Source organism: Triturus cristatus, chromosome 7 (assembly GCF_964204655.1).
Source record: "Triturus cristatus chromosome 7, aTriCri1.1, whole genome shotgun sequence".
Taxonomy (NCBI): Eukaryota; Metazoa; Chordata; class Amphibia; order Caudata; family Salamandridae; genus Triturus; species Triturus cristatus.
Genome location: NC_140590.1, coordinates 1,578,004,024 through 1,578,148,202, shown reverse-complemented (window position 1 = coordinate 1,578,148,202; position 144,179 = coordinate 1,578,004,024).

Below are 144,179 nucleotides of genomic sequence, written 5' to 3'. Positions count from 1 at the left end.
AACGGCGGCGTAAAAGTGACGCAAGGGGCTTGCAAATCTGCCCCTACATTTTTTTTTTTCATCAGTTGAGCCCTGTGCCCATGAATTGCATGTGGTTTCTTGCCTATTGACACGCCGTTTCCTCTGGAGTAAACATCTCATACTGCGGTAATAAGCTGTTTGAACGGCCGCAATGCTGCATGCGTAATTACATTTAGAGTGATCTATACTACAATCGCTCCATCTCTTTACTACAAATACATCACTGCGCACATATTCTGTATTGAGGTGGAAGACGATGGCAGCTATATGTGTTTATAGGCAGTGTTTAGGTTCATAAAACAGCCAAAACTGAATAAAGAAATATGGAGAAAAAAAGAGAACCACTGAAAAAATGAAAATAGGATCTTTGTCCATAAATTATACCGAAATGGCAAATAGCACTTTAGAAAACTTGAGCAAACAAACAAACAAACCACCGAACAAATAAATGATTAAATATGCATTATTAAGTCACCTAACCTCAGTGCAAGCCCTACATAAAGGATCAATGAAGCAGGTTCACTTCTCACTTGTTTTAAGATTCATAGGGTGCTTGAGCTGCAATCTCTGCACAATTATGGCATGGTTCTGACTTGATGGACGGTGCAGAGTGGCCTCTGCAGGAGGTCAGGTGTGGAATTGTTCGACATTCTCTGTATCTCGCTTCCTGCTGTGGCTGATTGCTTGCTGAAACGCAGAATGTCAGAATTGATGCATTAACCCCTTAACTGCTGATTGAAGCCAAGGAGAATGAGTTAGGAAGTGCTGCAAGGCGAATGCCACCTTGTAGCACTGACACAAACCATTCACTCAAACAGACAAATGACAGTGCTCTTCTTCCCAAAAGGGAATATGGTTTAGCTTGGAAAAGTAGTGAGTATATTTGAAAATCCAAGGTCTGTATTTACCTTTTTTGAGGATTCTGTTTTGGGATCCCACAATCGCAAATTAGTGTTAGATTGAGGTGAAGGGGAGAAAACTCATGATAAAATGCAGAATCGTTCAGACAAGTGATTTTGCTGGGACACATACACCACATTATGGTGAACTGGCCAAAGAAGTTTGAAGGAAAAGCAGACAGCAGCAGTGATGAAATGGCAAAGCTGGCCAGGTATATGGGAAGAAAAAGATGATAGATCGAGTGGCTGATTCTGAAATGAGTTTCCATATGTAGGTTTGTCCAGGAAATCTTTCAGGGTTGTTATGTTTGGATATTCTCAATCAAAGATGAGTGCCTTCACCTTACTGATATAGATTGGTCATTTTTTTCTTGGATGATTGTGCTATAAGGTTCCATGTAGACACTGAGGTCTAGATTTACTAAGTATTGTGTGGCATTTGCATGGACTGCGCAATCTTTCACAGAGTCCTTGTGGTACAATAGTATAAGATTACAGTTTTGTTTCTCGGTGCACTCAAATTCTCCAAATAATTCCAAATTATACATGGTTTGTTGTGTGCTACTAATAATAATAATAATAATTACATTTTATAAAGCGCCTGGTTACACTAGGCCAGTGTGTCCCCGCGCTGTGGTGCAAATTGCCCTCTCCCGCTAAGACCTATCCTAAAACGAGCGACTATGCAACAGGAAAGAGATAAATCTTCAGTTTTTTCCGGAAAGTAGGCTCCGATCCCTCCAGCCGGAGGCTCAGGGGGAGTTTGTTCCATTGCTGTGCGGCCACAAAGCGGAATGAACGGCCCCCCCATCCGTGCTCGCTTAATGGGAGGCACACACACCAGACCCGTCCCGCTTGATCTAAGTTGCCGGATAGGGGAATATAGGGTAAGTTGATCAAACAAATAAGAGGGGCCCGTCCTTTGGATAATCCGGTGGCAGACGCACATCGGCTTGAACCGAACTCTCTCCCTAATCGGCAGCCAGTGGATGGAGACCACTGTGTCAGGCAGTGCCCTAATTATAAAAAACTACGTGGGTAAGGCAAACCAGTTCCCTGGATGTGTGCACTTTAGCCTGAAACAATATGTTCTTTCAGTTCGTTCAATTGTTCTCAAACCAAAAAATCAAATACATTGATTGTTGTTATTACTCCATGAATTTATTCATTCATCGGTTAATTTAGTTAATCATTCACTCATGATTCCATCATTTTTTGGCAGAATGAAATGCTTTTCCCAAAACCCAATGCATTTCGGGTCGCGTCTCGACCCTTCATCAGGGGTCTACAAGAGAAATACAAGAAACACCAGATCAAATTTCACATTATGCAATCCTTCAGCATCATTGTTGGGTTTTGTGAAAAGCATTTCATTCTGCTAAACTAATACAAAGAAAAACATGCAACGCACATGATATTGATTATGGGGTCAGTTTAAAATCCATCATATAGGCATCTGAGTGTAGTCATCCAATGCTAGCATAACACACCAGGGGCCATATTACAGAAAGTGGCCTGGGTGCACAACGGGGCACTTTGGTATTACAGAAGGGGGCGCAGACGCTCGTGCATCCCCTTCAGTAATGCCGGTAGCGTTGGCGCACTTACAGCCCCAGCACTACCTTCAGGGGTGTTCCCTCATTTGCATGGGGAGGTGTCCTATGCAAATGAAGGAATTAATTTGCCTCTGCTCCCACGCCGCATTACCAAGGTGGGTGCAGAGGCAAAGAAGCTCTCACAGTGCAATGTAGTGCGCCCCCTGAGAGCAGCCCTCTGGAGCGGGTAAAGGGGGTCCTATCGACCCCCCAGACAGTCCCTTGCAGGTAGGTGCAGTCACTGAATACATCCACCTGCAAGGCAATCTCTAATCCCTTGTAAAAGTGCAGGCAGGTGCCGCCTGAACTGTGAAAACACGGAGCGGCTGCAATCAGCCTCTCTGTGCTTTCACCAGAATGCGCTGCCCCCAGAGCAGCGTGGGTTTGTGGCTGACGTGGGGGCAACATATTCACCATGATAGGGCACACTTTCATTGTTTGCACCGGGCGCACCTTTGCGCCAGGCACAAATAATGAAAATGCATAATTCGGCCCCAGAACTTGACCAACCTGAATCCCATTTTAGGTCTGTGTACAGTCTGTTTTACCTGTCTGCCAGATCACATGCCTTCAACACAAAAAAACACAAAGAGAGGATTCTGAGTAAGCCTCTCCAGTCACTTGTTTTTTTTTGGTCAGACACCTTTAGGCATTGCTTCCAGGAAGTGACAATCACATTTCTGATGAAGCCAGAGGAGTATTTCTGTTTCACAATAACTATTGGCTATTATTTTAGTGCATCTGAGTAAACTGTGATTCTTATAACAGTGCGTGGATATCGAAGCAAAGCATCCATGCACTGGAATGGAAGAGAATTTGTGTTACTGTTGCCCAGTTGATGCTTCATTAAATGTGACTTTGCAACTAAGGGGCCATTTTTGATGCGAGCGGAAATGGCTCCAACCGTCGGTCGGAGCCGTTCTGACCGAATCAAATGTTCCGTTTGGATTCCTTTCTGACCGACCCATTTTGATGGGGTCAGTTGGAAAGGAATTCAAACCTGATTTCCGAATGGCTTCCGAAGGGCTCGGAGAGCTTGTCTGCCATTCAGAAAGCCTCCAGTAAGCCCTCGGGTGGCTCTATCCGACCGAGGGATTACGATGGCAGATTCCCACAGCCTTTCGGTGCCGACCTTTCCGACACAGAAAGGCTGTGGGAATCCGACTTTGGGGGCCCCCAGCAGGGCCCATGGATGCAAGGCCTCCGAATGGTGGCCTAGGGGTCACCCTGTTGATCCCTGCACCCGGTGGCAGGCACCTTGAGGTGTCTGCCACCGGGTGCAGGGATGATCTGCACCTCAGCTCTTTACAATGAGAGAATGTATTCCGGAATGCATGCTCCGATTGTAAAGAATAGGAATGCGACCAAACAGTGTTCCGTCGCATCCTAATTGCTGGGTTGGGACCGACGACAGGAGGTCGTTTGGTTCCAGTTCTCAAACGATGTCGCACTGACTCAGGTCCATCCAACATCGTAATCGGGCCAATAATGTATTTGTGTTCCTGATTCTGATTTGTGCCCTCATCATTTCAACACTCCTGATGATGTTTCACCAAGAGTGACTTTGCAACTTTATGTGATTTAGTACTGGAATGTCATTTTGATCATTATATGTTACCACAATGCTGCTTTATACAGAGGGTGTCTTCACTCTTAAAAATATATTTTGCACCTACGTTTGAATTCTGTCTCTAAATATTTTCCTCACTTTGGTTGATGTTGCTCCAAGGGTAAATTCAACTAAATGTGATGCCACTCTTCTGTACACCTTCTACACCTAGTGTACCAAATTACTACTACATACTCTTTGTCTACTGAGTCGTTTTTCACCTAATGCATACCACACTTCTTCTGACTTTGCACCAGTGATAATTCTACACCTAAACATGCGCTTTTGCATCCAAAAATATATCCACCGTTTTGCAATCGGTTGTTTTTGTACCTGATTGATTTTGCTCTTCAGTATGATTTTTCCTCCTTTATGGTGTGTGACTTGAACTGTGAGGGTGGTGGAAAGCTATAACACAACCGGCCCTGATAATGTTGCAATGTGTGTTCATGTTATGTTCATTCATTTGTTACTTGTAATGAATGACTGTTACTTGTTCTGAATTGTTGGCGCAATGCGATATAGGAATATAATGTTTTTGTGACTATTGAAGTATTGATATCTATGAACTATATGTTCATATAAATATACATGCGTCCAAGATACCATTCCATTCTGGCATATTTAAAACTGCCCTCAAATACCACAGAAACCCAGAAACCTTATCCTGTGTCAAATACCATAATATCAGACTGGGAATTAAAACAGACCTACTTGTTTTTCTAAGGTTCTGCTCGACCAATATACTTTATACTTTCTTTTAGACTAAAATAGTGCAAAAATACAACCAGAAATCTGAACTACAGATGTAAGAAAATCAGAACGTAATAAAGCAGTTCGCTTCTGTCAACCTCCATAGATACACCACATTGTTTGATACCCTGAAGACCCGCAAAGGTACTATTGTGGTTAGGGAAGTTAATACTGACACCCTGCCTGCCATCTCTACTAACTAAAATATCACAAACTCACCCTCCTCCACTCTGACTACTTTCTCTCCATTATAGCCCAAATAGCACCGGGCGACAGAAACCAGGCAGAGCACTAAAAACACAATGGCATCAATGCCTGCTATGTCTGTGCTCCTATTCTCCAAGCTTGTGGTGTTGCTCCAAGATTTTCCAAAATTTTATTTATTATGATTTGGAACTCATAGAGGTCCACATAAAATACAATGGGGCATATCAACAAGGGCTTTATCTCTGCTTTTTTGCTTTAAAAGCCAAAAAAGCAGAGATAAAACTAGCACCCTATCAACAACAGGGTGCTAACATGCAAATTGGCATGTTAGCACCCTTTTACTCTACGCTTCCCCTTGCATCTCTAATGAGATGCAAAGGAGGCGTTCCAGAGTAACATAATAGGAGAAATGTCGCTAAGCGACATTTCTCCTATTATCAAGAATATCGCTAACCCTGTTAGAGACAAAAAAAGCAGCGCAAACCGCGGTTAACACTGCTTTTTTACGTCTGGTATTTTTCTGACTTAGCCATGATATCCTATGGAAGGAGGATATCATGGCTAAGTTTGTCTGTCCCTATCAACAAGGTAACGTGAGATTATCGCTGGGTTTCCAGCGATAATCTCACGTTAGCCACTTAGCATGAGGATTTTTATCGCTATTGAGATAAGCGTTGCTAATAGCACGCTATCTCAGCGATAAAAATCCACGCTAGCCAGCGATAATTATCCTAGCGCTAAGTGCGCTTAGCGATAATTATCGCCGGTTGTTGTTGATATGCCCCAATATTTCTTTTTTAAAGAACAATACATACGATGTACAGTACATAAAGCTCTAGAAGTGCAAAATAATAACCAATCAACATACAACTATACTCTAAGATCCTTTCAGAAAAAAGTATAAATACGCAGGCAATTCATTTAAACATTCTGGCGAGTAATGCACAATGTTTACAACACGAAATCAGTACTTCTCGTTTGCCCTTCATTACAAACAGAGAATTAATACAAAAAATCTATTTTATGCTGTGGTGCTGCTCGTTTTATACCCTATTCCTGCCATGCAGCATCCCGTGCTTGGGAAATAAAATAAAAAAATATGACACACGTGGGAGGCACAGGAAAATGCATTTCGCACAAGGCGCAGCTCACATATCCTGTGAGCATTTACGTATGATGTTTCATGTTTGCATTCATTTTCGCAGTGAATCCAGGCCAATTGGCTTTGCCATGGCTTATTCAATAAGGCTAGGGACTGTCTCTTCCAGGATGCCATCATTTTCCTCATTACTCTCAGTTTTTAGAGGACTGGATGTTCTGTCATGCAGCTCCATATAATAAATTGTGCGGCTAACTGTATTGTTTTCTTCTGCTTGAAGATATTCAGGTAATCGCTGTGTTCGCCACATCTGTGCAGACCCTTCATTTTCGACATTCTTCTCATTAAGCCTGGCATGGAGAAAACTGTGGGGAGCGCTCTGTTTCATTTGTCCATATTCCCTCCAACTATAAGCTTGCTGTCTGCCAAATAATACATTGAAAGGCTTTTCCCTGACAGCATTTAAAAGCTCGGCAGCTGAGATTTGCCAGGCATTTCTGTCAAGTCCTTCCTCGTTGCCTCTGACACTGCTTTTAGTTCGCAGCTGCCTGCTGTTCCAGGGCTTTCACACTTCTTGCCATGGAAAGTCTCCAATAATGTGTTTTCTAGCTCAACTTGTTCAGGTGGAAACGATGTCATACCCTGCACCTTGAAATACCATAAATAACAGTGTGGGAGTTTGAGGCCACAGGTTTGAGTCTCAGACGCTCCTATTCAAATGCAGCACAATTCATCAAAGGTTTGTGTGATGCTGAAAGCACCAAGTGATTATGGCTGACATTTCAGGGAATGGGAAATATGCAGCCTCTAATCATAGCGGGATTGCTTTATGTACATGACAGCAGTCAGTCCATTAATTTTCTTCCTTTTTAGATTGATATTGGAATAATTGCAAACACTGTATACTTGCCAGGGTGGTCATGAATCACATGCTATTAGTAGGGCTTGCACAAAAGTACAGTAGCAAAAACCTCACAAGCCAGGGGCAGCTCCTCCGCTAAGGCTTGAGGATTGTCGTCCCACTTGTGAAATGCCGCAGACAGAAGAAAAATAAAATGACAATAAAACTATTTTATTTTCATTTTATTTTTTCACTTCCAGTCCGCGAGTCTGGGGTGGGGCGGGGCCATGTCTCAGCGTCAGCAGCAGGGGAGGTGTGGTGGTAGTCACTGATAGTGCACGTGTCAATTTGCCCGGGCGTCTTAGGAGGCCAAACCGACATGCGCACTTTGATATCTCCAGGCTGTTCCTTGGAGATTTCAGCAGTGCTCAGGGACACAGGCTCCCAGTCCCTGCTGAAGCATGAACCTGTCCCGCTCTGCCCAATCGGAGCACTTCTCTTATGCTGGGAGTAATTACATGAGAGAAGCACTGGGATTGCTGGGGAGTCTGGGAGCCTCTGCTCCTGGGGATTGTAGTGCCGAGCAGAGGAGCAGTGAGGCGCTGCGCATGGTGGGGGAGCAAAAGATCTCGGTGGCCGGAAGCAAAAGGTAAATGTGTATTTTTTTCCCCCACACTGCTCTCCCAAGTCGGATTGGCAGCAGCCGCCTCTGGCTTCATCCCAACTATTGCTGTTACACACTGCTTACTTTTTGTACATTTGACATTCTTACATTTACTGTCAGGCAGAGCAAATGGTGTAATTGAGGTAGAGGTTGAAAGACTTACATCGACCAAAGAAAAAACATTTAGAAAAATGTGTTCATAAAGTTCTAGTTGATATTTGCTTAGCAGCGCAGCTTGAACGCCATGGACCCCGGTGCAAGCATTGAAAATGGCTCATTTGACTGTTGTTGTGGTAGTAAAATTCACCAATTATCAGGGTTCAATTGGCCCCTCAGGGATCTGAGCACTGGTGCCACTGCACCTGCTACACCAATGGCAGCTATGCCTTTATATTTCCTCACACACCTCCCCCAATATATCTAAAGTTGGCACGCCTCTTCGCACATTTTCAAACATGGGTAGGGTCATACCAACATGAAAATGCCAGGAAACAACAGATCTACAAAAAGAAGAAAAGGTACGGCCAAAACGTTATGTTGCAAACATGCACATACAAATATTGGTCGTTCAGTAAAACCCCCCAGCAGCTGCAAGACCAAGAACACATCGCAGTCCCTCACGTGAAGGGCTCCAGGAGGAATCACAGAATGGAAATTCACGCGAGGCAACCGAGTACCACCACCATAACGAGCAATATTGCCAAATCAACTGTCTGCTGTAGTGTGCGTTCTAGTTCTCGCACGCTGCGTGGCTACGCAGCGCGCGAAGGCAGAACGCGCTACAGGGCAATGCGCATGCGCAAGAGGCGGAACGGCAGAGAGCGGAGCCGCGGCACGGAGCAGGGTGTGTTGGCCCGGCGCTCTTGCATGTGTATCATACAAATAAAGAATTACAGTGTTCCTACATCCCTGAATTGCGTGTTCCTTTTAGTGGGGATACCTACAACACAACAGTGGCGACGAGACTGGGATATCTGCAAGTACAGACAGCAGAAGAATCCCGACCCACTGACTGGGAGCACAGGCCAGAGCAGCAGTAGCCATCCAAGGGGGAAGACAGGAAGAAGAGCAATCCCAGAAGAAAAACACACGAAGAGCGTGGCAGAGGCAGCAAATAAAAGGTACAGACCACGTGCAGAGGCCGATAGAAGGCGCGCAACCGCAAGAAGCACACGTGAGGCCTAGTCATAGTGAACCTGGCGGAAGCGGCAGCACGCAGCGACGGGGGGTCGGAAGAGGAGCGACAGCAGGAGCAGGCGCAACCAGAGAGGGGAGACACGCCAGATAGTCCGAGAGGCCCAGGAGCGGCGCCAGGAAGGAGGGGAGAGATGAGCACCCAAGGATCTTCACTGACGGTGCTAATACCGTTTCTGCCAAGGCCAGGAGAACCCCAAATGAAGTGGGAGGATTGGCGGGAATATTTTAAGAACTACCTAGCGGCCCTCGAAGATGAAAACGGAGAAGAGTTCCCCAGCGCGAGGAAGAAAAGAATACTCCTGCACAATTTAGGCCCGGAAGGCATAAGGGTCTACCAGAATCTAGTGCCGCAACTCCTGCAAAACGCGGACGATGACGTATTTAAACACGCCATGGAGGACCTCGATGCCCACTACCGCCCAGCGGTGAGTGTCTCGATAGATAGGTACAACTTCCAACAGAGGAAACAAGAGCCGGGAGAAACCATAGATGAATACGTAGCGGGATTGAAGAAACTGGCGGTGACATGCAAATACGGAGCTCTGCACGATGAGTTCATCAAGGACCAAATCGTCATGCATACTACGAACAAAAGTGTACAAGACAATCTGTGGGCGAATAGTGAGGCGCCACTAAAAGAAGTGATTGCGATGGTGAAGAAAGCGGAGATGACTAAACGGTGCGCGGAGGCAGCAAAACAAGAGGTGGTCCCCAAGACCATGGTGAACAAAGTGGATGACGCAGAAGCACAGGGAAGAAGCAAACAACCGGCCCAGGAGAGCAGAGGACCCTCGAAATGGAAAGGGAACACTGGACAAACGTGGAAGCCGATTAGAGACAACAATGGAGCTTGCTACAGATGCGGTAGCCCTGAACATACAGCTCAGGACAAGAGATGCCCAGCGTTCCGTGCGAAGTGTATGTTCTGCGGCATAATGGGCCACTATGAGAAAGTCTGCCGAAGGAAGACGAAGAGGCCCGTGTTGAAGTACGTGGAACAAGAGCAACGGGAAGAGGAAGAAGAGCAGGAGGAAGACATGGAGGTCCTGTGTGTCGATGACCAGGTGCTGGGGATAGACGGGAAGAGAACCCGCAAACCCCAATGCGACATGAAGATTGGAGGGGTGAACATCCAAATAGTGATAGACTCGGGATCCCCGTACACCATCATCCAGAAAGCGGTATGGAAGGAGCAATTTGAACCCACGTTGGGAACAAGGCTGGAACCACCAGACAGTCGCCCGGTATCGTATACAGGGGAACCGATACCCATGGTGGGGTACAGGAAACTGACCTTTGAATTCCGAGGAAGACAAGCCGAGTGCAAATTGTACATAGCGGAGAAAGGCCCCTCCGTACTGGGATGGATGGACCAAGGGGATCTAGGGATCAAACTAGACCCGGGAGGCGACACACAAGTCCTCATGACAGCGCCAGGGAGCTGGCCGGTACTGGAAGCGATGAAGCATAAATTCCCGAAAGTGTTTGGAGGAAAGGTGGGGAAGCTGGAGAAATTTACACACAAGATAGCACTCAAATAAAACTCCAGTCCAGTGTCCCACAAAGTCAGAAATATACCCCTAGCGGTGAAAGACGCGGTGCAGACGGAGCTACACCGATTGGAGAAGGAGGGGATAATAGAGCCGATCGACAGTGCGGAATGGCTCGCCCCCTTGGTAGTGGCGATGAAACCTAATGGGAAAGTCCGTCTGTGTGTGGACCTTCGGGAACTGAACAAGTGTCTCATAGTAGAGAAATTCCCATTACCTCGCATCGAAGAAATGCTAGCCAAGACCAAAGGGGTAAAGTGGTTCTCCACCATCGACCTAACGTCTGCCTATCACCAGATAGACCTACACCCGTCAAGCCGTAAGTTGACATCGTTTATCACACGCTTCGGGTGCTACCAATTCCGGAGAAGCCATTTGGCCTCGCCTCCGCAGCAGCGGTGTTCCAAAAACTGATGCATCGTCTGTTTCAGGACATCGAGGGCGTCCAGTGTTTTCTGGACGATATACTTGTGATGGGAACAGATAGAAGAGACCCCGATGAGAGACTGGAGAAGGTACTCAGAGTACTAGAAGACAAAGGCCTGACGGCGGAATGGGAAAAGTGCAGGCTGGGGATGACATCAGTCACGTATCTAGGGCACGAGATAGGAGGACACGGCATCACCCCTAAAAGAGCGAATGTGGAAGCGATATACAAGGCGACAGCACCCAACAACAAAGAAGAAGTAAGGTCCTTCTTACGGATGGCAGAGTATTACAGCAAATTCGTACCACACTTCGCCATCAAGACACATCACCTCCGACAACTAACGAGGGACAAAACGACTTACAAATGGACAGAGGACACACAAAAGGAATTTGAGGCCCTGAAGAAAGACATCAGTCAAGCGGTGCCCTCGCAAGGGTATGATCCACTCGGCCGGTCGATTCTGACGACAGATGCCAGCGAAAAAGGACTAGGGGCAGTACTCATGCAGGAAAGAAGTGATGGACTGGTGGAAACACTCAGCTTCGCGTCCAGGACACTATCACCCACTGAGCAGAAATACAGTGTGATTGAGAAGGAGATGCTAGCTGTGGTGTGGGCGATGGGAAAATATCGCCAATTCTTATGGGGCACAAGATTCCTACTTAAGACGGACCACAAGCCCTTGGTCAAGGTGCTCACCTCAAGCGGGCATGCTGGCGCCACACCCCGCATAGCAAAAATGACGCTCAAACTGCTAGAGTACAGATACGACGTGGAGTATATTCCGGGGACGAGGAACAAAGTGGCAGACTATCTTAGCCGAGCAGCAGCCATGGAAGGAGCCCCGGACATGACCACCGAGGAAGACGAGATGGTGGCAATAATGGACGATCCAGAAAGGGTAATAAGCAAACAAGACTGGATACAGGCGTATGGAGAAGATGAGGAAATTTGCAAAGGCAAAGAACACATAATAAGAGGATGGCCGGATAAGAAACGGCTAGGAGAGGCACTCCGAAAATATTATGAAGTACGAGAAGAATTATCAGTGGGGAACGAAGGAATATTCCTGTACAGGAGAGACAAAGTGGTTCCTCCAGCAGCAGTGGTTCCCCGATTAATTGCAATGCTACACGAAGGGCACTTAGGAATAGTAAAATCTAATGCGAGGGCGAAGCACATGTACTGATGGCCAGGAATGGACGCTCAGGTGGAAAGGCAAGTGAGAGAGTGCAATCAGTGCCAAAGAGCAGACAAGACACTGGTTCCCCTACGGCCGATGCTGGGGAAATTCCCCTTACCAAGTGGGCCATGGGAAGATGTGGCGGTGGACATCCTGGGACCGGTGCTGGACATCCACGGAACGCCCCAATACCTCTGTGTCCTGGTCGACAAGTATTCCAAATGGCCGGAGATACACATACAGGAAGAAATGGAAGCAGAGACCGTGATAACATTTCTCACCTCGGTCTTCCTAAGGGAAGGCATCCCCAGAACGTTATTGAGTGACAACGGACCCCAATTTAGATCTGAAAAATGGAACAAGTACGCGGAGCGAAATGGGATCAAATTGCTACACACGGCGGTGTACCACCCGTCGAGCAATGGACAGGTAGAGCGCTTCAATAGAGTGCTAATGGGATCCATCCAAGCAGCCATCATGATGGGGAAAGACTGGGAGAAAGAGATACAGAAAACGGTGTGGGCCTACCGCATCACCCCCACGGGGACGGGGTACAGCCCCTTCCAAATTCTAAGGGGGAGACACCCCTTCACCAAGGACAACGTCATGTGGAGGGAAAAGACAATCACAAGCAAATGGTCTCCGGCGGTAGAACAACACAACCTGGAGAAGGCCCAGAGAGTGTACACGGAGTACTACAACAAGAGACGGAAGGTCAAAAACGCCACTCTGGAGAAAGGGGAGTGGGTGAGAGTCAAGTTAGCGGTACAAAGGAAGAAGGGAGACAGCAAGTACAGTCCACTTCTACAAGTGGAGGAGGTATATGAGAGAGCCGCCCTACTCAGCGATGGGAACGTGTGGTCCCACGACCGCATGGCGAAATGCAACAAGATCTTAAAATGGCCAGAGGAAGAGAACGAGAAATTATCCCATGAGACCTACACAAAGGACAATGAAGGAAGTAAACTCCCTGAAGGAAGAGGCATACCAGAGAGAGAGTACAGTGAGGAGCAGGGAGACCAGGGGATGATGGAAGTGGACGAGCTACCGATGGAGGAAGGCCACAGCCCGGACAGAGCGGGGCGAGGTGACCCCCCGAGGCATGGAGGGGAGCCCAGCCGTAAGCAATGATCCTGGAAATCCTGGCACCCCGGTAAGACGTACCCGAGCTGGCAGAGTGATTGTGAGGCCTAGCCGCTTCAAAGACTTTGAACTAGATGGAGGGTGTATACCCTAGAGACTGTGAGGACTGCATGTTATCAGGGCCATGGAAAAGGAGGTGGATCTGTAGTGTGCGTTCTAGTTCTCGCACGCGAAGGCAGAACGCGCTACAGGGCAATGCGCATGCGCGAGAGGCGGAACGGCAGAGAGCGGAGCCGCGGCACGGAGCAGGGTGTGTTGGCCCGCCGCTCTTGCATGTGTATCATACAAATAAAGAATTACAGTGTTCCTACATCCCTGAATTGCGTGTTCCTTTTAGTGGGGATACCTACAACACAACATCTGCCTGACCGTACAATCGCAGTAAACAGACACAACCAGAGACACTGCTACACTGTAGTCAAGTGGATGAAGGAAAGCATGCACAATGTGGACGTTTTGGTATGCATAGAGTACTTGTCGTAAAGTAAACAATACAACACCAATATGCAAGCTCAACAGAAAAACAAAGAGCCAGGTATGGTATACAGGAAAAGACAACAGACCACCCTACCGAATGCCCTGGCCATAAATGCCCAAACCCAAACTAGCAGGTCCATAAACAACTGCTCCAATTGCATCCCCCTATCTGTATTTAAGGAAGGCTACACAGACCTTCACTCCCTGCAGGATCCATGCAGCATTATTCATGACATCCCAACTATAAAAATCACCTATCTGGAGACCAACAGGTCGCCATTCATAGGTCAAACAGCATAGTGTGCCATTGGAAAGCAGTATTACAATGTAAACAGTGCATCTTCACTGCCCCTTGAGACCTCAGTTCAGGAGATGACACAGTTCACAAGATCACTGGATCCTTGAAACTGAGACAGGAGGTGGGACCAGTGATTAAAGGTATCTTATCCAGGTCTGGTGGCTTAATGGACTAATGCGTCCGCAGCAGTGGACCTGTGTTCGACCTCATGCTCACAAGTGCAAATCCTGGCACGTCCACTCAGCCTTACATCCCTCTGAGGTCGATAACATGAATACCATTGAGTTGGGTAACAATAAACATCTGTTATTCAGCGCCAAGATACTTCGGTGAACGTGCGCTTTACAAATACACATGTTATGTTATGTTTATTTGCACAATCAGAGAGCATGCCAATGACTCTCTTACAACTCATAACCATGCATGAATTACCAGGATGAAACTGCATTAGAAACAAAAGGAGTACTTGGAGAAATGAAGTTCATCTGCAGTAACACCACATTGGTAAAGTGATGATTGCCTGGCTAAGGCACTGACTTCACAATTGCAGTCTTTCAAAATACATTGATACTGAGCTTCTGCTGAATGCTCCTTGCAATGAACGCATGGAAGGAGGTACATGTTAAAAAGAAATTGATTTTTCTAAGTTATTGCAAGCACAAAAGACAAAGAGAGACTGAACAAGCATGCCACCTGAGAGAAGAAACTGGCTTCTCAGTGGCCAGAGGAGAGCCATGCCACATCCCCTGCCATAGCACCCCCTATACCAGCATTGCCCCACACTGAACAGAATGCCCAGTACAGAACATTTAGGGCCATACTATCATTTCTATAGGAGCTTCTTCCCATGCAACTGAGGGCAAACGTTGCCAATGCAGTCATGCCATGTTACAGGCGGGGGTGCAGGAGTAAGAAACCTGATGGGAGACACAATGACTCAAGTCAAAAGTACTTTATTCGGTAACTATCACAGTTACCCATAAAAGTTCAATACATACATCAATACTATTAAAACAGCTTTCAAAATTAAATGTACATATAAGTAACATAAATAAAGTGCTCCATGCATTAAGGCCGAGGGCTGGGCAGCAAATTTCCGATTCACATCACAATTGATTTTCGAGACCTAAAAACATGTTTTTTTTAAAGCAGTAACAGAAGCGATAATAAAATAATCATCTAGCTGTTGAAGGGTCAGGAATGCTGGGTAACATTTTTTGAGCACAGGAATTATCCATATTCTTCTAGGCATAGAATAAAATTTGCAGAAAAAGATTGCATCGAGACATCGTCACATGGGCAGTTTCATAGAACTCTCGACCAATCACCTTGTACAGGGAAGCTTAACAAACAATGTAAAATGTTAAACCTGAAGCGTGTCAAGAGAAACCTTTCATAATCATCAGAAATCAAGACGATGTATGGCTGTATCGTAGGGGTTGCTAATGCCAAAGAATATGCTTGCACCGTTGGTTTCTTTAATTCAGTTGTATTTCTCACTCCTCCCAGATAATGCATGCAACTTGCTTTTAGGTCAAACCTGGACACGTTATGCATAGTGTATGGATTGTTATAAATTTCGGGATGGCCTAATTTAATCATAAACTTTATAACATAATCTAGCCATTTTATGCTTCTGACGCCATCAGCTGCTAAGGCGTCCTTCAATATTTGTCTATTAAAGCCTGACTCATCTGCGGTCCATACCCTATGCCACCAAAGGACAGGTTGTATCTTAATTACATCCTCTAGGTATGGTACCCCAAGTTCTTGGTGGCATATATAGGTTGAGGTGCTGTCTGGGACTGCCAGGAGGTACCTCAAAAACATATTTTCTGCAAGCTGTAAAGCATTGACCCCTACAAAACCCCAGATACCGGCTCCATACGTAGCAATAGATACACATTTTGCACTGTATATTGGTAACATTTCTGCAGGGGCACGTCTTCCTAATTTTTTGCAACAATTTAACAGGGCCATCATCGATTTTACAAATAGCAACCTTCTTGCTTTATTCCCCAGTCACCACGTTCCTAAATGGTCAAATAAAATCCCCAGTTAAGGACATGTCCTCGTACTCTCTATAGCCTTTGAATTATTAAAAACAGTCTTAGTCTTCTTTTTTAATCCTGTCCCGCAGTTCATTGTAAATGTTTTGGAACAGTTTACCACGAGACCCAAGCTCGCCATAAAGTTAACGAAGACAATAACCATCCTTTGGAGGCTCAGCGGTGTGCAAGCCATTAGGACCGCGTCATCCACGTATAGGAGTGCCGGTATAGGGCGATTTTCCACTACAGGTAAATCCTTGCGCTCCTGGATCAAAACAGACTCTAATTTATTTATGTACGATGAGAAAAGGAACGGGGCAAGGATACACCCTTGCCTTACTCCTCTTCTAATACTAAAGTGCTTCATGCATTCACCACCTCTTCCAAATCGAACCCTGGCCCTTGCTCCTGAGTACAGCTGCTTTAAAAAAGAAACTATTAAAACATTTACGCCCATCTCTTCTAAAACCGACCAGAGCTTCTCATGGATGATGCATTCAAACGCCGCCATTAGGTCAACAAAGGTCACGTATAACCTTTCTCTTTTTGCTTTTGTGTACTTTTCTAAAATGATATGTAGGTTTAAACCCTGTTCAATTGTGCCCAAACCCTTGCAAAACCCGTATTGTAAATTGCTTAAGATTGATTGTTCCACCGCCCACTCTTGCATCCTATCTAACAGGACTCGACCCAGGATTTTTACTGTAGAGTCCAATAGTGAGATTGGGCGATAACATACTGGGTTTGCTCTATCCCCTTTTTAAAAAATGGGCTCTATGATTGAATCATACCAGGTGGATAAAAAGCCTTATGAGCAATGACTCCATCCACATAAGAGATGGTAAGGAGTAAGCGCATCCAATGAAGGTGCCCCTTGGGGCAAGGATATAGGAGTCCTAGGGACCCACCAGGCATCATCAAAGGGGCAGGTGCAGTCACATACTGAACCTTGCTGCAACAGGCTCCTTGCCCTCCCCTTACAATGGAGGCCTGCTTCACTGCCTGCGGTGAAAGCCAGGTTAGCCTCTGCCCTAGGAAAGCAAACACCAAAGGAAATGATGGACGGAGTGTTGAACATTGCAAGCACTCACCCCCAGTCAACTGATCTGGGTTTAATCCATCACCGTTCTTTAGCCCACTCTGCCACCCCAGTTCAGACATGGCCATATGCAAATCAGTTTGACCCTGTGCCTCATGGGAACAGTCCAGCCCGAACTGCCAAGCCATGTCTTCCCTGGACCGGAAACAAGCTTCCTAGGACCGGTTTCTGGCATTTCAGCCGTCTTCAGCCAGGCTTGCTTGAATCCAGTGGCAAAGTGAGCAAGGGACTCACGTCTGAGCATACCCTGCCAACTTATGGCGAACAAAGCAAACACCAAAGGAAATGATGGACGGAGCGTTGAACATTGCAAGCACTCACCCCCAGTCAACTGATCTGGGTTTAATCCATCACTGTTCTTTAGCCCACTCTGCCACCCCAGTTCAGACATGGCCATATGCAAATCAGTCTGACCCTGTGCCTCATGGGAACAGTCCAGCCCGAACTGCCAAGCCATATCTTCCCTGGACCGGAAACAAGCTTCCTAGCCCGGTTTCTGGCATTTCAGTCGTCTTCAGCCAGGCTTGCTTGAATCCAGTGGCAAAGTGAGCAAGGGACTCACGTCTGAGCATACCCTGCCAACTTATGGTGAACAAAGCAAACACCAAAGGAAATGATGGACGGAGTGTTGAACATTGCAAGCACTCACCCCCAGTCAACTGATCTGGGTTTAATCCATCACCGTTCTTTAGCCCACTCTGCCACTCCAGTTCAGACATGGCCATATGCAAATCAGTCTGACCCTGTGCCTCATGGGAACAGTCCAGCCCGAACTGCCAAGCCATGTCTTCCCTGGACCGGAAACAAGCTTCCTAGGACCGGTTTCTGGCATTTCAGCCCTCTTCAGCCATGCTTGCTTGAATCCAGTGGCAAAGTGAGCATGGGACTCACGTCTGAGCATACCCTGCCAACTTATGGCGAACAAAGCAAACACCAAAGGAAATGATGGACGCAGTGTTGAACATTGCAAGCACTCACCCCCAGTCAACTGATCTGGGTTTAATCCATCACCGTTCTTTAGCCCACTCTGCCATCCCAGTTCAGACATGGCCATATGCAAATCAGTCTGACCCTCTGCCTCATGGGAACAGTCCAGCCCGAACTGCCAAGCCATGTCTTCCCTGGACCGGAAACAAGCTTCCTAGGACCGGTGTCTGGCACTTCAGCCGTCTTCAGCCAGGCTTGCTTGAATCCAGTGGCAAAGTGTGTTATTATAGGGTACACTGTCCAAGTTTGGACCCAGCGAACTCAATTAAATGTGCACAGCAGTGTAGACCGAGGCTGTGAGACATATGTCTAATATGGCGCTTGATGAAAAATAGATACCAAGCTTGATTTCTACAACTGCATACTGCTCCAATGGAAACATTACCATGGGTAGATTGGCACAAAAGCAGTCAGGCTTAACTTAGAGACAATGTTTAACCTCTTCGATGCCGATGACGGAACGGTTCCGTCATGCACGCCGGTTGGGCTGTGCTTATGACGGAACCGTTCCGTCATGGCCCCGCCCGCGCTCAGATCTTTCAGCACTGCGCGGGAATCAGCGCAGCGCTGAAGAGGTTAAAGTATTTGTGTAGTACTCAAACAGCAATACTAGGACATTTTAATAAATAAGACAACATCAAAATGACAAAACTCCAATAAGTAGAACCAGAGATACGAATATTTAAAGTTCTAGTTAGCAAAGCATCAAAAAGCAAAAATCCCCAATAGCATTTTCTGGTTACACTAGATCTGATAAGTGTGGTGAAAATTATATACAGTGGAGTGGTGCATTATGATATAATAAGACACTGAAGTGCACAACTTGCCAATGCTACAATATTCTGAAAATTGAATAAATTGAGGGGGTCTTGAAAAGGGTTACTGGGCTCCCATTAAAGAGAATCTGTTGAGGCAACCACACAATTCATATGGGGGTGAAAGGTGAAGGGACAATAAGGTAAGGAGGGCCATACCTGGTGTCATAAACAAATGGCAACCATGAGTTGCCCAACCATCGTGGGTGAGGCTTTTTACTTCTGATGTTCAGGGTGACTGGGCCAAGTACCCTTTCTGCACTTGACCCTTAGTTGTACCATGAGTTGAGCAGTCCTAGGCTTCTCAGGAAGGAGGTAGGTGTAGGGTAAACAGAGGCTCACAACTCATTGTATGCTAATGTCCAGCCAAAGACGCACAAAGAAAAATATGGAACACACTAAATAATAACACACTCTTCATAAGGTCTGTATTCTAGCACAATCTCCACGGCACCAGCACCCCACTATTTTAGCTAGGACCCAGGTTATTCCCCATTCACTTGAACCAACAGGAATGAGACAACCCGCTAGAGAATATGAGTCTTAGAAATCCCACAATGGCTATTCAAAGTCAAATGTGCAGCACCTCCACCTTTCAGTTGGAGCACGTTCCTCCCTGTTCCCACCCCTGGAGGTGCAGTCTCACCCTCTTCTGCTGGAGATGAAATGGCAGGTGCGAGAGTGGGCAACGATCCTTGGTTGGCGTCAAATTTGGTACTGCCAGTGATGAGCGGTAGTCTCCTTGGGGCAGGCACAGGGGTCTGCAACCACGTATACTGACTGGCACTACATACAGCCCAATGCAGGTGAAAGGTGAGTTAAATACACAGCAGCTGAACTTTACGCAAGTGGGGCAAGAGGCAGCACTCCAGTGACAAAGGTAAAAAGACTTGTTCATGTTCACTCTACTGATCACTAATATTGAAAATGCAATATGCTGCCTCCAGATAGAAGCAGTAGCTTTCCACTACCTGAGAATAGCGCTTTGGTACACCCCTCCCGGTCTTAGCAGGACTACAATCCATGAGACAGGCCTAGGACATGGCCCACAAGCATGGTCTATGTTTGCCAATGACCAAAGACTGTTGCCAAGGATTCAGATACCACTGCTGCTGGGGAGTTCTGGCAGGTGTACGACCATTACCATGCAAGAAACGTTTCCGTCCCAACCCCTGGAATACCTAAAGATGTGTGTTGCGTGAGGGCTGTACTGTATCCAATCAGTAAGAGGGTGTGACAGTGAGCACTGAAATAACAAGGCTGAAATGGATGAATATAGAAATTAACAAATACAGCATGAAGGAGGAAAAACCTACACAAATGAGTCAGATTCACAAGGCAGGACATCAGACTGATGGTCTCTCTCCACTGATTGGCTGACAGGTCCCCTTCAGACCGAAACACAATTAATGATGTGTTTCCTAGTGTACCATGTAACTGTGATTTTTGTTTCTCTGTTATTTGTAATCTGAATAGTAGTGTATTTGTGCTGGTAAATATTGTTGTATGTTTATTAAAGACTGATGGTGCACCGGACAAGTTACTATTATGCATTTGGAGAGTATTAAAGGCTAATTTTAAGCTCATTAACTTATTTTGTATGATGTGTGAGGTGCTGATGCTGTCATACTGTCTGCCTTTTTTTTGAAGCAGTATTCATTCTGTTTTAATCAGTACATTTTTGATGTGCCACACTGTTAGAAATGGGGGTCTCTAATTTGCAGAGGTATGCACCTTTGTCCAAGTAGGGACCCTTGCTTCTAGTCAGGGTAGGGGGAATGCACACTTTAGATAACCCCTGCTCACTCCATTGGTAGCTTGGCATGAGCAGACAGGCTTATCCCAAAGACAATGTGTGAAATATTTGTACTCCAAACACACAGTAACACAGTGAAAACACCACAAATGGACACCACACCAGTTTAGAAAAATCAGTTATCTTTATCTAAACCAAACAAGACGAAATTGACCAAAATCCAATATACATATATCAAAATAGTGCTTAAAAACAGTTACTTGCAGAAATAGCACTTGCACAAACAAATAGCTCCACCTGGGGATATTACAATGTTGTGACAGGCATAAATCCAAAGTACAGCGCCGACCACAGGGTGCGCGCTGTCGGGCATGAAGTCATGCGAACCCCCAAACAACAGTACCTTGGAAAACGAAGTCTATGGACGATGCACAGCATCGTGGAGGTGAGGCGTCGTGTAGAGGTTGAGGCCGGTTTCCTGGTTGCCACAGGAGTGGCGAGGCGTTGTGTAGCGGAGTAGGTGACGTTTTGAGTCCAGGACAGGGGAAGATGGCAGCGTCGGTGTCTGTTCCGGTGAGGCAATGTGAAGTTGAAGTTTTTGTGAAGTCGCCCTCGTCAGTTATTGGCGCAGCGATAACGGGATGCTGATGCTGGTTGGTGCGAGGAATGGCGTCTGGAAGGGTGATAACTGTAGGTGTTGGCAGGCTTTGAAGGGTGTCGGAGCTGCGGTACAGGTGGGGCGGTGCATCATGCACTTCACTAGTGGTGACCCTGACCTCCATGCAGGTTGCGCCGTCCCTGATTGCATCGCTGAAGGTGTCGGAGTTGTTTTTCTTGCTTTCTTTAAGTTTCTCCCAGCTCCCAACAGCAGAAACAACCTTCAGAGGCCCAAAACTGGAATAGTCACCTCCTGGCATGTCAGAACTCCTAGCAGTGGAGTTCAGGGAAGCTGGTGGTGAAGTCTTTGTGTCCCTGAGACTTCAGAACAGAAGGCCAGCACACACAAGCCCCTGGAGAGTCTTATTCAAGCAGGTTCTCAGCAAAGTTCCAGTCTTTGTCCTCTCCTTGGCAGAAGCAGCATCTGCAGGCCAACCCTGCAAAGCACACAGCAAAGGGGCAGTACTCCTCCTTGTATTGCTTCAGCTCTTTTCCTCAAAAGGTTCCTCTTGAGTCCAGAAGTGATCTAATACTCTGGGGTTTAAGGTCCACTACTTATACCCCATTTTGTCTTTGTTCTCTTTGTGGCAAGTGCCTCTGAGCCCAGTCCAAACCAGTTCTGTCCTCTCTAGTGCAGCATCACTACAGGAGGAGGAGACACTGCCTTTTCAGGTGTAAGTGAAACTCCTCCCACCACTCTAAATGCAGCCAAGGTCTGTTCAGCTCAGCTCTGAGTCACCCAAGGAAAGGCAGGACACACCTCAAATTCAATTGTGGCTATCCACTGTGAATGCACATCCTCAGCCCTGTCACTTCAAAACCAGACAGTCAATATACAAACCAGCAGAGGCACACAGAATGGTTGAATAAGAAAATGCCTATTTTCTAAAAGTGGCATTTTCAAACACACAATTTAAAAACCATCTCCCTAAAAAGATGTTTTTTTAAATTCTGAGGACAAAGAGCCTAAACTCCATTCCTCTATCTTGTCGCAATGGAATGTTATACTTGTAAGATTTTACAAAGTAACTCCCATGTTGGCCTATGGGACAGATAGCCTTTCAATAGTGAAAAATTAAATACACAGTATTTCACTATCAGGACATGTCACACACACCAGTACATGTCCTATCCTTCACATACACTGCACTATGCCAATGGGGGTACCTTGGGCCTACCTGAGGGGTGCCTTGCGTGCAAGAAAAGAGAAGGTGGGGGCCTGTCATGTGGGTGCACTTGCCAGGTCGACATGGCAGTTTAAAACTGCGCACAGACACTGCAGTGACTGGTCTGAGATACCTTTACAGGCCTACTCATGTGGGTGGCACAATCAGTGCTGCTGGCCCACTAGTAGCATTTGATTTACAGACCCTGGCACACTCACTGCACTTTACTAGGGACTTACCAGTAAATCAAATATGACAATCATTGATAGCCAATCACAATAGTAATTGATACAGGGAGCACTTGCACTTTGAAACTGATCAGCAGTGGCAAAGTGCCCAAAGCATCTAAGCCAGCAAAAACAAAATCCAGCACAGCATAAAAAATACAGGATGTAGAGGCAAAAAGTCAGGAGAACCACGCCAAGGATGCCAAGTCTAACACACACAAATTCACACATATGCAACAGTGACACATTAAATAACAACATATCAGGCCTTCCCTTGCAGTCCGGGAAAAGTCAGAGATTTCTAGATAGTGCTCTTTGTGGGTACTGCTGTTTAGCACTGTCGCCCAGCAGCCATGAATACTATTGTTTGCCACTTTAGTAACCAATGTATCCATTTTGGGCACTAGAGGTTGTGAAGTAGAGTAGTCAAGCTTTTGTTAGGAGATAGGTTAAAACTCATTGGCAGCATCACTAAATAAAAAAACATTAATTAATATCAATATCAAGCAAATGCTAAATCTCAAACGAAAATATTACTCTTGTTTACAGGCAACTAAACAAGTAGAAGGAATAGTTAAAATAATGATGGACAGTGAAAATCAGACTGTGCAAGTGCCTTCTGACGTCAAAAAGTGACCTCAAAGCTTTTTGAGGTGTTTATACATTAAGGGCCGGATGTACATGCGTTTTGGTTGGTAATTTCTAAAAAACAATTGCTTCTAAATTTCTATTTGGAAATTGCTATTTGAATGTATGAAAGGCTGTTTTTCTCTATCTGCAAATCAGTTTGTTTAGCATTTGTTATTTAGGGATTTCCTATTATAGAATTGCTAAAATGTGAATCGATATTAAAAATTCACAAATAAGAAAAACTGCATTATGGTTGCAGAGTGATGACCTCACAATGAGGAAGTCAATAAATACATCCTATTCCTAGTGCTCTGCAATACAAAGGAAAGTAGTGGTTCACAGGAGCGTGTTTGTGGAGACATATAGAATTTGGGAGTGCAAAGATGGAGCACCATGTCAAGGGAAGAAGATGACAAAGATGACAAAGATCTTGCTGCCAGAAAGCACAAGAACAGGAGCTGGAGGTCCTAACCGAGGAGTGTCTGTCCCATAGTGAGGAGCTGTTTGGGAAGATTTCCTTCACTGTGCCAAAATCCCTAAAAACTAAAATCTACAATGGCATTCTGGATAAGGTCAATTCCATTTGTGTTACCCAGCTTACCATCTCTCAAATACGCAAATGAAGTAGTTCTATAAACAGGCGGACATGTGCACGTCAAGCTGCTCGCACTGCGATTTAGCGTTGGATGCGCATTCGTGCTGAAAAATCAGTGTGAACAGCACCACGCTGTGCACAGCAGAGCATGGCCATTCAAGTTGATTATGCTGGTGCTTGAGTAGAAAATCTACTTGAGAAGCAGCCCACTGACTGTGACCACGTCTGTCATCACTCGCGATCGTCCGTGTTAGAAAATCTCATCGGAAGTCCTCCTAGCAACCTGAAAATCATGCTAGGGGATGCCAAATCTCACTCTCACTTGCACTCACTACGTCACATTTCTGGAGCCTTTCAGAAGAAAAGATTCCACCATACAGTGATTGGCGGCATTTGGCCAGAACTCTGCATAGCTCTTGTCACCAAATTCCATCAATTACCTGAGTGGAATGACATTTTTCACTAGAGCCTAGCCTCAACATCATTAACCGCAAAGGCGTAGGCATCACCAACATATATTGTAGTTTGATGTATTAAGCAGATCATTAACCGTCTGGCACAGACCATTAACAAACTATCCTGCTGGACTGTTAATATACAAACTCAGTTGTGTCACTGCAGTACAGATGTGGCACTTCGATTAGTGCAGGTCACAGCTGCCATGGAAAATATTCAAATCAGTACTATATCTGGCAAATATCTTAGATCAGCGGCCAGGCGACCAGGTTGCAACTCCCACAACGTTCCCTAGTGGGAAATTGGCACACCCAATCCTTAGTATATGCCACTAAATACTAACCTGATACTGAATTATATCTGGAACACCTCGCTAAAAACTGACATTTTCCGTATATCTAGAAACATGCATTTCTACTACCTCTACTGAAACAATGAATGCTTATCTAGCGGTTCTCAGCAATTTTCACCGATTTCCCTCTTGCCAGCACCTGCAAAAATGCTAGAAAAATTAGCGCAACGGCAGCTAGCCCAGTTTATTGAGACAAATGGTCTCCTGCATGATTCTCAATCTGGATTCCGGTCGGGTTATAACACTGAGACAGCGCTGGTTGAGGTGGCTGAATCCGTGAGAATGACTGTAGACGCGGGCGCGTTAGCTATGCTAGTCTTATTAGATCTATCTGCAGCTTTTGACACTGAAGCACACTCAATCCTGCTAGATAGACTAAAACAGCTGGGCTTTAAGGGGGTGGCACTCTCTTGGATTCAGTCCTATCTTAAAGACCGCTCTCAAAAGGTTTTTCTTTGACATTTTTGATCTGCATCAAATCCACTTCAGTGTGGAGTGCCTCAGGGCTCTGCCTTGAGTCCACTGCTTTTTAATACCTATTTGGTGCCACTCTTTACTCTCATTGCATCATGGGGAGTGAAAGTAGTTTACTACGTGGATGACACCCAGTTGGTGTTCTCATTTAAGGAACATTTTGTGGATGTGTTTGCTAGATTCAAGGAAAGTCTGATGGACATTTTTTAGCTGGACGAATAGTAATTGCCTGAAATTAAAGGCTGAAAAGACGGAGGTCCAGTTCTTTAGTCAGGTGCCCCTTCCCCCGCAAGTCTTTGGTGGCCATCAGTATTGGGCTCACCGCCGGTACCATCAAAAACTAAAAGAAATCTGGGCATCAAATGAGAAACAGACTTATCCTTTGCGGCTCAAGGTCGTCATATTTCTTCATCTTGCTTTGGGAAACTGAGAAGCATAAGGAACTACTACTGCCAGAGGAAAGTCATACATCTAGTACAAATGTTAGTGGTTCTCCTGAGGCTGGTAATGCAGAAAAAAGTAACGCGAGCAGATCAAGAAGAAAGGACTAATGTGATTGTTGTATTCCTCATATGCTACTTACTTATGACTCTTATGTTTTTGATAAAACAAAACTAAATAGGATTATGATGATACCCTAATAAAAGGTATTTTTTTAGTTCATAGTCATCAGAAACACATATTCTTTCATTTATCTAACTTATTTTCTTTTTACTGACCTTAAAAATATTCACAAGTACTCTCTGTATGACGTGCTCTACCCTCAGCAGCACACAATTCCTCCTGTTTGCCTTAAAATTGTAGTATTCCTTCCTCAAGATAAGAATCTGATTCAATTTCCACATTGTTAAGACATCTCATCATGGCAACATTATGGAACATTGCACATGTAGCTATGATTTTCCAGCATATGTCTGGACAGTACTAGAGGGCTCCATCACTCGGGTACAGACACCTGAAACATGATTTTAGTGTTCCACAAGTCCTCTCTATAATGGAGCGTATACCTTTGTGAGCATGGTTGTTTCTCCGCTCACTCTTTGTACTTGGGTTGAAATGTTGTGTTAAGATCCAAGGCAGTAATGCATGTGCACTGTCTCGTAAAACGTTAAGGAACCTTAAATTAGTTTTGATTATTTCTTTGGTTAGTAACATGGGTCTACATCACCAAATAATTACCTCGAGACAGCCTATCATATATCCCACTGTGGCGGAACACATAGGAATTGTGTGCTGCCTGGAAATCAAACTATAAGGTCTGTTATCATAAAGGAGGTGTTGGAATTGGTACTTTCTTCAGGTTAATCCCCTAACTTTTTGCCTTCACTCCTCCTATTTTTGCTGAATTCATTTTTGTTGGCCTTAGGACTCTATGCATTTTACCACTGCTAACCAGTACTAAAGTGCGTGCTTGTGCTCTCTCATATAAACATGTTATATTTGCTTATACCCAATTGACATATTTAATTCACTCGTAAGACTCTAGTAAAATGGCACTTCCTGTGCCCTGGGCCTATTAATTAAATTCTACTAGTGGGCCAGCAGCACTGATTGGGCCATCTACTTAAGTAGCAATTTAAAAATGTCTCAGGCCTCTCACTGCACAGACAGTGTGTGCAGTTTACACTGCCATGTCAGCTTGGCATTTAAATCCCCTTGTCAAAACCTTAAAACTCCCCTTTTATTACATATACCCACAGGTCAGAGTGTTGTGTAATCAAAAGGTAGGATGTACTTTTAAGTTTTGCATGTACTGGTAGTGAAAAACATTTAAATTTGTTTTCCCTGCTGAGAGGCCTACTCCTCTCGTAGGTTAATATTGAGAATTCCTTATTCCAATTATAAGCTGTAATTCCTCATTGAGAAGGAGTAGATCTGTCATGTTTCATAACACTCGAATGGTAATGACAGATCCTCTCTACTGATAAAGATGAATGTGTTACTACCCTTTTACAAATGCCACTTTTAGAAAGATTCATAGGAGGCGACCGTTGGATTTGCATTTTCCTTTGAAAATTTCTGGAAAGATCATTGGAGACCTCAACAGGCTCGATAAAGAAATGAAAAAACAGTTTTAAAATTTAATTGATTTCAGCCTTCTTCATGCCCATATCTAAACAACAAAATTAAAGCCCTGCAACAAAAAAAGAACTCCAAATACATGAAATTGAAGTCTATTGGTTAGCAGTTCTCGGTCCTGAGGAGAACCCAAAACTGAAACACGTCAACAGCAGAATACGCCAGGGAGAGTGTGGCCAAAAAATGCAAAAGTTTTGGATTGACACAGGGTATTATTTATATGAACAATTTGCAATTCCATGGCCCCTGTTGTTCGTCGTTGGAGAAACTTTGTTTCTTCCATCCCCTGGTTTGGTCCATTAAATAGGGGCCTTCACTTATTTTGAAATTACACATAGGCTCCTTTTTGTGTTGAATTTGAGAACTGTGATACATTTATGTGCATGTATATTTCAAGTGCATGTGCCAGAATTTGTGTTTATTCACTGTTTAATGTGTTGTGTCATTTGCTTTTATGTCACATGGGTTGTATTAAGCACTCTATGAAGTACAAATGCACTGTTTTTTGGTTCCTACGTCTATGACAGACATAAAATAAACAATAATCTGTTGAAAAAAGATTGATGAAATAAATGATGACCACGTTAATTGAGCTTCATGGTCACAAATATAAAATAATGTTGTTGTGAGTAACATCAGTACTGGCCTTTGTTTTGTATGTGACTTTTAGAAAGATGGCATTTTTCTGCTTTTAGCCTAGTGTGCCTGAAGCCTGTCTCCAATACATGTCTTAGGTGGGTGACAGCTGGACTTTGTGCATTCCCTCTAGACAGCCACATACAAAGGGAGCTTAGTTGCGACTGAGTGGTCATCCACATCCTGATGGGCCATCCTGGGCATGATGGGAGGGAGGAGCTGACACTTTCACCTGAACAGGCGGTGTGCTGTACCCACACAAAGAGCTGCATACCCCCCTCGAGTGAGTCTGGAGCCAGAGCTGGAAGAGAGGATCTCAATGCACTTCAAAGCCCCTCTTTGAAGTCACCCACACTTGAAAGGCACAACTGGGTATAAGTACTAGGTCTCTGATCCCACCAAATCAGACACTAATGGACCGGAGAAGAAACTCTACAAGTAGGAAGGACTGCAGGGCTGCTACAAGGACTGCCACTCTGCTGAACTGCTACTCTGGAAGAACTGTTATTTGGCCGTGCTGCCCTGCTACCTACTACCCTCTGCCCTTTTGAGGAAGAACCCGACTAACTTACTTAAACCCAGAGTGATCTCCAAGGGCATGCTGGCTTTCCTCCTGTTTTAAGACACAGGGATATCAAAGTCTTACCCCCTGCTCCAATGCCTGGTCCATTGCAGGTGGATCCAGATGCTTGCTCCAGTAGGACCGACACATCCTCTGCTGCTTTAGCAGAATAGATGCATCACCGCTATTGCAGTAACTGAACCGGCCCATCGCACTTTGAACAAGCGCATCGCCATCGGAACTGACACATCAGAAGCGCTGGTGCCATAGAGACAATCAATGCATCCCCTCAACTACGTGGGAAAAACCCGGTGCATCGACTTCGGAACCAATGCATCTCGGACCGGGGCCTTTAACTTCGAAACCACCGCATCACCTCGACAGTGGGATCGACAGTGACGCATCGCTCGGCTGCACCCCGCATCTCGCTGTTGCAACCAGGATCAAGGTATTTTTGTTCAATTCACCTTACATGGCTCTTGTATCCAGCCTGCACTCCATCAAGGTCGATCTGAACTCTTGACATTACCCCAGTCCAGGACAACCAGATAACTCCATAGGCACTTACTGCTTCTAAGTGCTATTTTTTTCTTTAAATCTTTAAAAATTCATCTATCGACCTCTACTTATTGCATTTTTGTCTTGTTTGAGTTATAAAATCATAATCTATTTTTCTAAACTGGTGTGGGGTGTTAGTGTGGTGTTTTCACTGTGTTACTGTTTGAAGTGTTGCACAAACACTTTACACATTGCCTCTCTGCCTGCTCTGTGCCAAGCTACCAGAGGGTGTGCACAGGTGAATTTATTGTGTTTATCTGACTTACCCTGACTAGGATTGTTGTTCCTGCTTGGACAAGGTGCATACCTCTGCCCACCAGAAACTCAGTTTCAAACATTTCTTAACACGCTATTGTGAATCATTTCTGAAAGTGTAAGTGTCTGTCTTACAGTGGCATTATTATCCAAGGGGGGGTTGTTTATTGAACAGGAGTGGACCGGATCTCTCAGTTTTGTGTGAATTCCTCTCACTCTAGCACCAGCTCAAAACTTCTTGGAGGTGTCTTTCCCATTGAATAATACAGCAATGCAGATTATTGTGGAGGGCTCCCGTCCCTCTTTCGAAAGTATATGCCCGAGCTACAGGGTTGGGCTAATAACAAGTGCAAGGGCCTTTAGCAAATGGTATTGCCTGAGGCAGAACAGCTTTAATGCTATTAGAAGATTCTACCCTTAAAGGTAGAATGCTCCAAAATAAAAAGGGAGAAACAGAAGGACAAACATTGGAATGTTGGAGCAGAAGGCCTAGACCAGCAATTATTGGCCCTGAGCCGCTCCATTGTCTATAATGGAGCTCTCACCATTCCAAGTTCTAAGGTTGCTAAATCTAAGATCTGAAGCATGCCACCATCGCAAACGATTTCTTAGCTGTGGATAATAATAAACGGCTTTGCTTAAATTAATCTAACCTCTGACTCAATTTGGAAATATACTGTTTGGTGCAATAAATAATACTTACAGTAATGGGGCAGGTGTCCAATGAGCGCTCAGAATAATTTAACTGAAGCAATACAGGTGTTTGTTTTCTAAAACGACATTTGTAGGATGCAATGCGTCTTTTTAGCGTTCTTTTCTGAACCCTGTTTACGTCCTCTTTTTGATTTATATCCTGACACATTTTCATAAGTTGCAAAATGTGCTTACTGCTTACTTTTATGTGTGTTGAGCGCTCGTTTGCATCCCATAGTTAAATTTAAACCTGTGATTGATGAGTTGCCAGATGATTTTCTGGACCTACAAAGGAAAAGCAGAAAAGTAGAGGCTCTGAAATTACAGCTAGAAATGAAACCCCTGTACACACAATAACCGATTTTCTTGTCTTATTCTTGCCAGGATCTGTTCTTTAGCTTGCTCAGTGCACAACAAGTAAGCCATTTTCTTCTGAATGTGTAAGCAAATATTCAATAGCCTCATGGATCAATACAACTCATTCGCACTCCCAGCATTGAACAAATAGAGCTGCATTTGACCCTGTCATGAGTGAATGAAACTCCAGGTTTACATTTAACATAAACCCATCTTAAACCAAGAGATCACATTTTGCAAACTCACCATCAGCTCCTTGGAGATAGGACAGGAGAACCATTGACTGAATAAAGAGCCACTTGTCAATCTCTGTTATCTGATGCACGGCAGAGTTTGACAGATGTGATTTGGTATGCATACTTACAAAATCAATGCAAAACAGGCAAAGATGTGAGAACACCACATAATTGCACACCATGGGGTTGCATTTCAATATCTTAAAATAGAAACATCAAATGATATGTTACGATTTTAACTTGCGTCAACATCATCAGTCATTCCTCGTGGGCATGGGAATTTGGTGAAGTTGTACAACTATTAAAGTTTTATCTGCGAGTACCGCACCCAATCTGGGCTATTTATTATGCACTCTAATACTAGTAGTCCTGTCTATTTCTTATAATTGTCTTTACTACAGTTAGAAGATTCGCCCCCCAAAAATAGAATCAGACTGATGAGCTAATCCTGTGTGGAATTGTGAAATGTGGGAGTTCTGCCTTTGGGTGTCGCTCATTAGGATGCTAATTCTTTCCACTACTTCTCCTAGTGTGTGTTAGCCTTGAAACCCTTGGTGACGTCAGCTGCTCCCCATATTTTTGGGTATCGCTTCTAATTGCTTTTTACTACCTGAAAATTAAAGTCTTCTCCCTCTTATTGACTTTGCCTTTGCACTGTTGTTAGCTTTGGGTTAGGGGTTTATGGCTGCAAATGGTGCTGTGCGTCCACTAGTAGCAGTAGGATTTGACAAGAACACCCTCTGTCTCCATACTAGTGGGCAAAGGAGTGAACAAGTGTTGTCAAGGTGTTGCAAGGGTGAAGCAATGACATTTGAGGTCTTTGCTGGGTTGTGAGTAGCGTTAGATGAGATTCCTCTGAGGCTAATAGATGGTGGAAAATGAAATAGAAAACTTGAGGGTACGAGGTCTAATGTCTGACACTTAGGAAATTGGAAATTTTTGACAATTAGTAAATATGCAAATATTTTCAATCTTAATGTCAATTGAATAAAGACAAAGGTTCAAGTTCTAAAATTTACAAACGTACTATACAACGAGCAAAATGAAGTGTGTGTGTGTTGTGTTGTGAGTTGTAATCCCTGAGGTTTGTCCAGAGCCCAGCACAAGTGAAACTAACAGGGTCATTAAAAACCACACAATAACAATGGGTGCAAAAAACACCCTGACAAAAATGGGTGCAGATAACATGTGTAATGGCTATTGGATGTTTTTGGCATGTGCTTGTTTTTGCATTTGATCATTAGGTGTGCCCAAAAAATATAGAAAAATGTGTGCAAATGCTATTTGCATCTCTTCTTTAACAAGAGCAAGGTGTTTTTGCTCACACCATCTAACTGACAATAGCACTAGAATAGGATCAAATTACCGCCCTGGTGTGTATTATCAGTGATGCATAAGTCTAAATGACCCCATTATATCTAGTGGAAAAAATATAAAGTTATTTTGGTCTTTTTCACTTGACAACTACATGCATATCCATTCAGCAAAATTCCATGGATAGTGGTAGTGGCATCACAGAACCAGAATCTCGGGGCATCTGAGGAAGTGACGTCATTTGAGCTTTGTTGACTTTCCAGAAATAATGAAACATGGCGTTTCACTCTACAGATATCACAGGAAGTACAACACTAAAGTTATAAATCCTACAATTAGTGTGAAATTAATGAAATAGAAATATAATTTCTATCTTTATCATATAATTTCATGTCTCTTACTTTTTTGTCAAAAATGTTTTTATTGATTTTTTTCATTTTAAAACAGCAATTAGTACAGTGGAGTAATCAGTACAAATCTCAGCATCATGTTATAGATCTTCAGAATACGGGCTCAGAGTCTTATGGTAGCTAAAAACAGTCAAATGCGTATGAATAATACAACACAGTCATGTTCACCTTATCGCTATTTCTCAACGTTTACTGCCCCAACCTAAAGAACAACACTACCCCCCTTCCCCTATCTTCAAATGAAGAAGCGTTAACCAAGAACAATCACTGGATGAAAAAACTAAAGATTTGAACCCCCCCCAAAAAAATTTAAGAAATGAGAGATAAAGCAGTGAGTGGGTGCCTAGAGGCCGCTTAGGCTTATTTGTCGTTAGTCTCATGGGGAGGGACTACGGGAGGACCAGCTGTGGGGACATCATTCTATCCTAGGGAGGGAGGCAATCTATTTGTATTAAAACTGGAATAGATGGTGGGCTCTCGTTCTAGTGGGATAGGTCATTAGTGAGAGGCCTATTGGAACAGAATCCACCAGTGGGTCCCATGTAAACTCAAAGGCTTTAAAGTCGTCTGGGCATCCTTTTTTTTCCAGCCAGCAGCTTTTTCTTGTTTCATCGCTCCTAGGCATAACCACATAATAGCTTTGTTACCTTTAGTTTGATACTTCAGAGTATCTGCTCATAGACCTAATTAGGAAAAACTCTGGGTTTCTGGGATAGGGTACCCCAGGATGTTGTTAATTTGCGCAAGACTCTCGGTCCAAAATGGACAGATAGCTGGGCAATCCCACCATATGTGACGAAAGTCTCCCACCAGCCCACATCCTTTACAGCAAAGGTCTGATGTATTTGGAAATATTTTTTTTTTAACTTGGTGGGGTATAAGTACCAATCGTACATAATCCTATAATGCGCCTCATTCATATCTACTGAATGGTTGCATTTTGCAATGTCTCCCCACAGGTGTGTCCATTTTCTCTCCAGTATATCGATTTGTAGCACTTGTTTCCACATTGTTTTGTGCTGTAGTTGTGAAGTGTGTAGCATATCTAATAATAGAGAGTAAAGGAGGGAGTGTTTCCAGCCCGCTTGGCAAATAGTTCTATGGGGGTATGGTCTACAGTGGCCACTTTCCTATATTCGGTTTGTAGTGCACAGTGCTTCAACTGAGTGTAGTGATAATATTGAGAATTTGATAAAATTGAAGTCCCGTGTACAATTCTCAAAGGTTAAAATATCCCAGTTGTGAAAGAGATCTGCTAGTTTTAAGCAACCCCCCCCCTTCCATGTTTATGTTTATGTTTAGGAGATTTATAAAGTTCATGGCTGCCCAAGAGCTTCCCAGCGCTGCAGAGAGGAGGCAGGAAGTGATGCATCGGTAATTTCACGGTAATTTCTGAATGCAAAACCTCTAATTCACCGCTGTAAAGGTACTTGGCCCTTGCCACTAGATATTACCTTCAGGAGACTTTACATAAACATGAAAAATCAAAAATGTATTTAATATTTAAGCCAATAAAGAGAGTTGTGAGTATTTTAAAGGGTTTTATTTTCTTAGTTAAAAGTGAAGTTTTTCTGACCCTTTATTCATTAGTCAAATATCAATCAGGTTACAGAATTTTGAAATTAGGAAAAATAGCATTAATACAGAACATATTACAGTCTGCATATGAGCATCACATGTAGAAAAGAAAATGTGGCGCAAAATGTCAGTCAAAACTCTTAAAGAGTTTCTAAGAAAAGAGTGAGTCTTGCAAGGCTAATCAATAATTAATCAATGGCAAAAATCTCCCATAAAGAGAAATAAATGCATAAGACAAATAAACCTTTTCATAACTAATTAATTAGTCAAAGCATGAACTTAAAAGTTTTAGCATCTACTATCTAAACCTGTTCTATCCAGCTCCACTCTCTGCCCTGGTCTGATCCTCTGTGTCTCTGTGCTACACAAGGAGTAAGACAGCCCCTCCTTCACAGACCATCAGAGGAATGTGATCTGCCTTGCCAAAAATATGAAATGCAAGGACTCTCTGAAAAAAAATATGAGCAAAAGGCTCCCCACCTCCCTGTGTTTCTCCTCGGACGCAATCTCCACCCAGGCTGCACCCGCGACGATCACACACCTAACCCATATAATGTCTGGCCTCATCTGCTGCCTTTCCTTTCTCCTCCTCCTAAAAGCAGCCAAGCAGCAAGAAGGCACACCCCCCCAAAGAGGTCATTATTTATACTCTAATTCTTGGCAGATTATACTAATAATTGTTTCAAATTCAGAGAAACTCGCACTGTGATTGGTTACCATAGATGATATGAGGATCTAACCATCCTCTTCTCATTGCAAATTCCAAACCATACTGGTTTTAATAAAAGAAGCACTAATGATAAATATAATCACATATTTCAGCAAGATTTACTAGGAAAAATGTTTCAGTCCCGTTTCCTGCATCCTGTGACATCGCACGCAGGATAAGCGCATTCCACAAACACTGGTACTTTGGCAGAACAGCAAGAATTTAGAGTTCACAGTGGCCTTGAACTAGGTCGTCACTTGAGGCAAGCTGGTATAATCTGCGCATGCTCTCAAATTCAGCACCATTCTCAGCCTTGCTGGATTCACAGGCAGCCATTTTATCTTACGCCCAAAAATAAAACAAACACAAAACAGTATTAATTTTTTAAATAGAACCCATTCTGTTTACCACCCCCATACTAATACCTTGTATTATTTTTCCTAGCAAAAGCTATTAGTTTAAAGCAGCTTTTCTATTATTTGTACACAACATGCAAAAATGTGCAATGTACAACATAGCATTGCACCAGTGCAAATTTTCAAAGCACAAGCAGTTAATACATACTTATAGCAACATGCTCTAATGTTTTAGATAGCTTTTCATGCAAAATGCTTTAACCCCATGTGTAGTGTTTGGTGCATGGTTAATTAACACACATTACAAGATGTGTTATGAACTGAATATATTAGTCTAAATATGCAACAAAGCCAAACTCTCTTAAAACAGGAATAGGGAGTGTAATTTATAAGGGAAAGGAGCTGGGAAGAGAGAACACATTCAATGATTATTTTTTTCACCGCTCAAGAGGTCACTAAATCACGAGTTTTCTTTACACTGCAAAAACACATGTTAATTCAGCACAAGCATTTCAGACTGAAAGCATTGACTAGGCCTCATTTCATGTATTTCATTTTGAATGCACCAAAGTGCACCTTTTTAAAATCATTTGACTAGGCCTCATTTCATAATCTCATGTGCCATGTGTTTTCCACTTGTACCAAAATCTGCGTCATTTTAAATGCAGTCTGTCTGAAGCACCAAAATAAAGCAATGCCTGACTCCAAATGAAGTCTAGCTCTATCAGAAGGAATGGAGGAGCACTCATGGGAAGAGCCATGTCTTGAGTTTTTTCCTGAAACTATGTTTGTCCTTTAAAGTCTTAACTCAGTGGTCATTGAATTCCAGAATTTTGGGATCAAGTGAGAAAAAGATCAACTTCCCATCTAGATCTCTTTATCCTTAGTGTGTTCATGAGGAAGTCAGATGAGAATCTGAGAGATCTGTTGCGGACAATTGGGGAGACGAGGGACTTTAGCAGGGGTGGACTCCTGCCGAGCAAAGCTTTATGGGCTAGACAAAGGGCTTTAAGCCTGACCCTGGCTTGAATAGGTAGTCAGTGGAGCTTTTTCAGCGAGGATCTCACTGACTCCTGCTTGGGTATCTTTAGGAGCATCCTGGCCGCAATGTTTTGGACAAGCAGTAACCTGTTGACTATGTATTTGGGGCCCCCAAATGCAGGGAGTTACCGTAGTCTAGTCGTGAGACCACTAATGCCTGGATCACCGTTCTCCGGGCCTTTTCCGGGATGAGGTCTATGATCTTATGGATCATACGTAGAATACCGATGCAGGTAGCTGAACGTTTTTCTGCTTGAGTTTCCATAGGAAGGTTATGGTCCAACTACATCCCCAAATTCTTAATGGAGGGCTGAGGAGCAGGGTGCACCCCAGTTTTCAGGCCAGCTGATCCTGTTTCAAGGCCCTGTGCAGTTGCCCAGGAACCTCAGCTCTGTTTTCTCGCTGTTAAGATTTAGGCAGCAGTTGGCCATCCAACTTGCTATCTTTTCCATGCATGGAACTAGCTGCAGATGATTGGAGTTAGTCACTTCAGACACTGAGACTACTAATTGTGAGTCAACAGCATAGGACACAATTGACAGTCCGAACTCCTGCCCAATTTATGCTAGTGGGCTCATATAAATTTTAAACAAAGTATGGCTGAGCACCGAGCCCTGAGGAACTCCATATGGAGCAGAGAACATGTCTGAGAGGATGGTGGATTCCATACACTGGAATGATCTTTCACTTAGAAAGGAGGCACGCCATTGCATGGCTTTGCCCTGAATCCCAATCTCATGTAATCTGAGTATCAAGATACTAAAATCAACAGTATCAAGCGCTGCACTTAAATCAAGGAGCAGGATGGTGGCAGATCCCCCCTGGTCAAGTATCACTTTAAGTTTCACGGTGATCAGGAGGAAAGCAGACTCCGTGCTGTGTTCAGGACGGAAACCCATCTGAGTCTGATGCAAGATATTATTCCATGCATCAAAATAGCCTGGTTCTAAAGCCGTAGAGAAGGCTGGATTATAGTGTATGAGCGTATATGGTGAAGGGAAGGTTGCCCAATCCTCCTGCATATTCACTCCATCCCATACTTTCAGAGCAGTCCTAGTGGGTGTGCTGAGATAAGCATTCATCAGCTGCTCCGTTTTAGATTTCCATAGTATAGCCCATATGACTCTCCCTACTATGGCCCTGTCCATATGTAGCCAGTGCTTGTCCGACGCTCGAAGAGACCATTCGGCAATCACTCTTAATTGAGCCACTTTAAAATATAGGTGGAAATCAGGGAAGCTAGCCCACCCGATCACCTCAGCAGTCTGAGAAGTGTATATGGGAGATGAGGTCTGCAGTTTTGCCAGAAAAACTAGTGATAAGTGTGCGTAGGGTCAGGAGGAAATCTTGTTCCAGAGCTATGGGAAGGCTCTGAAAAAGATAGAGAACCTTAGGTAAAATAGTCATCTTTATCGCATGAATGCAGCCTACACACGATGTTTAGAGAGGGGTCCATCGGCTCAGGTCTACATTCAGCTGATGAAGCAGCGGGAGAAATTGGCCTTAGAAAGGCTTCATAGTCTGGGAGTGTTTCTAATTCTTAGTGATGTTATATCTTTTTTCACCCACTGGAATTGAGTGGAGGTTACCAGTGACTCCATTGCACTGTTGGCTAGGGTCAAATTGAGGAGGAAAGATTTAGTTGATGACTCGAAAGCCTACTATGGTTTCAAATCTACTTAGTTCTCCTTGTAAAGAGGAAGGTGGGGATGTGAGAGTCAGGACAACATCTGTGAATAAATATGTTTTATGTTCTGTCGCTCCCAAAGTGAGACCTTGAATTATCGGATTATTACGGGTCTGAGCAGCCAGGGGTTTGATGATAAGAGCAAATAACAATTGGGAAAAGGAGCACCCCTCGCTCATCCCCCCCCAAGTTGAAAAGCGTTAGAATTGATTCCATTGACTAACACTCTTGATCTCGTGGCATCATAAATAGCTTGTACCATGGCTATAAAAGCTTCACAGAAGCTGAAACGTTTTTATATTAGAATGAGAAAGGATCAATCTAGACGGTCAAATGCTTTTTCAGCGTTAAGGCCTAGGCCTAGAAGTACTGCTGGGATCTGTTTATTTGTGGCTTTCTCTATCAGGTGAAGCACTCATGTCCCATTATCGTGAGTCCGTCTGCCCTTTATGAAGGCGGATTGATCTGGATGGATCAAATCCGGCATCAAAATGCCAAGGTGGGATGCTAATATCTTTGTGTATAATTTGACATCTAGATTGAGTAGCTCTATGGGTCTGTAAGATCCACAGGAGCTTGTGTCTTTCCCTGGTTTCGGGATAACTGTCACCAATGCCTCGTTCATAGACCGGCCCTTGTTCATCTAATTGCTTAAACAGAAGAGTCAATTGCGGAGTCAAATCTGCACTAAAGGTTTTATAGAAGTGAGCTGTGAGGCTGCTTTTTGAAGTTTTAGGGAGGAAATAGCATTGGGTACTTCTTCTTTGCAGATGAGTTCTCCCAAAACCTCATTTTGGGCCCCTGTGATCTGAGGAATCTGCACCCCATTCAAATAACCAGTTTGAGCCTGAGGGTCTATGCGTTCCATTGTGTACATTTTATCATAAAAGTCCATAAAAACACATGCTTTCTCCATTTCAGAGGTTGACATCTGGCCTGACTGGGTGCGTATGTTGCCAATGTACTCTTTTTCACACTTGGTCCTTAATTGGTGAGCTAGGTGAGTACCCACTTTATTTCCTAGAGAGTAAGACCCTGTGTGAGATGAAAAAGAGTGAACTCTGCCCTATTGTTATAAATTGCATTAAGTTGGCTTCCTACCACAGTAAATTTTCACTGTAGCTTCAGGTGCCTGTTCAAGTTGATGTAAATCTGTTTCAAGTGCCACACATTAGGAGGCTGTATGTTTGTTAAGGGCAGAGTTTAATGTTGTACATTTACCCCTGATAGATACTTTAAACGCATTCCAGTTATTGGTCGGAGAGGTATCTTGGATACAAAATATTCCCTGATTGCTTTTCTAAGATCTTCTCATAGCAAGCGATCTTTTGTTAGGGGAGAGGGAAAGAATAATTGTCAGTATTGTAGCGGTGGAGTATCTCATTCCAATGTCACTGCAACCGGTGCATGGCCTGAAATGGATATGGGGAAGATGGCAGCATTTTGTATGTCCTGTATCAGGGCTTGGCTCAGGGCTTTGCTTAAAAAATATAATCTAATCTAGAGTATGTTTGATGTGTGTGGGTGGAAAAGGTTTAGTCATGTACCTTGGGGTGGACTGTCCTCCATGCATACAGGAGGCCTAGGTTCTGGAAAGCCTCTTTAGGAAATTTTGAGAAACTCCGAGATGATGACCTATGGGAGTGGGTACAGTCTTCACTAGAGTGCCATGTCAAGTTGAAATCCCCCATCAATATTATGTCTCCGTCAGCAAAACCGCTCAATAGGGTCAGAAAAGAGTGAAGAAAAGGAGCCTGATTAGAGTTCGGTACATAGACCGAGGCAAAGGTACATACCCTGTCTCTGAGATGACCTTTAACCATGATGATCCTTCCCTCCCTATTTGTTTTGTAGCCTTCTGGTTCAAATTACATTGAGGAGTGGAAAGGCAGGGCCACTTCTTTGTGCTGAGTAGATGCAGAGGACTTAAAAGCTGTGGGATAGGTTGGGTGCCTCAGTCTATGATCTTCATCTCTCTAAAAATAAGTCTCCTGAATAGCCACTACACCGTAATGGTCGTCCCTCAAAAAACGTCCATCATTTTTGTCATTTGGCTGGCGAATTTAGGCCCTTAACAATACAAGTTTATTTAGTGATCACCATGGTTATTGTCAGTGTTTAGTTTGTCGTATAATTGCCCCCTGCCAGTCAATCTCAATATGGCACTACCTTTTAACCTCCCCTCCCTGACTTTCCCTAGCCTGCCCACAGGTCCACCCTCACTCCCCTCCAGTTTTTGCAGCCATTCATTGCAGTCCACCTACTGCTATAAGAAATGTCTAAATAACAAACAAAACTACTTGAACTAGTAAACAATACAATTTTTAAAACCCAGAACCATTTGTCTTGGGGGGAAAAAATGCAAACATGTTGGGCGAATCGGTCCAATGTTGCTACCCTTCTTTCTCAATAATTGACAGAATTAAGGCATTGTTTGGAAAGTACCTAGATGGGATCAGGAAGTCAAAGCTAGCCTTAGTATGTTAACACCCCCGATGTTACTTAAATTGTTCCTGAATCGGTGTAGTGGTATCAGGTGGTTGTCCTGCTCAAGCTAGGCATCGCTGGTTCTACTGGTGGGTAGATATTAACTGACCAGCTTAGATCGCTTGGATTTTTATGTGGTGAACAAACAGGACATGCATGTTTGCACTATTTGCACTTCTTCTTAGCTTGACATGGACAGCGTGCTCAAGCCATTGTCCTTTATTGTGAGGACTGCGGGTCAGCCCCCCGGAAGAGCTTGGGAGCTCCTCTGTAGAGGGTGTATTCAAATGTGGCATATCCAGTAATGTCATAGCTTCTGCTAGGTCAGTGGCATGTTGAGACTTGATGTGGAGCTCAAATACCAGCCCAAAAGGAAATGTCCAGTGCTACTCGGTGCCTTCATTCCTTAGTTTGTCAGTGATCGGACAAAAGTTTTGATGCCTGAGTAAGGTTGCTAAGGGAATGTCTTGAAATAAAGTACAGGAGTCTCCCTGAAAACTAATTGACTCTACTGTCCTGGCCGTCACGAGAATGACTTCTTTAGTCTTAAATGTATGCAACTTAGTCTCTAGGGCAACCTTTATCTCTTCATGTCGACAGGCCCACTCTTTGAACTCTGTTGATCTTCACTTTTGGTGTTGAGTTGCCTAGTAACTCCGCAAAAAGGTCCCATCAAAAAGGCCTCCAAGTCTTGGCCCTCAACCCCCTACTCCACACCTCGTATCCAAATATTATTTCAGCACGATCTGTTTTCTAACACTTGAGGATTGTTGCTTGTAGCTGTTGACGAAGTACGCTTGTCGATTCCTCTAGCTGACCGGTGCGGTGTTCCATATCCGCTATCTTGGTTTCAAGGTCCTGGACCCGGGTGCCCACTGAGTCTACTTCTTGTTGGAGAGTTAGGAGTTTGGCTTGTAGATCCGTACTCAGAGACTAAAGGGGTGCAATCAAATCTGTTTTAATCTCCTCTCACAGTTCCTTCTTGAAGTCTCGAAGGGAGGCTAGCAGCCCTTCCTTCGTGATTGACATGTTGAGCAGTTCAGAGTTGCTCATTGTTTGTTCCCTTGGCTCTGCTGGAGAGAAGTAGCTGGATGGACACCCAGTTAGGTTGCTGCTTCTTTGGAGACTTATAGGCTGGGAAGTCAGTTATGCACAAGAGGTGTGTTGGTGGCCTCAAGAGTCCTCTGTTAGCTTCTCCCTTTCCGGGCCCCTGGAGTGTATACTTGTGTAGACTCTGCAGACCAGATAAGCGTGCTCTTGGTGTGCTTCCTTATCTAGAGTAAAGGGCCTTGAAGTACCTCTCCAGGACTCAGGGGTTCCCAATTGGAGATCAAAATCCTGTAGACCCTTTTGGTGACCGGGTATGGACCTTCCTCTTATCTGTGTAGAGACCCAGTCACCACATATGTGATCAGTATTGTGGAAGCAACGCTCAATGCATATCACCTCACCCCAAGTTAGCTGTGGGATGAGCCCTCCCCTTTATTTGATCTGTCCAGTAAGGGCTGCTGGCGAGAGGTTGGCAGAGAGCCTGTTGATCTGAAGTCAGGCCGTCATATCTAAAATGCCTTCGCTGTTCACCTTGCTGAGGCCTAACCTCTTGGTTGTGGTGGATGTTGGGTCTCCTCCCTGGAGTCCTCCATTATAGGGTCAGGCAACAAAAGGCGGATAGTCCCAGAGAAACAGAACGGAGCGCTAATATTCTTGTTGCCAAATGGTTACGGAAGTCTGATTGTGGGTGTTGACTTTATTCCAGCATAAGAAAAAACACCTTCCTGGGCCTCTCACCAGGACCGTCTGGAACTCTGCAGTGCCATGCCAAGGTCAGTCAGACCGCATCACCGGGCAGCTGGGCTGCTGCTTTATGCCCGACACTCCCTATTTCTCACATTTCTGACCTTCATATCTCCCCCACCATCCCACCTACCTCACATCTCCCTCCAACATACTCTGAAATCAATATTCCAAGTTCTATCTTCCACTGTCATGGGGCCTCTTCCATAACTCCCCTCTTACCTTCACTTTTCCCAGTTTTCAACTCAGCTCACTCTGGCTCCTGTTTCATCTCTCACTGCTATCCCTTTTATTTAAATGCTTGACAACAGCCCCTAAATCCCTCAATCACTTCCTTTGCCATCTCACTGCCCCATTTAGCCTACTGCGCCTTGAGTCAACTGCTTACTTCCATATACCTCATGCACATGATGCATACTTCCCCTTTCAATCTCATTTTCTATCCTGAATTCTCCTTCTTGTCCTGACACTCATAGTCTCCCTCACAAGCTGTTTCCTCCATGTTTCTGCCTTAGACTTACTCAGTATATTCTTTAGGCTCCTCTTTCCATACCCTTTCTAATGCTTCTTGTTCAGGCAAGTTATTGAACTCTGAGGAAGGAATAGCTTGAAGTCTGATGGTACTGTGGCCTGGAGAAAGAGATCAGTACCCCACCATCTAAGGGACACCCTGCAGCAGGATATACGTTTATTACACTTCATGCACCCTACAGCCATCAGACTCATGTAAAAACCTCAGAGCTTTATGAATTTGGCTCCACCCACCCTGGGTTTACTAAGACCTGGGGCAAGCATGAGTACTCTAATGGATTGAAATTGCAGGGAATTATGAGGTGTAGACTGAGGATACCTTCATAAAATAGGATTTCCTCAAGAAATCAGGAGTATCACACCCAGTTCTCCTGTTTATTCCCCATTCCTCCCCAGAATTTCACCTAGTAATTTAGGCTGTTATGACTGATATTTAAGGGTGAAATGCACCAGCTTTGTGGAATTGCCACGGATCTTATAACCCTGTGGCCCCATCTAATTTAACATGAGACTTGTCTTGCTGGAACTTCTTTTCTTCTCCAGGCAGCAGACAGAGTGAAATAAGGTCTGCTGCTGGCTTACAGACCTGAAATGAACTGTCCATTAAGATTATTAGTCTCACCTCAGAATAGCTCTATATCTTTCATGTAAAGACATACACAGCAGTACGGGTCTCTATCCATCCCTTCCTGCCTCATTCAGTAGACTGGGCTAAAGCAACTGAGTCCTGCTTCTTTTGAAAGTGCCCCTTGCTTTTATAGCAATAAGACTATCATTGTATGGCAAGGCCAGGAGGCCAATATTATGCATCATCTCTTTTATTGCCTCCTACACAGCAGCAACAAGAACATAGAATTAGAACAACAACCAACATTCCAGACCCTTTAAAAAATGCATATTATCACTGAACGCATAGCCATCTTCCTTATTTTGTTGCTTCCCATACACAGATAAGTACCTTTTATTAGTAGCTTAATTAAGTATATGAGAAGGAAGTTTTTTTTTTTACGAGTATACTAAGGAGTTTATAAGGTTTTAGACATGCGTGTGGAGACAGTGCTGGAGCGAGGTTTTCCCTAAGAATCGTATACCTCCTCCATTTTATCATTTTGAATTAACATGAATAATTGATTAACATTAATAGTATTAATGGTTTGCTGTGTGTTTAATTAATCAACATTACTGATTAGAAAATACACGTGGGAATCGCATTTGCATGGCCTGATTGATGCGTAAACTAATTTCGTACGCATACTAATGTCAGATATTTAGAATTTGTATATTATATGTTGCTTATGTGATGTGATTTGTGAATCGTGCTTTAAATTGTGAGTATAAACCGCAATGCGTGTTGCTTTTGCCAGATAAATACACACACATAGAGGGTTTAGTGAGGGAATAACATTTTAATAGTCATTTCCATGTATTAATTACGTTTTGTGTCTCTTTGCTTAAGTTGACCTTTCTGAAGTGGCCACAAAATGGCTGCCATCCCTATTTTGACGGACAGACGAGATACAGAAGTCACTGAGTGAAGTGCGCCTGCGCTAAAAGATGAGCAAAAATAACCTCGTCCTGACCCCAGGCAGACTGTACTCGTGAAGGACGCACCAGGAGGAGTTCCAAGCCTCGAACAATGAACTTCCTTAAACCATGAACTGTTATAATTGATGACACCATGAAGACAAACCCGCATGGGAATAAACATGCCCTGGATGGACTAGAAACTGTTACAGTTTTATTAATAAATTGAGAACTACATCTAATGCAACATTAAATGTATGGGAATCAGGAAGAATGATTCTGGTTCAACCAATCGAATTTGTTCTAAAACATGTATTGTTACATTTGTTGTCGAAATTTACTATAAAAGTAGACTAGAGAGGGTAGGAAAGACACACCTTCACTTTACCAGATTGCCCGACGTTATGCTGACGGAGAGGACGGTGACACTGCTGGACAGCTGCTTGCCAGAGACTCTGATGGACTGATCAGATGCCCAATTAACTTACGAACTGATTCTTTGATTTATGGGCATAGAGACGAAAGATCTGAATTTGACATAGAGGACGCCATTTAGCCAGATTAGGTAAATATGCGAACCAAAATATTGAATGCTATATGATTTCCTTATGCTTTAATTAGATAAACATATTATTTCATTTAAAGAACTGTGTCGGGTTATTATTTGAAGTGTTTTGATATATATTGTCTAGAAGGATAAGATGTCGCTTTTTTCCCAGCAACTAGCTGATCCATGGCCAATAGCATGGGAGGAACTGTTAGGTTATAAAGGTATAAGACCCTGGTGAGGTAGGGAGGAATAGGTGAACTTGTTGTTACTCATCAGGTGATTGGTGTAATTTTCCTCCCATTTCCAGCGCATGGAATAGAGAAAGGATTCCCCTCTCTCGAGGACCATTGATTTAAAGTAGAATGAATGATTGGTGTTATGGGCCCCACCAGTGAATGAGTGAATGAAATGTGGTCGTAGAAGAAGATCTGTGGGCTGTGATGTAGCGAGGGGATTTTTGGTATACAGCGCTGGAGCTGATGTGCGAGATTCCTGTGTTTATAGGACTTCATTGTCAAGGGTAAAGACAGGTTTCAGTCTTGGTCACTTTGGGATGATAGCCAGCGCCTGTGGGCTTCATATAGTTTGAGCCTGTTTTGGGAGGCAGTGTTGTGTCGGTTTATGCTGGCCATCGGAAGGTTGTTAAGGCAGTTCTGGCCATTTTCAGGAGGTCAGGTGATTGGTAATATTTAATTGATAAGGAGACATATTGTGGTTACACGTGGCATGTGGTGAGTTAACAAGTCGCAGGTGAGTTTTGCCGTTCAGCTGGCGCATCTGTCAGTAAGCGGCTGTGAGCAGGGGCAGTGCTGCAGTTGATGCTAGTAGTTCATTTTTAAAACTTACTGAGGCTTCTCAGCGTGTGTGTCTCCATGTGACATTGAGGGGCAGTGCACAGTTGGAGTGCATCTTTCCTTCCTGGTTGCCAGGCTCGTGTCAGGGCTGGTGGCGGTACAAGTGCGGGTTGCGGAATAAGACTGTTGCGTTATTAATTATAGTATGGAGCCCTACTTTTGTTGCCCCATAATGTGCTGGAGTAGCCGAAGGTGGCGCTTCTTTGCCCACTCGAGTAACAACCCCTTGATCACCTCTGAAAAATTCCTGCAACACTCTAAAACAACTCATGATCAAATTGCAGTTTGCAGTATTACAACGGAACAGTATTTTCTAACCACCACTTCCAGATGACTACAAACCAATCCCAGTGTGGCGTTACACCAACCGACCTATCGCAGCGCAGCACACTCTGTCGTCACCTTTGCTCCTCGTAGCGGCTCACCGTCCTTCACAATTTCTCCGTACACATTCACTCACACACTCGTCTTAAACTCCGCAATTGTCTGCCATCTAAAAGGATCAATAGAATTCAATCATCCGAGAACATTCACGCACGGCAACCTTCCACCTTTGCTGGTCACCTGAATCAGTATAGTTCACCTCTGTACACAAGGTCCACTAAACGATTCCCATGCATCCCATTTACACAAAGTTCCCTGTCTTAGGTGGATCTGTCAATGACGTCTCACAACAACTCCTCAATTCTTCGGTCAGACAATTACAAACAATCTTGGTGTCTTCTATACCCGTTAATATATTCCAGGATCTTAGGCCACTTCGGGAACTTCAACTCAAATCTCAGTCCTTGGACCACGTCAGGCCCGAAACCACATTCACTCGACTTTTGCACCAACTCCACCAGACATCACACAATCAATTAATTCCTGCAATCTAACACACAGCACCCTATTGATACTCACTCCTCCATTCGCCGCTGATCTTGCTGCACCATCATACTCCGTCGTTCTCCGCCGAACTCCGTCGCTCTATGTTCTTGGTCATTGGGCTCTATTTTGAGGCTCTGGTGTTCTGGGCTCCCTGTGTTTTAGACTAATTCTGGATTCTTCCCTCGCCTCATGTGAGAGCCATCCTACACTGCTTCCAACTGAAAGGGTCGAGCCCAAAGGTTCTGGATTTGTTCTAGAATCACAATACGATGGTTCTTTTTAACAGTATGAAAGCATAGAGGAGAGAAATTCTTTGTAAAAGACAATCAATTCAAATGGGATTTCTCTGGACACATAGTAACCACAAACAACTACATAAGATTAGTTAGTTTATTAAAAAGCCAAGAATAACTGGACATAAAGACATCTCAACACAAGACTGTAAAAATACATCAGAATGAACATAAAGCCAGGGTTGCGTATCAGTCGGAGGCGTTGAAACAAAATCAGAACAATCAGTTCTCGAAGTAGGATACAGAAGATCAAAAAGCATGAGTCCAAGTTTCCCTGCATCGAGGGTTGATGCGTATAAAGCATAATCTATCCCTACAGTAACACTACCATGATATCCCTACTGAAGCATCTTCCAGGACAAGGCATAAAGGTGTCAGTCTGTGGAGTCTCTCCCCCATCGATGGGTCGGATAGCATAAATCTTTGATTTCCCTACTTACAATGTTCCAATAATACAGGTATCTTACCAAGAGTCCCTGCGGGTCATGCCATCCGCTTAGAGCACTATCTCAAAGGTAGCCTTCCATGGGATAGTGATGTTCCCGAACTGCAACATGCTGACCTTGATTCCCAGGCTCTCTCCGGTGTGAAACGCAACACTTTCTCTTATCGACTTCAGCCCACAATGTATCTCCTTCTCTCCTTGCCTAACTAATAAAACACAGGCATTATTCTAGCTAACAAGGTGCTTCTTCCACCTGCAACACAAAAAGTGAGAAAGAACAAGATCCGCAGCAGCAATCATGAGATTCAAACAGTTAATTTCTAAAGTGAGAGCTTCCAGGGAAATTGCATTTCAGGCTTTCACGATTCAGCAAACATAAGAAAATGGCATACGAGCTTCACAGAATTGCTTAGGAAAAAAGGCATGTTCAGTTAATATTCCTACCTACATGTAAAATGGCACGTTGATAAAAACATTTCATACATGAATTTGTCAGTTGCACAATAGGAGTTGTTCATGTTAATTTTTTCGGGTAGTTCTATTCACTTTCTATGTTAATTCTACACGATACCATGCAATAGCCTAAAACACATCACTATTCACGTTATTACATTTCATGATCCTAGCACTTTATGTCAATACAACAAAGGATTATGTGCGGATGCACTCTACACGTGTGCTTATAATGCACCTCTATACATAAAATGCGTTTTCCGCTACAACACTGCCCTAATGTTTGCAGATGACACACTTCTCTTGTCCAAATCACCCATGGGAATACAGCACATTCTAGACAAGTTTAGGAGCGTCTGCAAACTGAGGGCTTTGAAATCAATGTGGCTAAAATTAAACACATGGTGTTTAACTCTTGCCTGACAACCAGATCCAATTCTACTTTGAAGGGTACACCGCTTGAGCAGGTCCAAACCATTGAATACCTCGAGATCACCCTTGCTGAGCATTTGTATTGGGCTACCCAAATCTCAAGGCGTAGACTTAAAGTGGAGCATCACATGGGGGGGGGGGCTGTCAAAAGTTCAACAGGGTTCCTATTTAAGACCAATCTCCTCGGTGAGCCAAGTTTACAATTACCACGCCTGGGGGCAGCTATTTATGGAGCTGAATTATGGATGCACAAGGATGTAAATGCCCTCATGACTGTAGATAATTGATTCTTACGATATGTGCTGGGCCTCCCGGTTAGCACTCCCCTGCTACCACTTAGGTTAGATGCAGGGCTCAGACCAATCTCCTAATGGACTGGTGTTTGACCAATCCTATTCTGGAGAATGATCTGGGCCTTTCCAGAATTGCACTCCTGCCGACAAGGATTGGAGGAAATACTTAGTAGTTCAGAGTCTAGAAACCTTCCATGGCTAAAGTGAAGGCGACACCTTAAGGATGATGAGGAACAAACATTTGTGAGAGGTCCCAAAGGAGACTTTTGCTCTTACTTCTAATCTGTCCTCAACAGAAGTTACAGTATAGATTGAATGCCTAACATATCAATCTATCAACCCGTGAGGGTCTCAAGGCGCTGAGGGGGGATGGGGGGGGGGGGTGCTGCTACTGTTCGAAGAGCCAGGTCTTGAGGAGTCTTCTGAAGGCGAGTAGGTCTTGGGTCTGCCGTATGTGGGTAGGGAGGGTGTTCCAGGTCTTGGCGGTGAGGTAGGAGAAGGATCTACCACCGGAGGTCGTTCGTCAGATGCGGGGGACGGCGGCGAGGCTGGTGGAGCAGAGCTGGCGGGTGGGGGTGTGGAAGCTGAGTCTGCTGTTCAGGTAGGCTGGTCCGGCGTTGTGGAGTGCTTTGTGTGCGTGGGTGAGGAGCTTGAAGGTGATCCTCTTGTCGACAGGGAGCCAGTGTAGGTCTCTCAGGTGGGGGGTGATGTGGCTGCAGCGGGAGACGTTGATGATCAGTCGGGCGGAGGCGTTTTGGATGCGTTGTAGTCGTCGTAGGTGTTTGGCTGGGATTCCTGCGTAGAGTGCGTTGCCGTAGTCCAGTCTGCTGATGACGAGGGCCTGTGTCACCGTTCTTCTTGTTTCGGTCGGGATCCACTTGTAGATCCTGCGGACCATGCGGAGGGTGCTGTAGCAGGAGGAGGAGACGGCGTTGACCTGTTTAGACATGGAGAGGGAGGAGTCGAGGATGAATCCTAGGTTCCGTGCATTGTCGGTGGGTGTTGGTGCTGTTCCCAGTGTGGTTGGCCACCAAGAGTCGTCCCAGGCTGAGGGGGTGGGTCTGTGGATGAGGACCTCCATCTTGTCCGAGTTCAGCTTCAGATGGCTGCTCCTCATCCAGTCGGCGACGGCTTTCATTCCCACGTGGTGTTTGGTTTTGGCGGTGTGTGAGTCCTTGGTGAGGGAGAGGATGAGCTGGGTGTCGTCGGCGTAGGAGATGATGTTGAGGTCGTGATGGCGGGCCACCTGCGCGAGGGGGGCCATGTAGACATTGAACAGCGTCGGGCTGAGGGTGAGCCTTGGGGGACGCCGCAGATAATGATGGTGGATTCGGATCAGAAGGGTGGGAGGCGGACGCTCTGGGTTCTGCCGGAGAGGAAGGATGTGGTCCAGTCAAGGTCCTTCTCTTGGATTCCGGCTTCTAGGAGGCATGTCTTTAGAGTGCGATGGCAGACCGTGTCGAAGGCGGCTGACAGGTCCAGGAGGATGAGGGCTGATGTTTCGCCGTTGTCTAGTTGGCGCCTGATGTCTTCTGTGGCCGAGATGAGGGCTGTCTCGGTGCTGTGGTTACATCTGAATCCGGACTGGGATGGGTCCAAGATGTTGTTGTCTTCCAGGTGGCGGGCCAATTGTATGTTGACGATTTTCTCAATGACCTTTGCCGGGAACGGGAGCAGGGAGATGGGCCGGAAGTTCTTGAGGTCCTTGGGGTCCGCTTTGGGCTTCTTGAGGAGGGCGTTGATTTCGGCATGCTTCCAGCTTTCCGGGAATGCGCTGTTTCGAAGGAGATGTTGATGACCTTCAGTAGTTGGGGTGCGATGGCTGTGTCTGCTTTGTTGAATACGTGGTGTGGGCACGGGTCTGACGGAAATCCTGAGTGGATGGAGTTCATGACCTTGCATGTCTCGACGTCGTCGATGTTGGACCAGGAGGTCAGGAGGTTGGCGCTGGGGGTGTTCACAAGGGAGGTGGAGTCTGGCGTAGTCAGGGCGGGCGCGTGGTGTTGAAGCTGTCGTGGATGTCAGCGATCTTGCGGTGGAAGAAGATGGCTAGTGAGTCGCACAGTTCTTGTGAGGGAGGGATGTCACTGGCGTTGGCGCTGGGGTTGGAGAGTTCCTTTACGATGCTGAAGAGCTCTTTGCTTGGTGGGTGGGTTCTGGGCGAGGGTGGTGATCAGCTGGCCTTCGGTGACTTTGCTCCAGCAGCGGCGAGGCAGCTGTTGGGTGCGGTGGTGCGTGGTTGGTTTCTTGAAGGTGAAATGGATGCAGCGGTGGTCGGTCCAGTGGAGTTCGGTGGTGTGGTCGAAGGTGACGTGGGGGCCTGTGGAGAAGACAGGGTCCTGCCTGTGGCCGGAGGCGTGGGTGGATGCGGATGCGGTGACGAGTTGTCTGTGGCCGAGGTTGGCAAGGTTGTCAGGGTTGTCAGGGTGGCGGAGTTGGCGTAGTTGTTGTTCTCGAGGTGGAAGTTCAGGTCCCCGAGGAGGATGTAGTCCATGGATGCGAGTGCGTGGGTGCTGGCGAGGTCGGCGATGGAGTCGCTGAACTGAGCCTGGGGTCCGGGGGGTCTGTAGATGAGTGTTCCTCTGAGGGTGGCATTGGGGTAGGTGTGGATCCGGAAGTGCAGGTGTTCGGCAGTGTTGAGGGTGTCGTCTGCGTGGGTGGCGACATTGAGGGTGGACTTGTGGACAATTCCATTGGCGCGATCCCTGCGTGTGATCTTGTAGCCGTCCAGGATGGCTATGGCGATGTCGGGCGCCGAGGAGTCGTTCCACCAGGCCACGTCTGGGGCAGGGGTGTCGAGCCGATACCAGAGCTCGACGGCGTGTTTACGTGCAGAGCGGGTGTTGAGGAGCATGCAGAGGAGGTGGTTGGGTCCAGTCCTTGGAGGTTTGGTGTTTCTGTCACCGGTGAAGCTGCAGGTGCGGCAGGAGAAGGGTCCGTGGGTCCGTTTCGGGGCTGCCTGGAAGCAGGTGTGGTTTTGGCAGGCGTTGAGTGCGTGGAGGGTGCTGGCGTCATAGTGGATTCTGGTGTTGTGGCATTTGCGGGGTCCAGGGGTTCTGGCACTGGGCGCGGTCCAGGCGCGGACGGGCGCAGATGGGCTTGCCTGGCGCGCCAGCTGCGTGCCCGCTGCGCGGCTGCTTCGTAGTCTGCATAAGAGCGGTGATGGGAGGAAGGAGCAGCTGGGTGGTGGGAGTGGGGCGGCGAATGGGCTGTCAGGGGGGCGGGCCACAGGGAGGCAGCGGCGGGAAGAGTGCGGCAAAAGTGACCGGCTCAGCAGCGGCTGGGACCGGGGGCAGGCAGAGGCAGCAAGCGGGCAGGCCAAGTCAGCTGACAGCAGGAGACAGTAGCAGGAGACCAGGGTGAGTAGGCGGCAGCGGCGTGGGGGCGACCTAACCTGTAGGCAGGGTCAGAGGTCGCTCCCTACGCTGCTACGCGATCTCCTTATCATCTCGAACCTCTCCGTTCTACCTGATTGACACCTTTCTCCAGTTGAAGGATGATTATAAAGCAGAGCAATACCTCGATAAGATCCAATCCGCACTGGCAAGAAAGTAATTTTTTCAGTTTAGGCTCGGAACCTTGCCATTACACACATTTACTGAGAGTTGGACTGGTCCCACTAGAAACACTGAGAGGGCTTGTCCGTCCTGTGGAATTTCATTTGAATCAGTGGTGCATATCCGTTTCTTCTGCCCAGAGTACAAGAAGGCCATGGATAAATTGTTGATTCCAGTATGTCGTAATGTAGGAACTAGGCAGCATCTGATAGCCTAGAGGATCTTACAATCTGGCATAAGTCAACACATATTTGTCACCGTTTTAGGGTTTTTACACTGTATATGGCAAATCAGGTACAAACTCAGCTGCCTGCCAACTAATTCAGATGATGTAGGGGCAGAGGCAGCAAATTACTAATGTTACAATTTCTCATGCAATGTGTTGGAAGTGATGCGCCCTCTCTTTTCTCACCCTGTCAATAATGCACTTTATGATTGTGGGGATTACTCGGCTCCTTGATTGAATCTGCATAGCCTTTTAATCGATGCTGGTGGTACAAATGTGTTGCATTTTAGAACTACTTTTTACTCCTACCTATTCTTTTTTTACTCATTTTATGCAATATAGTTTGACTACTTTTATTTTTTTACTATATATTTATTATGTATTTTTACAGCGTTTTTACTATATTTCTGAAGAGATAAAGATCTTTGACTGACTAACTGCCTGACTGGCTGATTTAGGACTACCATTTACCTTTTTTAATACGCAAGTACCTTTAGGGGTGTAAAGAGACAAAGCTTTCACAAATGTTCTTTTACTGAAAGACAAACTATACATTTATTTCCAAGCAAAATTAACAATCAAGTTCAGATGTAGCTTTCTCTGTATATGAGAGCTATTGAGCAATAAATACGAAGGTGTAAATAGGATTTGATTATCTTTAACATTAATGTTATAATCTGTACTTGGTATGCCCCGCCACCCCCCTTCCACCTCTTGGTATGTACCACTCTGATGTGTTATGAACATTCCACAGCTGACTCCAGCTGACTGGAACCTGTGCTGATGAAAGGAACGAATAAAGTAGACTCTTAACCTTACTGCACTTCATCTTCTTTTTGTAACACTGTCTACAAACAACCGTGTGGGGACGGTTCACCATTACCGCCAATACGTAATCCAGGGACAGCTGATACATACAACCCTGATAAGGGGGAAAATATAGTGAGTACTTCTCTTACCTCAAGCTACTGCTGCAGCTTGTGGGGATCGTGTGCTTCCGGATTGCAGATTGTAATTCAAAGTCATCATGCCTGTGGGAGTCCCCACATGAGGAGGCACTCGAAAGTGTACAGCAACACTTGATTGCGTGAGAGGGTCCCGGAGGACTGAGAATCCGCTGCAGTTGTGGGGACAGATATCGCGTTGCAAAAGTTGAAGTGTTGTGCCTGCCAATTTGAAGAATTTGGTACTGTTGTCTGTGTGGTGCGACTGACTTTGCCTCGAGCCACAGCTTGAAAGGATAGCGCATCGCCGGAAGGAAGCATTCGGAAAGGCTAACCTTCGTGATATCGCGGTGGGAGTAGCCAGTTTCCCCTGCGGTGCCATGGCCGGATTAGCATAATGGCGTGGGAGCCAGTCTACATTGCAGAGTTTCCTCAAGCCTTCGTGGCATCACTGAGGGGGTAAGCCAGTTTCCCATGTGGTGCCACGGCCGGGTTAGCCTAACGGTTGGGAGCAGAATTTCCTCAGAGTCGTGAGCGAGCTTGGTCATCAGCCCACCTACCTTCGCTGACGAAGGAATGGGCCTTCGCCTGGAGCGTCGCCTCTTCTCACAGGATCGCCAGGCTCCGGCGGTCCTTCCTCCATTGCTCCGCTGCCTTCCATCTCTCACTGTGTCAGCTTACTGAGGCAGGGCAGCACAGGAACAGCCTCCGTAGGCGTTCCTTGGTGAGGAGGGGGCGGCTTCGGCTCCTTCGTCATTTCTTAGCCAAACATCCCTCACAAGCCTGTCTCCGCTTTCTACACGCTGACAGGCACAGCTGACACAGCAGCTACTTTGGGTTGTAAAAGTCTGTTGGCCCCTTTCCTGTGATACATCGCCGTCAACCATACCACGCACCTGTCTCCGCATTCCGCATGCTGAGAGGCACAGCTAACGCTGCAGGTCATTTTGTTTTTCAAATCACTTGGCCCCAATCTAGTGCTACACCGCCGTTTGCCGCCTGCTTCACGCTGACAGTCACAGCTTCATGAGAAGTATCCTTCATTGCGGAGTCCATCCTTCAGCACTACTACCACCTCATGCTGATGGGCACAGTCTGTACTTGCATACCAGCACCGTGTGGGAGCCAGTCTCTGCAGTGGTGAACCCAGTGTTTGTGTTTGGTCATTTTTCCACGTTGTTCTCTCACTCACATAGTATGGGCAAGGCATAGGCAAATATGACCACTACAAATATGTATCAACCACCCCTTTCCTCAATGAAGTGGAAACAATGGTTTGGGCTAATGCAGTCATACCTAATCGCAATTGGTGGGGAGAGATTCTCGTCCCTACGTAAACTACATACCGTACTTCATAACTTAGGAATTGAAGGCCGCAAAACCTATGATAACATTTCAGCATCAGCAGCAGAGGATGAAGATAGCGACGATGATGACAATGTGTACTTAGTCGCAGTTAACAGATTAGAAAAGCATTTTGGTAAAACTATCAGTGTGGTGTTAGAAAAACACAAGTTATTTTCTAGGGTACAGGGCAACAGTGAGAAAGTTAAAACTTATGTTGCGCCTTTGAAGGGTTGGGCAAACACGTGTGAGTTTGAAGCCTTACAAGATTCCGTCATTAGAGATCAGTTGGTCAGGTGCACCAACAACCCAAACATACAGGAGAGGCTCCTAGTGGCCAACCCAGATCTTAAAAAGGCCATAGAGATAGCAGTTGGAATTGAGCACACCGCAGATTGCATGGTAGCAATGAAGGAGGATGGGGACAAACACTCATATGTCAATGTGATAAGTAAACAAGAGGTCAGCAAAGAGAGCAAGAGTAAGGTACCTAGTGTTCTTCCCTCGGGCACCAAACTTAAATGTTATAGATGTGGGAGCCCCCAGTCATCTGGCTAACTATGTAGGGTGCCAAGCCAGATCAGTCACGTGTCACAAATGCGGAAGAAGGGGTCACTTGGCCAGGGTCTGTAGTGATCAACGTTCCAAAGCTGTACTGTCCATTGAACAGGAACCTCCCCAAGAAACCAAACATGTGTGTCAACTGGAAAGTTCTGAAAAAACTGTTGATTTCCCTTCTTGTACTATCACTTTGGATAAGAATGAAGTGACCGTCTTTGCAGACTCTTGCTCCCCCTATTCTTTGGTGAAAGCTGAGATGTTCACTAAACTGTTCCCCTCGTGGCAACAAGACATGCAGCCTCCCAACATTCATCCAGGTGGTTATAATGGTGATACCATACCCTTGATAGGTATTTCTACCATGAACATAGGATTCAAAGGGAGGAGTACAGTAGGCAAAATCTACATCACGCAGAAGGGATCCAACTTATTGGGGTGGAAACATCAAAGAGAACTGGGTATCAAGTTAGACTCCAACAGTCCTGACCAAGTTCTCTTAGTGGATCCGTCAGTAGGGGGCACAGAGATTTGTAATGACCTCTCTAAAGTCTTTACGGATAAGTTAGGGTTACCTAAAAACTACCAACACTCCATCAAGCTTAAAACCAATGCTAGACCAGTGGCTCACAAAATCAGGCCCATACCACACATGATGCAAACACCCCTCCAAGCCCAGCTAGACAGACTTTTGTCACAAGTGATCATTGAACCCATAGAAAGCTCACAGTGGTTGGCCCCCATTGTTCTTACCACCAAAGCATCCAGCAAGGAGATCAGATTGCGTGTTGACCTGAGGGACTTAAACGAAAACATCTGGGTGGACAGGCATCCCTTGCCATGCATACATGAGGTCCTTACCCTTATCAAAGGTGTAAGTTGTTTCAGTGTGCTAGACCTCTCATCCGCCTACCACCAGGTAGAGCTTCACCCTGACTCCTGCCACCTAACCTCATTCATAACCCTTCTTGCGGCATTCCAGTACATTTGCATGCCCTTTGGGTTGGCTTCAGCAGGCGCTGCCTTCCAGAGGATCATGCAACATGTACTAAAGGATCTCACATGTACCATGTGCTTTCAGGATGATATTCTCATATATGGGAAGGATTTGGAAGAGCACAATACTGTTCTGAGGAGTGTGTTGGCCAAACTTGAGGCATCAGGCCTGACTTTAAAGAAGGACAAATGTTGCATAGGTGTGGGATCCGTAGAATACCTAGGACACAACATTTCTCAAGATGGAATAAAGCCCAAGGTAGATCTGGTTGATGCTATTCAGAATACTGCTGCCCCAACTTGTGTTGAAGACCTTAAATCATTCTGGGGTTTATCCGCGTATTTATGCTAAATTTGTCCGTAACTATGCCAGTATTGTGGAGCCATTGAGAGTGTTACTCAAAGCGAGGACCCCGTTTGTGTGGAACAAGGATTGTCAGGCTGCATTCATCACAGTGAAGGAGAGCATCGCATCCGCCCCATCACTGGGCAGGTTTGATCCCACCAAAAACACAGTTCTATGCACTGACGCCAGTAACAAAGGGTTGGGGGTTAGTCTCACCCAATTTGTCAACGGCAATGAGCAGGTGGTTGCCTTTGCTTCTCGTGCTCTTAAAGGGGCGGAAGCTAATTATTCCATGGTGGAGAACGAGGCACTCGCTTGTGCCTGGGCCTTCAAACATTTCAGTTTTTTTTTATGGGGTATTCCCTTGACTGTGAAGACTGATCACAAGCCCCTCATGTATGCGTTCACCACAAAAGGGTCAGCAAAAACCACACCGAGAATCGCAAGATGGATCCTGGGACTGGAGGGGTACAATTTCACAGTCAAATATGTGCCTGGTACCAAAAATGTTGTAGTCGATTTCCTTTCTCGCTCACCGTCTGTGGTTGATGATTGTGCTACTTTGGTGGAATCTGGTGAAATGATACTTGAACTGACTTGACTTAAAAAAGAGGAATGGGACAATTGGTTACAAACAGACGAGGAAATGAAGGCCCTCAAAAATTATATAGTCAATGGGTGGTCTAACACGAAAAATGAGGTTGCAACACACTTGAGTAGTTACTGGGATGTGAAACTGGAATTAAGCATTCAAGAGGGAATGGTTTGTAGGGGTGAGAAAATCGTTTCACCTGTAAAATTGAGACAACAAATTGTGGACCTAACCCATATTGGCCACTTAGGGCGTAGCCTCACTAAAAACAAGATCAGACTGGACTACTGGTGGCCAGGGATGGATACTATGGCTGAGCACATGGTAAGGGACTGTCTAGACTTTAGCTGCACAGACAAAATACATCAAGCCCGGAAACCCCCCTGTCTCCGGTGGTAGTGCCAGATCATCCGTGGTCCAAACTAGCTCTTAACATCATTGATTCCCTCAATCTCAAAACCTTAATTGAATGCTTCATACTGCTCATGGTGGACTATCACACTCGGTTGGTTTACAAGTGTGTGCACCAGAATAACACAAAGGTACTCATCAGCTTTCTAAGGGACGTGTTCTTCGATGAAGGTATCCCAGACATTCTGGTTACTAATAACGGGGTACAATTTACATCGGAAAACATGACAGATTTCTTATCTGAAATGGGCGTTACTCATCACAAAACGGCTCTATATTGTCCCCGTACTAACGGGTTAGTGGAACGTATTAACCATTTAGTAAAAGAGTGTCTACAGTGAGCAGAGATCTTAGGAATCTCAGAGAAAGATGCTTTGCAAGATACATTTTGGGCCTATTGCTCAACCCCAAATTTGGTCACAGCGGTTTTCCCTTTCAGCTTCTTGAAGTGTAGAGTCCCCAAAACCAGACTCTCTCCTCCTTCAAAAATACAAAATACATGTGTAGTAGATCGTGACGAGATTAACAAAAGAGTAGTTGATTATCAATCCAAGTACAAAAACAGGTATGATGTAACACAACATGTTAAATTTCGCACTTTCGGAGAAGGTGATTGGGTTCGCCTGGACCTTCCCAAACCACGTAGAAGGGAGGCTACAAGATTCACAGAACCCATAAAGGTAACAAACGTGGGCAGAAATGTAGTTCAACTTGCTAATGGGGGAACCTGGAGCATGGACAGAATTGTCCCTCATGGGCACGTAAATGTTCCTCATGTTGATGCCCAAGGGGGTGAGAGGTGTAGTGTTGCTCCAAGGAGATCCCAAAGAACCAAGTCCACGCCTGTGTGGATAAAAGACTATTGTACTATATAAAGCTTATCAGTTCTGTGTTCTATTGCTTTTCTCTTTTTTCCACATGTGTGTTCCTTCCTAAGGTTACATTTCACACATGGGGAATTTAGAGACCTCCACCTTTTGCGGATTAAACTGTTACTGCCTAGTATGTCCCTGGCTCTCCCGCTTTCTCCTCCCTACCAGTCCTTTCCTTTAGTTTCCTTCCCTTTCCTTTCCTATGTAAGGAGATGTGTTATAATCTGTACATGGTATGCCCCCCCCCCCCTCCCTCCACCTCTTGGTATGTACCACTGTGATGTGTTATGAACATTTCACAGCTGACTCCAGCTGACTGGAACCTGCGATGGAAAAAGGAACGAATACAGAAGACTCTTCACCTTACTGCGCTTCATCTTCTTTTTGTAACACTTAACCTTATACCTAGGGAGTGCTGTCACGTGAAGGCCAAAAGCACTGCTATGTCCAGTCACTCAAAAACTCAGACTCCTACAAATGCAGGCCTTCAAGAACCCCCCTCCACCCCTCCCCCGATGGTGTTTTTTCTCACAGTGGCAGGAAAAAAAACCATTACAGTTATCATACCCCATTCGCTAAGAATTCAAAGCCAAGTCTACCTTATGGAAAAGATTACATCCTTTTACAGAAAACCAATTTCTTGCCAAATGAAAAAGATTCTCATGAGCATTCTTCGAAATAGAAAAAAACAGAAACTTTCACACCGCTGCACCCGATTCCGAGTACAATTTTAGACTCCCTTTGCTTCACAGGACAAAGCGGACACATTCAATTCTATCACCACCTCACCTCTTACAGTTTCCTCCAGTCATATGAACAATACTAGTGTTTACAACTGTAAAATTGGGATTGGCATCTCTGTTTGTGATTGAATAGCTTTTTATGTGTGTTCTTGTGTGTGTGGGTGTATGATAGTTTCTGTGTTTACGCCTCATTGCAAGTTAATTGTTCTTTAATTCGCCTCCAATTTTTGAGGCTTTCGTTCCTTTCACTCAGTCTAAAATGTAAGTTTTTTTCTCATGCTAATCCTTCTGACTCCTACTGAACCTTTACCAGCCATTCTGTTTCTAAGTGTCAATCCTTTCGGTTATTTTCCATCAACATTGCAGTTTAGTTTTCTTCTTTCGTCTGGGAGTCTTTGCAGCTTTCTATAAATTAGCTTTTCTTTTGCCTCTGATAAAGAAGCCATTACTGGAAAAGTGGATAACCCTCTCTTTGTCACATTGTTAAGTGTGTAATTAATTAAACGTCACTGTAAAAAATTTGTGGCTGATTAGGAGGACTAAAAGGATAACCTAAAGAGGGGGCATAATTTGAGCCGGTGATTGCAGGTGGGGCCCACCAAACTCATTTTTGAGTACTGGCACTTATCTTTCTTCCTCAGAATTTGACCCAGAGAAAGAGAGAGCAAAACACAAAAGAAGTAAAGAAGGAAGAAAAGGAAGAGAAAGAGAGAAAAACGCATGGATGAAAATAAATCTGAAAGACTGAGCTGAAGGGGAAGGTAGTGTCTGGTGGTGGATTGGAGAGGTATGAGGTGGAACCAAGACTGCACAGCTCTTGTTTAGGCACAACATTCGTTAGCAGTGGCCACAGAATTCTGAAGAAAATCTTGGGCGCCAGCACTTATTTTTTATAAATTAAGCACGGCGCAGAGAATGAGGCCTGTTTGTGCCAAGAACCTCAGGGATGTTGGGAACAATGAAATAGGACGTTGCATCTGTTTATGATATTTAAAATGCAGTACAAAGTAACAAATAAAACACCGACTTGCAAAATGTTTGTTGCCGGAGGCGAACGACCTTTGGAACGCGGTCGTTACACCGCGATACATTTACATCGCAGTCATTACAACGCAAGTCGTAAAAACGACTTGCGCTGAGTGGCGCTATACACTAAGGAATAGTATGATTACTATTCCAACACCTTCCCTACTGTTATGTAGGCTGGAGTTGGAATAGTAAATCATACTATTCCTAAGTCCAGCGCAAGTCGTTGTAAATCATCGCGTTGCAACGTCACATATTCGTTGCTGGAATATCGAAAATTGACAGCAGTATATATATATATATATATATATATATATATGAGCGTCTGCTCAAAACGCGTCGCCATTAACTAAAATACTTTTGCAAAACGAACCCTGAAATGCGAGTCGTTCCTTTGTTTAAACACTGTGGAATTTCTTCAATATATATATATATATATATACATATATATATATTACCTACTGGCGGATATAGTTAGGACCTATTTTCCATAGGAAATCCGCAACATTCTATTTGGAATAACGTTGGCGCCAATTGACGAATCTGTGCGAAATTTTCAAAACTTTTGGCCAGCTCCGGTCCGCTCCTATCCTGAAAATTTCACGGTGATTCGTCAAGTGGGGGCCGAGAAAAAAGGGGGGTCCCAAAACGCGTTTTCCCATGCATTTTCCCATAGGACCTGTTGACGCAGACCCTTTTAAAAATCGTGGGATGCGCGTAGGGTCCGCGCATCCCGCTGACGAAAACAAACGAAGCGCGGGCTCCCGCGCTTCGTTTACAATTAGCCCCCGGGGGGGCCAAGTCCCAGGGGCAATTTTTTATTGTGATGGGGGGCCCAGAGGGGCCCCCGAGCCCCGGGGACTGCCACCCCCCGGGGCTTATTTGTTTTTTAAAAAAAAACCTGTGTGGGGGGTCTCGAACCCCCCCTACACGCCACGGGGACCACCACCTCCCCGGGGCACTAATTATTTAAAATAGGGGGTCCGTTACGGACCCCCAAGCCCCGGGGACCACCACCCCCCGGGGCTTTAAATTAAGTGGGAGGGTGGCCGCGCGGCCCCCCCTCCTGGAGCCAAAGATGGCCCTGGGGACTGCCACCCCCCCAGGGCCGGCTCCTGCAGTGTCCCGGGGTGCCCACCCCCGGGACACTGCTGTTTGCAATGGCAGGGCGTGAGCCTCGCGGCTCCCACCCTGCCATTGCAAACTGCTTTGCTTCATTGAAGCGAGAGCAGGGAAATCTGCTCTCGCTTCAATGAAGCAAAGACAATTGCTTTTCCACATGGGGAGCAGAATGTTAGCTGCTCCCCATGTGGAAAAGCAATGCCGGCTCCCGCATGAAGCGGGGAGCTGGCTGACGCCGTGGGGGGATTGGGACCCCCCCACGGTCCCCAACGAGATGGCAAGGCCCCGGGGGATGGGGTCCCCGGGGTCAGTAGTGGCCACGCAGCCCCCCTCCTAAAAATTAAAAAACAAATAGCCCCCTGGGATGGGGTCCCCGGGGCCTTAAGTGGCCACAGGAGGGGGGCTACGCAGCTCCCCTCCATAAAAATATATTTTTTTTTAAAAAAGGCCCATGCCCCGGGGGATGGGGTCCCCGGGGCAGATTAAGGCCTCGGGAGGGGGGCCACGCGGCCCCCCTCCACAGTTTTAAAATAAAAAATAAAAAATAGGGGGCAGGCCCTGGGGGATGGGGTCCCCAGGGCCAAAAAATAAGAAAAAGAAGGGGGGCTACACAGCCCCCCTTCTTAAAAAAAAAAAAACGGGATTGGGGAGGAGGCCACACCCCCTCCTTTCGTCACTCTGCAAACGCGCCCCCTGGCACGTTTGCAGAGGGGGAACGAATTCCCCTTCAATACTGGGGGTCCCTGGGGGCCAACTAGCCCACCAGGAACCTCCAGTATGCGCCAGGGGGCTGCGTTGCAGAGAGGTGTAATGAGGCCACGCCCCTTTTTACACCTCTCTGCAACGCAGCTCCGTGGCGCTTACCGGAGGTACCTGGTGGGCTAGTTGGCCGCCAGGGGACCTCAGGATTCAAGGGGACTTAATCTCCCAACTTAAAACGCGCCACGGGGCGTGTTTGCACAGTGGTGAAGGTAGGGGGCGGGGCCTGAGGTGATACTCTGCAAACACGCCCTGTGGCGCGTTTTAAGTTGGGGAATTCATTCCTCTTCAATCCAGAGGTCCCCTAGGGGACAACTAGCCCACCAGGTACCTCCACTAAGCACCACGGAGCTGCATTGCAGAGTGTTGTAAAAAGGGGTGTTGCCTCTGAACACCTCGCTGCAACGCAGCTCCCTGGCACATACTGGAGGTACCTGGTGGGCTAGTTTGCCGCCAGGGGACCTCAGGATTCAAGGGGACTTAATCCACCAAATTAAAACACCCCACGGGGCGCGTTTGCACAGTGGTGAAGGTAGAGGCGGGGCCTGAGGTGATATGTGTGCAAACACGCCCTGTGGCACGTTTTAAGTTGGGGAATTAATTCCTCTTCAATCCTGAGGGTCCCTGGGGACCAACTAGCCCACCAGGTACCTCCAGTAAGCACCACGGAGCTGTGTTGCAGAGTGTTGTAAAAAGGGGCGTGGCCTCTGAATACCTCTCTGCAATGCAGCTCCCTGGCACACACTGGAGGTACCTGGTGGGCTAGTTGGCCCCCAGGGGACCTCAGGATTGATTTGGAATTAATTCCCCAACTTAAAACGCGCCACAGGGCGTGTTTGCACACGTCACCTCAGGCCCCTCCCCCTTCCTTCACCATTGTACAAATATTCCTCTAAAATCAGCCGAACTACGAATTCCGATTTACTCACCTGTTATCAGGAGAGAACCCAGGACTGCATCTTTTAGCCTAGCACTGACTCTGAAAAGTAATTCTAAGCATACTTACCAGTAACTTGTATTTCCTCCCATAGGAATCCATTGTGTGGTTTTCACCAGAAAAGTTTCTAAGTGTCCAATTTTGAAACGTACAAATATTCCTCTAAAATCAGCCAAACTACGAATTCCGATTTACTCACCTGTTATCAGGAGAGAACCCAGGGCTGCGTCTTTTACCAGTAACTTGTATTTCCTTCCATAGGAATCCATTGTGTGGTTTTCAACAGAAAAGTTTCAAAGTGTCTATTTTCACAAACTAAAAAAATTCCTAAAAAATCTTCTGTATGACTTAAATACATTCTTTCAACTGTTTACAGGAGGTTGGCCAGTGCTGGATCCAGGATCCACCACTGAGTAAGAAAAAGTAACGATAACACTACATACCTGCTAAGTGAATTTTCTGCCGTAGGATAACATTGGTGATTCTATGTGAAAATTTTTCTGTCAACTTTTAAAATACAATAATATTCCTTAAAAATAACTACTGTAACCAAAACACTTTTACTCAACTGTTTACAGGAGATGTACAAGGACTGAATCTAGGATCCAGTCCTGTGGTTAGAAAAGTAATCCATAAAGTAACTAATTGCATTTAACTAGACATTCACATTGAGCTCAATGTTGCTTTGTGTTTGAGTTTGAAATTGTGTTGCCCTTTGCGACAACTGTAACTACTGTATTTAAAAGTCTGTTGCCTATTTGCCAAGTATTTAAACTAAAGTAATTCATTCTGAGAAAGTATATTTTGTATTGTAATGTATAATGTAATTGTAATGTAATTAAAAAATATATACCTAAAAATAAATAGTTTAAAAAATGTAGTAAATCAGTATCAAAAAAATCAGTATAACAATTAATACATTAAAAATTGTCATTTCAAAACCTTTGAAATTCACTGAAAAAACCATAGGTTTGAGGCCTGATATAGTTAGGAATTAGCATTTAAAAAACCTTTGAAATTCACTGAAAACACCATAGGTTTCAGGCCTGATATAGTTAGGAATTAGCATTTAAAAAACCTTAGAAATTCACTGAAAAAAACATAGGTTTTAGGGGTGTTATAGTTAGCTGGACATTTCACTCGAACAAAACCATTGAAATTCCTCCGATATAGTTAGTTGTACTAACTACATCTCGCGCGCCCGCAATCCACTGCTGATGATGTCACATATTACATCATTCATGACATGGTCAGTGACATCACTGATGACATCTCAAATGACATCACTCATGACATCACTGATGGCATCATCCACGTGACAATCAGATACACCTCATCATACACTAGTATAACCTTTCATCAGTCACTGTAAAATACAGAGTGCCAGATTTAAAACCATTGACACACCAATACAAGTTTCTAAACACTCACTCAGTGATTCCTAGATCTATACACACATCTAATCACTTACCTATAGATTCACTCATACATGCTGTCAATGATCAATAGAACACTATCACTTATACACCTATATCGACATTACACACCAGCACACATCCTAATCACTTATGAAGTCATCCTACTCACTTATGCAAACAATGGATCATACTTACTTTTACTTACCTATACACTTATAAAAACACCAGTTCATCTATTCATATAGATAATAAATCATACTTAGTGTGTTATAAAAACACTATTACAAGTATACAGTTATCCATACAGTCACTCTTACAATCACTGAGTCATATATATATATACATATTTATATACAACAACTGACACATACACTGGCTTTTATTTTCCTAGTTTGTTAGACATGTACCATTGAGACATGTGTTGGCTCATCACCACACCCATAAAGATATTCACTCACCCAAACAACTGTTATAACATGTAGTTTTAACTTCATATACCTACTGAATCAACTATTCACACATTTTTGGGCAGTCACACACCCCCCACCGAACCACACACACATTCACTCTCCCATACAAATACTCAGTTAACTAATCAATAAATAATATAGACTTTCACGTAGCTAGTAACCAACTGGTGCAGCAGTATACACAACAACTGTCAAAGTGATACAGATATTCCCACAGTTTAGTCACTATCCAATATATTTAGTGAGACACTATAAATTAGTCAAGTAAACAGTCAATCACACTGCTACTAAATCCTCCATCCAGATATTTATATTTATATATCCACTCATTCTTCAATGCAAATTGCTATATATATATAATACATATTTAAATAACGAACCAAACCACATTCACTGGATGATGTCATCAGTGATGTCATTTGAGATGTCATCAGTGATGTCACTGACCATGTCATGAATGATGTAATATGTAACATCATCAGCAGTGGATTGCGGGCGCGCGAGATTTAGTTAGTACAACTAACTATATCGGAGGAATTTCAATGGTTTTGTTCGAGTGAAATGTCCAGCTAACTATAACACCCCTAAAACCTATGGTTTTTTCAGTGAATTTCTAAGGTTTTTTAAATGCTAATTCCTAACTATATCAGGCCTGAAACCTATGGTTTTTTCAGTGAATTTCAAAGTTTTTTTAAATGCTAATTCCTAACTATATTAGGCCTGAAACCTATGTTTTTTTCAGTGAATATATATATATATATATATATATTGGTTGATATTTGATTGCTGTTTGCCTTTCCGTGCTTTTTCTGGTAAGGCCACTTGGCCATTAGAAATGTTAATCTCTGTGATTAATTCTCCAATTGTGCCACTTGGCTGATTTTAGATTACTTTCTGGCTTGCCATGTATGATTTGGTGAGGCCACTTGGCCATCAGAGATGTTTATTACAGTGAATTTTACAATGAAATGTGAGACACCGTGGTCATAGATATTCTGTTTGTTTTTCTTGACTTAGAATGTACAATTTATCTAATTGCAAGTCTGCAATTAAATGTAGACGAATATATTATTTATGCTCATTATGAATTATCAATGTCACAGTCTTGCTTTGTATTTCCTTGAAAAACTGTCAACAGTATGTTTTTTTATGTTGATCACCCTGATGGTTATTTCTAAGGTTGATGGGGAACATTGTGTAAATTGGCCGTGACGAAGACTTCTCAGGTTGAAACGCGTTGCTGTAATAAACTTTTCTGAAAGTTGAAAGCGCTGAGTGCTGTTATTGAGGCCCCTCAGACACAGGAGGCAGGACTGCTGCAAAATAAATACGGGACCCGTACCCGTTGGACGGAACCAGCCCTGAACGGTGGATGAGGCCAGGTTTTCTTTATAGATAGATAGATAGATCCTAAAGGTTCACATATGTGGAGTTAAGAATTGTAAATGTATACTTATAGAAATGTACCTTTACAATTTTGTAGCTGCTGAGAATTCTGGATATGATATTTTGGCAGAATGATATTTAAAACTCAGGATTCTAGTTCAACACTGTATTTATGTATGTGATATTCGTATAGCACAAATCTAGAACAAAAACCGAGCAGCTTACAGCTGCACGGGGTCTAAGAATGAGATACTATCAGAGAGTGAATCTCGGAGGGGGGGAGCTGTGTTCTGGGGGCAGAGGTACTCTCTTTACTGCATCATGATGTAGTTTTCTTTAAAAGAGCGTGTCTTCAGCTCTTTTCTAAATTGAGGAAGGGTAGAGACAGTCCTGAAGGATACAGGGATGTTGTGCTAGTTTCTAGTTGCAAATATGGAGGCATATTGTTGCCACCATTGTGGCTCTTGAGGTTGGTGTAAGAGGTGTCACATCGGATTTTAAGTGAGCTATCAAGATGAAAGAGCCTTCAGAAATGTCAAAGTCCATTAAAGGGTTCGTACTGGAAGGGGGAACATTTTAACTGATTTAAGACTAAGTATACAAGGATGATATTTAGTCCATAGCATTAGAAGCTCCCCATATTGTAATACCATTATCGCCAATGGAATGAAGGTGAGAAAAAAATACTCCTGTGGGAGGATGCAAAATATTAATGACACTTCCTTCAAGCAATGGCAGAAGGTATCTCACTCAAAGCAACCAATGGCTGAAAGGGCCAAACTCAATGCCTCTCTCTGCCTATCACAATGTGTAAGACAAAACGTCTTGTGGAGACATTTTCACCCGGGAATGCAGATAAAAGGGAGGGGCAGGCATATCTTTTTGTTTTGTGAGAAGAAGCATCATTGTAAGTAAGTATAAAACTAAAATTATTTGAATCTGTGTAAGTGGTTGAATGTCTAAAAGGAATGACTAAGTACACAAAAATACAAATATCACAGAATTTGCAGTGGTAGAAACAAAAACATGATGCCCAAGCCATAAACAAGTGTGAAGAAAAGACCCCACCTTCAAAAGTAGGTTGCAAACACCCATTCGACCCCCCAATCTTCCATTACACCAATGAGTGAATGCACACTTGATATTACCAATGGTTGCAGAAAAGTGGTATAATGATACATGGTACCAATATGCTCCAGGGATAGGACAGACTGGAGATACAGTCTTGCGAAACTCGCAGGAGAGGAACATTGAACGTGACGGAGTAAAATGAAAACAGAAAACCTATGAGTAATTCTTCAGTATCAATGTCAGACTCTCACGTGTGGTGCATCTTGTTTCATCCTGGTGATTTATAAAAAGAGCACTCACACAGCTGGTCTCTCATTTACATCTTCGAAACTGCAGTGAAGGATCCTGACTGTGCATGCCCTCCTTGTATACAGAAGGTACAACATTCCACTGAAGGCTCTGTGTCCAGGCCTTCAATGGCCCTCATGCAGCTGTGCAGCAGCAGCTGTGCATGCATAAAACGTGCTTCAGTTGTTTACATCCTGTTTCAGTCACACACAGAGCACAAGAGCAGATTTTCAAGGTGACACCTGTTTACACAAATGGATGTGAAAGGGTCACATGAGGGTTGATGACAGCCAGTTAAATGGTGCATATGCAAGGAAACTGGGCAAATAAATGGCCCATCAACAGTATTACTGATATCCAAAAAATACCAATTATTGTCCACAATTAATATGCTTTACAAGAGAGATATGAATGTAAAATACATTTTCTAAACCTGGAATCTAATCTGCCTGTTGAGTTCCAGAGGGTTTGCCGTAAAATTTCAGAACTACTACTTTAAATAAATGGGGTCACAAACCAATGGGTCCAGTGGTGTAAGTATGATGTGGATTTTAATTCTACTAACAACTGTTCTGCTAGATACCTCCTGAAGTAATCTACTCACCTCAAACAATAGAGGATAGTTGGCAAAGAGAAACATGATAAAATAAGTTGGCTGGAACTTTGGGATCCTTGTCATCAGAATGAAGACAGTGACTCAACAAAGAAGATGGAGAGGTCAACTCTCAATCAATCACTCAATCAATCAATCAGGGGTTGGTAAAGCACAACTACTTACCAGTGAGGGTCTCAAGGCACTGGAGACTCAATGCAAGTTGCAGATCTCTGCTTCTCCGCTTACCAGAAATGTCCCAGCATGCACGCCCGAACACATGTCGGGCTAAGACCCTCCTATCACAGACCTAAATGGATGTTACCACATTCTAGACCCCCAAGATAACAGGTCCAACTATCCTTGATTATCCAAGGTGAACTACTTGCAATTAATGAGGGTGCATGCAGCAAGTCACTAGGGTACAGATTTAAGAAAGCAAGAGGGGGACAGATTTATAAATGGTGTGTTTTGAACACTTAAGGGAGCATGGAAATTGGGCCTGTTATGCCCAATTCACAGTGAGGCGGGATTCTCTAGTTGTGGCAGAAGATCCTCCGCCAGAAGAGCATAGCCAAGAACATCACTGGCCTGGTCACCTGACAGGCCATGTGCTACCTTAAAATGATTTCCTGAATCGTTAATCAATAATGCAGAATGACTCATTAACCATAAAAGAGGAAGATGAGAAAATATTGCTCCTTTTTCAGTTGGTGTCTTGAAAAAGGACCTGTTTGAGCGAAAAATATTAAACTGAATAAACCTTCTTATGGACTCTACTAAGTTCCAAAATCTGCTAAAATCCATTGTACTTAGAAGCAGGTTAAAATTATTAGGTGCCATATGGAAAATGGGTTCTCCACATCTTAAACGTAATCACCTTCTAAATTCTGAACCATGAAGTCATTCTTTCTGATTTGTCCTCCACAAATGAACCTTAAGAACAAAATGAGGAGGACACAGCACAAAGTACTTTTGCCAGAATGAGTGCCTTAAACAATGAACTGAACTTCTCCAGTTCATTAGTTTTTCAAGCAATGCTGGTGACAAAGGTAGGCATAACACAGTGTGAAAACCCCAATAACTGGCAAAAATGTTTTTGTGCTACTGGTTTTGGCAGCTCGGAGAATGTGGAAACTGGGCACAAAATGTCTCTGAATAAACAACCATCAACACAGGAGGCAATTTAATTTTTAATTGCTTCTTCTTTTACCAACCAATGCTACCTCAATCTCAATGCTACCTCAAAATGCTTTGCATGCATGTACAATGATCTTCAATCCCTTTAAATGCCTGGACCATAAATGACAACTGTTCGAAATGGGGTCTCTAGTTGGCAATAGTTTGCACCTTTGTCCAAATAGGGACCCTTCCTTCTAGTCAGAATAAGGGGGATATACTACTGAAATAACCCCTGCTCACCCTCTTGGTAGCCTGGCACAAGCAGTCAGGTTTTTCTCAGTGGAAGTGTGCAAAGCATTTGCACATAACATACAGTAATACAGTGAAAACACTACAAAAGGACACCACACCAGTTTTAGAAAAATACCAATATTTATCTGTGCAAACAAGACCAAAACGATAAAAGACCAACTTACAGTAATCAAATAGGTGCACTTTACAAGAATGACTTTAGAATGCAGTTCATTAAAGGTCCGTCCGGGGCCACCACGGTGCAGAAAACAACAGAATCCAACAGTTCCGGCTGATCGCGTCAGTGTGGACTGGTCGTGGCAACCATCGCAGTTGCGATGTGAAGCCTAGCGTTGTGGCGTGCGGTGCCTTCAAGTCGTAGTGCAGGCAATGGCTCGGTGACGGTCGTCCATCGGTATCGGTGAGACCGGGGCTGCAGTGCGAAGGGAGGCAAAGCTCGTTGCTGTGCTGACGGGTCACGGTGCAAGAGACAGTGCAGGTTAATGGGAGCTGGAGTCGGTCAGCCCAGACTGTGATGTGGAATGGGGTCGTGCTTTGTGTGACTTACGAGTGGTGCCCCCAAACCACGGTGCGGTCACACGTGTCAAGGTAAGCATGCAGCGACGAGGTCGGTGAGACCAGGACGGTGGGGTGAAGCAAGGTAGTGGGGTGCCCACAGGTCACGGTGCAAGCAGCGGCTCGGTGGTGGCAGCGGTCGTAGTTGTCGGTGTGACCAGGGTTGTGGTGCGAAGTGTGGCAGTGCCCTCTGCTGTGCCTTCAGGACACAGAGCCTGCAGCAGTGTCGGTGTTAGCTGCTTTACCCCTCCGTGGCAACTGAAACCCACAGTTCCAGAGGTAAGTGAAGTATTTGCTTTCCCTGAGACTTCGTGAACAGGAGGCAAGCTCTATTCCAAGCCGTTGGAGAGACTCAGTGACAAGTGAAGAAAGTTCAATCCAGTCCATTCACTGCCCAAGGCAGAAGCAGCAATTGCAGGCCAACCCAGAAAGCCAACAACACAGCAAAGCGGCAGTACTGCTTCTAGCAGTTCTTCCAGCACTTCATCTTGGCAGGATCCTTGATTGAAGCGATTTCTCTAAAGTCTTTTATCTCCCTGAGACTTCCAACAGGAGGCAAGCTTTACTTCAAGCCCGTAGAGAAAACTCTAACAGCAGGATGATGAAAGTACAATCCAGTACTTTCCCTGCCCAAGACAGAAGCAGTAAGCTGCCGGCAACACAGCACAGAATGCAGCAAAGTGACAGTTATTCATGACAGCTTTTCCAGCTCTTTTTCCTGGCAGGTTCCATAGTTCAGCAGGAATCTACAGTTTTGGGACTGGGCCCCGATATTTAAACCACATTTTCCTTTGTTCTCTTGTGGCAAAAGTCTCTCGGCTCAGTTTGAACCAGTTCTGTCCTCTCTGGCCCAGCTCTCAGGCACGAAATGGAAACTCCTCTCACTACTCTGAATGCAGCCCAGGTCTATTAATCCCAGCCATGACTCATCCAGGAAAGGCAGGACACACCTCAACCCCCCAAGTGGCTGTCTACAGTGAATGCACATCCCCAGCCCCAGCCACTCCAAAGCCAGGCAGTCAATCCACAACAGAGGCACACAGAATGGCTAAGCAAAAAAATACACAAGCACCAACACAGGCACCCTTGCAACATGGTGCAAGGATGTCTGTGTTGCAGACAGGATTGTTTTTGTACAGCTAGGGACACCTTCCTGCACAACAACAATCCTTTGAGCCTTTTTCCTCTTTCATTCTTCAGCACATTCTCCTCATTACGCCTCCCCAGGGATGGCATAGATTTTGACACATTCCCAGGTCTACAATCCATGGTAAATCTAGGAATGCCCCAAAATCCATGGGTGGAATCTTGGGAACACCCATGCTCCACCCATGGAACACCTTCTTGAGGCAGAGTAACGTAAGGTAGCAACTCCAGATTTACCAAGAACCACAGGGCCATGCAAGGTGGCCTTGTGTTGCTTGTTAAATCTTATCTACGTATTGCACCCCCTTTGCATTACATTGCATGGTGCAAGGGTGATGGAAAAGCTTTGATAAATATGCCCCTCAAGTGTAAACATCTGCTGCCCTTACATCTGACACTACCTGCTTGAGGGCCAGGCTCCAAGTGACAAGAGTTCTGAAAATTCAGCACATCTCTGTAAAATTACCGAATCTGGAAAATACAGGATAGGTTCACAACTTCTCATGCTCTGCTGCAAAGACTTCGACAGTTACTCCTCTCCCATTCAGCTTTAAATTTTTAAGAACTATACCTTTCTAATCAGTCAAGCACAGGTTTAATTTGAGTATGACACTGATAGCAAGTGTTTCACATGGTGAGTAAAGCTTAGAACAGTTCCAGTAAGCACACAGCCTCCTCCTCATGAAAACCACATTTTATTTAAAAATGTCCTACTGTGCACTCAAAAAGTCATGTACTCCCCTGTTTACCTATACTACCTGCATTTTCTAACTTCTACAGGTCACCTTGTCTTTATGACTCTCATATAAATATTTGTATTTTTATGTATCTCTTTCCTACAGGCATCACGCACCATCTGTTTTTTAATAGGGGATTCTGCTGATTTGCAGTGTCCTTGTTCCACATCTTTATCACTGAACCAGTTAATAGAAACAACTGTTGAGCAACAATTAATTTCAAAAAGGGTTGTGAGCAATATTGTTACGTGTGGGCCAGCAGCTAATGTTAAGCTCACCCTGCTCCCAAATGGACCTACTACCCAAATATCCTTGCCCCTTACTTTGGAAATATCCAGGCTGTTTTGGTAACAATGTAAAAGATTGTTTGTTTTTTTTAAAACAAGAGGGCCCTTATTTACAGTGAAAGTAACCAGGCTTGAATTAAATTTTCATTGGAACATTCAGTAACATATTGCCAAAGTTATAGCATATTAACGATGCTAACAATTTGATATCCAAACTCATCTCCCACTGCCAACTTGTACCAATAGGACCTGCAAGATCCAAAAACTCCCCGTCTTCTGTACCTAGCCCAAAACAGCCAGTGACACAAAATATGCTCGGTGGTAATTCAGAACTGGATGTCAAGCACATACCTAAAGTCCCCCTTGAAGAAGACAGAATTCCTACATATCCTTTAGTGCCCAACAACCACAAACTCATGCCCGACTCTCTACAATTAACCTATATGTCTTCATCTCCCAGAACTCACATTCAAAGTATGTGATGTCTTACTTCTGATTGTGGTATGCCTTATAAAGGCATTAAGTAAATTGATCCATGTTATCCAATCAATGAAGGAATTAAACTAGCTAACTCTCCAAGCTGAACTATCATAAATGCCAGCTTAATCATCTACAAGGCAATCAGTAACTATACCCCTAGTTACCTGGCCAATAAACGTATCACATAACGTGGACAGTACCACATCAAGAGCCATGATATTGCAAGACTGGAGGCAAAGAGATAAACGACCAAGCAAGCAGTCCAGTGCTTAAACAAAATATTGGAGAAAAACTATTGTGTCAAGGATATCGAGGACAAAAATATTGTGAAGGTAAGTTTCTATAGGTAAGCAAAGATTTACTATGTATAACTACACACATAGGTACCTTGATATATATTGTCAAGGTATATAGATGTGGAGTCAAAAATACTAAATTTATACTTACCTATTTGCACTTACCTTATCAATGTTTTGGTCCTCGATATTTTTGACACGGTATTCTGGCCACATGATAGTTTTGTTTCCCATATTCAGCCAGTCAATCAATCAATCAGGACTTATAAAGTGCAGCTAATTACCCAAAAGAGTATCCAGGCGCTCGCAGGTCCTGCCGCTCATTCGAACAGTCAGGTCTTGTGAGACCTTCGGAATTAGTGAAGTGAGGAGATATTCTGGAGCTGCATGGGGAGGCTGTTCCAGGTCTTTGCTGTGATGTCGGAGAAGGAGCGTCCTCCAATTCTGCTTTGGTGGATGCAGGCAGTTTGGGCAAGTTAAAGGGAGACAGACCATAATCTTCTCGACAGCTGGTGGAAGTTCAAATGGTGGTTAATGTAGGTGGGTCCTTGGTTGTGTAGCGCCTTGTGTGAGTGGGTCAGCAGTTTGAATTAGCATCTCTTTTGTGCGGGGAGCCAGTGGAGATGTCTGAGGTGGGGAGTGATATGGGTTTATCAGGGGTGATCAAGAATGAGCCTGGCTATGATGTTCTGCATGGTTTGAAGTCTCTGTAGGATGTGTACAGTGATTCCTACATAGAGAGTGTTGTCGTAGTCCAGTTGGCTGGTAATAAGGGCTTGAGTTACAATGCATTTCGTGTGCAGATGTAGGCATTTGAAGATCTTACGTTGAATGCGCAGAGTGAAGATGCAGGTGGAGGAGATAGCATTGATCTGTTATTTCATGATGAGCTTGTTGTCAATGATGATTCCAAGGTTTCTGTTGTGGATGGAGGGTGTGGGTCTTAGGTCTGATGACAACCATGAGTCATTCCATGGGTTGCTGTTGTTGCTGTTGTTGTTGAAGATCAGTACTTCTTTCTTGTCCAAGTTCAGTTTCATGCAGTTGTTCTTCATCCAGTCGGTAACGCTTGTCATGCATCTGTGGAAGTTGATCATGGTGGTTGTAGGGTCATCAGTGATTGAGAGGATGAGTTGAGTGTTGTCACTGTATGATATAATGATTGTGAGATCTGACAATGCTGGCCAGTGGGAACATATATACGGTAAAGAGCGTAGGGCTGAGGGATGAACCCTGTGGGACACCGGAGATGATATCCTTGGGTTTGGAGGTGAAAGGTGGTAGGCGGACCCTCTGTGTTCTTACAGACAGGAAGGAGGTGATCCATCTGAGCACGTCCCCTTGGATGCCGATGTGGTGGAGCAAACTGTGGTGGGATACGGTGTCGAAGGCTGCCGAAAGGTCGAGAAGGTGAGAGCTGCTGACTCTCCTGGTCAAGGAGGGTTCGGATGTTATCAGTGACTGTTATTAGGGTGGTCTCAGTACTGTGATTACTGAGGAAGATGGATTGGGAGGCATCAAGTAACTTGTTCTGATCCAGGTGAGTCGTGAGTTGCTTGTCAATTTTTTCAGTACCTTGGCTGGGAAAGGGAGCTAGTATTGGCCAGTAGTTGTTCAGCTCGCTGGGTTCAGGCAAGGGTTTTTTGAGAAGTTGTCTGACTTCGGCGTGTTTTCAGGCATCTGGAAATTTTGCACTAGTGATTGAGGTGCTAAGCAGGGTGGTGAGCTCCTGGCCGATCCTTTGGTTTCCGAGGTTGAAGATGTGGTGCGGGCATGGGTCTGTGGGAGCTCCTGAGTGGAAGGATTTTATTATGGAGTTGGTGTCCTGGGTGGAGAGGAGATTCTAGGTTGTCAGTCTGTGGTTCATGTCGCTTGTGGTGGAGGCGTATCTGTCGAGGAAGTCTGTAGGTGTAGGTTGGGGTTTGAAGTTTCTGTGTATGATTGCGATCTTGTCATGGAAGAAGTCAGCGAGGTTGTCGCACAGCTCTTGTTAAAGTGTGATGCTGTTTTTGCTGGCAGCCGGGTTGGAGAATTTGTTAACAATGCTGAAGAGATCCTTACTGTTGTTGGTGCTAGTTTTGATGCGTGCAGCTCAGGCTGTCTTCTTTGTTTCCTTCAGGAGGTGGTGGGAAAGGTCAGTGATCTGATAGTCCCCATCGACATCAGAACTTCCAACATCAGAGAAATTCTGATCCTAATACAATTTAGAAAGAAAGTGGAGGCATATCTGAAGACATATCCCTTCAAGGAGCTTTACCGTACTGCAGAGCAGAACACACCGTTTACCTGCCATATCCAGTGGACCTCAATGGATACCTGCCTTAATGTAAACAATGACACAGAACCGGCCCATGTAGGTAAGAGCGGTGGGGCGATGGGACGGGGTTGGGGGGATTGGACAGATGACCATGAGTAAAAATTAAATAAACAATACATTTTCCCTTGTCGGTGTCTGTCGAACTCCCCCCCACCCGGCCCACCACCCCACCACTCTTACCTGTTAGGACTGCTGCTGCCATCACATTCTTGTAGTATCAACACAAGCATGTACCTCTGAAACCATAAATTAAACTGTACTTAAGCCTCAGTAGTCCTTTTTATTAACTCCGGGCACATTCATTTTTTAGAAAAATTATTTTTTAAACATTTTTGAGCTAGAGGTTACCTTCACATGACACATTAAGACATACACCTCTGTATTTTTTGTGTACACCATAGACTCTTTTCCAGACAAATCAAAAACAATTAAAATACACTATTTACATTACATACATATATATTGCTAGTGACCACAAGTGAATATCACATATAAAGACATGATCAACCTTAATTGTAATGATTCTTGCAGAGTTGTTTAAGGGATGAGCTTCCTAATACAACTTAGAAGTCCTACTGATTTGTATTCAATACTGGGACTTGAATTGTTTAGTTCTCAATAGGAGTGTTCTATGGGTCCTGAAGAGGTCAGAGAATAATTTTCAAGCTCAAATCTCAAGCTTATTCATTCCAGCACAAGACAACTATACTCAGGCGAAATGTTTTTTGCTCGGTTGCTCTAAACCTCTTGATGTTGAGAGCCAACGTGTTTCAACTTTCAAATGTGGGGACCAAAGGAATAGATTTATACGAAGGTCTTCATCAGGGCAGAGCTTTATTCAGGTAGGATGTGTGGTGCCTGTGTGAGTGAAAAATGAAAAACTAGTGAGACTCTGGGTCTTATATCTATACTATTTACACTTGAACTAAACTCATACTAGGCTCCTTACATACCAGATTGGACTTGCGTGATGCGCCGGAGTGAACTTCTGTGCTCATCTGTTTAGTTGCTTCTCTTGGCGTTCTAGGATTGAGGTGGTAAAGGGAGGACCTTTTAAATGTTTTGGTACTTTATGTGTATATTTTGCAAACGTGCGCAGGTGCCTATGATTATTTAATGAAGTGAGCGTTTTAAAAATGGGGATACCTTCATTGGGGGGAGCATGCTTCACTGATTGTGAAACACTCACTGGGCGTTGTGATGTTGTTATTTCATAATGGCGACATTCCCATAGTGCCCGTAGTGAACAACAACGGGTGCGTACCTCTTATATAAAAGTCAGTGCTCTGTGTGAAATAGCATTCGTTTCGAGTTTGCATTTAAATTCTCATATTTAGCAGCGTTCTAGGCAGTTTAGCCTCACGTACCTTCTTTAATGATCGTGGAGGGCGCGTCTCATTGAATCATCGGGTTTCCGTATTTTGATTCCGCCAGCGTTCTCGCGTCTTGTGCTTCGGCCTCCATTATAAGCACCAGGGTCTTTTTACTTCCGCCTAAACGTGTTGTACACGTTAGCACGCGTGCAGGAAGTGGTGCGTCTGGCCTGACTCTGCCTGGCTTCCGGTATCAGCTCTGTCCTGGCAACTCGGATCGCCGGGATAATGATCTGGAGTTGAGGTCTCTACTTGGTGTTATGTGGAACCTGCGAGATGTCCGTATTTACCCGATTCCCTGCTGTCTGCAGGCCAGGTTGTAGGTGGTGACTGCCGGTTTCAACTTCTCTTGACTTCCTTACTGTGTGCCCTCTTGACGCTTAGATGTTGAGGCATTTTTCGCATAGGTCTGGAGTGTTGTTTTATTTTTAACTGTTTCAGGAGTGGCGCACGTGCTGGATGTCGTGCATCACAGCTGAATTTTTATTTCCGCGTTGTTGCGGGCACACTTATTGCAATTCTGGCTTCCCCTTGTTTAAAACTACTCAGCATGTATGCTGTATGTTTTTATTGCACATGTGTGCCAGTTTCTCTTGGTGATTGTGCCGGTTCTGACCTCTCTTATTTCTCTTCCTGAGTGTATAGTTTCCAGTCGTTTAGCGATTATGGCTGTTGTATCTCTGTCAAATACCTCAATGATTTACCTGTCCGACATACGGTTTTCTAGCAATGTTTGGACGTCTTGATGTTATCCACAGTGTGTTATCTCGCTCATTTCACTGAACCCATTCTCGATTGTGCTCAGATACATTATGGTTTTTGCTTCAAACCTGAACAGTAAATTGTCGATATTGTTTCCAGTTATATGTTTTAATATTGTCCATTATATATCATTTAGGCCATGATTTTTTTCAATGTAGTGTGTTACCATCGGTGCATTTAAGATCTTACATCCTATACGAGAGCGGTGTTGGGTTATCCGCTTTTTTATGGGCTGGGTAGTCTTTCCAACATAGGCCTTTTGGCAGGGACATATGACACAATAGATCACATTATGTGTGTTACAATTTGTAAACTCTTCATGCTTCTCAAACTTGTTACCATATGTAAGTTTGGTACCCTCAATCGTGCTATTGCATGACATACAATTTCCACATCTCCTATGTCCTTTAATAGGAGGTAAGGAGAGCAATGTGCGAATAGACAGGACAGTTTTCTTTTTTACTGTGTTTGCACGCACTAGCCTGTCCTTTATGCTTCTGTTTTTCTTCAAAGCAAAAACAGGTGTTTGTGTAAACGGTTCCAAAGCCTTCACCGTGTTCCAGTTTTTTCGTACAATTGTTTTAACTTAATTGGTGAGACCGGAAAACGTTGTGACGCAAACCAATAGCATATTATCTGATTTTTCTTTTGGTGTTAGGAGTGTCTCTCTGGGGGTATACCATGTTCTTTTCATTGCGCGCTTCAGCAGTTTTCTTGGATAGTTTCTCTCGACTAATTTGTCAAGGTGGAGTCTAGCATTGTTGAAGTAGTCCTCCTTCTTGGTGCAGTTGCGCCTTATTCTTAAAAACTGACTGAATGGTAAGTTTTCGCGTAGGTTTCATTGGTGGAAACTAGAGAAGTGTAGCAATGTATTCCTATCTGTTTTCTTTGTGTATAGAGTTGTGTACAGAATCCCCACTTCATGTTTTACCAGGAGGTCCAGAAAGTTCATCTCAGTTTTGCTGAGATTCAAAGTGAACTGGATGTCCGGATTCCTGTTGTTCAACCTGTTTAGGAATTCCTTTAGTTGTTCTTCTGTTCCTCTCCACAACGTGAACACATCGTCTATATAACGACGGCAGACTTTTATGTGTCCATCGTAGGGGTTATTTCTGTATAGCCACTGATCTTCAAACAATGCCATAAACATCACGCCCATTTCTGGGGTGAAGGGACACCCCATCGCGGTCCCCTTTATTTGTAAAAATGGGTTTTCATTAAAAGTAAAAAAGTTGTACTTGAGGCATATTTCTGCTAGTTGTAGAAGGAAAAATGTGGGCACGTTGTGGGGTTGTGCATGTTTGTCCAAAAAGAATTCGAGGGCTTCCAGTCCAGCTTCTTGAGGAATGTTTGTATATAAACTGACTATATCCAGTGTAACCAGATACTCTTGTTCTTCCTCAAACGGTTGGCCTTCCAGTAGTTTGATGGCTTGCATGGTGTCTCTTATAAAGCTGGTAGTTTCACTCACTAGAGGTTTAAGGAATGTGTCAACATATTTGGCTGGTCTTTCGAGAATAGAATTGACCCCGGAGATTATCGGTCTACCTGGGGATTTTCTGAGTCAGTGTGGATTTTGGGGAGAACAAACATTATCGGCTTCCTTGGGTTGTCGTTCAAAAGATACTGAGCTTCTTTGTTTGCTAGCCATCCTTCTTCTTCTCCAATAGATATTAAATTGGTCAACTTAGATTTGATTATTATGGTACAGTCGTCCTCCATTTTTCGATAGTGGCATTCGTTAGATAGTTGACGGATAATTTCTGCCTCATTCTTATCACGTTGTAGGATCACAATCGCACCGCCTTTGTTCGCGGGCTTTATTATGATTTCTTCATTGTTCATCAGTTGGTCTAGTGCCTGTTTTTTGTCTTTTGTTAGATTCCACTTTATGAAGGTCTTCTTATTATCTAGTCGGTCAAGATCCCTCATTACATTCTTTTCAAACGTCAGCAGTTCTATCGGCATATTTGTGGATGCTGGAAAAAAAGTTGAGTGATTTTTTAGCCCTGAATAGTTTCTTGGCATAGAGTCTGAATTTTCTGAGAAGAATGCCTTTAACCTCATTTTGCAGAAAAGTTGTGTAATCTCAAGCTTAGTTTGGCCTATGTCTGGTTTCGTAGTTGGTATAAACGATAGACCTTTTTGGAGTCCTTTGATTTCATCCTTTTTTCTTCTTCTACCAGCCGTATACATTCCTCCTCGCTGTAATTTCCCCTTGGTATTGCTTGGGCGGTGGATTGTACCAATGTATGGCTCTTGTTCTGCCTGTTGGGCGTCTGTTTCCTCTGTCCAAAAAAGGTGCAGGTTGGTAGAACTGTCTAGGTTGGTTGCTTCTTGTGCTGGTGGAAGGTTACGAGTTGCTGGAGCTATCAGAGTAGGAGGATGCGTCTGAGAAGGTGGTGAATTATCTCCTGCCATAAGTTCTTAACATTACAATGTTGGATGTCTGTTTGTAATACTCTGTAATATAATATAATCCACATTTGTAATCCACATTTGTAAAGCGCGAACAGGGACTCTAGGCGCTGGTGGCCGTCGGGAAGATTAAGCAAGCTAATGCCCAGAGTCACATGGTGCTGGGCTAATCTGCCGCCGGCGATCGAATCGTGATCCCCAGATTCCGGAGTCAGTCGCCCTGGCCGCGGCGCCACACCTCTTCCGTCTCATCTCTTTGTCTAGATAGGGATAGATCTTTTTCTCACTGAAGTTGGCAACGTCTTTTTGCAGTTTCGACCTTTTTTGCGTCCTCAGTGTTTTTCTTGAAAATGTTGTTCTCTTTTTCCAATTTAGCTAGTAGTGCTTGGGCGTTTTTCACCGCTGAGTTATTTAGAAATGCCTCCTCAAGTTTTTTTATTGGCTCAAGTTCTTTTTGGCTTAGGCATTCAGCTGTTTTATTTAATGAAACATCCAATCTCTCGAGCATTTTGTTCCAATGTGGCTAAATCAGTCTAGATTTTCGGGTTGGTCTGTAAAGATAACAGGGTCGTTTTTCACCTGGAGGCCGGCTGGTATTGTGCCTGCTCTTAAATGTTCCAGCAGCACTTCTCCATGGAGGGCTGTACGGATCTGTTTTTTCTTTAGGCGTGTTAATTTTTCAAGTTTGGATTGTTGTCCTGGATTTATGGATGTATTTCCTGAATTTAATGTGGATGGACGTTATAAAAGTTCCTCAATATCTTCCTCCCTAATACTTAGGGTTTTATGAATGGATAGTTATTATATCTACACCTTAAAAAAGTTATCTCCTGGTTGGTATGTGGGGAGCTAGAGTTTGTGTGAGGGTTGTTCTAGTTATTGTTAGTGTTATAAGTGAAGGAAAACCTCAATTTTAGGAACGCTGCTAAAAATGAGGATTTAAATGCAAACTCGGAACGCATGCTATTTCACACGGAACACTGACTTTTGTATAATAGGCACGCACCCGTTGTTGTTCACTACGGGCACTATGGGAATGTCACCATTATGAAAGAACAACATCACAATGCCCAGTGAGTGTTTCACAATCAGTGAAGCATGCTCCGCCAATGAAGGTGTCCCCATTTTTAAAGCACTCACTTCATTAAATAATAATAGGCACCTGCACACGTTCGCAAAATATACACATAAAGTCCCGAAACATTTAAAAGGTCCTCTCTTTACCACCTCAATCCTAGAACGCCAAGAGAAGCAACTAAACAAATGAGCACGGAAGTTCACTCCGGCGCAACACGCGAGTCCAATCCGGTATGTAAGGAGCCTAGTATGAGTTTAGTTCAAGTGTAAATAGTATAGATATAAGACCCAGAGTCTCACTAGTTTTTCATTTTTCACTCACACAGGCACCACACGTCCTACCTGACTAAAGCTCTGCCCTGATGAAGACCTTTGTGTAAATCTATTCCTTTGGTCCCCACATTTGAAGGTCAAAACGCGTTGGCTCTCAACATCAAGAGGTTTAGAGCAACCGAGGAAAAAACATTTCGCCTGACTATAGGTGTCTTGAGCTGGACTGAATAAGCTCGAGATTTGAGTTTGAAAATAATTCTCTGACCTCTTCAGGACCCATAGAACACATCCTATTGAGGACTAAACAAACCAAATCCCAATATTGAAAACAAATCAGTAGGACTTCTAAGTTGTATTAGGAAGCTCATCCCTTAAACAACTCTACATGAATCATTAAAATTAAGGTTGATGATACCTTTATATGTGATATTCACTTGTGGTCACTAGCAATATATATGTATGTAATGTAAATAGTGTATGTTAATTGTTTTTGATTTGTCTTGAAAAGAGTCTCTGGTGTACACAAAAAACACAGAGGTGTATGTCTTAATGTGTCATGTGAAGGTAACCTCTAGCTCAAAAATGTTTAAACATTTTTTTTTCTAAAAAATGAATGTGCCCAGAGTTATTAAAAAGGACTACTGAGGCTTAAGTACAGTTTCATTTATGGTTTCAGAGGTACATGCTTGTGTTGATACTACTATATTGATTCCAGCCTCTGAATTCCCTTAACTGAATCACTCCCCTTTGTAGTAATTGCGATCACATTCTTGGGCTCTCATCAGTTGTTCAACACTCCATTGCATCCCAGCTAGGTTTACACTACATCAATATGTCTACCTATATATAAACATGTAAAAGTAGAAAGACTTTACTTTCCAGGCTGCGGATGAAGACTGTCATGGCCTAGGAAAAAAGTAGCATTTTGTCCATTTGGCTGTAATGAGTCTTCTGGTGCCAATACCTGTAAAAAACGAGTGCTGTCACATTTTACATCCATACACTGGTGCTACAACGATGAACCCACAGTGCTGTGATCAAGTATGTTTGAGTAAACATATTTTTTGAATGGCAAGAACAGAAGCCAGTAGCATGAAAGAGGTCAGGACCAATGAGAAGGTTGCAGCAGACATGGAGCCCTGGCCCAAAATTATTATTTTTTGATTGATCTTTCTGAAAGGGGAGACTAAACCAAAAATGTGAAAGTAAGAACATAAAATATAAGTTCATCTCGAAGAATGCTAAAGCAGAATATGCACTAATATTAATCAAAAAACCTTGGTCACATGAGTGGGTGAATCTACTGATTGATTCTCTGCCCTAAGGCATAGCTTTTCCTGAATTCAAAGTGTTACTGATCCTAAGAGTGCACACCTCTAATTTACTTCTGAATTTCTTTTGATATATCAAAAGCTATGAATCTTTTAAGGCAAATCATGTTCTGGATAAATGGTGTCTGGCGGGGACACACTTGTATGGTCATGTATTGTGAAGCGTGATGGTTCATCCTGGCCTTGGAGCTCAGTGCTTGTTTCACATACATTAGCTCAGGGATTCTCAAAGTACGGGCCGGGGGCCCCAAGTGGCCATCCTGACCTTTAGTTGCGGCCCCTGGTGAACAGTAGCACTGGACTGCTGTTCACTTGACAGAGCAGGAACATTCAGAAAGCGGTGAAACAAACGGACATACTTTACCCTTATACTAAAGTAACGGTAAGGAAGAAACAAATGTGTTCTAGACAACTTCTCTTTAGGAACACCTTTAGTTTTAACCCCTTCCCCGCTCATGACGGAACCACTCCGTCATGAGCCACAGTTGCGCTGTGCTCATGATGGAGTGGTTCCGTCATGCTGTGGTCGTTGGCGGCCGCTCCGCCCACGCGGCGCTAATTCCCCGCCTGTGCGGGCGATTAGCGCAGTGGGCGGAGACGTGACGGAACCACTCCGTCATGAGCACAGCTCAACCGTGGCTCGTGATGGAGTTGTTCCGTCACAAGCACAGCGCCACCGCACCTGCCCCCAAACCCCCCCAGCGCCGCGGCGGAATTCCTGCCGCGGCGAAGGGGTTAAAGACATTTTGCACTAAACATGTAAACACCCCCCCCCCATTCTGAAAATAATGCCATTAGTGAACCAAGAGGCAAGTCATTTGTCAGGTGCACCTTGTGTGTAGCTTTGGTTGTTATATAATTGGAACAACATTATAGTTTCTTAAATAAAACACAAGAGAAGGTTTTTTTACAGCACACACCCTGAACTCGTATATTTTAAGCGGCTCTCATATATGGTAATGAAGAAATAGGAGGCAAAATTAATTTAACCAATTGCCTAGGATCCCAACATTTGGTCAGGTGGGGAAAAAGGGACTGATACCAGGTTTTCTGGTTTCACATTGTTCAATTCAGCCACCCGATGAGCATATCTTTCCCTCTCACGTTTTACATTAGAAGTTAATGCTTTTCCTTTAATTCTTGGTGCATGAGAATAGAGCGTTATCAGCAGACAAAAGTTATATGAAAGCTTGGTTTGTTGTCCACACCATGCTTCTGCTTCGCGTCCCCCTACGCCCACTTTTCATCACCCTGATCGTTGCATAGCTGGCATCGGTGCAGCCCTCGAGCACGTCACAGACAGTACTTTGCGGCCCACGGGGAAATATCTGCTAGTACCTATACATTAGCTAGATAGACAATTCTTAGAATGAGTGAAAATATAATCTTTCTTGCTTGGCTTCTCCTGTTCTATTGTGCATATTGTTCTTGTGACCATTACAGCTCCTCTACATATTGTACGTGTACGCAAAAGTGGTAAGTCGCTCCTGTGTACCCTGCTTTAGCGCAGTAGTAGAAATCCCATTTTGTTATCAGCCTGTCACATATATATCGATCTTTAGCCAATTTCTGGGCAAATGTGTTGAAATGTCAATTCGTTTTCCACCATTTGTATAAGGTTTTCTTAAGGGGTGAGCCTTTATACACCTTCAGCGTTGCCTGGCTCACCACAAGAGCATCAGAATAGTTCATTCACAGCTTCAGGATTAGTAACCAATGTGCATAAAAATGTTCTTTGAAAAATACACAATTTTGCTGTATTTTTCAAAAACAAATCCTGTGGGAGAACAATTCGGAACCCCCCAGAAGGAACTGTGATTGCTCACTTGACTTTTCAATCCCAATCAGATTCGAGGTATGCACAACCACTTTCACAGCTCACTAGCCACCACCGTGTTGCAGTCATCTTTTAAATCTTTCTCTCACTTTCTCTCTTCTCTTTGTCCCTTGCTTAAATTCTCTCCTCTTTTCCATATCTCCACGTTATCCTTCTTTATTACTCTATCTGGTGGGGGTCTCCTAGACCTAAAGAACATACTTTATTCTTTTAAACTGCGGAATTTAACTTAGATGCACATTTAGAAAATATATATATATCTTTGTTTTTATTTTGGACTATTCCTCAAGATTTTAATGATTTGAAGGAAGTTTTTACTCTTTTTTTCTGTCCCACGCTTAACCCTGAATTTGAAACCTGACCCATGGGATTTATTTTAGCATTCTCTTCTCGAACTATAATTTGACCCAAACATCCAAATGGTCGATCATCAGCTTCACTCACTTAAATTGTATGCCCAGGAATTTGTTCACCAATTTTGTTATTCCTAATTGTGATATACACCCTCCCAGAGGTGTTATTTATAGAGGGAAGGCTTACAAATGGTTGTTTCTATAATCCTACAATGGGGAGTCTCCGCTGCTGTGGCGCGTGACTCACAGGTAAAGGCATAAACACATACTCGGCCTCCTGCAGGCGCACGTTACAAGCAAAATTGGCCATGCATTATGCACTGCACAAAAACAAGGTGTAATTAAAATCATTTTTGCAGATTTCACAGACCAGATTATATATATTTAGATAGGCTTTAATTACCTAAATCGCTCTGAGTAAGTCATTAGTGGCAGTGCAGTGCGTCTACCGTAAATACCGTTGTTGTTTTCCCATAGACAGTTCTCTTCCCATCTATCATAAACACAATCTGCTTCCGTTCCACTTTTATTAAATACAATTGGAAAATTACGGGCAGTCTACGGTATATTATCTTGCTTGGAAGCTTCAGCCATGGGTTCATCTAAGAACAGTTGCCGGGCACTGTACCAATCGATACTGTTTTGTCTCTGTTGTTTTCATAGTTAGGGTGCCAGACCCGCGCCTGGACACATCACAACCCCAGCTGGTGTAATTCAATGTAGCTTCCTGGAATGGCCGACAATAAGTAGGGGAACCTAAAAGCAAACGAATCATTTAAACAAAAAATAGACTTCTGTTGTCCCTGGAGTATTCAGTGTGCACGCTTCACTTGATATCTTCTTCTGGGGAGATAAAGGGGTTTGAATAAAGACTCCTCGCTAAAGAAAAACGAATGGTATTCCTAATGCTATTAAAAATAACTTTTGCAAATAAAAAGTTTTGGCACGCATACATTACGTTCGCAAACATAAAAAATCACTCTGATCCACAGACAGTTCTATCACCCACACCTCGTTTGAGAGCTTTTCAGACTGGTGCCAATCAATTATTTATAATTTGATGGAGAGGTTCCTAATTATACAGCCTGCCGATCCTTTATTTATGTGTCTGACGGGGAGGAGATGGTGGTTTAATTGACCACACACAGGACAGCCATCCGGCATGGGACATTCGCGGATGTAACCTGAGATGTCTTTCTTTCCAGTGGCTGACAGTCATTAAAGCAGAAGCAGTCAGAGGAGAAGACAGGAGCGCCCATCAACCCCCAACCACGAGCCCTGTATCAGGTGTTTCAGTCTGCACTGCACCTCGTGGGGCTCCAAAAATAGCAGCCTTTAGGCGCTATCTGTCAGCGGTGGTATTGTGTGTTTCTGTGGGACATCAACCTGTAATAGAAGCTCATTAGACGCCAGGACATGGCTTGTGGGCAAAAGCCGAGTGTGGTGATCAGTGTAAGAGAGGCCTTGTCGCAGCAGGCACCAGATCTAGAAAGTTGCTCTTCAAAGTAGAAACTGAAAGGCATCCTGCTGTATTTCCTGAGGCAGGTGATTGTTTTACAGTCATTGAGCTGTCTGGTGGATGCGATTATCTCAAAGCTTGGAGAAGGCTAATTTAAAAGGACAATTGATATTTCAAGCGTCATATTGAGGCTGCTCGGGTAGCTTGATTTTTTTTTTTAATACATGATGTTGTTTACAGCCAGGTAGTCGAGCAGTCGTGAGCACGCTTCAGATGAACAGTGCACTGTTTGTTGTGTGCAGCCTTGTGTAAGCTTAATATGTACTCTCTAACAAGACATGGCCAAATTACTATTAAAGGTGTTGCTTGAAAATGGCATTCAAGGCTACAGCTGTGGCCCATGTAAGTACTAGGATAGCCTCCCCAAATACTCACCCCATCTCCATCAAAGCAATAATAGCTTAACATTTTGGGGGAGATTTACTAAGATTTTACGCCATGTTTGTGTCCCAAAAGTGACACAAATCGGCGCAAAATCTTTTTTTCCCCGATTTACTTTCCAGCGCTAAACTTCTTTTGAGCTGGAAATAATGTGAAAGTAATGCAAAGCATATGCACAGATTTGCATTACTTAGCACTAAGGGGGCTTACCATGGATGGTGCACAGGCGTTTCCATGCAACCACATAAGGTTTCTGACACTAAATCTAATTTACTAAGTAAAGTAGACAGGGTTTAGCATCAGAAAACTGTGCCCTTTTGAAGTAGGCTCAAGGAAGCTTTTCTGACTTTGTACGTGTGCTGCACTGTACATCACACATACAAAAAAGGAAAATGGTTTAAGTCAGTCTATGCTCTTCCAGTACAAAACCTACGCTAGACTCACAGAGACACCCTTGCACCATGGAGTAAAGGTGTCTCCGTGGCACACAGCAGCTGATTTCAGCATGCACGCTAGGGAAAGAGGAGGAGAGTGCATATTTCAGTAAATTTGGTGCTCTCCTCCTCTCTCCTTTTAACGCAGCGCAGTATTTGTGGCTGCTGCACTGCATTGCATGAAAAAGTAGTAAATCTGCCCCTTTGTGTCTGTGTACCTCCGAATAGCCGACTGAAGACTGCTGGCTCCCTGTCTTTCATTAGCTCTACAAAAAGCCACTCACTGCTACTCCACAATGAGCACCTATGTTTCAATCCCAAAAATGAAAGCATGGTCCTTTAAATCCCTCATTCTCCTTAACCCCTTTTGTTGGACCTGGCCCTCTATGCAGAGTTACCCCCAAACTTTTTTCCTTCACCCCTTCTGTTTTCCGAAACCATATTTTTTGGCTTTTACGATGCTGTGCACTTTACCACTACTAATCAGGACTAAAGTTCTTGTGCTCTTTCCTTTAAACATGAAAAAATCGTCTTACTCCCAATTGGCATATTACATTTGCTTGGAAGTTCCTAGTAAAGTGGTAAAACATGTACCAGGGCCTGTAATTAAATGCTACCAATACATTTATTGTGCCATCCTCTTAAGTAGCCTTTTTAAATATGCCTCAGTCCTTCCATTGCAGCCTGTGTGTGCGGTTTTAAATTGCCATATCGACCTGGTAAACTAAACCTTTTGCCAGGCCTAAACCTTCATTTTTCATATATATCGGTCACCCCAAGGGTATGCCCTAATCAGGGTAAGATCTAGAGAAGGTGTGCAGTTCCTGTAGGGATGTGTGGGAAAGACAGGTCTTTCTTTGTGATGCCCTCACACACCCCTAGAGGTGTCATGCTTCATCATCGGGCGGTTGCCCCTCATCAGGCCGGTGCTGCAATGCCTGACAGGCTCCCGAAACTGGGGCTCTTTGCCGGGGATCTTTTGAAGAAGAAGCCGTAAGGTGCGTGCGAGAGTGGGGGCTGGGTAGTGCACAAGGGGGTGAAAATAATTAAAATAGGTATGGAGCAGTCCTCTTAAATCAAATTTTAATAAACTAGGTAGCTCTAGCCTAATTAAAAACTGAGTGGATGCCCCTGTGTGGAAAATGATGTTCCTGGAGAGCAATCTATGTGTAAATGATCAACATGTTTCGTGCCTAGCCTTGCCCCTAACGGATCAATGGGCACTTCGTCAGGACCGGTAGAGGAAGGTGATAATAGTGCACTACCGCCTGGTATTCAGTATATTGACATCAATTACCAGTGGCCGTAGGAATGCCCTAGTAGACGTGTACTGGGGATTTCAGTAGACCTGTAGGATAGGGGACAAAAAAGGGGGGGGGGAGAAACCAAGGGAAGGAATAAAAGCATTAGCCTGGGAAGGTGACATGTATTGCCAATGGTGGCAACACAAAATGATATCAACACATATTTATGGATACATTTAGTTAATCAAAGGTTTGCATGTAGCAGAGAAATCAGGGGGTGCGATCGGTTAGCAGATCCACTGAACGGCAATATACAATGAAACTGGCAGATATATGGCAAAATCGCCATTTGAACCGTGAATAAGTTAAAAACAGCACATTTGAGTGTATCCAAAGTCAGTAGAAACAAGTGTTAGGGTTAACAAGTTGGCCCCCAATTTGTTAAGGACGTGAGCACTAAACAAGTTATGCATGTAGGATAGTAATGCAGGGTGATAAAGTTATCGCTTCATAATGAGCATGCATTGATGGAATGTACCGTGACCGTATCATAACTCATGATAAGTGTGGCTTCAAAGGACCTGATAATGGCCTGCACGGTGGCGTAGAAGCAATATCAAAATACAGTGCGTAGTCAGCCGCTAGCCGGGTGGGTAATAGTGGCGAAACCAGAGCGCTCGAAGTCCAATGACCGCTAAAGCGGCAGTGAAATTAGAGTACGTTATCTCACTCGTTCGAGGTGACTGAGTGAAAGGAAACAAAGTTGTAAGTGACTGGACTACACATACAAACACTCTGCAAACATGCCATAATCACACACAACCTCACAAGGACTGCACCAACTCACCCCTAGAACAACGTCATGGACTGACGGAGATGGCCAGAGCACCTCATTGCTCCGGTGATCTGAAAGGAATAAGCGGTGCGTACAAGCATGGTTAGAAGCGGTAGCAGGCTTACCGGTAGTGCAGGAGTTTCCGAGTGTGCAGTATACTCACAGGCGTTAATGGGCAACTTGCCGTTCGTCCTACCCTTGCTCCAGGGCCCCGTAGCGGCAACTTCCGGGTTTCCTGTATTTATGCAAAACGCTAGAGTGTCTATCGAGTAGGCAGCCATCTTTGAGGGATGCAATTTAAAAACTTTATTGAGCTGTAGGCAGCGCTCGTGAATGCCACAAACGGGGTTCACTTACAGTGAGTCTGGGCAAGAAGGGACAGGGAGAGAAGAAATCCTGAAACTTATTGTGATACAAGGACTTGAATAAGAGACAGCGTTCATGAATGGCACAAACGAGTTTTGTTTACAGTGAGTCAGGGCATGGAGGGACATAGAGAAATGTAATGCTCAACCTTTAAAGGAGACAAGTGCTCGTGTTGTTGCCAGGACGTAGAGGGTCTACCTAAGTGGATATGAAGTTGTGTCTCTTCACTAGTAACCATTGGTGCCACAATTCAACTGTAGATGTGAAGGTAGAGAGAAGGAGCACTGATCCATACTGTGACGACACCGGAAGAGAGTCACCAAAGGGGCATGGATAGGTTCAGAATTATATAAGGATAACCCGTTGGAGAATTAAAATTGGAAAGTGGTTCGTACTGGATGTAGATAAGAAGGAGAGCCCGCCAATCAGGGAACTTGATGGGTATGTGAAGACAGCGTGTTTTTTTTTGCTCAGTAGCCATGAGCTAGAGAGGTAGCTAGGGAGGGAGGCTGGGATGACCAAATGAGAGGGGGGTAACCATAATCACTATTGGTTCAATTCTGCCCAGGGGATATCATCGTTAAGTCCCCTAATATGTCCTCCCAGTTTGAACACACAGCACTGTTCCTTTCTGAATAGGGCCTCCTTGGTGATAGTGGGGAAGGCCTCAAGAACAGTCTATTGTATGTCATTGGTTGAGTGATTTTGTTCCACGAAATGTGCACACATTTTGGTGTTGCTTTTCCTGCATCGGAAGTTACTCCCATGTTCGGTGATCCTAGTTTTGACTGCATGTGTGGTCATCCCTATGTGTTGGAGTGGGCAGGAACACGTAATGAGGTAGATGCAATTACGTGTATTGCAATTTCTGTGTTTGGTTTGGGTCCACGTCCAGTTGTTGGTAAGTGGAATACTTTTCGAGGCCTGGGTGAAAGGACAAACTACACATTGTCCACAAGGATAATGTCCAGTGACAGGTGGTAGGTTCCAGAGAGTGTTAGGGACCCTGGACGTTTGCTTTTTTGGTTTTGTATTGACCAGTAAGTCCTTGAAATTAGCTGTCCTCTTAAAGGCGAACCATGGTTTGCTAAGGGTGAGCTCCCCGGTTTCCAAAATTCTCCAGTGCTTGTTTATGATTCTTTTTAACAAGTTAGATTCGGGGGTGAAGGTGGTGACACATGTGATGATATCACTGGCAGGTTTTGTATGTGTTTCTAGGAGACTTAGCCTGTTGGTATTGCGTGCTCGTTTTTGAGCATTGTTGACGATCCGTGGACGATACTGTCTCTTGACCAAGCGGGTACTTAGTTCAGATGCTTATTTTTTGTAGTCCTCAATGTTGCTACAATTCCTACGAATGCGTAGGAATTGCCCATAGGGTAGGTTCTCCCTCAAGGCCTTGGGGTGAAAGCTTTGGTACAAAAGAGGGCTATGACTGTCTGTGTTTTTTTTTTATTTTATCGTTTCCAACTTATTATTTTTTTTTATGATCATGAGATCAAGGAGGGGGAGTTCCTGTTCCGAACAGCAGTTGGCTGTGAAATTGAGGTACGGGTTAAGGTTGTTAATCCACCGGAGGAAGTCATGGATGGTGTCCCTATGACCCCTCCAGAAAATCAATATATCATCGATATAACGTTTCCAGAGGAGAACGTTATTCGTGAAGGGGTTGGAATCCGTGAGAAAATACCTTGCTTCGAAGTCTGACATGTAGAGACATGCCAGACTTGGGGCGAAAGTACTGCCCATGGACGTGCCCTGTGTCTGATGAAACAGTTTGTCCTCGAACTGAAAAAAGTTTTCAGTGAGTGCGATGTGAGCAAACTCCATGACAAAGCTGATAGGGGTGGGTGAGGACCAAGACATGCCGTGTAGTGTTTCCTCCACCACCTCAAGTGTGTTTATTTGAGGAATGTTGGTGTAAAGGGCCTCCACATCTAGTGTAAGTAGTACATCAGGTGGGAGGCCCTCCACATTGGTGGTTTCAATGAGTTTTAGAACATCCCTAGTGTCTTGGAGGAAAGTGGGGGTTCTGCGGACCAAGGGTTGAAAGAAGTGGTCGCAGAACTTGGACGGTGGGTTCTAAGACTGACCCTATACCCAAGACTATGGGTCTCCCAGGGGGTGGATTCACCCCCTAGTGAATTTTGGGCAAGATGTAAAAGAAGGGTAGCCTATGGTTCTGGTTGGTCAAGAATTCGGCCTCGTTTTGGGTGATCCACCCTTGATTGAGGGCTGCTGTATCCATGGATAGTATCCTGGCCTGGAGGCGTGGGGTGGGATCTTGGGCCAGGGGAGTGTAGTAGTGGGTGTTCTCTAGTTGGCGGAGACTTTCCGTCCGGTAGTCTGTGGTGGCCATGATGACAATGGCACCCCCTTTGTCTGCTTCCTTTATCGTTATGGTAGCGTTGTTTGATAGTACTTTTATAGCTGCAGTTTCAGAATTCGTGATGTTACAGAATCTGGTTTCCAGGCGTTTCTCTGTTAATTCTTTGAGGACTGCATGCTCGAAGGTGAGAACTTCTGGTGGTACCATATTGGAGGTTGGAGTGAAGGTAGAGGGTTTTCGCAAACCAGTGTCTGGTGATGTACACTCCGGTTGTTCCCCAAAGTATGCTTTTAAGTGTATTTTCCTGAATAGATTTTGGATTTCACAGTTGGTGCGAAAGTGGTCCACCTTGGGGGTAGGTACAAAACCCAGGCCTTTCTTGAGAATGTTGGTTTCTGTAGCTGAGAGAGGTCGAACGAAGAGGTTCACAATTAGTTTCTGTTGTCCTGGTGGCTCCTCAGTTCCATGTGTAATGGATTCTGATGTGTCTGGTCCTGCCAATGTACCTGTTTGGGTTGATTCTGTGTGCCTCTTCTTCTTCTGCCGCGCCCTTTGCCCCAGCCTCTGCCTAAAAAAGGTTGTGGTTGAAAGGGGGTGAAGAGTGGTGGTGGTCCATTCTGGTAGGGCGGGTAGTGCCACATCGGTGGTCCTTGGAATGGAGTTGGTCAGAATTGAACCACTAGTGATTATGGTTACCACCCTCTCATTTGGTCATCTCAGCCTCCCTCCCCAGCTACCTCTCTAGCTCATGGCTACTGAGCAAAAAAAAAAAACGCTGTCTTCACATATCCATCAAATTCCCTGATTGGTGGTCTCTCCTTCTTATCTACACCCAGTACACACCACTTTCCAATTTTAATCCTCCAACGTGTTATCATTATATAATTCTGAACCTATCCATGCCCCTTTGGCGACTCTCTTCCGGTGTCGTCACACCATGGATCAGTGCTCCTTCTCTCTACCTTCACATCTACAGTTGAATTGTGGCACCAATGGTTCCTAGTGAAAATACACAACTTTGTATCCACTTAGGTAGACCCTCTACGTCCTAGCAACAACAGGAGCACATGTCTTCTTTAAAGGTTGAGCATTACATTTCTCTATGTCCCTTCATGCCCTGACTCACTGTAAACAAAACACGTTTGTGCCATTCACGAACGCTGTCTCTTATTTAAGTCCTTGTATCACAATATGTTTTTAGATTTATTTTCTCCATGTCCCTTCTTGCCCAGACTCACTGTAAGTGAACCCAGTTTGTGGCATTCACGAGCGCTGCCTACCGCTCAATAAAGTTTTTTAATTGCTTCCCTCCAAGATGGCCGCCTACTCGATAGACACTCTAGCGTTTTACATAAATATAGGAATCCCCGAAGTTACTGCTACGGGGCCCTGGAGCAAGGGCAGGACGAACGGCAAGTTGCCCATTAACGCCTGTGAGTATACTGCACACTTGGGAACTCCCACACTACCGGTAAGCCTGCTACTGCTTCTAACCATGCTTGTACGCACCGCTTATCCCTTTCAGATCACCGGAGCAACGAGGTGCTCTGGCCATCCCCGTCAGTTCATGACCTTGCTCTAGGGGTGAGTTGGTGTAGTCCTTGTGAGGTTGTGTGTGATTATGGCATGTTTGCAGAGTGTTTGTATGTGTACTCCAGTCACTTACAACTTGGTTTCCTTTCACTCAGTCACCTCGAACGAGTGAGATAAAGCACTCTAATTTCACTGCCGCTTTAGCGGTCATTGGACTTCGAGCGCTCTGGTTTCGCCACTATTACCCACCCGGCTAGCGGCTGACTCCGCACTGTATTTTGTTATTGCTTCTACGCCACCGTGCAGGCCATTATCAGGTCCTTTGAAGCCACACTTATCATGAGTTACGATACGGTCACGGTACATTCCATCAACGCATGCTCATTATGAAGCGATAACGTTATCACCCTGCATTACTATCCTACTTGCATAACTTGTTTAGTGCTCACGTCCTTAACAAATTGGGAGCCAACTTGTTAACTTCCCTTTAATGCACAAAATACAAGTCCCGAGTACGCCTTGAAACCATTACAAATCAAAGTGAGACAGTGGAATGCTTGCCCATAGGATTGGGGACTCGTGTTAAATCTAAAAGTGTGGAGACACAGAACGTAAAACAGTTAATAATGGTGATCACCACTTATAAAGATTTGTGTGTGTTTTATTTTTCTCTAAATAGGAACGGTTGAACATAGTAGGAGAAAAGTGAGCAAAAATTATTTTAACAATTAGAGTCCCACGATTGAAGGTACTTGTCACAATTGATAGGCCTTGGGGGGTCTTTAGGGGTGATTGCATGTTCCAGAACAAATAGAGAATAAGAGGTGGGCTGTCTCAAACAATGACAATACTATAAATCGGGCATATGGATCCCTGAGGGATGGTTAGACCCACATATTCTCAATTATTTACGGGGGGACCCATAAGTGCATGCCAAAAAATAGGGGCACTTTGGCATGACGAGAATTTAGAGGCTGTAAACTCATTACGAGATTGAGTATGTGATAAAATTGTTGAAAAAAGATAAAGGATATATTATTCTGATCAATGATTGTATATATTTGTTTCATTTAGGGGAGAGGAAATAGGATTGATATAAGAGAGAGACAGAATCATTGTGTCTTGATAAAGATGGTGCGATTAATTTGAAGCCATCGAAACGCGTCGACGCTTTTGAAGGCACAATCCAAGGACTAACATAGACGGGTTAATACTGATTTGATCAACGTATTACCAGCTGTGTCTTTGAGTCTATTGTGATGTGCATTTGTTAATGACAAAGGGCTGTGTCTTACATATATGTTTGTCTCTATTATGCTGGTCATAATTGCAATTTTGTTGTTAATCAACTCCCCTCTGGTTGATATGCACTGTATGTTTTTTTAAGATAAATCTTATTTATTATGTTATAATTGTGATGCCATATGTGGTTTTAATCTTTTTGGAATAATACGTGAATATATTTCTTAATAAAACACTTTTGTAATATATACATTGAATATAGTATTCAATATTTTATTGCATTGTCAACTATTGTATATGGATTTGTGAACTGTAGGGTCAAGGGAATTTCTTTCAGTTTGGTAATAAGTACCTCATTTCCCTTGAGAGTTTTAAGGGGTCCCTCTCTGTTTTTTCAACGTAATTTCCTGATCCCCAAGATGTGCGTCCTAAATCCTGGACCCTTTGTGTGTTATCAGTTGAGCTCAAGGTGTGGAAATATACCTTTTTAGGGGTACACTGGTGCAGGGTCACCCTTTTGTCCACGGGTTCAAAAACCAACAAAGTAGAGATCAGCACTGAAGTTGGAATAAATAACAAGTTTATTAATCACTCATGAGTGGGACCACGTCCACACAGCACTCTCAAGTGCTGGAGTAGGTAGTACACTGAAGTCACAGTACACAGAGCTTTTATACAATTTTTCTGCAGTGTAAGCACCAGAACAGAAATAGGATGAGCAAGTTTTGGAAATAGTTATCAACAAACAAGGGCAGATAAAAACGACATGATCAGCAAAGTGGAAGGGGGAGCAGACATGCTTATGGCAGCAACAAATGATTGACAGTCAACAGATCTACCTTTACCAGCTACAAACTCTCAGCATGTACACGCTTTTAGCTGAGTCAGGAAGTCAACTAAAATAGACAGCACAGGGAGGAAAAGATGAGCAGCAGAGGACGGGAGAATTACAAAAGAAAGGATATTAACACATTAGCAAAAATGGCTGCTGCTTCTGCCAAATAAAATATTATACGTTTTCCACAAAGGGTCCCGTCCTAATCAAATAGAAGCAAGCAAGCAGGGGAGCTGAGCCAATTAGGTATTTGAATGGGACATGACCCTTGATGAAAATCTGACTACAGGCCCGCCCACTCAAGCCTCCATGGGAACAGTTTTCTCAAACGCGTTGGGTAATATCCCAATAGTGTCAAGTATTATACGCTATGTGCATACTTTGACTATTTGCGCGCAACATAAAAAGAACCACATGTTAGATACGTCATTGGGGGAGTAACGTGCAAACTCACCCTGACAAAAGCCCAGGATCTTAGGTAGGCCAATAGAACAGGGCCGAAACATGTAGGTGTTTTAGGGTCATAGGAGCATCGCATCCTTAAACCCTTATAGTGTTCATTTTTAGACTTCCCACCCACTCCACTAATAAAGGAATACCTTGGGAGTGGGTGAGGAATTGTATCTTTAATGTTATGCCCCCCTAAACAACCTTCTTCATAAGAGCTCCCTGAAGTATGGTCGAACCCACCCTGACCTTTAGGAGTTAGGGTGAACCAGATGATGAAGCATGCCACTACTAGAGTGGGGAAGGGTTGCATAAAAAAGGGTAGTTTCCCTTTCCCACCCTAATAAGAGTGGTGTTTAGGTGTGACACTTTACAGATCCCTCACAGTCCTTTGTGGAGGCATTGTCACTCCAAAAGGGGTACTCTTACTTTAGCAGCATCAGTTGAGCTCCTCCTTGAAGAAAAGGAGAAATGCTGAAATTTGGGATCTTTGTGACCGCGAATGGCCCGTTTGTGGCAAGATCTTGCCAGCCGTGCCGACCACCAACGCGAAGCTCCGGGAAACCTGATCCTCTGCACTATAGCAATCTCCAGCAACAACTGTTAACACGTGATCTGCACTTTGCACTACAGCATTGACAGTACTCGGTGACTGCAAATGCAAAGCTCCAGCATCGTCCATCTGTGACACCCTACAGGAACTTCTTGCTACAGCGATAACCATCTGTAACTCCTGGCATGCTCTTTGTGTTACAGCAATGACGATCCGCAACGCTTTCCATGATTCTCGTGGCCTTCTCCACCACGAATAGAACGCTTCACTCTGGAATTTAAATGGTAACTTTTTCAGCAGGACACACCTGGTCCCTGTATCTAGCTTGCGCTCCTTCGTTTTTGTCCTGAACTTGTAACTTTCTACCAGTCTCACACGACCATAAACCTGCGAGTGGTATTTGTGATTTTAGGTGCTATATTTATCTTAAATCTTTGAAATTGCATATCTCAGGTGCTACTTTTTGGATTTTTGTTGTTTCGGTATCAAATTATTTATTTCATTGTGCTCTATTTTTCCTTAATTGGTGTGGGATTTTTCTTGTGTTGTGGTTTCACTTTATTGCTGTTTGAGTCCTGCATAAATACTTCACACACTGTCTGTATATTAAGCCTGTCTGCTTTTGTGGCAAGCTACCAGAGGGTTAAGCACAGGTTAATTTAGTGACTTTTGTGGTTCACCCTGACAAGGATTGTGGCTGTTGCTTGAGAAGGGCTCACGCCACCCTCAACCCAATTTCTCACACCATTATTCTTCAACTCTGTTTATTGGAACATGAAGATTTGAAAACATAAGTATTCTTTCCACTCAGTACTAGGAGAGTGAGTAAACACCATGCTATTCTTAGGCATAGATAACTGAAAATCTTCCCTAGCTCTTAATCCTATTACTAACTATATTTTATATCACTTTTCCCTGTTCCTAATCATATTATGAGAAGCATTTTTTTTACTTGAGTATGGAAAACAGAGCTTGGTAGTGGGCAGAGGATTGTAGGTATGTAGATATTGCAAAGAGGACTGTGGGTTTGCAAATGATCTGTCAAGGTAATGCTTACTCTGTTCCTCCTTTAGAAGAGTCTGTTGTTTATATCTTTCATTGCCTTTACAAACAGTAACAGCTCTGAAGATCCCTGTGCTACATAGTGATTTGAACAACTGTTTTCTGATCACTCCCATCTACAGCCACAATTAAAATTTAAGCACCATTGTCATAAGTGATATAAATTTGATGCTAAGAAGAAATATCATGACTCTCATCATTATGGAATTCTTTGTGCACCATTCTTTTCCACAAAAGCAGCAAAGCTTAAAATGCTTACTAGTACCTAAAACTATTGAGGAATGTGTTTATATTGAGAGAATAAAACTACGTGTTTGCAATTGTGCAAAGAATTCTGAATATGCAGGTATTTTTTTGATGTTTGTCAGTCTGAACATGTTCTATCAAGGTCTTGCCTGCACTATCTCCTCTATACTGGTATTGCCTAAGTTGCTTGAAAACTTATTTGTGTTTATTATGATTTTTTTATTTACTTTAAATAATGTAATTAATAAGATAACAACTTCTGTTTTCACTTTTATGAGGTTTAGGATAAGGAGTTCATAGTCAATAGGGGCATTTTGCACCAGTCTGTACTAACACACCATTTACGCTGATTCACAAGTGGCATCTAATAGTTGTTTGTGCTACTGCATCCTTCTTCTGAAAACTCAACAGGAGCATTTCGCTGTTGCTTCTTCAGTAGATAGGTAGGTAAAGATGCCAACAAGGGATTTTTTACAAATAAACTTCTTAATCACTCAAGATGTCTTAACATGACATAGCAACTTAATTGAAAGTCACTTAACTTTAAACAGTATTTTAAACTAAGAAAATGAATCTCAAAAGCAGGTGTATATATTATCACATTTGTATTGAAGAAAACAGAAATGAAAATATAAGATTACAGGGGTTCAGAATATAAATCTCATAATACATTGACAGTGATCATTACAATACATTTCAGAATTTGTATGTCATATGTCAATCTACTTAAATCCCACTTCCTAGATGTACAGCTAGAACCTGTTTTGAGAGAATTACAAGGCTCTAAGTAGGTGTTTAACAATTACTAAAAGAAAGTTGGGTTATGCCTCGATGTTTCGGTCTCAGTCATTGCACATCTGTGAGACCATCTTCAGGACTGTATTTTCATGAAGATGAAGGACCCCCCCCCCCAAGAATATTTAAAAAGGAACATAACTAACATGATCGAATATTAAAAACATACACCTATGGTGGAGCAAGCTAAATATGCTCAAAGAAAGGTGAGGATAGAAAACCATCACCAGCTTGATAGCTTGTTAAAATTAAAGTATCATGTCTTTGACTGTTCCATTAAAAATAATATAGGGTTTGTCGAAGGGATATCTGAACAGGTGGTGAAAAGTAATAGAGACCTTCACCAAATTGCGTCTATTGGCCATATATTAAATAGGAGTTGTGCTTACTATGAGGCCAACAGGATTATGAATACCTGGGACTGCTGTGGTGCAGTGCTGAATGTAGATGACTGGGAAATTACAAAGAGATGAATGAACTGCAGGATCTATGGAATGGGTTAGCTTACTTCCTTATATAAGTGAAAGCGAGATACTTACCTGAAAGAATTTTGGTCCCAATATGAAGTTTGTGGTAGTTTTGTTGCACACAGCAACTATTGCTGCTTAATTCAGCATATCACTAAGTCCTAAAGAGGGCAGGGAAAATATATTACTCTCTCATGGAGACACTCAAGTTTTAAATAATTTTTTGTTTATTGTCTATGTTGAATGACTAGAATGGCTCAAATCAAGCAACCTTACTGGTTTAGAGGAAGAGGCCTAATTAATCAAAAATGTTATATATTAAGCGATCAAATCATATAACTAAAATACACCTATTTGGCTAATTCAAATAATGCTGTTGTGTAGGTAGGCTATATCGGTTTGATAGGGTGTGTAAAAAACATATTAATGTGCGCATAGATCAATCATTGTGTTGAAAAAAGATATTTAACTTGGCCGTCATCTTGGGCTAACGTGTAGCCAGTATGGGTCTCGGTAGCACATTACTTGCATAAATGGACTGAGTTGTACGAACAGACACAAAGTGGTAATGCGGAATGTTAGACCACTAATGTAGGGTCGATAACGGGCTTACTAGATCTAATTTGTATATCGAATGGAGGCATCTAACCACCTGTGTGCTTAAAAGAAAAAGGCATATTTGTGTTGGTCGTCATCTTGGGCTAATGTATAGCCGATATGTATCTAGGTAGCACATTAGTTGCATAAATAAACCACATTGTAGAGCTGAGAATGGGCTTACTGGGTCTAGTTTAATGTCGAATAGACAACAAAATGTATGCTGCGTTGTTAAAAGGGCACATTAAGTTATAACAATGTGGTGACTCTTCACTTCTTGGAGTGTAGGACCGCTTTTTGTGTCGAGCCGAAAACGGGCTCAATGAGTCTAGTCAACATTCTGATCACAGAGTGTACACTACGTTATTTAAATAATTGGGGCGGCTTAGCAAGTCGGATTGAATCATAGTGATCTTGCAGCTATGCACCGCCGTTAATTGCTATGTTTTAAAGAAGAGTCATTCTAAATGGAGCCGCCGTCAAGTCAAGAAAAATCATTCATGTGACAGGAAGATTAAGAGAAAGAGAAGGGTAGTGCTGAACTTACTTGGTGACCATTCACCGTACTTATGCTGAGCAGTTCTGAAAGGGAAGAGTACGTGTCTCTTTATAGACATAACCATTATGGCTGAAAGACACTATTTATTGTAAGTAGTTGATAATAAAGTTCTTCAAGGTACTTTAAAGTCCCAACAAGTCTGTGGCTAAGCTGTCTGTCTACTTCAGCATTCAACATTGTTTGACACTGCAGGCAAATGTGGAAATCGGATGTGTTTTAAATGGCTGAGAACTAGAGTGCTAACTCTAGTTGGCCATTTTTTAAGTACGTTAGCTGATTATCGACATATCTCATGGTAATGGTATTAAAGGGCCAAAGGTCCCACTGTATACGCAAAAGGACTATTCTTGGGGTGATGCCCAGTAGAGGACAAGGCCACATTCTAACATATGAAAAGATGATTAGAAAGCCAGAGTGTGCCATTGTGACTGAACAAGTTAATAGAAGATATAGATTATTAGCAGTTAGACATTAGAGTGTGTCCTAACAACCTAACAGTTTTTAAATAAATAAATATCCTATACAGGCTAGTTCAACAACATTATATCATTAAACTCAAAGAAATTGTGTTGCATTATTAAATTACTAACATGAAATATGTAGCTATCATTGGAAAATCTATGTTTTGGATCAATCAGATGTGCTGTAATCATACCTAGATATGTACATAGGTATGGTGCTGTGTAAGTTGATAGTACCATAGAGTCTCTTATATGGATATCTGACGTGAAGCATTTGTGTTACATAAGTGTGGTGATCTATACAGATCAAGACTTTTCATATACATCATGTTCACTCTGAGGAGGTATGAAAAACATTTTGACAAAATACATTTATCATAAAGTAGCCACTGTTTGCCATTCCACAGATACATTCAGGCCTTTTTTTAACACTGCCAACTTTCCATATCTAGTGATTTTCTTTATTCGTAAGGATCCAATCGACGTTGAGAGACCTGATTGTGGGTTTGACAATGTCTCTCACCCACCATGTGATGTCTTTCTTGGAGTGTTTGAATTATGTATAGTGTTCAACCATCTGGGCATGTTCGACTCAACATCTAATTCTAGATTTGTGCTGAATTATACATCTTCTCACTGGCACAGTTGTTTCCCCTATAAAGGGGAGGCCAAAGGGGCATTCAATGCAATAAATAATGTTGCTTGTATGGCAGTTGGAAAAGGGTTTCACAATTGATTGTTGACCATTTATGCTGACATTTTTGACAGTTTTAGTTGTAGTGCAAGCTATGCAATTGTTGCATTGGGACTGGTCACGATAGGTAGAAGTTGAAACATTTGTTGGATGGTAGGTGGTGTAGGTTTAGCGTATGCTTACACCAATCTGTCGCTCAGATGTGAGTCTCTTTTGAAGGCAAATATTGGTTTATCATGGAACGTTGAGTTGCTGCCTGAAGGTTCCAGTGTTTACAGATAATTTTCTTTATCTTATTAGACAATGTACCGAAGGTAGAGATGCATACTAATTGTGATTGTCTAGGTCGTTTTTTGATCTCTAAAAGGGCTTCCCTGTTGTTATACCATACCCTTTTAAGTGACCTTCAAAGGATGGATAACCTTTGGGTTTTGGGTTTTCCTTTCAGTTTTTCTGCTTCTGCGAAATAGTAATCTTGGACCAGTTTTGTCTATGGCGATGGAATTGCCCAAATGGGAGATTATCTTTAAGTGCTTAAGGGTGATGGCTGTAAAACTTTAAAAGTGTATTTCTCACTGTTGGTTTAGTAAATAAGGTGGTATTTAGCTTGTTATTCTCTATCTTGATTGTGATATTTAGGAAGTTTATACTTTGGTTGTTATATTCAATAGTGAATTTCAAATTATTGTTTTTGTCTTTTGGTCCAACTATGGAACATTAGTAGACATTTGTGTAACCTTTCCATACCAGGAATACATCGTTGGTGTATCGCATCCATTTACTTATATGCAATCTGTATGAATTGTCTATACATTCTATGTGTTTTGATTCAAACTTAGCAACATAGATGTTTGCTATATATGGGGCACAAACCACCCCATAACTACAGCCTTAATCTGTTCATAGAACTGTTTTTCGAAAATAAAGACACTATTACTCATGGCTAGTTCTGTACACTCGAGGATGAAAGAAGTAGGGACCTGGTGTGGACGTGTTCTAGTTTCAAATAATACAGTAATTTTGGAGCTTCTTGCTGGGGTATGTTTGTGTATAAACTGTCAATGTCAATAGTTATAAGAATTTCTTTTTATGAATCGAATGGATAGGTCAGCATTGACTTCTGGTACCAACCTATAGGATTACACCCTCGGCTGCTGACTGATCTGGGACATCTAGAAATGGCTTGTACCACTGATTAGAATATTAAAGCAATGTTCTGGGGATTTCCAATGTTTGTTTAGAATGGTACAATAAGAGCTTTTATAATTTAGCAAAATAAAAATATACAGAAAGGAGCATTGGGTCAATCTTTTTCAGGAAAGTGGTTCTCATGAGTCAGCCATTTCATCCATTGCTTCAATAAAGTGTTATTTACAGTTTGGATCATTCTACAGTTGTATTTCTCACCGATGACCGTGGTGCTGCTGACTCATATTGAGAACTATGTGTATTAGCCCACCCAAATAAAAGCCTGCCATCCATTATTCTTAGAATTAGCAGCAGCCAACAGATACAACATGTTCCTACTTACTTTGTGTCCACTGCTGAAATAAATGTGTCCCTTTTCTATGCCAATGGCTCTGCATTGGTTGTCTGCCTCACCGGCACTGTAAAATCCCTTCAAAACTGCAACATTACACATGTTCAGACGTGATCTGCGGATATTTCACTGCCTGGTACAATGTCACTTAGTCATGTGGCAGTGTTAAAGACAACAAGATATCTTGCCAGGGCATGAACGTTTCTTATTTAGGATTTAAAAAGTAACGGCTTAGAAAGCTAGCAGATATTTGGAAGCTTGTTGAGTTCCACATCCTTTCAATTTGAGCCGTTGTAACATCTCAGCAAGCTGTTGTTCCTGCAGTGAGGAGCCCTGCAGAGTGTGCCAAGATGTTGCAGAATGTGAAGGAATCTGAGCAAGAAGAGCACGTGTTCTAGGGCACTAAGCAGTCAGAGATTATGTTGAATGTCCATGTATCTTAGTGTCCTTAAGGTTTGTGGTCCACTAGCTCTCTCCTGGGACTGTGGATTCACCTAAAAAAACATATGCGCCATGTGCTCTTAGGTCTGAGTAACAGTATTACTTTTGCTTCAACATGCAAAATAGAAATGGTTTTGAGCAATATAGCAATCCTCAGAAATGAACAAAGATGAGTTGCTGAGATTCCAGTGCTGGCACCAGCCCCAGTGACTATATGGTGTCAATATGAAGAGAAAGATAGAATGGACTTTGATTAAACGCTCTCATTGGACAATTGAAAAGAGTTATGCTCTGAGGTGTTGACATTTGCATAGACTGATACATTTCTACATTTCCACTCGGATTTGCCTTTAAGAGGAATCTACATTGATGGATGGAAGAGGTTGTCAGTCAATTGGGATTTCTTTGTATGTACTAAAAAAAGAGCTCAGCTCTATAATTGCTCATTTGGACTCAAGCTAAAAATATCTCTCTGCAGGCTGTCAATTAGTTGGAATTGTTTAGTATCCACTTAAAAAAGAGCTCAGTGCTGTAATCCCTGATTTGGACTCAGAGTATCTCTCTGCTTTGCACTGTCACCAAAGGGAGTGTGTGGGTACTTAACCCACATGAAGGGGACCAGACCAGTCTCACACTGTAGACAAATGCTGACAAAGTTAGACAAACACCATCTGTGTGAGAGCCATAAGGCTTTATCAACTAGCCTCCCTAGAATGTTTGAGAACTTCTGAGCAAGTGTTTCAGAAAAATAAAAGCAATGAGCTTTCTTCGTTTCCCTCCTTTATTACTTACCCAAGTAGAGTGTTTTGGCGTGCACACACACATGAGCGTGTGTGTTTGTGTCAGTGGGTGTGTAAATGAGTAGCAGTTAAATAATGGAGTGACGGTGCATGCTGTGTTGTGTTATATTCACTGAGCCTTATGTAGTGCAGTGATCCTTGTTTCAAAGGCACCCTGGTGATCCATACATTTTAAGGTCTGGTAATTGGTTGACCTGTGATGATTAGGTCTTGTGACCCTCAGTCTCAACACATGCCTATGTGGTTGAAGCCCTATTTTAAATCTGCTGTCTAATCCTGGGAGTGTTTATCTATATTGACCTAGGGCCTGATTCACAAAAGTAAACTTACACTTATGTGTAAGTTTATGGTTTTTCAGTATTCACAAAACTGCATTTTAATAGTAAGTTTACAACTGGGTGACTCAGCAGTCGGGCTGAGAACTCCACGTATAAAAAGTAGGTTTGTCCTTTGTATCACTTGTTATCTATTGCACATAATTTTGCCTCTGATAACTCAAAAGAATTGGAATGGCATGTCACTTAGAACAATAGTTTCATGTGTCCTCTGGCTTAGCAATTAAAATGTTTGCATTCATCTGATTTAATACATTCTGCTGTCCTGCTTATCTATGCTTCTTGAGAACTTTCTAAGTTGGTGAGAATCTGGGATACACTGTGATGTGGTGAGGCAGGTGTGGATGTTGAATATGTACAATGTAAGTGTTAACATGTGTTGTGACAGTACTCACCATGAATGTGATTACGACAGCAGTACTCTTCACATATTTACAGATGTTGGAAAGGGAGCAAAACCATGGTACATGTGGTGATTGAATCTTTTTCAACCCAATGTACTCTCTGTTTGCTATTTGATATAACATTGCTAAAGACTGGGTCATTATTTTATGGAGGAGGTGTCCTGCACCAACTTAATGAACACAATTTGGTCAGGCCAAAAGACAGTTCCGTGATAATCTCTGCTCAACCAATGGTAGCTATGGCACAAGCAGCAGGCACTCCCAAGAGAAGTGTGTATTACGTTCAAGCAGTGGCAACAATTTTAAAGCCAAGAAAACCGAGCACTAGAATTTCCAAACCAATTTATAAAAAAATAGAAAACCGTAATGAGCAAAAAGATACCAAGATTTTTTGAAGTTTTAAGACAAAAAGAGCCTAGAAAATGTAAAGCGCCTTTGAAAAACAGTTTGCGATTTCACTTGGATATTGGCACAATTAATGAGGCTGACCGTATGAAAAAGGGTTTGGATATGCCAAAGAGGTCAATTTGATCAAAGATTTTGGTCTTCAGACTTAGGTGCTGATTTTGAGTGGGTCAGTGTTTTCTGATCCCTGCTTAAACCCTGTTGCACAAGGCTCAGAATTATGAATTGAGTGGTATTTACTACAGCCAGGTAAAAACCTCACCCATTGTTAAATATCAGAATTTATCTGGGGAAAAAGTGCACCATACCTACAGCACCATGTGGTGTGGTAAGTAAGCACCCAAATCTCGACGTTATTCTCCAGAGAGTCGTAGCAGGTGCTATTTATCACACCTTCTAAATAACATACCCCGGAGTATAGTTGTTTTTATTGTGCAATAAAAAGCACCAAGATTCTGAAAAACACAGAATCAGGGCTTTAGTTGGTGCGATAGACATCAAAATCCTTCATGCGGGCAAGTTCTAAGGTTAAGGCTGGGTGAGGGTTCCTCAAAGTCAGATATGTCATTGAGGTGCTTCTGCTGAAGCCATTGGTTTTGCCGCCAAAAGGTCTAGGTAGGACAAAAGTGCATTTCATTGGTAACAAGATCACTGAGCGGGTTAGATAGATTTTTCTCTAGCAGGTCCCAGCCCTAGCTCTCCCTCATGCTGCCAGGCCTGCCGCGGCCTCATTCTTTGTTCCTTCGCTTACTGTCTCCTTCTCCCTACCCTGACCCTGGCACCTTCTCTCTTCTTCACAATTTTGGCCTTTTGTGACTGTTCCCTCTCCCTCTTTTAGTCTTTTTGTGACTGTCTCCTCCTGCTCCACTCCTGCTTAATTTTCTTCTGGTTGCCTTTTCTTTTTCACCTCTTTTAGCCTTGCAGAGACTGTTTCCTCCAGCTACTCTCCTGCTCGTTTTTGCCACCGCTCTGCCTGTTTCCTGCCTTCCACCAAACCCCACCCACCACTTAATTGAGCACTACTCGATGGTGGCCGCAATGTGGCCCCATGTAACGGGCACACCAAGGCACACAAAGCGCAAAGCTGCCTGCGCTCGTCCACGCCTGGACCACACCCAGCACCAGGACACCTAGTTCCCACCTACCTCAAATACAAATCCACCATCCTCTGCGGTCTGAACAATGGATACCCCAGCAAACACTGCTGCCATGCTGCACTGCATTCTATGGTATGACCATTTTCCTGTGCCAGCTGCACTTTCTCCTGCACCAGCACACCCACCATCCTGCCACAGAGCTCCACTATGACCTCTCGCCACACCACACTAGAAGCTGTACACCGGCTCTACTGCCTATTCCTCAACACTCGCTCAATATGCAAGCATTCCACTGAGTTCTCGGACCTCATCGCCACCCTTGCACCTGACATTGTCTTCATCATTAAGAACTGTCTCAACCCATCATCCGCCCCTGACATCGCCACAGCTATTCCCAATGGATTCAAAATCTCTCACCAGGACCGCATCAACAAGCCAGGAGGAGGAATAGTCATTACCCACAAAGAGACCATTCAGTGCACCACCACCACTGACAATACCACCACACCCATGGAACACCTCAACTTTCAAGCTTCACACGGACGGCAAGTCAACCATCAGAGGCACCCTCGCATACTGAACCCTGGGTGCTCCAGCTTCTGCAACACCAGTAAAGAGTTTGTTGTGCACCTCGCCCTGGACGCCAATGACTACATCTTCCCCGGTGACCTCAACTTGCACCTCGACTACCCTGACAACAACAACACCACCCACCTCCTTGATAGTATGAGCAGCCTCGGACTCACCCAATCGTCCGTGACCTCACACACACTGCAGGAAACACGCTGGATCCCATCTGCACCTCCAGCAACTGCGTCAAATAGAGCCACGTCACAGAACTCTAATGGACCAACTACTCCATCGTCCATTTCAGCATCTCCAGTCCCCACACAGCTACCCTCAAAATAATCAACACCCCCCACCACAGCTGGAGCAAAATTTCAGACGCCCTCAAAACCTCCAACCCAGCTGCCACCACCAACCTAGACCAGGGAATTAGGAACTTCAACACATGGATCACCACCAGCACTCACAGCTCCCATCAAGAGCAACAGACACAGAAGATCCTCCAAACAGGCCGGCTCGTACACCCAAGAACCCAGAACAGTGAAACGTAACAGCAAACAACTGGAGAAGAGATGGTGTACCAGCAAGGCCACCTCTGACAGGACGGACTGCAAGACCTCCCTTAACCTCTACTAACGCTTGCTGAGAGCAACAAAGAAGAAGGCCTGAGCCACACACATTAAAATCAATGCCAACCACAATGAATAACTAGTTAGCATTATCAAAGAGTTCTCCAACCATGTAGCCAGCGAAAACAATATCACTCCCTCACAAGAGCTCTGTGCCAACCTCGCTGACTTCTCCCATAACAAGATCACAACCATATACAAAAACCTCAAACTCCAACCCACACCTACAGACATCGTCAACCAATGCGCCCTCACTGCAACCAATAAGAACAATTGACTGACCTTTTGGTACAAGCTCTCCACCCAGGACACCACCTCCTTCATGAAACCATTCACTCAAGTCCCACCACAGACCCATGCCCACACCACATCTTCAACCTCAGAAGTCACAGGATCGACCAGGGACTCATGACCCTGTTTAACACCTCAATCACCACAACCATATTTCCTGAAGTTTAGAAACATGCTGAAGTCAAACCACAACTTAGAAAGCCCTCCACCAACCCCACCAAACTCAAAAACTTCTGACCCATCTCCATGCTCCTGTTCCCAGCTAAGGTTCTAAAAAAGACTATCAACAGGCAACTCACGAAACACCTAAAGCAAAACTAGCTACTCAACGCTCCCCAGTCTGGTGTCCGCAGCAATTACAGCACTGAGACCTCCCTGATCGCAACCACTGATGACATGTGAACCCTCCTCAACAGGCGGGGCAGCTTTGATCCTCCTAAACAGTCTTTCACACTGTATCCCACCAAACGCTGATCGAAACACTCCATGACATCGGCATCCAAGGGGATGTGTTCAGATTTGATTGCCTCCTTCAACGGAGGGACACAGAGGGTCCGCCAACCACCCTTCACCTCTGAACCCAAGGATATCTCCTGAATATATAACTTTTTTTCGCATGCGTTTTCTTCGCATGCCGTTTCTATGCGGTCGTTAGTACGACCGGGTTGTTAGTTAGCATACCGTTTGTACGCAATTCGGAACTATGAATTGCAGTAAGGGGGTGCTGGATGTTGGAATAGTATAATTTACTATTCCAACTCCAGTCTATGCGGACACTAGGGAAGGTGTTGGATTTTAAATCCAACACCTTCTCCCCCTTACTGCAATTCGTATTTCCGAATTGCGTACAAACGGTATGCTAACTAACAACGCGGTCGTACTAACGACCGCATACTAACGGCATGCGAAGAAACGCATGCTAAGTAAACGCCGCTTCCCATATCTCCTACGATGTCCCCCAGGGCTCAGCCCTACTCTCTTCATTGCCTACATAACTCCACTTGCCAACATCATCAGAGCACACGGTTTCAACATCATATACTGCGCAGATGACACCCAACTTATCTTCTCCGTCACCCATAACTTGACCTCTACCAGGACCAACTTCCACAGATGTATGACAAACGTCGCCAAGTGGCTGAAGAACAATTTCTTGATCTGAACACGGACAAGACGGAAGTACTGATCTGCTGCAACAACAGTAAACCCCTGGATCAACTCCTGGTGGCACCTGAACCTAGGACCCACACCCACCCCCTTCGACCACGCCAGAAACCTCCGAACCATCCTTGATAACAAGCTCACCATGAAATCACAAATTAACGCCGTTTCGTGTGTCTGCTTCTTTATGCTGTGAATGCTACAGAGAATCTTCAAATGGCTAACCCAGCACACAAGACACATTGTGACACAGGTCCTCATCACCAGCCGAATGGACTATGGCAATGCTGTATACGTAGGGATTGCAGCACACCTGTTACAAAGACTTCAAACCTTACAGAAAGCAGCAGCCACACGCCTTCTTGACCTCCCCAATGCACCCATATCACACCTCATCTTAGGCAACTCCACTGGCTCCCAATACAGAAGAGATGCCAATTCAAGCTGCTGACCAAGCACACAAAGCCCTACACAACCAAGGACCCACCTACATAAACCACCTCCTCATCTTACACCAACCATCGAAAAGATTACGCTCCACTTCCCTATCCCTCACTGACACGCCCAGCATCCTCCAAAGCAGAAGTAGAGAATACTCCTTCTCTTACATTGCAGCAAAGACCTGAAACTGCCTCCCCCTGCAGCTCCAGTTCATGACCTCACTTCTGGAATTCAGAAGGACTCTCAAAACCTGGCTGTTCGAATAAGCCCACCGGGACCTGCACGTGCCTAGTGACTAGCATAAATCATTTGATTGAATAATTGATTCACCTCCCCCATGTCCAAGGTGTTAGCTGCAGCTGGGCAGGGCTCCATGTGTGACCTCCCTGGGCAAGACTGAGCATCATGTCCCAGCCATCAAGATGAGTTGTTGCTAAACATAAACCAGAATTTTACGCACTACATGGTTTTCCTACTGGAATGTGACTGTGCTGGGCAGCATATATCTGTGAGAGCACTAAATGACTCCAGTCTGATGGCTGTAAGCTTGTATACAGTATTTCCTTAGACCTATATCTGTGGACCTTCCTGAATCAGAGCGCCTTTGCGCCAATGAAAGCGTCTCACCGATTCTTGAAGAACATAAATATTTTAATTAGCATGAGAAGGGATGATTGACCAGTGACCTTCCTTTTAAAATACATTTTAATTCTTTCTAAGTTTGTAACTTATGAAAGGCTTGTGAATACAATTTTGGTTGCAAACTCCTTATACATAGTATTCCAATTTGTAATTAAGAGGGAGTGCCTCTTTCATGTCCCTTCTTAATTACATTTCGGAATGAATTTACTACATAGGAAAAACCTAATTTGCGGACACCTGTCCTGTAATTTTGCAAATCTCAATTGCAAAATGGATTTGTGAATCTGCCCTTAGCTTTGGCTTGTACCATATTCTGTCTAATCCAATGAAAACATATATCCGATAATGGCTGTGATAAACATTACCGTTGTGTTGACCTGTCCAAATGATCTTTTGTTGAAACCAAATTGCAGAGGTTCAATATGAATCTTCAAAAAAAAGATATTCAACTGATGATTTCTGTTCACAGCTGCATAGCTTGTGCAAACGCCCTTTTATCATTTTCCCTGGAGAGACCCGGGCATGCAAATACTCTCTGAAATCGATAAATAATTAGAGCTCTTGAATTAGAGAGATTGGATCTCTTGTTTGATGAGGCATGGGGTGTGCAACTTTCTCTTGCCAGAGCATACCAATTCACTGTTTAGTGCCTTGAGAGACAATTATTTTCTGTTGAAGCAAAGATTACATGGCACAGTAGCTCGTGGGGTGTCTCTAAGAGACTGTAGGCCAAGTCACTGGAATAACTACTTCTTTTATGGAGAAATCAATATCTATTGTGTGCTGCAATGGCTTCCACACAGATATTGACTACATCTTTTTTTAGAACAGCCCTTATCAGTGAAGTAATGAGAAACATGGCCTCTCACACATAATGGCCAGATTACAGCACGACACAGATTGCAACAACGGATTGTGTTTTGCGCGGACTGTTTCTTTGAATAATGACTGGTGCTCAAAGCTGTCGCTTCACCATCAAGCCTATCTCTTCAGGGAGCATGAGGGGTTTCAGGTGTTTACCAGAGATAGCATACGGCCATCACAATGCACTGGCTCATGATGTACATGCACAAACTGCTCACTCTGCTGGTTGAGATACTGCTAATACACTTCTCCAATTTCAGAAGGTGGAGCAGATGCTTGTGGTCCATTCTATGATACACATTGGCTCATTTTCGAGGTTCTAGCATCACTTTTGCCCCACCGGAGCGTCACTTTTTTGACACTCCGTGGCGTAATGTGCCACGCAAAGCCACTTTTCATGTCCTTGTAAATATGTGCCACTTTCACACAGAACACCGCATGAAAGGGGTGTTCCATGGGTGTTGCAGTGGGTGTTTTCACGCAACACCCATGGAATCTGAATAATTTCCAGATTTATGAGGAATCATAAACCTGGGAATGCGTCGGCAACTAATGCCACCCAGGGGTTGCATTAGGGAGGTGCAATGAGGAGAAATATCCTTATTTTTCCGCGCTTTTTCCTCTTTTATGGGTGCTCTATTCTGCAGCACGCATAGAAAGAGGAAAATGCCATTAATGATTGTTTTTGTGCAGGAAGGTGTCAATTCCTGCATGAAAACAATCATCTCCGCAGCGCAGGCACCCTTGCAAAAGGACGCAAGGGTGTCTGTGCTGGTGCATGGCAGCCAATTGTGCGCCAGAGCAACACATCGCATCCCTGTGCTTTGAAAATGACACAGCACAGTGCAGCTAAAATGGCTTGCAGCGCCGCTCTGTGTCATTTTCTTGTCAATGAGGCCCAATGTGTCTGGGCACATTTTGGCTCTATGCATTGTTTATAGGGCATTATGCCCATTTCAAATGGCTGTGTGACTCCATGCAATTGAGGACATGCCTTGTCTCTGCATCAGGATTTGACTAATGAAGGTGCAAGGGAAAAGCACCCTTGTAGGACACTTAATTCTTCACTGTTTCAGAGGTGTTGTGCATTTAGTGAGCCCTAGAGGGTGACTTTTTTTCCGAGGTGGAGCAGAGGATTCTAGGGTCCACGACATGGATTTCTGAGAGGGACATGTAGTCTGCCCCTTTGGGTGGGCTTGCCTTCTTCTATATGAAGATTGGACTGCACCCACAGGCGCTGTGTGGTCTCGGCATGTGCATTTGTACTTAATGCATCTGCATCATAATGCAGCAGTTGGACTGATGGCTTGAATGTTGGCGGGACTGCCACCAAGAGCCTGTTGGTGGCGGCCCCATGGACATCCAAATGAGGCCCTAAGTGTTTCGGTATGTACCATCCATCTGGAGTCAGATGCTGAACTGGGAAAAAAATATATCTGTAGAAATAGAGATATATACGATTAGTCAGTAATAAATATCACTTGTATGTTTTGACAAAGAAAGATTTGAGTGGAAACCGAAAACAACAAAATATATTCTATGGTTCAAGAGTTTTTGGGGTTTGAGTACAAGGTCAACATTTTGACATGTGCGCCTCAATTTGGAACCCTGAAGGAATGCTCTCAAACCTGTTTGTAGTTTGGGGGATGATAATGTTCCTTAGATGCCGGATTCAATAGTACATCAATATCCAGACTGAAGATGCCCCAAGTAGGAAAATGTCTCTCCCTCACCTAAGTGCCATTTGAGGCCTTCCTTCCCTGGACCCTGGAGAGTCTTTGCTAGTCCATATATATTTAAGGCATATAACAGAGAGCTTCATGTATGGTAGACACAAAATAGGAAATTGCAAAATGTGAACAATACCGATTCATAATTTGCAGTTTCTCGTTTTAAAATGTAGGAAATTTACCCTCCAGTGTTAAAGAATCGATGGTATTTGGTACTTCTAAATAAGGAATTGGTAAAAGTTAAGCGCAAATTGCGAAAAACAGTCGCAAATTGTGAATGCTACCATGCCAATTCATGATGACATCAGCAAACCAGGAAGTAAAAAGGTAGAGGAGCAAGGAGGTTTGTCCAGTAGGTGCTAACACTGTCAAATTTGAGTGGCTAATGACATGCCAGAAAGGTGCACAAGATGCCAGCAGAAAAAGAAACCACAGTTCAGCGATGCTTAACTTGAAATACTAGTTAAGGAGTGCATGTCTTAAAAGGAAAAAACCTTTTGGAAAGGCCTCATTCAGTGTCTTAGAATCCTGAAAAAAACATATTTGGGTGCAAATCTGGGATTGTGAAAATGCGGTTGGAGTCACAAACCATACCTCAGAAGAAGTGAGAAAGAGGTGGTATGACCTCCGATTACGAACATAGGGGCATATCAGCAACAACCGGCGATAATTATCGCTAAGCGCACTTAGCGCTAGGATAATTATCGCTGGCTAGCGTGGATTTTTATCGCTGAGATAGCGTGCTATTAGCAACGCTTATCTCAAAAGCGATAAAAATCCTAGCGCTAACTGCCACACGTGAGATTATCGCTGGAAACCCAGCGATAATCCCACGAAGTTTGGCGATAGCTTGCTGATAGGGCCTCACATACTTAGCCATGATATCCACCTTACATAGGATATCATGGCTAAGTCAGTTTCAAAGCAGGCGTAAGGAAAGTAGTGATAACAGAGGTTATCGCTACTTTTCTTGTCGCTATGCTGCTTTGCGTGAGACTAGATAATAGGCGAAATGCCGCTTAGCGACATTTCTCCCGTTATCCTGGGGAAGAACGTCCACTTTGCATCTCATTAGAGATGCAAAGATGGGCATTAGGAATTCAGGCGCTAAGGCAAGGTTTCACGCGATAGCATGACCTTGCTAATATAGCGATAAAATTATCACCGCTTTTCGGCCGAAAACGTCCGCAAAAGCGGCGATAATTTTATATCGCCTCCTTGTAGATATGCCCCAAAAGAAAGTTTAGCATCAAGTCAAAGGGAAGCAACTGCGACTGGGGCTGGGCTGAGTACAGATACTCAATCTATTGTGATGGAAGAACTAATTGATACAACTTTTCACCTAGAATGAGTTGCCACCTAGGAAAGTGAGTGACTTCGGACGTGGGGATGATATGCTTATAATAGAAGCTTTGAGAGGACCTTTAGCCTATCCTTTGCAAATGCAATGCCTAAACTGTTGCCCTCCGTTCTCCAATGGGAGATCATCAACATTGTATTGTATGAATGTATTACACTGAGAGTATTTCAGAGCCTGGCGGGGTGGGGGAGGTTCATAAAAGGTGCTTTGCTTGATTTTGAAATTGTGCCTTTATCCACTTTGTCAATATTTGTAACGTAATTATGGAAATGGCAATAAAAATGTATACTTTAAAAAAAAATCACCCAAAAACGATCAGTGGTGTATATTCGTTCGACACTTTGAGCACAATGGTGAGTGCAATGTTATCTATTGCATTATTGCCTGGAAGCCAATTTGGTGTATATGATAAAAATGTTCAAATATATATATATATGACCATATATATCACCTCACTCTCTCCATCAAGCAGAGAAACGGAGTCACACTCGCAAGGTTGGCTGACAACAATTTATTCGTTTGGCGATAGTGTGGCAGTCCTGACGCGTTTCGGTCCAAAGTGACCTTTCTCAAAGGTAAGCCAAGCACTCTTTGGCACTGATCAAATCTTCACGCAATTGCCTCCTCAGAGGGAAAAAAATTATAAAGTGAGGCAATTGCGTGGGAATTTGATCAGTGCCGAAGGAATACATTGTTGTCATCCAACCTTGCGAGTGCGAGTAGATTTGAAGTCGGTCCAGATACTATAAGCTTTAAGTGTCTCTAGCCCAAGCAATGATTGCTTAATGATTTGGAGGCAGCGAGACCTATGGGTACATGGACATTTGGAACCGTCAATGTTTCGACCCTGACAGGAGCACAATTAAAGGATTGTCATGGCGGGTCTTCTTCAGGACAGAGGAGGCAAAAGGACAGCAAAATCCATACCAGTTTATGGATTCTGTGAAATGTGTCAAATGAATATTCATTAATTCAGGTGGACAAGAGAATCCTTGTGGTAGGCCCTGGGCTGGATGAAACCGGCTTATCGTCCTTAAAATGAGGGCGTTGTGGTGATGAATCACCTGGGTTTCAGATCATGCCAAAGCACTCTGTAAGGCAAGGAATTCAATCGAAGGCCGGTCGTTATGTAAAGCAGATGTGTGCATCCCCGCGCAGTTCGGAATTTCTCTAGTCAGTGTCGGAGCATCGCTTGTATCACAAGTTAATCGTGAAAATGATCAATTGCTTTACGAGCGAACCGCGAGATGGCTGTTGATCTGAAACTTCAGATGAACAGCCATCTCGCGGTTCTCTCGTAAAGCTCGTAAAGCAATTGATAATTTTCACGATTAATTCATGATACAAGCAAACCTAATTGGTATTTAGTTATATTCTACACGTCCAAACAAATCTTAAATTGAATTTCAATTACTTAAAGCTACAGCTTCCAAATACAGGGATCGAACCTCTGGTATCAATTATCTTGTCATGACAAACTATTGCCATATTGCTACCCACGTTATATTAAACTACATGTCTAATCTCTCAAGTATAGTGTTGCACAATACAACCTCAGGAAAGGAGGGGGACAAACGATAAAAGTGAAAGTTCAGACCCTAAGCCGGGAATCGGACCCTTCGGTATTCTGTTATTATATCCTCACACTATGTCTATGTCATCCTGCAGAGAATACTTACGAAATTGACTAGTTTGGAGCCCAACATGACTGTGCATATTAATCCACAACAAACAAAGGGGCATATTATCAAGCACGGCGTTAAAATTATCGCCGCTTTAGCGGCAGAAAACAGCCGCTAAAGCGGTGATAATGGGCTTGATAATATGCCCATGAGAATTCCAATAGAAGCCCATGTTGACACCAGAACATGGGCTTCTATTGGAGTTCCCAAGGGCATATTATCAAGCCCATTATCGCCGCTCTAGCGGCAGTTTTCTGCCGCTAAAGCGGCGATAATTTTGACGCCGTTTCTTGATAATATGCCCAAAAAGTCCAGGACCCATAATAATCAATTAGATTATTTGATGTGTGGTATTAAGAATCCTTTTTCTTTACCACCTGCTAAACTTCACATCCATAAGATATCTTGGTCCATTAATTCTTCTGGTCTTACCTTGCAATGTCTCTACCTTGCAAAAATGCTAATTCCATCATCGTATACAGTTCTCTATCAATTTTGAGACCATAGTGTACCATTTGTAATTATTTTATCCAAAGTCTAACTCATCAACATATAACAAATATGAGGGCATTCAAATGAGAATGAAATAGAAAATACGAATAGTCATTAATGTTTTATTTTAATATTTTTGTCATTCAAAGAAACAACCAAGACTGTCACTGCAGAATGTCAATAAGAGGTACCTGCAGCTTTCCAAGCAAAAGGACCACAGCTTACTGCCACAAACACCGTGGATGAAGAGACCTACAAAGTACTGAATCTTGACTAAATCAAAACAGGAGACATCTTTCCATCACATCTATGAGACATTGAAATCTGCCCTTCAAAATCCCAAAGGTTCTTTCAATCCCATTCCTGGTTTGTGTGTGCACAGTATTATGACGTATTTGACTGGCAGACCTCGGCTGCAAATAACGAGTCAATATCCAAGGACGAATGGCATAAGCACTGTCGCCTGTAGCAAAACAATAACAAAAGGTAAATCTTAAGTACAGTGTGTATTCTATGACATGTTACATATATTAAGTCCAATTAGCCAACAGATACCCATCTCCTGTGTCTCCTCTGCCTAGTAAGCTGCAGAGTGCACAACTGCAAAAGATCAAAGAGTCACGAGTCCTCCAAGGATAACGGGCAACACTGTCTGTTATAATATAATCTGCATTGCACATCACTTGAATTTTGAGTGAGTGCTGATGCTTCCTGTTTCTGTATAGGAACTCAGTTGCTGAGGGTGGAATTATAAGGATGTGTGTTCCATCCACACATCCTATGACATTAGTGAATTGTGCAATTTGGTAAATGTTTTAAATTGGTTTGTTGGTTGACTGGGGCGTAAACCTTAGTCAAACAGCACCGATAATCGTAGTCAAAGTAAGTGTCAGGCATCCCTAAATTAACCTTTGCTCACCCTCTGACTTCTTGGCACAGAGCAGTCAGGCCTACCTTAGAGTCAATGTGTAAAGTATTTGTGCAACACTTCAAACGGTAAAACAGTGAAAACACCACACAAAAAGATTCCACAATAGGTAGGAAAATAGAACTTTATATAATAAATAAAACAAGACCAAAATGACAATTCAGTTAGTAGGAATTGAGATATGAATTTTTAATAGACTAAAATGTCAAGTAGCGATTAGAAGCAATAAGCACTTACTTGAGATATCTGTTCATGTCGGACCGGGACAAAGCCAAAGGTTTATGCTGATTGCAATGCAGCGGAGGCGTGATACTGGGAACTAGTGAGGCCTGCTAAATACAGCTACCTTGATCCTGGCTGGCCCGACGTCGAATTTGCAGGGTGCAGCTGAAGCACTGCGTCGCTGTCGATCCACGCAGTGGCAGTGATGCGCAGGTCCTGATCAATGCAGCAGAGGTAATGCGTCGGCTCTGATGAGAAAAGAGCTTCAATGCAGAGATTCATAGTCGAGGATGCCATCAATGAAGATGCGAAGTACTTGCGCAAGAGAGAGCATTGCACCGTGGTGGTTCCGAAGGAGATGCATTGGGGCTGATCCGTGCAGCAGAGGCGATGCACTGGTTCTGGTCCACGCAACAGGAGCTATGAGTCACTTTGATCCATGTAAAAGGAGCAATGTCTTTGTTCTTATCCATGCAACGGGGGTGATGAGCCAATCTGATCCATGCAATGGCGGGTATGTGCCACTTCAATGGAGGATGTGTGGGTTTTGTTGAAGCAAGCACCTCAGGCCAACTTCCAAGGTTCCAGGACTTGGGTGGGACCATTTGGCAAGGCAGACTCACAGATGGCAGAGTCCAGGTGCAAGCAGGTAGATTGGAAGTCTTTTATGTCCCTGAGACTTCACATCAAGAGGCCAGCCAGCTAGCCTTAGGAGTCACTCTGGGTTCAAGAGATGCAGGTTCAGTCCTTCTCACCCAGGCAAGGAAACAGCAGGGCAGCACAGCAAGGCAGGAGTCCAGCAAAGCAGCTGTCCAACAGAGTGGCAGTCATTCTGCAGCACAACACGCCTTCTTCCTGGCAGAGTCTTCACAGGTCCAGAAGAGTACAGAAGTGGTGGTGTCTGAGGTCCACTACTTATACACAGTTATGCCTTTAAAGGGGGGAGACTGCAAATAGATACCTTTGAAGTCCACAGAAACCTTCCCTTTCTGCGCTGGCTCCAGACTCACTACAGGAAGTATGCACCCCTTTGTGAGGAGACAGGACACAGCATGTTCAGATGTAAGTGAGGCTTGGTCCAGCATCTCCTTCCCATCCTGCCATGATGGTCCATCAAGTCACACCTAAGCTTCCATTGTGTGTGGCTGTCTAGGGGGAATACACAAGGTCCAACTGTCATCTACCCCATATTTGATCAGAGACAGGCAGCAGGCACCAAATGGCTTAAGTACAAAAAAATGAATGTGAAAAAGGAGAACACCGGGCACAGTGTGAATAACAAACTTGTTGCGTATCGACTCCCAATTAAATTAAATTAATTCCAACTAAACTGAAAAATTACATACATGTATGACAAAAAACATATAACCACGCATAATGGAACAAACAAACTTGTATATTTTTAGTACTTCTCTTTAATTAGTACAAAATATGAATATTTTTTGTTTTGATTTCTTATTTTTCAATAGATAAATTTCTCTGTGTGAATATATACATCTGAAGTCAACAATAAGACAGCATAATTTCTATGCACATACAAATACAAAACAGTTCCTAAATAATGAAAGTTAAATCTGATTAGAACATGATTAAATATATTACAGTGCATACTTGTCATACCATGATTAATTCTTAACAGACATCTAAAAACCAGTGAATATTTCAAAAAAAGCAGTGTATATATGTCATGTTCAGATTTTTACTCTATAAGCGGTAGGTAGACACCAACAAGCAGTGTGTATATTTCATATTCAGATTTTACTCTATAGGCGGTAGGTAGGCACAACGCGTTTCGGCTAGGCCTTCGTCAGGAACCCGCTCAGGTTTGTACACTCTTTGTTTTTAGGGGGAGATTATGCGCTATCCTGGCACACAGGGTGTATCTGTATCAATCGTGTATCACGATCATCTGTTATGATCCTTAGTTTTGGTCAAACTGATGAACCCAATGTGTATTCTTCTTCAAATCACTGTTCTATAATGCTAATAATTAAAAAACGATGCATGGCATCTGGTTATAAAAAATGGTAGAAGATGACATTTTCTACCCCTTCTTCAAATGAGTTATCGAATTTGAGGCCTGAATAGGTGTTGATTATATGATCTAGCTAGGATTGATCCTTTTCTTATTTTCGACAATCTCGTTTCTTCTATATACGTCAACCTAATCAAACAACCTCCTCCTTCTTAGCTTCCGCGTCCTCGTTAAGTTAAAAAAAATCAACTTTTTAAAAGTGGCATTTGCAAAATTACTATTAAAATCCGACTTTACCATAAGTTTGGATTTTAAATTGTGATTCGAAAGACACTAAACTTGAAAACTTTATAACTTCACAATTGGTAATTACACGTACAAAAGGTAATAAGGTTATCCCAGTGTTATCCTGTGGAACAGATAGGACTTGCAGTTATGAAAAACAAATTTGAGAGTTTTTTACTACCAGGACATTTAAAACTTGAAAGTGCATGTCCTTCCTTTTAAATACATTGCACCCTGGCCTCTGGGTTGGCCAGGGTCTACCTTATGGATGACTTGTATGCATAAAAAAGAAAGGTTTGGACTTCGCAAGAGGTTTATCTTGCCAGGTCAAAATGGAAGCTTAAACTGCACACACAGGCTCTGCAACGGCAGGCCTTAGACATGGTTAGAGGGCTACTTGACTGGGTGGCACAAGCAGTGCTGCAGGCCCACTAGTAGCATTTAATTTACAGGCCCTGGGCACATGTAGTGCACTTTCCTAGGGGCGTATAAGTGAATTAAATATGCCAATTGGGTATGAGCCAAAATTACCATGTTTTAAGGAGTGAGCACATGCACTTTAGCACTGGCTAGCAGTGGTGAAGTGCTCAGAGTCCTTGGGCCAGCAGGAACGAATTCAGCAAAAATTAAGGGGGTAAAGGCAAAACATTTGGGGGTGAACCTGCAGAAAGAGCCATTCCCAACAGTAAATATTGCATTTAATAGACCGCAAATCATCATGGCTATTTGGAAAAAAATATACACAATGATTTTAAAGAGCATTACATCCAAAATGTTTTTTAAAAACACTCTGGGATACATCACCAAAAAATGCAACAGTATTTTAGTAACTCCATGATGCAAGCAGATGGTGGGAACATAATAACTGATTGTGCGTTGGAGTGGCTTGACTTGGCTTCAATTCATTGATGATATCCATAATGATACCCTTTCTGAATCTGTATGTCATATGCACCTCCTCCTCAATTTGATCAAATAAAGTTACATGCAGCCTATAAATGCGCTCCTTCTGCTCCTATGTAGAGCTTCCAGCACCCACTTCCTGGCCCCATCGCATAGAGTGCAGCCATTGTGGATATTAGCCCTGGAAGTCAGCTTTCTTTTTATACCTGCCATCTGGTCACCACCTGCTTTTACTTGGTGGTAACTTGCACATGCTATTTGGCCTTTTTTGGAGAATTCTCAGTTTGCGAGAGTTTGGCACATAGGAACAGTGATTCACAAATTCTGATTCCTATTTAAGAAATCACTAAATAGTTCTCTGTTTAGAGATTGCTTATTTATTCAATTTCAGGTGGAATTTTAGGGAATTCTTATTTTTACCCTTTGGTACACAAGGATTTCCTATTTTAGTTTCCGCAAACTGGTCTGCAAACAATTTTGCATTCTCTAAACCTTTGTACATGAGGCCCTGAGTGCCCTATGTTTGTGATTTGGCCTACTTTTTTCTGCACTAATCCTACCTTTTCCAAACATTCCAAACAAGGATTCTAACAAAATGTGTCTGGAAAAAGCAAAGTGACTTGAAATGTCTCACCCCTAGCAGTTTTAACATGTGTGAGTGTATACACACACAATTAAAATCAGTTATGGTTGTGTATTAAAACAGCAATTCCACATTTATGGTTAGCTCTGCATACCTAAGCTTCCACAACTTCCACACAAACCATAACTCACACATCATGTGCAGCGGTGACAAGCTAACCTTTCATGCAACAGATAGCTTTACTGATTAAATAATTATTTCACTAGTGACATGACATATTACAATAGACGATCTATGGGATAACCCCTGTACAATCACACAGAGTTCCAAAGGGATTGTTAAAGCAGCATTTTGGAATATATCCATCTTGTTTCGCACAGACATTTCTCTCTGGGGTTGTCACGTGGCCGATAGGGACATTGTCTACATCGCTAAGTTAGCATGAGCCCGGTAGCCATGCTGCTGCTTTTGCACAGGTTACTACATGGCTTTATTTTTGCAACACTCTGTTTATGCCTTTCACATGAGAACCATCTGCTTTGTTCGTTCTCTGCCTGTTCCTGGAGTTTAGTCTGAACACTGTGAGCAAGGTCGACAAACAATGCCCCTTGTTGATCTGTTGTGGTCAGTCCCTAGCACCTAGACAAAACATGCTAAATCGGCTGCTCTTGGAGGCTCGTACTTTGATATTACGGGGATACATGTTTAGGTAACACACACTTGGAGAGGGAGCTTTCCAGGGAAAAGAGCGATGCGGTTCCTATGATGTAGATATACCATCTAGGCACTAAGGTATAGGGTCGACTGACAAAGCCCAGAGATCTTCTATTATATAATAATACTTCTTCTTACCAAGGGGGGGTGGTTAGGCCTTATAGTCCTTTATCCACTGTCTTTATATGATGACATCTCCCTTTATGATATATGACCTTGCTGCAATGCTAACTGTGTACGTTTTTTGCATTTTTCTGCTGGTTGTGGTTTGTATACTGCGTTTTAGAGCACAATAGTTCAAATAAGCATTTTAAACTATATTTGTGTTTCGGTCAGTTCTTATTGTGGACAGGTACGAGAGTGTGAGCGAAAAGGTGTGTCTTGTTACCACGATTCCTGAGAGATCCGGGAGTGTTGTGTTCTGGGTTGTCTAATCATTTGCTTCTTCATGAGTGTGTAGGAGAGCTAGTGAGACACTATGGATAGTCAGTCCTGGGTTTGTGGACACTAAGGTGGTGGGAAGGCTTAGCCCCTATACACTGAGGTCCCATATTCCTGCGCAAAGTTCTGTGTATGTGCAGAATCATCCCTGCAACAGGGTCCTTTACTAAGAGTTTCATCCTTCAGAAGCCATTTTCTAGGTATGATCACACATAGATTCTATTCAACCACTGACTAGGTCCTTGTTTGTGAAGTTGCGTTTTGTAGTCCTTAAAATCAATATGCATATAGCTAAGTAGGATAAAGGCTCAGGCAATGTGGCCTTATGCAATCTGTGCACTGATAATGCTGTTGAAAATTGAATATGTTTTAATTTTTCAGTCCAATGTATGCAAAACCCCGACGCAAATGGATTAAACCTCTGTGTCTTACCTTGGGTTTCCGCACCTTCCAAGCAGCACTTCCATTATTTTTAACTGATACTTTGCCCCTTATTGGCTTTGGTAGGTGCAGATTTTTGCACATTGTATGCTTAATTAGTAATATGAAAGGCAAAGAGTTTTAATTTGTTTTAGCACATGCTGAGGCCATTGAACTGATATTTGGCCCTTAAGTATTTGTATTATTTTTTTATATATATACATATTAGCTTATACTTTGAATGCACTTCTTGATATCTTTTATTGTATGGTATTCGTGCTGTATACAGCTTGTTGCATTATTACTGATCGATTATCATGCACCTATGTTTGGGTACGAGGGAGGTATTTTCAATGGCACTAGGTCTATAGGTTTGATTGGTAGATTTTTAAGCATAGTCGAGTGACATAGCGGACTGCTCTTTATTTTTGTCACTGAACTGTGCTTGATACAAATCCTCTGCTGAGCTTCTCTTTCTTCCTTGTACCCCCAAGCTATGATAAACATTGTTGATAATTTGACTTTGAAATATGTGATATTGTGTGTTTTATTTAGGTACAGCTTTTTAAGGTTTTTAACCAAAATAAAATACTTTGAGAGAGACATTACCTTTGCATTACATTACATTACATATTGTATTAACAATGACATTATAAATAAAAATAATAAAAAAACCCTCGGGTAGGTCACTTCCCCACCGCTGCTGCTCCGCCTGCCAGTCTTCTTGCCTCCTGCTCCTCCCTCCAGATCGGCGCTCTCCTACCCTGCTCGAGCGCCGCCTGGACTGCCTGCGCCTGGACTGAGTGCCCCCGTGTGCCTGCCTGCCCCATTTTCTTTTTTCTGTACCCCCGCCCGGACTGCCTGATTGCCCGTGTGCCTGCCTGCCCCATTCTCTCTCCTGTACCCCCGAGTGAGTGGTTCGTCCGCCGGGCTCCTCAGCCCTGTTTTTCCCGCCGCTGCCTCCCGTGCGGCTCCGCCCCCCCACACCCATTGGATTCTTCCCTCCCTCCTCCCCTCCTCCCCTCTTATGACGCCCCCGGAGCGACCGCGCAGCGGACGCGCGCAGCGGACGCACGCAGCGGGTGCGCCGATTGTGCGCCGAAGGCGCGCCAAAGGCAAGCCCGTCTGCGCCCGTCCACGCCTGGACCGCGCCCAGCGCCAGTACCCCTGGCCCCCGCAGAAGCCACCCCACCCGCCGGACTTACGACGCCGCCACCCTCAATGCACTCAACACCGGCCGGACCCCCGGCTGCTACCGAGCCACCCCGAGACGCACCCACGGACCCTTCACCTGCCAATCCTGCAAGTTCTCCTGCATCCGGACCCGCACCGCACCCATACCCGCCAAGCCGAGCACCAGCAGCAACCACCTGAACTGCATCCTGCTCAACACCCGCTCCGTCCACAGGCACGCCGTGAAACTCTGGAACCTCCTCGACACCACATCTCCTGGATGAACGCCTCCTCTGCGCCCGACATCGCCATCGCCATCCTGCACGGATACAAGATCACCCGGAGGGACCGCGTCAACCAGACAGGAGGAGGCATCGCCATCGTCCACAAGAACACCATCCGCATCACGACCAGCTCCGAGGACACTCTCACAGCCGCTGAACATCTTCACTTCCAGATCCACACCGACCCCAAGACCACCCTCAGAGGCACCCTCATCTACAGACCCCCAGGACCTCGCACGCAATTCAGCGAAGACATCGCAGACTTCATTAGCCCACACGCCCTCTCCTCCGCTGACTACATCCTCCTAGGGGACCTCAACTTCCACCTGGAGAACAACAACGACAACAACACCACCACCCTGCTGGACAACCTCGCCCACCTCGGACTCAAGCAACTGGTGAACACCCCCACCCACTACGCCGGCCACACGCTTGACCCAGTCTTCTCCTCCAGCAAGTACGTCTCCTTCGGCTACTCCACCGGACTCCACTGGACAGACCACAGCTGCGTCCACTTCAGCTTCAGAAGGACCACGACTCACCACCACCCGCAACAGGTTCCCCGCAGGAGCTGGAACAAGATCACCACCGACCAGTTCACCACATCCCTGAACCAGAATCCTCCCGCCAGCTCAACGAACCCCAACCAGGCAGTCAACAACCTCACACAGTGGATCACCAACTGCGCCAACGACCTGGCACCCCTGAAAAACCACCCCAGCAGAGCCGACAGCAAGAAAGTCTCCTGGTTCAATGACGATCTCAAGAACTCCAAGAAGAACTGCCGTACCCTCGAGAAAGCCTGGCGCAAAGACCCGACTACAGACAACATGACTGCCCTCAAGCACGCCACCCGCAAACACCACCAGCTGATCCACACCACCAAGAAGACAGCATTCAAGGAACGACTAGACAACAACGCACACAACAGCAAGGAACTCTTCAGCATCGTCAAAGAGCTCTCCAACCCCAGCGCCGGAACCAACGACATCACCCCCTCGCAAGAACTCTGCGACTCGCTCGCCTCGTTCTTCCACAGCAAGATCGCCGGCATACACAACAGCTTCGGCGCACAGACCATGCACCCAACCACCGAACCAACGCCCCCCACCACCACCCTCCGTGCCTGGACCCCAGTCAGCACCGAAGACACCATCCACACGATGAACACCATCCACTCCGGATCACCAACCGACCCATGCCCCCACCACGTCTTCAACAAGGCAGACTCCGTCATCGCACCCCAACTCCGGGACATCATCAACTGCTCCTTCAACACCGCCACCTTCCCGGAGAGCTGGAAGCACGCCGAACTCAGCGCCCTCCTGAAGAAGCCATCAGCAGATCCCACCGACCTCAAGTACTACCGCCCCATCTCACTCCTCCCGTTTCCTGCCAAAGTCATCGAGAAGACCGTCAACAGACAGCTCGCCGCCTACCTCGAGACGATCGGATCCCTCGACCACTCGCAGTCCGGCTTCCGAGCCAACCACAGCACCGAGACCGCCCTCATCGCAGCCACTGACGACATCCGAGCCCTGCTCGACAACGGGGAAACAGCGGCCCTCATCCTCCTGGACCTCTCCGCAGCGTTCGACACTGTCTGCCACCGCACCCTAGTGCAGCGCCTCAGCAACATCGGAATCCGAGAGAAGGCTCTAGAATGGATCATCTCGTTCCTCGCAGGAAGAACCCAGAGAGTCCGCCTCCCCCCGTTCAGATCCGAGGCCACCGATGTCGTCTGCGGCGTACCACAAGGATCATCACTCAGCCCCACCCTCTTCAACGTCTACATGAGCCCCCTCGCGGCCTTCGCACGCCAACACAACCTCAACCTCATCTCCTATGCCGACGACACCCAGCTGATCCTCTCCCTCACCAACGACCCAGCCACCGCCAGAACCAACCTACACGAAGGGATGAAAGACGGAGCCGAATGGATGATGAACAGCCGCCAGAAACTGAACTCAGACAAGACGGAAGTCCTCATCCTCGGATCTTCACCCTCTGCATGGGATGACTCATGGTGGCCCCCGGCCCTTGGCAGCGCACCCAAACCAACGGACCACGCACGCAACCTGGGATTCATCCTGGACTCCTCACTCTCCATGACCAGACAAGTCAACGCCGTCTCATCATCATGTTTCAACATCCTACGCATGCTCCGTAAGATCTTCCGTTGGATCCCCACCGAAACCAGGAAGACGGTCACCCAGGCCCTCGTCACCAGCCGACTGGACTACGGGAACACCCTCTACACCGGAACCACAACCAAACTTCAGAAAAGACTCCAACGAATCCAGAACGCCTCCGCACGACTCATCCTGGACATCCTCCGACACAGCCACATCTCCGGACACCTGAGAGACCTCCACTGGCTCCCCATCAGCAAGAGAATCACGTTCTGACTCCTCACCCACGCACACAAGGCCCTCCACAACCTGGGCCCCAGGTACCTCAACAACCGCCTGACCTTCTACACTCCCACCCGTCAGCTACGATCGACCAGCCACGCCCTCGCTGCCCTTCCACGCATCCGAAAAGCCACCATGGGAGGAAGATCCTTCTCCTACCTGGCAGCCAAGACGTGGAACTCCCTCCACATCCACCTTCGTCTGACCCAAGACCACCTCTCCTTCAGGAAGCAACTCAAGACCTGGCTGTTCGAGCAGTAGCAGACCCCCCCCCAAGCGCCTTGAGACCCTCCGGGTGAGTAGCGCGCTATACAAATTTCTTGATTGATTGATTGATTGAAATAACACAACCATGAATACAGATGAACTTTGTGCATGTATGGTAATTTAAATATTTTGGGCTCCATTCACCAAGTGCACTTTTTAGTGCATTTAGCACTATTACAATAGTACTGCTTACATACTGCATAATTCTGTTTCCTACGGTTCAGCTTGAGGTCTACACCTCCACCGTTCCTACCTTTTTATGTAGAGGTGTCTGCCCCAATGGTGTAAGTCTCCACCAAGTATGCGGACCATAAAATAAGGTAACAAAGTTATTGTAGGAACTTTAAGACCATAAATGACATTTATAAAGACAGCACCCACTAAACTGAGTGGGCGGAGCCATGTAAGTCTGCACGTAGGAATAACTCTTGTCAATTTAATAACACTGAGACCTAGGAAAATATCCTCTTTATAAATTGTTGCCCAACTATAATTTTATGTCAGGAACAAGAACTTTCGGCAAATGCTAAACATAGGGATCTACTATGAAGTGAGTCTTGTCACTAACAAGAGTGTCGCCAATGAAAACACTGAAGAACCTCCTCGCACAGGACACAAGCCTCATGAATGATGCAATAAAGGAAACAGTACCCAGGCAAACCTTGACAGGTTTCCAGTTGTTTGTGTTCAGGTTTCTGAGAAGGGATTGCCAACATGATAAATCTTAATGCAATAGTCACTGATGCTTCTGACACCAACTCCATCAGAATACATACAAAATCATCGCAAACAGTTCATGCAACGTCAGTGGAAATCTTCTACAATCAATATATTTCAATGTGGTGAATTAGTCTCAGCCATAGATCACTTGTGCTAGCCATCATATGGATGGGATGTGGTGCATTTTGATACCTGGAATGTTATTTATATGCATAACATAAGTGCTTGAAGAAGCATTATTACATCATAAAGTTCATTAATACAGGTTTTTATGTGTTACTTGCAAAGAAATTGCTTCCAAAAAATTCAGAGATCATCTTTAGGGGCAATAAGTTCCCTCAAAAGAAAACATCCCATGAACAAATATTCACAAAAGTTTATCGAACACTCTAGTATAAGATTTTCTGGTAACAATACAATCCTTAACGTTCGCTCACAATAATGATAAATTTGGGTCTGTACTCCTCATAACTCCAAGCTATTGTTCAACTCTAGCCAGGAATGGTATTCCCGAACACCAGAAAAAATTTAAACACAACTTTGATATCAAGCACAAATACCAATAGATTAAAGATTCACACATTTTTCTATGTCCCTCATGCCTCCTTTCTGCATACCCTACATCCTTTTAGAACTGATTGAATACACACACTCCGAATACTTTACTTTAACAAAAAATGAGACAACAAAACGATTATTTCTTTGGTTACTGCATGATTTCCATTTCTGTGTTCAATATATCACAAAGTACATTGTGAACAGACGCATCATTACTCTGAGCCTGATTATATTTAAATGAACCAAAATCAATAGAGCTTTGAACAAAACAAAGGAAAGAATCTGCTTTCTCCTAGAATCGAGAACAATAGAGGCCGTAGAATCACTGTGTGACAGTGTGGGCTTAATACACACTTAAATATTTAATAGAGAGTCTCAACTTAGACAGAAAAAGTAGAACAGCAGTGAAATGCATCCCTTTAAATCAATGTTGCTCTGTAGCAAAATAACAAGCGGAAAAGACAACAATAATCCTGTCTTCTTAAAGGTTACTTACTGCCGAAAGTGCAAACCAATCTGCAATAAAGAGGAGCTCAATACTATAGAACTGCATGTAAGGTAGTCTACTGTGACACTCCAGTCTCTAGTTCAATATTGTGTCTCATTTATTTACCTGCAACAAATTTCAGGAGCATATTGTTCTGGGATTGCTAGTGTAAGTGCACATGGCGGTAGGGTCCAATCGAGTCTGATGGCCGAGTCAAGCACCAGTGAGGTAACATTCCGTTTTAAAGACCAAGGGGGAGAGTTGAAAACACTTTGCGATGGGTTAGCATCACAAAAATGACGCTAACCAGCGTGTTTTTTTTTGTGTGCTATTTACTTCCCAGCGCAAAACTTGTTTTGCACTGTAAAGCACCCTCAAAGTAGCGCAAAGCAGCGCGAGGCACTGCTTTGCATCTCTTAGCGCCAAGGGGAGCTTTACATGGGTGGAACATGGGCGTTCCCATGCAACCACTCATGCGTTTTGACGCAAAACCATATTTACAAAGATTTGTAGATATGGTTCTGCGCCAAAAGTTAACACCCCTTCAAAGGAGGTGCTCACAGGAGAAATGCTTTCGTTTCTCTGTGCTTTTCAGACTGTGCAAGCGTGCTGCAATGTGCAGAATGCATACAAAGTGGGAAAAGCTTTCTGTCTGTCTAGGCATAGTATTTTGTACAAGTAGGGTACCCTTACTGTACAAAACATAACCTAGACTTATGCACACACCCTAGTGCTATGGCGCTAAGGTTTGTGCATGGCGCACGGCCACTGAAATCAGCGCTGGCACAAGGGAAAGGGGAAGAGAGAGACATATCTCTTAAGATATAGCACTCTTCTGCTCCATCCCTGTCGCGCAACGCAGCGCAGTCTCGCGGTGGGGCTGTGCAGCATTGCGTGACCTTTTTGTAAATCTCCCCCAAGTGACTGAATCAAAATGAGATTTCAAGGTTTCATTTGTAAACAAAGTAAGTGTCCAGGCCACATCAGGAGCCACTGCAGTCTGCACCACCCATTGCCCCTGCCAAGGCTACCAATGACAGTAGCAACACTACTCTTACACTCCTTTTAATGTGACATTTTCGGCCATTCCAGCCCCCGAAGCTTTAGGAATGGATTGGTTGGCAGGTCCTAGTCATTTTTAATGTATATTGAATTAATAAACAATTGTTGTTGGGCTCATCTCTATATGAGACAAACAGCACCACCTTGTGCAGACTGTCGTTAAGTACTGGTTCAGTCACAGAAACTTCTGGCTGGCTCAAATTAAGCACTGAGTTTATGATCCTCTCTGCTTATATATATCGATAATAGTGCATTTGGAAATCTGCAGCTGTCGATGCTTATCAGAAATGCTAAAGATTGATTTTCTTTTTAAAAAAGCTGCTATTTTCCCAGTGTGGAATTGTGTGCAGGATACAAGTACGCATGGGGTAAGGCAATCAAGCTGTGCAATTGCACTTTTTTGTCTTTCTTTCCCTTACACTCTCATGACGTTTGGGGGCATTCTGTTCCTCTTGTCACAGCGAAAGAGGATTTACTCCAGCCCTTAGATAGAGCACAACTCTGACTATATCAATGGTGGGATATAATCTGCAAGGAGTTTGTGAATAGACAGCAATTTCTGTGCCTTTAAAAGGCAAAACATGCCTTGATCCCCCAATTCGCCCCCCCCCACACTGCTGTGTAATTGTATGCAATTGTTGCGTACAATAGATGGTCTATATCACTACTATAGATTAACAGATTAGACCGGTGAATCCCAGGTGTTTACCGCGTTGAACAACAGAATACAGTACTCGGGTGATGTCTGTCTCTCGTTGTTACTCACTGATGGAAAACTACAATAGTCAATGGGTGACTGAATCAGATCGAGGAGACCCGTATCTAAGGGCCAGATATACTAAACAATTCCTTTTTAAATGTACAAAATGCAAAATGGGATTTGGAAACTTGTTACTGAACTACATTTTGCATTTGTGATTTGGTATTTGCAAGGGGCGTGGTTAGGGTGTCCCAAATACCGAATCTGTATGGTATGTATTACTGTAATACTTTACCACCAGTTTAAAACTGGTGGAAACACATTCTGAAAGAGTAGGGGGTCCCCAGGAGACCCTTTCCCCTTTGAGAATGTAAATAAAAATATATTATAAGAGCCTACTCTTTAAAAGTGAAACTGCAAAGCGCTTTAATAAAAAGCAATCACAGACATGGTGGTCTGCGGACATCAGCAGGCCACCATCCCTGTGATGGCTGCGATTCCTAATGGGCACGAATTGTGACCTACCTCATTAATTTGCATGAGGTAGGTCTATTAGCGACCCACCATGAATCACCAATGAAACACAGAGCAGTTTCATTCTTAGGGATAACATTTCCTAATTGCGATTTAGAGAGAACCGCAATTAGGAAATCGGTCCTAATGTTAGTATATCTGGCCAGAAGTGATTTGTCCAGCGACGGCCCGTGTAGGGCGTTTTACTGGGGCGCCAAATGCGATGCAGCGCGCGCAACGAAATTCGTTTTATTAATTTTTTTCGTAACTTACCTGAAATCGGCTGTATGCCGCATTTTGCAACCCCCCACCCTGCCCCTCCTCTGCGCCACGTCACCGCCCCAGTAAAACGCCCTACACGGGCCGTCGCTGGATTTGTCTATGATAACCACTGGCTATGTAAATAAGTTTCACTTGGATTATTTGTATGTAGATTTATTTGTGGACATACTGAAAACATTGAACAGATCTGGTTATTTGAACCAAGGTGAGATACCAATAGAAAAACTTGTAATAGTACTCAAGGTGAGGACATTGTTGATAGAAGTCCCCCGAATCACAGCGGATGATTAAACACTGAACTGTGTACACAAATGATCCAGTGATGATAAAGCTTTCCCTATTGCATTTAGCAGTGATTTGTTGTTAATAAATCCTCTGGGACCCCAGGATACAGCACTACTACCCACATTTGTCTCTGTTAAAAGCTTGTTGTTTTAATTTCAGGCTGACAGGGTGCAGACAGTTATTTTGATAAAGCCATTCTTTTTCTCCTACTGTCTCCAATATCCTAATCATACATGGAAGCCTACAGTCTCCTTATCAAAAACCTGGTCTTATTTTCATAAAACAGTCCAGATGTCATATCAATAGCCACCTGTAATAAGAAAATGGCGGAGCTACTTGTGACATTGTGGAGGTCCAGTGGATCGCAGAGAGGCAGTACTTTTAAGAGTGATGTCACCAGGAAGGTGGCAGCCAAGATCACGTGCAGCTGGTGGTGAATAAAAGATGAGGCAGAAGTAGGTTTGCTTTGTAGGTTTTTTCAGGTAAGAATGCAGCCACGACCGGAGCCATCCAGCTGGGGCGAATCTAATGCCAAGGGACTCTTCACAACCGAGTGGCCACGTTCGAGAATGCCTGGACAAATGTAAATAACATGACCATGAACATGACCATGAGTCGCGTGGTAGCACGCGACTCATGGAGCACTAAAAATATTACAGAAGGCTAGAGATGAGACTGGATGGGGCACTAGCATCCTAATTCTCAACATCTGTGTTTGTTCAGCTTTTACACTAGTCTCTTGTAATTAATTATTACATTGAATCTTAATGTCACAATGTATTCTGCTAGAGCCAGCAACCAGTGTCAAGGCTAAGTCACTGGTATACATTACGTGCAGTTTCAGCAGTGAAATGAAGATCTCGCTTTTCAGCTCTTATCTATTTTTCTGATTGTTGTTAGCCCACAAGGTGACTTTTATGGCACCATGCCTGTTTATTGCACTGTTGTAGTTAATCACAAAATATTAGGAATCAACATGAACTACAGCTCTTTTTTTTAAAAAAAAGTAACCTACACTGACTACCCAAGCTTCTCAAAATATGCTTTGCAGCCATCTATATACAGTGTATTGGTGTACTTATAGTCACAGTACAGATTTCACTTATATTCTATGTATCTGCAATGATGGTATCCCTTACATCAGAAAGAGCAAGGTAACTAGCATTTAAAACCAAAGATGGATAGTGTAACAATGTATTACAGGGAATAAAATACACTCCACTATGCCCTATAATGATTTTGCAAGTCAAAGCGAGTTCTGAGACTTTTTAAATTATCCTGGCTTTCATCCTCATTTGTCTATGTAGTGTTGGAGCGTCTTGGTGACTTTCAATATCCGTATATTCAGTAGAAGAAATGTCCTATTTGCTATCACCCACATGAGATTGCCGCTGGTAGTGAGACTGAAGCAGAAACACATTTGATGATTTTTGTTGTTGATAATAATGTACAAAGTTGCGATAAAGAGGAGACATTGCCTCAGTCACTACATTACAACTCTGCAGCGTTTGACAAGGTATCCAACCCTGTCCTCATCCAATGCCTACATGACATCGGCATCCAAATCCAAGAGAATGCACTCCAGTGGATCTGCTCATTCTGGACTGGAAGGACCCAATCAGTCAGCCTGGCCCCATATACTTCAGACACTTATGATGTCATCTGAGGAATTCCACAAGGATCTTCTCTGAACCTGACCCTCTTCAATGTGTAAATGATCGCTCTAGCCAGCATCATCCGCTGTCCTAATCTGACGGCACACAACTCATTCTCTCCTACATGAACAAGACACCCAGAAACAAGATAAAGTTCAATGCCTGCATGACTGAAGTAGACCACTAAATGAAGACCAACTGACTGAACTGAAGGTGAACACTGACAAGACTAAAATCATGATCATCGGGAAGACCATTTTATTAAACAACTAAACCTAATGGCCAAGACATCTAGCACAGACAGCCACCCCCACCACTCACACCAAGAACTTCAGTATCATCATCAACAGCAAACCTGACATGACCGCCCAAGTCAATGCCATTAATGGCTCATGGTCTACCCTGAAGATGCTGAGGAAGATTTTCAAATGACACCCAAGAAGCACTTGGAAAACCATCACATATGCCATCGTCAAGACCAGTTGGACTATAGGAGCATGCACTATGCCGGCATCAGCAGAAAGCAAAAAACTCTCCATAAAGCAGTAGGCAATCCAGAACTCAGCAGCCAGAATCAGTCTCAACCTACTGCACCTGAAGGAGATCCACTGGCTCCCCGTACAAAAACAAGCACAATTCCCCATACACAAACAAGCACAATTCAAACTCCTTAACCATACTTTCAAGGCACTACGTAACACTGGCCCACCAAACCTCAACAATCGCATCTGCTTTCACAAACCTTCCAGACACCTCCTCTTGTCCAGACTCCTACTTACACACATCTCACGCAAATGGAAAATCACATCCAGTGGTCCAACCTTCTCCTAAAGCATGACACGACCTGCCTCCAAAAGGTAACATCCTCCTTTTCACTTCTTAAATTCTGCAAGAAACTGAAGACCTGGCTTTTTGGGTAGTCCCAGTAGGCCCTAGATTTGGTTGGAGTCAATACTCCTTAGTGCCAGGATACCCTCCTGGGGTCTTCAAATTTGCATAACATACCAATATTATCTGTACAATGGTGAAAACACAGCAGCAGTGGCAAGAAGAAGCAATGGATCTTGATGCCACTCCATTCTTCCCTTTGGATGGGAAATAGCTTTTAAACTGGTAAGGTATTTTGTTATAACCACGCATCGTAAGTATTGGCAAGATAAATGTATATATTACCTACAAGCAGGGGCCAAAAAAAAGGGGGCGGGGTCAAAAAAGGTGTGTTTCCCATTTTAAATCCCATAGGACTTGTCAACACGCCTACAGCCTAAACCATATACGGAATTACATCAACGTTGTCAGAAAGGTAGATTTGATTACGCGGTTCTTCTTTTTCTTATTTGGTGTAAATCCTTTCAGTAGTTCTTGAGGAAATTCAGTTAGTGATCTCTATGTCCGCCACGACTTCACTAAAAATAACAAGCTCATGCAGGGAAATGGCTGCTAACACTTCAGGCCAAAAATCTAAGAAAAATAATAATATTACAGCAAAATCGAGATATTTGTGAATTCGTGATAAAAATTTTAAAAAAACAAGTGCGGACTCCCGTGCTTGTTTTAATTAACCCCTGGGTGGTCCAGGTCCTGGGGGCATGCCAATGAAATTGGAGGAGGGCACATAGGGCCCCATTCTAGGCCTTATGAAAGCCCAGAGGATCGCCACCTCTCAAGGGCATTGTTTTTTATGTGTATGCAGGGGATACCCACCCGGCACCCTGTGCCCGGAGACCACCACCTCCCCAGGGCAAATGATTATAAACTAATGCAAGGGTGTCTGCGTGTCCACCACAGCGCCGGCGACCCCCCACCTCCCCAGGGCACTTAACAATATGCATGCGGGCAGACTCACTTGGCCTGCCCGCACCCCGGGGACCGCCACCTTCCGGGGGCAAATCATACTAAAATAATGCAGGGAGACCACACGGGCCCTCCGCAGCCCAGGGTACCACCACCTCCACAGGGCAAATCATACTAAAACAATGCGAGGGGGCCAGTGAGCCGTCCCGTGCCCTGGGGACTGCCACCTCCCGGGGCAAATTATGTTCAAATAAAGCGGGGGCCAGATTGGCCCTCCAAATCCCTGGGGTAAATTATTCAAAATAAGGGTGGGCCGCTCGGCCCCTGCATCCCTGGCGACCGCCACCTCCCCAGGGCTGAAATAAATTAATGTAGGGGGTCTGTCACTGACATCAACCCCGGAGACCACCACATCCTTCGGTCTCCCTTGTGGAGCCATGAATGGCTCTGGATACCACTACCCCCTGTGTCGGCTCCTGCTACCTTCGGAGGTGCTCACCCTTGGGAGATAGCTGGCTGTTTTTCCTTAGCTCCCACCAAGCAAAAGCAAACATAACTCCTGGTTTCTGCAAGCCAGAGCTGTCAATCGGCTATGGCTTGCAGAAAACAGAGTTTTTATCTGTTTCCCTGCACATAAAAATGCATGCATGGAAACAAGGAACACATCTCCTCTGGCAAACAGGGAGCTGCCTTTCAGCAGGCCCCTGTCTGTCAGAGTAATGACAGCTGCTGCAGGAGGCGGGGAGCCGGCAGGGACCGCAGAGGCTATGAGGCCCCCCTCGTGGTCCCCAACAAAGGTAATTTGGTGCCCTGGGGGCACCCAGAATAAAGAGGCTGGGGCCTGAGGGATTGGGTGAAAAGGTATAGATGATATGATGATCGTCCATTTCAAATTTCAGCATCTGAGTACCAAGCTACATGATTATATTCAGAGGATCCATGCTTTTGACAAGATATCCCTTATCTTTTCACCCTATATGAAAGCGGACTTTCTGTCACTTCTTATGTTGCTGTGCATGTTATCGGAACAAGAACTGTCTTTACTAATAAAACAGCATAGGATTTTGTTGAGTAGGTGCATGAAAAAGATGACAAGCTAGTATATAAGCAAATCAACATTATGGCATATCAAAAAGGGATAAATGCATGTTGGTTTTGAAGACACAGAGAATTGAAATGTATGCTCAGAAATTGAGGACCATCTACTTGCTTTATTACTTAAAACTATGCTGAGTATAGATGAGATAATTTGTATCAATTTATTCTCATAGCTAATGCTAATATTTCAGATATTTGGATCCTGCCAATGTTTGCAGATATTTGAATCATAACTTTCAAACTAGTCTTCACTACTTAGCCAACAAAAAAGTTAATTGGAGAAGTAGTTGATGACTTTTGGTGAAAATAGGCTCTCCACACATTTAAATGCTTCTTAAGAGCAAAGACGCACCCAAGTTTGAATACAACTCTGATGACTCCGTTCTAAATTTTATTGAACGTGTGTGACATCCCAAAAAAGGAGAACTTCCAGGAATTATATGAGCAAGTTTTACGCTTTCAATCACATAAGTGCGGTAAATACTGTTTAAGAAATATCAGGGAAAATCTAAATGTTACTCAAAATGTTGCTTTGGATTCCCAAGACCAATTCTACATAAAGGAAGAGCCAACAATTTAATGTAATCTGAAAGACATGTGATTACCAGCAGATCAACAACAAACACGTACAATCTTAGAAGACTGCAAGCATCATAACAAACAAATGACTACAACCCTTAAATTCTACATATTTGGGATGCTAATATGGACATACAATTTGTTGCAGATAACTCAACAGCGGTTGCACGCTATGTTACTTCCTTAATTACAAAGACACAAAAAATAGATACGAAGGAAGTATGGAAAGAAATATCTGCTGAGAAATCTTTACCTAAAAGATTATACAGATTTAACTTACAATGCAGCATTTAAAAACAGAACTAGCCATGAAACCCTGAATCCATATTTTAAATCAACAAAGAGAATGACAATGCTCTCATTAATAATGAGCTTTGACCTTTCGCAAAAGTACTGCATATCCCAAAAAACCTTTCAAACAATACCATCATAAACAACTTTACATGATTAGAAACACATTTAAAGAAAAAAAAACAAATTAAGTAAAAAAAATAAAGGTTTGAGATTAAATATAGTTAGGAAAACTTAATTTATCAGTTGTATACAAAACCAACATGAAATGCACAAACCTTTGAAATTCAACAAAGTTACAATGTATGCCCTGCCCAAAACCTACTTTTTTGACTCATGCACCTCCATACAGAGTGTTGTAAACTCACTAGCCAGACTAAATTAACTCTGCTTTCCTCTCTCTTTGGTACCAGCAACCTTCCCTCACTTTAGTGCTGCTCATTCCTCCGCTCCCTTCGCTAGGAGCTCCATGGCAGTGCTGCTCTCTTCTCCTGGATCTTCAGCGTAGTCACTCCTCCCTTCTTCTCTCACCTCATCAGAAGCTCTAAGTTGCTACTCTGCTGCTAGAGCTCTCCAACACTGCTATGTCCCTCGCTCCCCCTGGTCCCTGTGCTGCTGTACCACTTCTTCCTTCTCCTCCCTCAGTGGAAGGTCCCTGGGGCTGCTCCACACCTCCAATAACTAGGAGGTGTCCAGAAAGCTCCACCGTTTCCCATTTACTGGATGTCAGCGGTGCAATGAACTCTATTGCCCCTTCCTCCTTACCTTTCATCTTAAGACTCATCTTCAAAATTAAGACTTGGTTTATTTCTGCTTTTACTTGACTGTACATATATGCTTCAAGTGATTTTGTGGTGCTCAAAAATGGTATAATACCAGTCACATCGTCCTACAAAAATATTGTCAATGGAATACCATCTGCAATAATATTGTGAAGGCATGTATATATTTTAGTATTGATTTACAACACTAATCCCCACATATATGTAGCTTGATGAGATATATATCTTCAAGTTTCTTAGAAGTGGAGTCAAGAGTAAATCTATACTCACCTAAATATAATTATGTTCACTCATTTTTGGTAATTAATAATGTGATCACAATATTTTTATACTATATGTTTTAATACTCTGTTTTATGACATAGAACCCCCAAAAATGTAAGGAAGTGTTTGTAGTGGATCGTGAGTATGTAGCTATTTAGCACCGAGGTTTACCTCTACGCATTATATCTGCGTGCCCCCAATCATTTGCAATCTATTCCTTATGTTTTCAGGAAGTTGAAAAAACACCTATACTGTGTACATACAGAAAGCTCAATTACCTATCTGTTCAAAATGGTTGTGGTTTAGCAAAACAAATATGTCTGCTTTTAAGGTACATTATCAAAGTCAAATCTAATGGTTTTGCCAATGGTTGATAACTAGTTGGGGTCCTCTTTTGTTCCCCAGTCCATTTTTGTATGTAGTTTTGATTTCTTTTAATTTTGGAGTAGGCGTGGATTGGTGTGTGAAACTGTGACAAAGGATGGTTAACCATAGCCACTCTGTGGCGAGATGAACCTCTCTTCACTTTTATTTTGTTGGCATAATCTGTTTTATGATGATGTGTCCTTCACTGGCTCATGATGCTAGCACAACTAATATGCCATACCTTCACCTAAGACCTAGTGTGACTGGGCACAGATCATGCCATGATTACATTATATTAAAGGCACGCAGAATAATACTGACATATAATGGCTGCAACGCATACTACAGCTGCACACGTGACAAGTTATGACTGCACCCTTGGGAAAAGATTATTGCAGCCTTTGCACAGCATGATGGTAGTTTCAGAAAGAAATCACTTTGAGCTGCATCCTGATTAATATAAAGTTGAGCATTAACATTTCTTTTAACTGTTCCACTTCTAGTTTCTCGTACCCTTATTAATTGTGTTCATATCGGTGCCTTTAGCATTGTAGGATTGTCATTAAGGTTAATGTAAAATCATTATGAGCGAGGATGGATGGGGGCTATCTCTATAACTACCTCTGATTTGGTAGAATGACATTACTAAATAGTACACTTTACATTCTCTCTCTCTCTCTCGCTCCCCCTGCAGAATGTGATGAGGGTACCCTGAATATCCTATATCTTAGAGATATTTGTGGACCTTTGGCCAAATACGGGGCCCCCTTGAAAGGTTAGAGGCCCTCTGAAGGGTTGGGGGCCCACAGGCACCACAGGGGCTTCTGAAGCCTGGGTTACGCCCCTGCTCTCTGCTAGCTTCATGACCCCTTCTCTCGTTCTCTCTTTGTGTCTCTCATCTACGCTCTATGGGGCATATTATCAAGCACGGCGTTAAAATTATCGCCGCTTTAGCGGCAGAAAACTGCCACTAAAGCGGCGATAATGGGCTTGATAATATGCCGCAGAGAATTCCAATAGAAGCCCATGTTGACACCAAAACATGGGCTTCTATGGGAATTCTCAAGGGCTAAAGCGGCGATAATTTTAACGCCGTTTCTTGATAATATTCCCGTATGTGTCTCTCTCTGTCTCTTCATAGGACCATTTGTTGTGTTCAGACGACAAAATGGGACAACTACAAGCTGCAAGAAAAAGAAAGTCTTCTGCTTTCGAAGCTGCCCTTTGTCAGAGGGAAAGCTTTCCTCCTAGCAATAAACCACCCTGTAAAGCCTTTTCTCACCAATGAGGAATGTCTGCAGCTGATTTACATATTTATGACGTCCATGCCTTGATTTGCCTTCCACAGCTGATGCACTGGGATTTGTTTTTTCTTTGTTAAGCAAGTACACCAGGTATGCACTGTAGACGGGTGAACTGTAGCTTTAATTAACTTCCTCCCTTAATCTCCCGGAGGAGCGTAGGCCTGCCACTTAAGGTTTTGTTATACACATCCCATTCACTTGTCAACTTGCATGTGATTTCAGGCTCACAATGTGCACCAGAAGTGCATATAGGTTCATCACGTTCATAAGCAACACGGTAAAGCAAACTATTCCTTGAATGACTGAAAAAAATAAGGGAACACCCATATCCCTACAAAGTAACCTGGGAATGTGAGAGAATGGTTCCCTAGGATTGTATCTGATTATTACCCGCAGATTGAAGAAAATTACCAATATACTAGGGAAATTAGTGGATCAGATAAAAGGGATCAATAACTTTAAACAAGCGAAAAATAATAAATAGAACATGTTAAGTTACACAGTAACATAAATAATAGAATAATCAATTAATAATTGGTATTTTTTCTAAATTGGCATTTCATCTTTGATTAGCAGTTTATATCTGCCTTATCCGTGGCTTTTCGATACATTAACACCATCCTAGGTGGAGTCCGATGCAATGGTAAAACACTGGAGGAACGCATTAGATGTTTCTAAGAAACCAATACAAACATACATTTCCAAATCCCTTAAACTAAGGTACATTTGTAACTGAATATATTTTAATTAAGCTTACCCTCCCTAATGCCTAATAAACACATATTCACAAAATAATAATGAATAAAAGCCAAATAAATAAATAGCAATGTTGAAAATTAAAAATGTAATATATTACAAAATTAACAATAATTTATATACACGTAAAAAATAAGACTACTAACTCTAGTCCAGACACGCCCAACAATCTGTGAAGAAAAATCTAAATAAATATAAACTAGTTTTTCAAGTTAAAATCAATAATGTATCAATAATTTTCAATTGATAATGTAATGTCAATGTATACATATTTTATTAAAAACTGCCTACCCAATCCCACAACCAACATTGAAAAAGTATTATATAATAAAAATGCATTACACATATAAACAAAAAAATACAGCTCACTCATTTTAAATATTTAACATATTAATCAACTAACAGTTACACATAATTTTAAAAACCACTACCAACCCAATCTCCCGATTAATTTAACAACCTAAAATATTATCATATAGTACTACAATGTTTTTGAAAAATAATCCAAAATCACTTTCAGAATAGCATACATACTGAAAACATACTATAATACAATAAAACAAAATAATAAAAATCATATGGCAGTAAACAATATTTAATCTTTGATATTACGTAGATAATTAAAAGAACAATATATTTTCCTTAAATATTTGCGTGCATAAAAGTTTTGGAATGACACTTTTTGGACAACCATACTATGGCCAGACGATATTTTGGTGTTGATATTTAGGTAGCATACTACACACTCAGAAGTCCTTTCAATGGGCAGCATTTGATGGAGCTGCAGCAGGAAAATGTCACACAATAGGAAACACTTTGTGAGCATGTTTGTTCGTTTATGAAGCTGACAAGGATAACTTCTGTGAGGCAATCTTAGCTTAGCAGTGAAAAAGGCCTCTCGCCATTAGCATTAGTCTTGGGAGGTTTTTTATTTTTATTTAGAGTTTTATATAGCGCAAACAAGAGCCTTTCGGGTAACAGAGCACATTACAGAAATAACATAGGAGCTATGATACAAACCTGTGGGTAGTATATAAAAGACATGGTATAAGTCATGGGAAAAATATGTTCATAAGAAAAAGAAGGCAGAGAAATAAGAACACACAGTCAATCATAAGTATTGGCATGAGCAAAGTCTGATAGGTGTCAAAAGGGTGCGTAGACTAGCGTGTAGATGACTGGAAAACTGAGGAATCTCGGAATGTGGGCAAAGGCAAGACAAGAAGCAACGACAAACAGGCAGGGAAGAGTTGCTCATGAGGAGAGGGAGGTATGTCCTCAATGTGAGAGGAATTTATTGGATAGTAGAATTTTGACTTCTTCCTTGAAGAAGGATGTGGAAGGGTGGCATCTGATCTCAGGAGGGAGAGAGTTCCAGATTTTAGGGCAATTCCGGAGAAGGATTGGCTGTAGGTTTTCTTTTTTTGTTACAATTACAATTCAAAGGCTTTATTTCGATAAATCAAATCATAAAAGCATCACATTAACACAAAAAGACATTTATACAAAAACAAATTTAAATTAACCATTAGTTTTAGACATTTTTTCCAAAACATTTTTAGAAGAAAAAAAAAAAAGATTTTTTTTTTTCCCTTCTCTCTCTTTATATTCTTTAAATATCAAGGAGAATAAAAACAAAGTTAAAAATTTAACATTTGAGGTTTATCCTTCAATTAAAAAGCAAATTAAACATTAGATGCTAGCCTTTTGGCTCTAATGGACCATGTCCACGATAAAAATTTTGAAAGACCACAAACGTACAATGTCCGGGTGTCCGATGTTAGAATACGGAGTGCCTCACTTGAGTCCCTAGTGCCCATACACCGACATATAGGTTTGAGCCACGCTTGCCTTGGGCGCACATAAGTCGGACAGACAAACAGAATATGCGGTACAGTCTCTACACTAATTTGACAAAAGGGACAAAAAGGAGTTGTCTGGCACGGGGGCTTCCAATGGGCAGTTAAGGCGCGCACTGGAAGAGACCCTACCCTAAATCTAAAATATAGGGCCCTATCATGAGATTTCCATACCAGATCTAGGTAGAGTTCCCGAGATGGAACATCCTTATGTCTTAGCAACTCTTCCGTTAGCCTGCCAAGAGTTGGGTCAGTACTAACTCTATTGGTAACCCAGTTCCAATAGAGGGTCTTTATAGTCGCTTTCGGGGGAGAGGACCGACTATCCCAGGCTTCACTAAGACCTAGCTTACCAAGGAGATGTTTAACATCTTTAAGCCATTTTATTTTATGCCATCCCACCATTGACATTACTTCCGCTAGGCCCTTCGCATACTTAGCAAGTTCTGGGACTCGCCACAGTCTAGCCCATAGAAGCAACGGCCGGAGTTTTGCCAGATCATTGATGGGTTGGCAACCTAGGTCAAGCAACAGGGGTATCATTGGGGTACTCTGCGGAAGTGACATAATGCCCCTCGAAAATTTATTCTCAGACCTTGTCAGTAGATCTGTGTTAGATGTGCCCCAAAGCTCTGCACCGTAGAGGGCAGAACTAACACCCTTAGCCTTATAAATGTCAATAACAGGTGCAATAGATCGGGTTGTGGCAGATCGCTGCTCCTTATACAGCACCCCTGTAACCCTCTTATGTTTTAGCAGCATTTTATGGAGATGAGGGGTCCACTGCATGGTATCTGAGATACGGATACCTAAATAATCGAATACAGTGACCCTCTCCATGGATACATTGTTAAGTATGGGGGATTGCCCAAGTTTTTTCGGGGGATTTAGCACTAAAAACTTGGTCTTGTTAGTATTTATAACAAGGCCACGTTGGTCGCAAAAGGCCTGAAAATTATCTAGGAGGCCTTGGAGGCCTACCGGAGTCTTTGATATTAGGAGCGTGTCATCGGCGAATAAGAGGGTGGGGATTCGCTCCCCTGCCAGGGATGGTGCATCTGATGGTTTTTCGAGTAGATGCTCAAAAACCCCATTCACATATAGTGAAAAAAGGGTTGGAGCAAGAACACATCCCTGGCGGACCCCTCTCCCCACCGGTATCCTATTCGTTTTCTGCCCCTCGGTGCCCCACCTCACTTGCGCGAAGTTACCTTCATGTAGCCTCACTAGAATAGACAAGATATTAGGCGGAATCCCCATATCTGCCAGCACACTCCATAGTTGTCCTCTGGGCACAAGGTCAAAGGCAGTCTTTAAGTCGATGAATGCAAGATAAAGACTGCCTTTGCCTATGACAACCACTTTCCAATAAATCAACAATAACCTGAAAGCCTGCTCTATAGTGCCGGTGCCAGCCCTAAAACCCGCTTGATAATCAGAGAGAACCTCATTATCATTAGCCCATTGAAGGATTCTCTCAAGCAGCACCTTCCCCACAACCTTCTGGGTCGAGTCTAATAAGCTTATAGGGCGATAATTGGCTGGGTCCTCCCTCTGGTCCCTTTTTAAAAATGGGGACGACCTCAGCCCCCTTCCAGGATTCGGGGATAGCGGCACCTTTATCAATTGCAGTGAGTAGGGTATGAATAAGCTTCCACCATTCCGGCAGATTAGACCGAAGCAAATCCCCAGGGATGCCATCAGGGCCAGCTGCCTTTTGGGGGACAATGCAGCTAATCGCGTATTCAACCTCCTTTGCTGTAAATGGGAATAAGGTGTTTTCTCCAGGTAGTATTAGGGAGCTGCAAGGAGCGGAAGTAATAGCGATTCCTAGCTGACAAGAATACAGGCTTGAAAAATGATCAAACCAGGTCTGCCCAGTAATATTACAAGTAATAAGTTCGCTATCGGGTCTGTTCCTTGCCCTTATAGCGCTCCAAAAGCGACCTGCATCCCGCCCAGCACTGGCCTCTCTAAGTGTATGCCAATATGCATCCTCCCACTCTTTTTTGGCTTTTGCAACCACCCAATTATATTCTTTCCTGGCTTGCTGGATCAGGGGTTGTAACTTCGCCTTGACAGCCTCAATTAGGGCAGATTTCTTCGATCTACATTTGAATGTGTACCATCCCTGCTTCACATTGGGCCTCTGGCGCCCTGTTACCCTACCCCCA